Raw genomic sequence first — 106790 nt, forward strand, 5'->3', positions numbered from 1 at the left:
CAGCAACAGTTCAAACCTCACTGCATGCTTAAGACGGGCAGAATTTTTTGCTATTTTTAATCATGCTACAGAACATTTGTGCCTGCTGTAAGAATTGCTCAGCCATTTATAACCTCAAACTAAAATAACAATACACACATTAAGATAAAACCATGGGCTACAGTAAGATATATCTATAAGGATACTATTCAGAATGTAGTAACTGTTGTTTTTCATCCGGCAATATTTGTGCTTTGGAATAAAAAAACAAGAGACATTACTCTAGAACAGTTAGATTGATACCTGAAACTATAACTCAAGCTGTATTTCATTGGCATTACATTTCAATTATCGTATACGATATTGATTGAATTAAACTGATGAAATACATTAACTGTAATTTCAGTATATTTATTAAATTGGTTAAACCCCAAATAGAAATATCTATGATGTACTTAAGGAGTGTCTGTTTTGGTTAAATTCCGTAATTGTTTTATGAATTCGCACAAAACCAACACAATTCTTGAATTGGCGAATAGGTCATGGTTCGATTTTCAGTTCAATAATGACGTTTTCAACAAGCCAATCTATGTCAGGAATATAGCATAAAATGAGAGGATGTGGTATGAATGCCAATGAGACAAATTTCCATCAGAGATCAAATGTATGCAATTAGAGGCCAAACAACAATGAAAAAAAACCATACCGTATAAAATCCCTCGACATGAAAAATGTGACTATACAATATGTGTTTTTTTTTTGTTGTTTTTTTTTTTGTCTCATTGTAAATAAAACAGTATAGTTTCGGTACATGGAAAATATTAGTCACTTGGTAAGCTATCCATTATATGAACTGACATACTGTTTCTTAATCGAAGCGATAAAATAACAGAACTTCACATTATTTATTTAGAAAATTATACTGCGTTATAGACGTTTTTTGGTATTAGTATTTCAGTCCAGTAAATGATTGTTTCTGCTTAATACCTTACAGAATATTTGAAACCTACAATTAGCAACATCACACGATTACTATCATATGAAATAAATGTTTTAACACACAGTAGTTTTAATCGGGGTAAATATGTGACCTTAGACAGGTCATTATGTTATGCCTTGAAGGTAATTTAATTGAAGCTTAATATCGTCTAAGTTGTTTCTCCAAAAGAATGATCTACCACACTGGCATGACATAACTTCATATAGGTATATAATTCAGTTTATTGCTGTTATATGTGAGTAAAAGTCATTTATGAACAGTTAAACGTGTCATTCCTTCATCTTCATATGTTTTACGGAAGCCATCATGGTTTGGTGTACCGTTATTGAATATGTTTGTCACATACATAAACTTATGGTTACTGATATATTCCACTTGTCGCATCCACAACCCATATCTATGTTTCTCGCTTGTAACATAACTGAAAACCATATGTTTACATGTGTAAAGAGAGTGGTTCTGCGATACAGTGAATGGGATATTTTCGAAGTCTGCATAACGGACATGATGTGCATCGCACTCACACAGGCAATCCGTCTTAACCTGATTAATTTATATTCAAATATTATTAATTATTATTTCAAATATTATAATTATTATTTCATTTGAATAATTCTTTCAAAATTGTTAGCAAAAATGAATAACCTTGCAAACTTATAGAAATGTTAAAAAAAATCGGAATCTTCTCGCATGCGATTAAGATCTGTTAAGACGGTTTTACACTAAATCAGACCATGGGTACACAATTACGTTAAGATTTAGTCAGAGCATTTCAGTCGTGTGCAGCTTTCAACATTTTGCAAAACTGTTGAACCTTTCCCGGTGTGTATCAGAGGTTGTTTCTCTTCAAAAATAAAATCGAAAGACTAAAGAAGACGTTCTTTTATCTATTAAAAATATTACTTTGAAGACGTTCTTGTATCTCTTAAAAATGTTACTTTGAAGGCGATCTTTTATCTCATAAAAATGTTACTTTGAAAGTCTATTTCATTAAAAAAAAAATTGAATAATTCCAATTCTTTTTTGTTTCTGCTTAATTATTAAACGTTTTTGAAATTTATAAAAGAACAATAATTGTTTAAGATGTTCTTGTTCAATGTAATACTGCTGGACAAATCGCAGTGAATTTCTTCCGTCAGGCATAGTTAGGGAACCGACTGTTTAAAAACCCATTACAATCAACGGATTGAATAAAATATATATATATCTCATAGAAAAATGAACACTTCAAAGTTTACAAAGTGTATACCACTGTTTGTTCATGCGTTTATATGGGTGTTGACAAATGTAGCCAACTTAACGTAAATCATTTTTATATTTAGAAAAAAAAAAATTTCGATTGGCACTTGAAAAAAATCTAAAAATGATCTTTAACAAATTATACCCAACAATCCTGTCTATAACTTCTTACAAATATTGTAAACTTATTTGTTTAGGTTTCCTGTATAAATTTCTGTTGAATTATTGTAAATATATAAGGGATAACTAAAATTGTTAACCTCTGCACACAAGCTGCTCAGTGCAATATAAAAAAAGCGTTTAGTTCATTCGGGAGAAATGTTGCATACGTGCAGATAAGGTAGCCTACGAGGTGTTTCGATTGAGGAACGCTATCGTTAGCATCATTTTAGTTGATAAAGGCGAAATTACAGGATCAGAGGTGATTTACATTGGAAATAGGATAACCCTGGTCTTTTTATACCATACTTAAATTATTATGCGATAGGGGTTATGTTCATTGTTGCCAAGGCGTCATATTTCGTACAGTGCCATCTAAATGTTTGAAACATCGGCACCTTGGCCATTCAACCACATGTCTTTACTGTTTTACTATCAAAAGAATAATTGAATTTTCACAATTAAGGTCTTACAGAACACTACAGGGAGATAACTCTGTAAAAATCAGCTGACCTTTTTGATCACGTTGTATTGTAAAAGAAATATTAAGCTTCTCAATGATCAAAATTAGTGTGTGTCAAACTGCCATAAATACAATGACATTTGTCCAATAAAGTGTGTGGTTCGATTCTTTTGAAATTTTTATACTTTTTGTCAAAGGGTCAATATAAATATTTTGTCAAAATTAAATGAAAATTAAACGAGCCAGATTAATTTTAGTCAAGGTGTTCGGTACCATCTTAAAAGTCCAGCGAATGTTATTGACTAGGAACTGAAAGGAAATGATTATGTGCCTGATTTATACAACCCTACATAATAAAATAGCCATAGATATACCAGATTATATAGAACAACAAAAAAGGACAATCAATTGAAAATTTAGTAATCTTCAAACATCAACCAAAACTTACAACACTTTTAAAAAATACAGCTCCTTTCCTCGTATCATCAAAAAGTGGAACATCTTACCAACAAAACTATTAAATATAGGTGTTGCGGAGTCATTCAAGAACAGCATCATATCTTATTTAATCATTTTTTGTTAATAGAGTAGTCACGCAAGAAAAGAATAATTTTAATCTGCACATGTAAATATATTCTAAATGAGCGCCATATTGAATAACTGACGTAGTATTTGCGTGATGGGTTTTAGACCCTCTGCATTTCAACAATGTATATATATAGAGGTGGAAATGATGAGTTAATCCCTTTTCAACTAACTGTTATAATTTTGTTCTACTTTGATGTTTCGGTGTTCCATCACGTCCCATGTTAGGAGAGGTTGGACGCACGCTTACAATTTTAACGCGATATTGATTTTGCTCATTGTTGAAGGCTGTACGATGACCTACAGTTGCTAACTTCTATGTCATTTGGTCTCTGATGGAGAGTTGTCTCATTGTCAATCATACCACATTTTCTTATTTTCACACAATACCCAGATATTTCCTTTTATCAGTGTGTATAAAAATAAGAAAACACGAACTTCCACTGCGATACATTTGTAGGTCCAGGATTCTATCACTGCCAAGTTATACTAAGATTTCAAAAGTCGCAGTTGACAGTTCTCTGAATATGTTAACTGATGACTATTATGTTAAGATGTAAGCTTGTAAACTAGCACATTAAAAATATATTCAAGGTGTTGGGCATGAACAAAGCAAGGTCACGTTGATATCCAAGTTAACATTCAATATAATATTTTGTGAAAAATATGTATTGTAAGATTTAAGCTTTTCATAAAACTCACTAATCCACCTTTTCATAAATTCCCATGACAGATGCTTTTGCATTTTTCAAGTACTTTAATGGAGAAATGCATACATATACATACATATTCTTAGACATATAATGTTTAAAACAAGATACATATTTTAAAGTTATCCAAATATGGTAATAGACTTTTGTAACCAAATAATACAGGTGTGAGAAGAGTGCGTTAAATAGTGGAAAACAGTTCAGTACAAAAAGTTGATACTTAAGATATGACAAGCTGCGATGAATTATCAAACGAACTCATCCACAATTTTCATCATTAATTTTACCATTGTTTAAGATTAACTGCCCACTGCGCTAACAGTGCTTTGATTTATTTAATTGAGTGAAATATTGTTTTTCTATTGCATCTTCAATTCCAATAAACCCTTCAGAAAATATCTATTTGGGTTTTCACCACCAAGTCTCTATATATTTTCCGTTTTACCACACAACATTCCTCAATGCATCATGTTTTTCTATCATCAATTTATTGAGACTTGTTATCATTTATGTCACAATTAAAAATTATGACATCCACTGTCATCTTTAATAAATTGCATCCAAGTATATATATTATAGCTATCTTATTTGGTATATGAACTTATCATTTTGCTGATGAGCTAGTCTTTTTTTTTTATTTGTGTATGGTTTGTTTAATCATTTCTGCAAGTATTGTATTTGAAACTATTTGGCACTGTATACTAGTATAACTTAACATAGTACTAGTAATTCAAAACCAAAGCAGAAACTAATACAGTGTGAACAAGGTTAACGAATTGCTTACATCCACTTTATTTGAAATTTGGTGGATAGTTGTCTCATTGGCGATCATACCACATCTCCTATGTTTATAGAAACTGTCATATTGACATGTACTGCACCATCCTTGATGCTCTGAGTGTATATTTTAAAAGTCAGATTTCAAAAATTGAATAGTCATCATGAACAAACAGATTAATGTTTGCTCTGACACCACATCCTCCAACCTTTACTTTCTGAAACATATTCCCCAAGTTACGACCACAACTGTTCCCTGTGTGTATGATGTTTGAGGATGAGTTCTTTGAATGTGTAAAGTAAAATCACAAACATACCGAACTCAAAGAAAAATTAAAAACGGAAAGTCCATCATCAAATGGCAAACTCAAAAGCTCAAACCCTTCAAATAAATGGAAGACAATTGTCATATTCCTGACTTGGTACATGCATTTCCTTATGTACAAAATGTTGAATTAAACCTAGTTTTCACAACATCATGTAGTTTTATTTGAATCAATGACATTACTTAAGTAATTGTCCATGTAGGAAGCCAAAGAAGCACTTTCAAAATATGAAGATGATAGATAGCTGTTCAGTGTGTTGTATCGGACAAGACCCACACGCTGATTAGGATCTTCAACGTGCTAGTACATAAAGTAGGTTTGCAGGGAGATAGATATGTCACCATAACTCTTCTTACTCAGAATCCAAGTCTTTGCTCTTTCTTTATAAAATTCCCCGTGATAAGCGTAGAACCATCACAAACCAATTTTTAAGACGGGTTTGACCAGGTCCGGTAAGAACCCCACATCCCCCGCGCTCAATGTGGGATCGCTACCATGAGACCACAGAGGTGGTTACTGGGCTTTCAAATGGCAGATGGTTATATTATTCAATAGGCTATACAAATCGAGCACTAACGGTGCTTTCTTTCTACTTTTGCGAAGGCAAATACACTTGTATGAATTGGTGCTTGTTGTTTTCCTGGAGATTCAAAATTTGAGAATGGGGCAAACAATTTACAAATTCAATCAGGGACCCATATCAGCTATTAAATTACGTGCTCTTTTTTAAAACGACGGTAGATTTCTCTTCAAAAATGTGTTACATGTATCAAAATATAAGTTGTTGTTACCGCAAGCTTATTTCATCAAAATACTGGACATAATTGACGAAAAACATTTAAATGGGCACAATTGTTCATTGACACACTTAAACGGAAGGCGGTATACTTTCATCGGCGACAATTATAACATTTTCTAAATTTGCCACTTTTAAAAATAAAAACCTGGACAAAACAGTTATTTTTTATATTGGTTCTTTATTATTCTGTTTTAGAAATCGAGGGAAAATGGTATCATGATCGAAAGGAGCTTGTTTAAGGTATCCATGCCCAACGTCATATTTGTGAAAATTTGGAAGCCTTTTTGAGTATTTCTCAAGAAAATATGTCAATGTGTTTCAAAATTTATATTATAAGTATACACACTGCAGTTATTCATTAATGAATTACAAAAATACATTGTACCCTTACATCCAATCAAAACCCTCCTAAATTGACTTTCTTCACCTGTCTTGTGTACTTGAAAGGCCAACCAAAAACCGTGAAAATGTAATTCTACTTTTTCACCTAAATGGCAGTTTCCGATAAGCATATGTTAATATCAAAATTAGACTTGGTGAATTTTCAGGATTTCGACCAAAGAATAAATAAATTGTTATATATTTCTAAACTACAGACCCTATATTTGTTAGGAAGGTAACCCTAAAAACACATATATTGTTTCTCTGAACAAATATCACGCCAATAGAAAAAAGGTGTGTTTCCGGATCCCTGCCCAACCCTAGTTTAAAGACCCCTTTTCAAAATCATAGACAAATAAAGAATTAGTTATTTTTGCTATGATTGGGTAAAAACCTCTTCCTTAAGTAGGTCCCAAAATCAATTTGGTTCTCAGTTTGCTATTTGATTATGATTGATAAAAAATACATGGCTGGCTTGTATTTATTATAACTAGTGTGCTCACAGTTCGGTTGATGAAATGTAACCATAAACCGGAAATAGAAACGCCCATGGCAGTTTCTACTTAAATCCTTACTAAGACATTTAGGTAAATGTTGTTAGAATTATGTGATTGCACTATGTATTATGCCTACAGAGGAGCCCCAAATCAGTCAGAATCGCTCTCCTGTATTACATAATAAGATTTACCAGCATTCATTCAGCAAGATTTTGCATTTTACAAGCTAGGCTAGTTTTCTTAATTGTAAAGATGAAGGCCAGATGGCATGCACACGATTGCAGATGCAATTGGCAATCTCCATGGTGTTATTACTAGAAAAGATGACGGGGAAAAAGTAGGAAAAGAAGAAGAAGTGTTCGGTTAATTTAAAGATTCTTGAAACATAAGAACCGGTAAAAAGTGTTAAAGAAATAGGCATAAAAAGCAAGATAAAGAAAATCCAATTATGAAAATGGGAACAATTCTAAAAAAAAGCCAGACAAGAATCCAGCTTATCAGAAAATGACTAACTACCCCTTGCTCCATAGAGACTTGACAGGTCCAGTGACAAAATTGCCGGTCAAAGTGTCATGTCCTCGGTTTTGTAATGTGTAACGGGTGGATCCGTACCTAAAAAAATCTGGATTTCAAGAACTTAGCTAACATGTGTACCACAACCAGTTTAAATCAATTAAACACACCCTTAAAGGAATACACAATGCACAACATATACAGAACACAATGCTAATATGCAAGGTGAAGTACCTCATTCACAATGCATAGACACAATTTTTCATAACAGATACACAATGTCACAATGCAATGACTATGCAACAGGTATAATGCCTAATTATTCACAATGCTACTAACAGATTACTATGCAACATACATCAGGTAAGAATCATACAAAACGTATGAACACAATAACACATATATTTACAATGTCCACCAATAACATTTGCATAAAACCACCACTGCACAACAAAGATATATAAACACAGCTCAACTCACACACTAATTATCACTATGAGTCCAAATGAAATAAGTATTCTCCAAATTGGTAAAGCTAAACACAGTGTACTACCACTGATACACTTCTAGAAAGAATTCACTATTCTACAATATTACAACTTGGAACACAAGTAAGTATACAACTTGTACTTTCACTGTACATAACTTAATATTTGATAAGTTTCACTTTATATCACAATCACTATTATAAATATCCACTAATAAATCCAAACACATTTTTATCCTTTGGAATTGTTACCAGTTAGAATATTATTCTTGATGTTTACCCTTGAATTGCCAACTTAAAACTGACAGAGTTTGGCTGTCTTGAGCTGGTTTATATACTACAGTCTGGATTAGTCCATTATATATAAATGGGGTGGTAATGAAAAATCAAGTACATACCATCTCCGGATTTTTTATCAATGTCAACTAAACTTAACTATCCAAAGTCGAATCCATAGAACCACAAGCTGCCCTGCTTTTAACATTTTCTATATTATGTCATGGTGTAAATTTAAGTTCTCTTTATAATTGGTCACGGGATTCCTTTTTCTTTATAATTTGTATATGCAGTTTCATATTTTAAAAGGTTTAGCATAATTGAACCTTATGTAAGTGTCGTAGTGGAGGCTGTGATATAATGACGATAAAGAAAAACTAGAAAATCTTATTTGATAAACATTTATATTTTGATATTCGTTTGTTCGCTATATGGCGTGTGTCACAACTTATATGGTTATCCTATTGGACTGAAATTGGAACAAATGATAATAACAATACAAATCTGAGGGCACAAGCATGACATCATCTATCGTTTGAAGACGTTATAATAAAAAAGATATACTTGTTTATATGGTCTGAAAAACCCTGTCTCTTGACGATAAACTTAACAAATATTTAGTCTAAAATAGATAATCGTGTGTACTCTTACTTACTTCCTATCTTTATTTTTTTTAAATCTAGCAGTGCTTATATGAAGTTCTGCCATTTGAAATATCGATTGGAAAAATATAGTTTTTTTTTTTTTTTTTTTTTTGTGAAATGATGCGTTTCGTTTCGAAGTCATTGCAGTAGTAACAATAATTTCAAAGGTAAAATATCATGAACAGGAAAAACAATAAATGTACTTTTTATGCTATAAATATTATTTTTTCAACTTTTTTTTCACTATTTAGACACACACACACACATTATTTGCTAATCTTGTTACTAGTATTTCGCGAAAAATTTTTCAGAACGTTTACAAATAGACCAATATCGGTTGAAGGAATTTGAACTATATTTTACACCACAATAAGTATAACGAAAAAGAAATGTTTTTGTCAAGTTATACGAAGATCAGGAAAATACAATATACATGTATATCCACCCAACTTAGATCTAATATACACAAACATAAAACATTTGATACGACTTTTTTGCATAGAAATTAAGTAAGCCAGTAAAGAGTTTTTTATTATTTAATTGTTTATTATATTTTTTTGTATTTTTTGCAATCCTATAATACTCAATTCAACACAAAATAATAAGTCAACCAATGTTTTCTATAGAAATATATAGCACAAATCGTACCTACATCGTGCACAAGTTTAAAAAACGTTTTTGTCGAAAATCGTTCTGATGATCTCTTGAACTCAGATATTCCAAACATATTAGCGGCAGATAAAATGTCTTACTCCTTTTGTTTACAAATATATTTGTTTCTACTTTTCTAATGTAAAAATGAATTGTATAACCTAACGAAATGAACATCATTGATATGTATACTCTTCCGTATTTTTACAGTTATGGTGTATTTATTTTTGCGATAACTTCTCTTATGTGTGCCACATCATTCTCTCAATTGTAGGCCAGTTTATGTACTAAAATGGTAATAAGATCCACATCACCTATTCTTGGCCCTCATTCCTATCCACATTAAATTTTTCACTGTCAAAAATTGTATGGAGGCAGGATCAATATACCGTTATTTTTTACACCAGACAGAATGTCGGATGTACCTAACCAGGTACTTCATATCTGAGAAACAGGTAATATATGCCCTCAATTTTAGAATTCACTCATACATATTTGTTTTTTTCAAATGTGTTCTACAAGGATCACCAGTCGTTTTCCTTTAACATGTTTAATCCGATACCTTAATATCTAAAATATATTCTACCTAGTTTTATATATACACATATGCGTAGGAACTGTTTTGTTTTAAATCTTTACTAGATTCTGTAATGTTTTTTTCCTGACCGCGTCAGATTTGGTGGTATAACATCTTTAAAAGTCTATTTTATTTTTTTCCAAGAATTCTGCTCAAACCGTTTTTTTTTAACTGATTTTGTGTCATGGATCTATTGATTTATACCCCTATGCTTTGTTTCTCTATTATTATCTATATCTCTATTTGTATTACAGTTTGTCTACGTGTTCGACTTCTATTAAATTTCTTATCTTTGTTTCTTTTCTGAGGTCAAGAGCTAACTTTTTTTGCCTTTCTTTTTTTTTCAACAACAAAAATTGCAAGAATAAAGTTTTTATTGTTTCAAAATTGCACTTTTTAATTAGTTAACTCTTCGTTCATTTAATCAAATAATATAGATAATGGACAATAATCGAAACTAATCGTTTACGGATATAAGCAAGACTTTTTTAAAAGGCGAGAACATTTAACCCTAGGAGCTACCTTAATAGACAAAAAGAATCGATGTTAAAATAAAACTCGGATATATACAACGTACAATTTCGGCTAAGGTCTAAAGGGTAAATCGGGATATAGCTATAAGGTCTCATGTACTATTTTCTTTGTGAATAATCGTCTGGTTCGATAAACAAAATATGTAAAGCCACATTCATTCAGAAATGGGACGTTACATTCCATTCCTAGTCTTATCATAGAGCTGCGCAACGAGTTGTACATAAAAAGAATTTTGCAATAATTCTTTATGCGACTATGTGACCTTTTGCAAGACAAAAATTCTACCAAACACTAAAAATCTTATTCACCGAAGTTGGCCGACCTTTAACCATATCAACCTATTTTACATAGCCTCCTATAATTGAATCATTTTTTGGATTTTTTCTACATCTGAATATATCTTTTATTACTGGGAGTTACACGGACATTATTCCTCAAGTAAACAAGAATCCCTACAAATTAAATCAATGATATATGAATGTGTGCTGGATAACACTCCCAATGCTATCAAGTTAGCATACCGTTTTCTAGATTTTTTTACGTAGAAAGATAATTAAAAAATACGTATTGCGGCACGAAACATCGGACTCAATTTACATTATATCAATTCATTCCATAAGAATCAATCATGATAAATGAGATATTATTCTAAAAGGGATACAATTATAACTCTTTTAGTCAATTATGCTTTGTTATATTGTGCAGTTTTCTTAATTAATAAAATGAGGATTCATGTTTAACAGAACTTAAATTCTATCTGTTGCTCGCTCGAAGGCTTATATAATTTATCTAAATCGTGGACAAACACCTACGTGTTAAATCTGATGGTAATGACCTATTGCTTAGGTCTATTTCCTGATACACTGATCGATCTTGTATTACACATCACTGATGCCAGACATATTACTGTGGAAGTACTTTTTTCGTGTGTATCAATTTTATGGTTTAAGCAAACGTTACATGTTCGTGGGTTAAAACACTTGTCCTACCTCCATGACAAATATGTTGTTGTCCCTGCAGATAAAGCCCAAAACAACATCGTTTTTTGTGTGTAAATCACATTATCATAAACTGCTTGATAAATTAATTTTCTGATATTGTTTTACATCTAACCCCCTTGTTTTATTAATTTTGTATTTACATTGTGTCATAGATCAATTTATTCGTTCAGTGTATGTTCACTTGTTTTTGTTAATATGTCTTTTGGTTGAGTTAAGTCATTGCTATTGATATTTTATAGTGTGTTTTTCTATGTTGTGATGTTACACTATTGTTTCAGGTTAGGGTAAAGGTTGGTTCCTATTAAAATGTTTAAACCCGCTGCATTTGGTTGCACCTGTCCTAAGTCAGGAACCTGATGTTTAATGGTTGTCGTTTGTTGATGTGGTTCGTTAAAGTTTCTCGTTTCTCATTTTTTATATAGTTTGACCGTTGGTTTTCCTGTTTGAATGGTTTTACACTAGTCATTTTTGGGGCCCTTTATATCTTGCTATTCGTTGTGAGCCAAGGCTTCCGTGTTGAAGGCCGTACTTTGACCTATAATAGTTTACTTTTACAAATTGTGACTTGGATGGACAGTTGTCTCAATGGCACGCATACTACATTTTTTTTATACCTAGGTATTCACAGTTCACTTGCAAACATATACCCCCACGACATTTAGTAAAGAGGAAATTCTGGATAATCATAGGTCTGTTTTATGTTCCTTTGGAATTTCAACCAAAGATGAAGAACTGGATCTTTCATCATTGTGTTGGATACCTAAACGACATAACATTCCTTACAAAAAATGATATATTACTAGTGCTCCTTGAAACCTCTTTCTAAATTATAAACATCAATTTTATCAGCATTCAAAGGCGGGCTTCAAGATTATTGTGAAACTACCTATTCTAGAGGTGGCGTGAATCAATTTTGAATATTAAAACAATCAAAGGGTATTTTCGAGTACATACCATCTAAGACTCTTTCATCTTGCAATAGAATTAACACATTTGACTTTTATGCACTTTACACAAGTATTCACCATTCAAACCTAAATGACAAATTTAAAGAGTTGGTTCTGCTTTATTTTATAAAAGAGAATTGCCAACGTAGATAAAAGTATTTTTACTTTGGGAGGGATAAATCCTATATGACAACATATTTGTTTCAGTCAACAAACAATCGGCATTCCCATGGGAACAAACTGAGTCCCTCTTTGTGCTGACTTGTTCCTTTATTCATATGAGGCTAACTTCATACAGGAACTTCTTAGAAAGAAAGGTAAGAAATTCGCATTATCCTTAAACTTTACTTTTCGCTATATAGATGATATTCTCTCACTAAATAATTCAAAATTTGGTGACTATATTGAACGCATCTTTCCCCATCGAACTTTAGATAAAGGATACAACAGATACAGTTAAGCCTGCCTCATATTTTGACTTACAGAAATTTACAATGAGGGTCGTTTGAAAAAAAAAATTTACCATATCAGAGATGATTTCAGCTTCCCAATGGGAAACATCAAAGCAACGTCTGCATACGGAGTATATATCTCCCAGTTTATATGACATACCAGAGCTTTTGTTTACTATCAAGATTTACGTGATAGGGGATTGCTGCTCACAAGGAAACTTTAAAACCAATAGTTCCAAGTAATGAAGTTGAAATCATCCCTTCGTAAGTTTTATAGACGCCATCACGAGGTGGTTGACCGTTATAGAATATCTTTTTCACAGATGACAACGGATATGTTCCTAATGTCGTAACTACAATCCCGTCCCCTTTTCCAGAATGTGACCTACCAAATCAAACTTATTACCGGGTTTGTATTAACATGAGCAACACGACGGGTGCCACATGTGGAGCAGGATCTGCTTACCCGGAGCAACTGAGATCATCCCCAGTTTTTGGTGGGGTTCGTGCTGTTCAGTCGTTTGTTTTTTATGTTGTTTTTTATGTACTTTTGTTTGTCTTTTGGTTTGTTTTTTGTGTTCAAGCCATGGCGTTGTCAGTTTATTTTCGACTTATGAGTTTGAATGTCTCTCTGGTATCTTTCGCCTCTATTCTTAATTTCGTGGACTTTAGTTTTGTAAAAAAAAGTCTCGTGAAGAATGTGAAGCCCTCAGAAACGAAGATTATTGAAAAAATTATATGTTGTTTAAAAATTATTGTGGGATATTACAAAATAAGGTGTTTTTCTTTTATTGCTGACAACACTCATCAATATTTTGATAAATTAATTGTTTTTGAAAATAAGCTGATTCATCTATGGTTACAAATTGTCTCTATTAAAGTAAATTGCAAAGTAAACATTTTAACGTTTGAACACGTGTTATCAGAAGTGATACTCTTATCTGTTAATTAACCCGATATCGAATGGTCAACATACTAATGATTATCAATTGTGTTAATTGGGCCATAAACATATCCCTTAAATAAAAAAAGTTACATACAAAAATGCTACAAATGTACTTTAGATTAATGAATTAATTATTGTGAAATAAAAAAAGCAGTCCCAATACGAAATTTTTCTTTTGTATGAGAATTATGATCAAATAGAATAAACACTTCAGCATCGTATATCATCACCGGGAGTCTAAACTTCATCGATCAAAATTAATCTTTTAAAAGGTTTAAAGTCGTACGACTGAGGGTTCTTTTAAAGATTAAATGGGTAATATTCTGTCTGAAGTTATATGTATAGTTCATAGTGCTATCCCTTATATTCGGTGTATTCTCTAGAATATATTTCCGTATATTGGGATCTTTCCATATTCTTAAACAGTTGTAGTATTTCGTTGGACACTTGAACTCGTTGATAAAGCTTTCCACGAAAACAACGAAGAATGGTACCCCAAGAATAAAAGTACGTATACGGTACTCTAAGTGATTTACGTTCATCGTGGATTTTAACCCTTACCAAATAACTAATCGCCAGTTTGGACATCAGAAGAGTAGGACGGGTGTTTCATGCGTAGTAGGATAGGCTTACCTCTCGTACTCGCATGACATTATTTGATAGCTCTGCTATTTATAATCGAATGTAGTTTATCATCCGCTCCTTATAGGTCAGGTATGTCTCGTGATTTTTTTGTTAATTCCTTTTTTAAATTAAAATGACTTTATAAATTTGAAGCGTCCGACGCACTTTTTTCTGGATTCACTATCAATATGAAAGCTTGGACCAAAATACTTGAAAGCCAGTGATGTATTCATGTAGACATGTTAGGACATATCAATCCGCGATGAATGTGAATCGCTTAGAAAAATATGTCTGTCATCAAGAGGGACCTGAAAATAGAGTCAAACTAATCTAAGGTCTGCTTTGCCTAAAGGATTTTAAACCTTGCTATTTTCTTATAATTATGTATTTACCTATCGGATATATTGGAATAGAATCATGCCAGTACCGATTCACTGACTACTGAGCTGTGAAAAGGATGGGGTCCAATAGTCCGTAAACTGTGACAACGACCCTGTACTATGTCAGAAACACTTTTATGGAATTACCTTCAGCAGGAATGCTTAAATCAAAGCAGTTTGAAGCAAGGAACTTATGAATACATACAAATTTAGAAGTTAACCAGTCAATTCAAAATACATTTCAATTTATTTGATTTCTACGTTCAACTATCCTAAAGGCAAATGCATAACATTAAACAAAAAATATGTAAGCAATATCAAAATAATACGCATGTTCAAAAATACGACTAAATATCAAACGAAGCTCATACGCTTGTACAAATAAAACCACTGCGTCCTTGAAATCACAAATCCACTATGGAGTTATAGATTTGAAATTACTGTTTTCAAAAATTAATGGATAACATTATTCCCCTAGTGACATACTTTTATAGACAAGTATAGACTAGGAAGTACATATTGAACCAACCATTCTTGACGATGATCCTTCTGAAAGGTCATCAAACTGATACAACCTTAAGATTACTAGGTGATTTTGATATGCTCTGAGAATCGCCTAGTTGGAACATAAGACACACAGTATGGAGTCTTTGAGAGGAACTGGTAAAAGGGGTTTTATTTTCTTACTATTGCGTTTAGGTAAGTTTTCTATTTAATACGAGTTTAGGTTGATTTACTCATGATGATAGGAAAAGAATGTGCAAAACATGACAAAATGACAACCTTTTGAATGATTAATAAAAAAAATATTCACCAAGATGACGTAAACAACCATCAAAACACGTATCAACTATTCGCACACACATATATAGTATGTTTTCAAGAATATTAAATAGTCCTTTGAGTTTACAAATTTACGTTATTTGAGAAACAAGATGGTTTGTGCTATACGATCCACGGGAATGTCACTTATTATTTGATATGAATACTTGTACCACAGATGGGTACGTTCATAAAACGTAGAGCAAAAGAATTCATGAGCAACCATGTTGACGAATTTAACTTTAACTTCCGACAAGTTTTATTAAGATTCTTGTTTGTTGGAAAACGACAGTCAAGTTAACCATGTTTACCATGAAAAACAGACTGTTCCTACTAGGACAGTTTTCATGACTGCCGATTAGATTAACGTGTTCGCTTTTTAAAGTACCAAGGTAAGGTATGAAGTTCACTTACAAACTAACCATGCATGCACATAATATTTTTTCGACAACGTCTCTTCTAAAATGAAAGCTTGATCTGGTCTGCTCCAGCCTTAAGTAGAATGCAATCATGACTGCTTTGTAACGATTGACAAGATATTAAAATAACATGAAATTGAAAATGAAAACTGGGAATGTGTCGAAGAGACTACAACCCTATCAAAAAGCAAAAAAAAAACAACACAAGGCCACCAAAAGGTCAACAACACAGCGAGAAAATCCCGCACCCAGAGGCGGTGTCAGCTGGCCCCTAACTAAATATGTACACTAGTTCAGCGAAAAAGGACGTCATTAAACCCCGATAAATGATATTAATATTATATCTCATATAAATGACCCAAAATCAAAACCAACATACAAGACTAACAAAGGCCAGAGGCTCCTGACTAGATAATCATTCTTAAAGTAATAAACATAGAGAAGTTCTCGCGCGGACACACACTCTTTCAACTTGTATATTTTCAGAGCATAACCCTGAAGCATGGGGGGAGGGACACTCTTACAGTATTTCTTTATATTAACATACCCCATACGATTTTATTTCAAAACAGATAAAACTAATCCTTATTTTACTTTAATAATAATATATATTGGGTACATTTTTACAACAATTGCCAGTTATTCTAGTCTGGAGCAGACTTGTACTTTGCATCATCCAAAACTGGCCTTACCAAGTTGTTCTGAAGTCAATATGATATGGCATAAGAACTGGTCATATGCTGATGTGTATAAATGTCTGACCTACTCTAGTATTTAAAAGCAAACCTTGATCTAGTATGCCAGCTAAAAAGTTAACTTGCTTATCTGCTCCTAAAGCATCAATACGTTTGCTCAAAGTTTGTTTTTGTACAGTTTATGACCGCACTCATATGTAGGTTTTCTAGAAAGGACTCTTATAGAGTGTGATTTAACAGTCGATGAAATTAAATTTATAGTATGATTAAAATTACCAAAAAATACAAAACTCCAAGAAAAATCAAATGGCAAAACCAAAAGCTCAAACACATCAAATGAAAGAAAAAAAACTGTCATATATAAATACTAAAAAAACGAATATTTAAAATAAAAAGAAATAAACACTTTACGGAATTTTGCTATATATATCTACTTAAATATAATTATAGATAATCTTTTAATATCAGGAGAAAGTAAAGGACAAATGAAGACAACATTATGAACAAATCAACAAAAACACTTCAAACAATAAATTATGCAACTTTCGATGCTTTTTGGTGACGAATTTTCGGTTCATGCACTAGACTGCAGATAAGAATAAAATGGATGACCAGATAGCGTATATAGTATACCTTGTTTAAAGTTAACATGTATTACAAGTTCTAAATATATCTGCACTAAATATACTTATGGTATAGACTTTGAAAGTAGACCGAATATAAAAAAAAAAAAAACAGATAAGATAAGAAAGCGTTGGGCTAAAACAGGCTTTGATGACATTATAAATATACAATACAAAATTGACAGGGGCGCCTCCGACACTTAACCTCTAAAGTTGAGATGACTTATCCTTCCTTCGTATTAAGCACGTCATTTTTTTCCCTTTGCTAAACTTGGCGAATTAACTGACTGAAGTCTAATAATAAAGTAATTTTTTGTCAAAATTATACCGACTATTCATTGTTACGATCAATTTTAAGGTATTTTGGTACCTATCAAATACGAAAATGTTTTAAATGTATTATATTCAGTTGTCTGTAAAGGACTCGTAAAATGAACAGTAAGATCATTAGTAATTTGATTGGTCTCATTTAAGATTTTAAAATCCAAAATTAATTGTCAAAGTGTCTGCAGATGTAATGTCACTGATGGGCGTTCAAGCATATCAAATGTCAAGTTATTGAAAAAGGGTATTTTGTATAAAAGAATCTGTTTGGTCATTTAGAACATAGTTCTTAACAGAAAGTGTTTTCATTTGGCGACGAATATTTGACGTTTGAAGCCCAAATTAAAACTTTCAATAATAACAACAATAACACCTATTTATGTATTGGTATAAAAAAATTTCACATTAATGTTTTTTTCAGGTTTTATTTGTTGCGGCATAAATTAGCTTTTTGAATGTAAACATGTACGAAATCCCATTCTTCCCCGCTTTAAAAAAAAATGTGTGTTTTTGCCCCTCCCTCTCTTTGACAAAACTATTTTAAAATCAAAAAATGAAAACAAAAGATGACACTAATTACTTCCAGACTATTCAACTATATGTAGTTGTTTCTTTTTCCTCACTTTCAGATGTTTACGCCTGCCCACTTTTTAGTCTTTCACATTTTCCACTCAAGACAATTTTTAATGAAACATATGACAGAATACAATGCATCATTTTTTGTTTTTAAAAATTATTGGCAGTTTATATGAAATTAAACTTCATTGCAAGATAGGGCAATATTTTACGGGAATCAGTTATACTACTCCATCCGGTTACAATTTAGAAACGATGCTACTTGAACTACTTTTCATCGGCCGAAACATTTAAAAGTTTGATTATGCAAATAACAAGAGTTCAAATGCTATGCTATTTACCCATGTAAACATGTTTTAAGTTTCAAAATGCGTAGTTGGATATTTTGTGTCATGGTTTCAGGTATTATACTATCTTCTGTGTTAATTTTTGGTTTATTTTTCACTGTAGACATATATCGTTATTTGAGGCGCGCAATCCCAGTTTTCTTGACAAAACGTGTTTTCACGCTTACAGCATATATGAATCCCTTAAATACGCGAATTGCTACGTTATAGTCTGCCTCTTTTACCAACATTATAAAAACGTCATAGAACGTTTATGTTTCAATCAAGTATCGTTAGCTAGCGCACATAAACAACAGGCTGTATTATTCTTTAAAATGATCTAAACCATTTGAAACGTTTTCGAAAGTTTCTATGAAATTTGCCTTTGTTTATTGTTCAAAACAATATAGATTATATATACATTTTGTATACATTCTTCACAATTACTTTATTCATTTAATTCCTTGTATGATTCAGGTCTTTCAGACACGTTTCTAAACCTTCTCTTGTTGATGTTGCATCCAAATCTTATTTGGCTTTAAACTTTTGTCTCAAAACCACTTGGTGTGCAAATATTTTGACGAGTTTCCAAATAAAAAAACTTATGTTGCTTTATATTACGTCTTGAACAATGAGAACGAGCAAAACAGGGGAGTTCCAATAGTGCACCACTGTTTCAAAATTGGCAAAGTTTGTCTATTGTAGAATAAGAGCACGAAAAACTTTACTATCGGTAACAAAAACTGATCTTGGTGTAAATAGTTTTGACGAAAGTCCTAAAAAGTCGTTAGAAATTGGCAATTGATTGAAAAATGGCCGCAAAAAGTACTTTATTACATTTAACAGGAAGATGCCAAGTTAGTTCATCCAATAAGTAGTCAGTGCTATGGTACTGACATGATTCAATACATATACGTATAACGAATTCTCCTTTCATCAATTTAGAAATTATTAGGAAACTATGGTTAGAATAATCCTAGGAAAAGTTGACCTTAAATGCATTCAATCTGGCCATTTTGTTTCCGTCTTTTTAATCATATATCTATTAACATACATTTATCAGCGTATCTATGAATCCCTGGCATTTATGTTTTATGTTTGGGATGAAAAATCCAGAAAGCACTTCAGAAAAACGAAATGATACTTATTAGTCTGAAGAAAAGTTACAGGTTTGTAAAGGGGAATTCAATAATCATATTAACAACCTAATATCTAAATATCTTTTAAAAACATGTTATTCAAACATTAGTTCCCTTCTTTAGTTTGTGTCCTAACAACAGCATCAGTAGCGTCAGCAGCTCCATGTCCATTCCCTTCACAAAATGTATGTCAGAGTGCTAAAGTATTGGATGAACCTCATCGAAGTACAAAATTTACTGCCTTAAATACTTCTCGTCTGCTTTGTGATAGTGGGATGCATGATGGTTGGTATCGATTTAAGTCCAATGGAATTGACGTTGCCATGCCGACATCCTGCATTGAAACAGACCATTGTGGTACCATCACACCAATATGGTTTCAAGGAATTCTTCCATCGGCACAGCAGGGAGCTGTAGAAGGAAAAGGATGCATCAACCGCGGGAAGGAGGACTATTTGCTTTTTGCATATGGGGGAACCAAATGTTGCCATGAAGACTTGCAGATATGTGCTAAAAACTGTAACGGATATTATGTATACAGATTGACCAGAAGTCCCGGATGCTCAATATCGTATTGTGCAGGTAACTCACAGGACATATATTTACAACATACTAGTAATCGAAAAATTTTGGAAAAAAAGAGAAAGAAACAAAAAGAAAAATTGAGTCGGAAAAATGAAATTAGATAAAATTATAAGTAACAAACATACCAAAGATTGATGAAAACAGTACATAAGTCATGTATAAACAAAACACCGAACAATTTTAATTTTAAAAGGGGAAATTCTATAAAACTTGATAAAAACCTCGCCAACAGAACGAATGAAAATAAATGGATACATTCTAATTTTCTTAGTGCATTTTTCTTTTGGCAGTTTATGCGGTCACCTCGTCGTCCATTATCATTACTTATGCATAGAGAATTGTTAGTAATGACTATCCATTCGGCATCAGTTATTTCGCATTGACAATGGGGATGAAATCAATAAAAACTCATTTTAAATGTTCCTAAAGTAATAATTATCTTCACATCTCCCGTTAGAAATGATAAATCGGCCTACCAACAGAGCTACCACGGTTAGAAATCAGCGTTTTAGTTATGTAAATCTTCTAAGATCTCCTCCCTGGGAAACATAAAATACACTGGAACAAAGTTTACAGTAAACTTCCTTATGATGAACTTATTAAGTTTAGAACTATGCAGCGAATTGTCTAATTATTCAACATGTTCAATATGATTGCAAAACGGAGATTTTATACTATCGGACATCATGGGAAATAAGTTCGAAATCGTTTTGGAAATAATTTCAAATATTAAAACCAAATATCAATAATCCCTGTGAGTAACTGAGCGAAATTTGTTACTTTTGTGTCGATCGGCTTATATGGCCACCATTTCCAAGAAAAACATTTAAAATTGTATAAATTTGTAAAGATCTTCTTCTTAAGAACAATTGCAGTTGTCGAAACCAATTAACCAATTATGACAGTTTTCTTCAATAATGTTGCCTTTCTTATTTATATTGGGATTTACATCATTCTGTAATTTTCTTACCTCACGTCCAAGCTGCCCCATTTTTCTTCCATTTTTATGAAAAGCTAATTGAAATAATAAGTTTTTTTATCATTTCTAGCTAATCTACAACTTTAGAAAACTTTTAGTGTCATATGAGGAAATACAATCACTTCTCGTCCTTCACCAACAGTCCAGCGTACATTTTATTCAAAACACTTTCTGGTCCAGAAACTTTTGATTGAACTTATTGAAACAAATATTAACATTATTAACCTTTTGATGCCAGCACATTCGTTTATAAATTATATTTTTATTAATCATCAAACACGGTCGCTATGGCTAAAATAAGAACACGGGGAATAACTGAAAAAAACATTATGAATACAGAAAATAAAGAAATTTTATGAAAGAAGAATTATTTAAGAAAGCTTGGATCTACCAATTTTCATTTTCTTTCAATATCATCATAGAGGTAATTGTCATGGTAAATCGAATGGAGAAGTATGACAATTTTAGAGTTTGTTTATGAAAGTAGAAAACTATAATAGATTGTAATATAATAAAACCCTACCATACTCACAAAAACAAGATCTACAAAAATACCCATAAAAGACAGCTTTGAATTTGAAATTTGAATACTTCTATCTTCTATAAATTCAGAAATTATTGAGTGCATTAATTATTTCAATTTTGGTGTGTAATGTTATTTATTCCGAAATTATTAAATTCCGTTGAATTTACATTTATCAAATTGGCAATGAATGCGTACACAATTTGGTTTAATCAAATTAGACAATATTTTTCAAATATTTCAGGGGACCAAACTGCATGTGCATACGGGAAATATGGAAACAACTGTTCATTTGGTAGGTATACTTGTAGATTTATAAATAAATTGACATTTAATTGTTGATGGTCATTTGATTGCGTTGCTGTAAATGGGTAGATTGTTCTAACCAAGACAATGATATAATGAATTGCTTGTGGTTGTATTGCTATATTTCACCGTAAAAATCTTAATAAAGCGTACTTATAAATCATCAGTTAGTTTATAAACAGATAAATGTTCTAAAGCTATGGTTGTTTCTCAACCAAAACTGACCTTGCACGAGTAAGGTCTCTATGGTTTAATGCTCGTAGATATACGTATCAGTCAGATTTATGTCTAGTCTCAAATTTCTGCACTTTCCTCAAATATGTGTTTCATGACGTCATGAAACTAAAATCTGTAGCCTTTTATTCATTCCATACGTGTGGTTTTTTTTTCATGTGTTTTAGTGTGACATGACGTAACTCCACTTTGTGCCAATAGGTTTCATCTGAGAAACCCTTGACCATTTGATCGTCAATGCTTCGTTCTTTACGTCACGAACAAAAACATGTGAGAGGAAATGGAAAGTTCTAAAATCTCCTAAAACTAGTTATTGCAATAAATTTTTAGTTATCCTTATGTCCTCTGCTTATTTGCATCCTAGTATCCAATGACCTTCATTTTAATATGTTTATAAGATATTTTAGTAATCCTATTTTATTGGGAGACATCTGGTCGTTTAAAATGTACCCAGTGTTAACCTATTTTCAAAGACAAGCAAATAGGTTAACATTACTGACTGCACAAATGTTTTAATAGTACCGTGGCTATGTTTGTCAATAAATGGCAAAGTAAACCTTCACCTTTTGTTTACTCTAAAACGGTAAATTTTCCGAAGGAAACAGATAAGATTAGAGTTTGACAAATAGAAAATTATAGGACATAGATTTCAGACGTCTGACACAAAATTTGATGTCATGGATTCGATAAAAGGACACAGATTAGTAGATTTGTAGATGGACAAGTTGACTCTTAAATACATATACATATATATGTATATATAAAGTGCCTAGAAAATCAACTTAACGATGTTAGAGTAGATCTGTTGTTTTACTTCCTCCACGAACGAAAAGGAAAAGTATTTTCCCCTCCTTTATGACCACTGCACGTTGCATGCATCAATTTCAAATTTTAACATGTTAACAAATTAATACATATCAAACTTCAGATAAAGAATGTTTTTGTTTCAATTCATGTGCTATTGTTTTTGTTTTTATTTTTTTTATTGCCAGACGGCGCAAAGAAAACGCTGAAAATTTCATTTAAAATACAATCATTTTTTTCTAACAAATCTTCAATATAAATATTTCTGCCAGATTAATTAAATTTTTCACTTATGATTCGGTAACATGTATTTCTATTCTTATTTCCGTAAATATATCTGTTTTAACTTTAAAGCAATGATCTACGTATTACAAAGAGGTGTCAACGATAATTTTGAGGAAACCAGCTAACTTCTTTTAACAGGAACACCCATTTAACTATAAAGTAGACATGTGATAGAGCATACTCTGATCATTTCTCATGTTTCTGCTAATTTCATTACAAACATGCCTTGGGTGTTTGAAATAGGAGCATATTCTCCAGTATAAAGGGTAGATACAGGATTTTTAAAAGCGGAAGGGATTGAAATTAAAAAAAAATTCGGGAACAGATTTCAGAGATTCTATGCAAAATATATATGTAAATTGTGAGACACATAAGATATATCTATTTTTGCGATTAAATCGGGGAGGGGCGTATATTCCTTATTTAGTATTTGCTCTGCCACTTGGTATCATGAATTAAAGAATTTTTGAATTATGATGTAAGATCTGAATTTGCTACTTAGTGATGAGACTAAAACAACAAAAAATGGGTTTCAAACTTAATATAAAAATGATCAAGATCAACATATATGTTTAAAGAGATATAAATAATGTTGTAGTATGTTTTTGTTTTGAACACGTTGTAAATAAACTCATCATAGATACCAGGATTGAAATTTATATTTACGCCAGACGCGCGTTTCGTCTACAAAAGACTCATTTGTTTTGTACACGTTGTATGTCAATAAATACATGAATATTAGCAAAGTAGCAAGATAGTACAATGTAGGTTAAATGATGAAATGTAAGGCTGAAATAACAATATCGACCGCATAAATGAATACATTAGAAATAAGGAATAATATAATATACTAAAATATAACTATAAGAAAGCATTTGAAGAAAATATCTAAATAAATTCTCTTTTACAACAATTCAAAGTTTTTATTCGAGGTAAAAACGTTATGCGTGTCTCAAGTTTCTTTAACAGTTATTTTTCAATTTAATTCAATTTAACAGAAATTTAATGATATCGTGATATGTGTTTTTAATGAATTGTTGCAAAGAAGAAAAACACAGATTTTTTGAAATACTAAGAACGAAAATCGGATCGACCTCGATTGCGTGTAGTATTGTAACTAATATAAATAAACGACTAAGATAATCATGAATGATGATTTGCACTCTTTGCTGTCGTCTATTTTCATTGCAGAATTCTTTGATAATAAAGACATAAATTATCGGAAGTTACATATTTCTTCTAACAAACGATTTGTGCTTTTACTTTCAGACCTGTATCCAAAAATGACAAGTCAGCCAGTTTTAGAAACCCCAAAATGTGAGAATGGTAACCTACAATTTCGATGTCTAATACCATTTGATTCCCAAGATAACAAAGCCAACTTTAATGTCACGTGGATGGTGGATGGGAAGCCTGTAATCGATGGTCGAACACACCAGCCAATTGTTCAAACCCTTACGAATGGACAAAGGGTTGCTACTTTAAATGCCTATAAACTAGCTAAAAATATGGGGAAAAGGGTAACTAAACGTGTTATTACAGCAATATAAGTAAACAATAGTACACTTATCATATTTTCGATTAGAGAAAAACTTTACATGTATAACTTAATTATATCACTATTAATACAGTGTCTATATCGTGTTTACAATATTCAGCATTTCTGTGGTAATAAAACAACTTGCAAACATTTCAAAAATAAAAATCTCGTTTTCATTTTGATTTTGAGAAATAACTCCATTGTATAACATAACACAGATATTTACATTTTTCAAAAAATTTACGATACCGTACGGTCGCTAACAATAAGACAAACCTAAAAATGGCTTTACTGACTAGACAGATATAATTGACCCCGGGATGACAAAATGACATTTATACTTAACAGGTATGTGTGTAAGCGCTCAATCCAACGCTCATCAGAAGATAGTGTAACAGCAATGTAAAAGTGGCCGAACAAGTCAGTTCAAAAGTGTTTGACCTATCATATCTGTACTAAGGACAAAACAAGAAACAAAAAGTACCAGTCTACGAGTGACAGCTGTTATTGAAAGATAGTTCAAAGCCCTCTTTAAACATATCAATAAAACACGTTTTCCGATTCAAAACAAACGTAGGACTCGAGCATGAACGGACACACATTATAGAAAGGAGGTCATCATGCTGCATAAAGCATGGAAATGTCTACACATAGAATGAAAACAAAATACACAAAACGTAAACAATGTTAATGAACCCGTCGAACCTGTGTAATACAATTCTTTACAGTCAAAAACCCGCGAAACGAGTACAAAATGTAGATACGCACGCTGAGGCAAATATCTTGCCTAAATATTGATGTATGACGTAATTAGTTGTGTTTTGCACATGAATACTTAGTTTAATGAGAAATGTATGTGCAAAATTAAACCGTGAAAAAAGTAACCGCTTTTCTTTAGTAAAACTTGACCGTCGATTGTGGTATATTTTGTTTTGATGAAAATCTTTATAAGCCTGTACTAATTGGGGTTTTATTCCTTTACAGCTTCAATGTAGTGTCACATCCTACTATTTGCCTATGAATGTGACCAGTGGCGCTTTGATTAGTCATGGTCTATTCACAGGAATAAGTGTAAGTATTATATATGGCAGTTGTTATCAAACAATCCGTTTCTATGTATGCTGGCTTTTGTTTTTGTTGTTATAACTGACGTGTTTCATTCAGTTTTAGTTTGTTACCTGGATTTGTTTTCGATTTATCGATTTATGATTATTGAACAGCGATAAACTACTGTTGCCTTTATTTATAGAAATTTTCTGTCGGCATTTTTATTTGTATCAATGTTGTATTTTCATGTTGTTTTCGGTTTTTATTTTTGAGGTATTCATATAAGCTTAAACACATTATCCGCAATTATTTGTTAGTTCATTAATACATTTGTTCACATCGAAAATTTATTTATAAAGGAAGGACTGATTATGCAATTATGTTATTGAAATATTCCAGTTTAAATTTGATTCTTTTTTCGTCATTCATGATTTATACTTATAAATCTATATAAATAAGAAGATGATGTATGCTTGCAAATTCAAAAGACAAAACTAACGGCTTGATTTATTTACAAAACATAAATATATTATACAAACAACAACAACATAATTACACCTTTCATACTTGGCAAAGCCACATACAGAAACTGATGGGTTAAACATGTTTGCTTGCGCCAAACACCCCTCCTAGCCTCTCCTTACATGAGACATTGGTGAAAAAATACCACATAAGGGTTTATTGAATCAGATCAATACAAAGCTAAAAAATAATAACAAAAGCACAAAAAATCCATAGAACAGACCTGACAGTACTATCAGTTACTGAAAATTAGTGCAAAGCAAATTACTACGAGAACAAAATCAATCAGTTCACATCAAATATCCTATAGATTTAGTGTGAAAACAGTCACAGAAAAATATGATCTTGTGCAATGTCAAAATATAGGTGTCGATCCGGTCTGTGTTCTTGTTAGTTTTTTTTCTGCTTTGTATTGCTCTAATGAGTTGAGCCTTTTCAACTGATGTTTATAGTATTTTCTTATATTGTACTATTATACCACTGTCCCAGGTTAGGGGAATGAAGTTGTTGCCTTCAAATATGTTTAACCCTGTCATAATGTATATGTGCCTGTCCCAAGTTAATTAACATAATTATATATGTATTAGTAACGGTTTTGAGTACTTTGTTTGGTACGAAAGCCTTGATTCAATAATTTTACCAGTAATACATAGATGTTCATTCAAATGCAATATTTCACTATAGACACAGATATAGCGTACGGTTTGGGATAAATAAACATCGTAAAAAGGTTCCAAAAGTACATAACCGTCCATAAACGGAAAATTGACAATAGGGAACAAATAATCGTATCTCTTATCGTAAATTGTTCTGTGAATTTTATCATGTAAAATGGAAATCAAAATATAGGAACGGACAATTATTGCTGTTTATATTTGATTTCCATTAAAGTAGTTTTTTTTGGGTAAATATCAATAGTATATTTAGATAATGCTTGATGATATAATTAAACAATCATCTAGATAACGGTCAATTGAATTTAGACGCCTTTTTATTGAGCTTTGCAATAAAATTGTGATTCATAACAGTACATGCACAAGTCTGATATTAAGGAAGCATAATTGGTAACCAATAAGACGACATATAACCTGGATAAATAAATTAAATTTACATAAATGTTGTCAAGGAAAAAATTTACAGTTGTAATCACCTCATCTCCAGTAAGTATATGTACATGTAGAATATTTACCTTCACTTTAGAGAAGAAGGTTTTATATGAGTCGCAGCATTTTATTTTATTTTTTTTGTTTCAAACGACCGTTAAATAGCACGTAATTTATCTAAAACATGCTGCACAAGTAGGTAATTCCACCATTTTCATATGTTTTTTCACATAATTTAGTGATAAGTTCTCTAATAGTTAATAAGAAATTAGTTAAAAGCACAAAAATATAAGTTGTAGAACTAGAGGCCAAGTTGAAACGATTTTCATGATTTTTATGTGTAGTTTAGGTAATCGATATATAGTTTGAATATTCAAATATTCAACGCAGGCCTTAATCTGAGATTCGGTAACGATATGATTGTTTTCTATTGAAATCTCTTTGGTGCGCAAGGACATTAATTTATAGATTCAATATTTAGAACTTCCGTTTTGTAATAACGCCAAACCACCACAATAGTGATGGCTGCTTTGTCGGCCGATACGAACACAAACCGCTTTACTAGTAATTGAAGTTTTTTCTTATACTAGGAATAGGTTATTATGTACCCGTTTATTTATTTCTAAATTGTTTTTAAACGAGAGGCGAGAGTTACCAAAGAGTTATCAAACTAGTAAGTTAAAAACAAATTGACAATGCCATGGCAAAAAAAACAAAAAACGACGAAAAGACAAATTAGTCAACAATAAATCGTCCGAAGTAAAACGTTCATTATGTCATATTTGAATATCCACAATGTATTAACACATTTTATTTAAATGAGAAACAAGAGATCTTTATTCTGATTTCTCCAATTTCTACAAAAGGATTGAAAAGCGTCTTTTATGATCTGATGACACTGTTTCCAATCTATTTTAGATAGTGGACATATACTTGGTCCTTTCTTTGAAAGGATTTTAAGCTTTCAGTTTTGAGCGATATCAAAGTCTCCCATTAAAACATGGCCATCGGGATCATAACTAAAATTCGACCGATCATTATGTTCTATATCAACATCTGATGTACCAAATGTATAATTCAAAATGAAACTTCTACTTACTTTTTTGTATGTATACGAAATAAAATGTGCCCTGTTATAAAAACAAAGAATGTATACAGTTTTGAGTTGTAGATTTATCAAATATACTAGATAAGTTGACAAAATCTTTAACTCTGTTTATGTATGTTATTTTAATAAAATGCCGTTCATGATCTTAATTAAAAGAGTTGCAATTTCAAGTAGAGTATCGAAACTGAAAATTTAAAATTTGAAATCGGAACTTTAGAATTCAATTGAGTTCTATAAAACCTATACAAAACAGAATATTAGCATTTTTGACATTTCATTCATACCCTGTTCTGCATACGAACTTTTGTTTAACCAGTAACAATTATTATATGGTATAATATTGATCACCAAGTATATTGAAGACTTTATGCAGTTGATAACATCAAGAACAAATAAATGGAAATGATGTAAAAGTTTCAAATTTGCGTTTATGAAATACATTTTTCTTCTTCATTTATTCTACAATTCTACAATAATATGGGGTTAACATTAACAAGGACAATGAAATTCTCCTTTCTTTATATCGAATACCTTAACTAAAACATATCAGGTCTTTTATCAAACTCTATAGTATTATTTCTTCATGCTCAAATGACCAAATTGAATTCGTCCTCACATTCAACAATGCCTTTTCTATTAAATAGGAAATGTAGATCGATACAAATGTTTGTGTCTACAGCAATCTTATTTCCTGAACATGGTGAAGAAGCACTCTGATTTCAATAATATTTACACCAAATCTAACATTATCAAAATGCTAATTCTAATATTAACTGCATTCGTTTTGGTTTGGTGTATATATATATTTCAGCACACAGTCTTTGTTTTAAAGATAACTTAGTCATGTTAGTGTACACCTGAACTTTGTTATGTATTCAAATAAAACCACATGAATTAAAAAAAAACACCAACGACAAAAACAAATGTATAACTTGCTTTGAAGTGTATTACTACATTGACCTAATGTTGATGGGAATCTGTCACATTATCACTTATAATATATTCGAGAGCAAGAATTTGTACTTCCTGCTGCACCGTGAAGTTTGCATTATATATAATAATGAATACAAACTTTGCTTTAAATCTGGTTCTCATTCTTGAAAATGACTCTGATGTGCGATTTCAGACTAGTATAAATGACACACTTGTCTCAATGTCACTTACCTTTTCCTCTCACGCATTTTCATATCTCAATTTGGGGTTTCGCCCATGCGTTTATGTCATCGTATCCAACCAGAAGTGAAGTGCTCCTACCAAAACGTTAAGATATTGCATCTTAAAAATGCAGTTCTTACGCTGAATTACTGGACTTAGGCAGAATGTATAGAATAGATGTACATTATTTGATACTTTTGATATTTGATTAACTCGATAGCGTTTAAAGTAGTACCAATATCTCTTTTCCCTTTCATTTTTTTCAACAAACTTTTAATATACTAGTGGTATTTATTGTCTCATTTTCGTGTTTGTGAATAGGCTGAACCACCTTCAATAACAACAAGTGAGAATGGGACACCACAGCTGATAACACTGAAAACGTCTATACCACATTGTGCACCTCTTGGATCTAAACCATCGTGTGACTTCGCAGTGGAAATCAAAGGAAGGGACAATTCCACAAATGGTGAGCATTCAATTTATTAAAACACAGTATACATTATTTTTAAGACAGTAGAATTATATTGTTACCAATTATTTAATTCATTATCAAATTTTTGAAAAGTGATGAAAAAAGATTATATCGTTAAATTTGTAAAACCCAATTTAAACACTTGTAATGGCTAATTGTGTCAACGCTTAGAAATAAGAATCATCATACTGATATTTATCATTTCGCAGTAGGAAAATTTGTTATCATAAATATTCGAGATGAGGGTCAATTGTATAATCATTTTTTATTTATCTATTACTTTGGTTGCAATTAATTACCCAGTGATAACTCGGTGAAAACAAAACGATAATTTAACATTTAAAATTAATCTCATAATTTTACTGTTCAAACATGTATACCGGCATACAACAGTGCGTTGTGTCACCACGTTGTAAATGACATTGCATTAAAACAATTGCGAATGCGTAGAAAACAATTATAGTTCTTTTCATTTTCTATTTCATTTCCGTTTAAACAACCAATAGTCAATGTAATAAAAAGAATAATTAATCCAAGAGTTAAAATATCAGAAAAATATGCAACTACAACAATGATACTAATTCATGCATTATTCATAATCGTGAATTAATTCGATGTTTGGTCATTCATTGAATATTTTTCTATATTTAATTCTTCGATTACCTATTCTATAATTATCTATTTATCTAAATCGTTTGTGGAAAATGATACATCTTGCAACCAAGAATAGTAAAATGTACATTAATATTCTACAGTTACTCGTGATTACCAACATACACAATAAGTTAACATACATCCTACATTTTGTATGTCTTTATTGTCCGTCACCGTTATTGCAATAAGTTACTATCGAGTCTAAACGTATTTCGCCTGTGTATTTTGGACACAGTGTCTTTGTAACAGTGGTAGAAAATGCGTCTGCGTTTTTGCAAGATGGTTTTTATTTTTTTTATTATTTTTTTTTTTTTTTTTTTTGCCTTAAACGAGCTCATATGAATTTTCCTTACTGATATTCTTATCAAAGTTTGTAAAAGACTGTTCTAAACGGTACATTACAAAATGTGGGTATTAGCAATAAGACTGCATCCAAAACTGGTATAGTAGTATATTTACTAAATTTGAAAAACAGGTAAATAAAGAATAACAAGAGAGATTATGCCATTTCAATATCTACTCAAAACAATTGTGCATTTGGCAAAACTTTTCGAAATTATTGGCCCTCAATGCTTTCGACTTCGTACTTTATTATGCCTTTTAGATTTTCTTATTCGACGTTATTGATGAGTGTTTTGTGGACGAAACGCACTAAATGATAAAATTACAAGCATTGTTTCTTTAATTTACATGTTTTTTTTTCACATTTCTCGATCAGTATGAGAACAAATAATGCTCGTCTCTAGAGAAAACATTGTCCTCTGCAAATAATTTGTCAAAATCTGATTATGACGTCAAATGTTCTTAGTTTCTTCTGAATTTCTATTGTGACGTCAGGAAAAAATGCGACCACGCATGATGAAGTCACATATCAAGAACACAACTTTCTGCAAATCTTTGAAAGGAAGGATAAACCTTGCTTAGATATCTCTGATGAATTTTTTTAATTCCTTGAAAACAATTGGAAACCTTTTTCCAGTTTATCAAGCCCATCTTTGACTTCATCGAGTAGTTGGATTATTGTATACATTGCACGGTAATAGCTTTAATTAGACAATATGAGCACATATGAGCATAAATCACTATATAGAGAAAGGGGATGTGCTCCAGATTTATGAGGAAAAACGACAAAACTCAACACTACACAAATTTTACATCCCTAATCATAGATAAGTTGGATTATACGTTTTGTCTGCACCAACTCATTAGAAAAATGATTTCACGGTCTCAGATCTTAAGGTACCAGAACATTCGTTTGATCTCTGAATTAGCCTATGGTGCTTTATTCGTGATTGTGATATTGTCTTAATGAATTTAGGACATTTGAACATCTTTAAAATACTGGTGCCTCTTATCTATTGCTTGATATACTGTGCCGATCCTTTTTTTTTTTTTTTTTTTTTTTTTTTTTTTTTTTTTTTTTAACCAAATCTCTATCCAGCAGTTATTAGTAGGAAACGTATGCTCCAATTGCTTGTTATATCTTATAAACTGTGTAAAGTTTACTCAATATGCTTGTCATGTAGGACTGATGTTACATAGAAAGCAAAAAAATATTCATAGGAAAGTCCATAAGGGAAAATTGAAGGCATCATGTCTCCGTAAAGTCAGTACTTCGGTACTGACATGATTTATAACAAACTATCTAAAATTGCCCGTATATAAATTTGGAACTTATACAGAAACTAAGGTTTCAACTCCCTCAGGCAAAGATGTCCTTAGATGGATTTGGCTATTGTTTTTTATGTCCTTTTTGGTTTATAGCTCTCCAACGTTTTCGGTCCTTATACATCCTTGGCTTTCAAATTTTCGGCTTTGATCGTTCCTGATGAAGGTAAATCCAGAAAAGCGCTTCGGACGCATGAAATTTATAACGTGTTTTCATTTTTTTACAGCACTGAGTCGATACCTCTGCTGGTGGACTATCAGTCCCCGAGGGTATCATCAGCTCAGTAGTCAGTACTTCGGTACTGACATGATTAATAACAAACTATCTAAAATTGCCCGTATATAAATTTGGAAATTATACAGAAACTAAGGTTTCAACTCCCTCAGGCAAAGTTGGCCTTAGATGGATTTGGCTATTGTTTTAAGGTCCTTTTTGGTTTATAGCTCTTCAACGTTTTCGGTCCTTATACATCCTTGGCTTTCAAATATTCGGCTTTGAGCGTTCCTGATGAAGGTAAATCCAGAAAAGCGCTTCGGACGCATGAAATATTTATAACGTGCTTTCATTTTTTTTTTTTTTTTTTGTGTTCCCAACTGACCCTCATTGCCCATTTCTAGAGGAGAATCAATATTTAAACGAAAACAAAATTTTACCTATGGTATCTATTATTTGAATTGGAAATGAGTTTATATCATTTTACACAGTTATACACTTTAAATTATTCATTTAGAAGATATCATCGATATGACTAAACAAACAATGAATAATACAAGTTTATTGATGCCATCATATCATATATGCTTCTCACACGAAAACAAAAGAAAAGTCGTTAAGTAGGAGCACAGGGTGTTCTTACAGGAATACCGAAAGACTAGGAAAAATTCAATCAAACATAACACAATCTTTGAACATGAGTTGTTTGTTTTGTAAAAGAAGAATATAAATATTTGAATGATTAATATAAGTAGAATTTTATACGCATATTCCCTCATTTAATCAATCTTAAAATGAATAGATGTGTTATGTTTGCCAGGGAGACAACTTTCAATCAGAAATTTACAGACATGGATGACAGCAAGTGTAGGTCACCGTACATCATTTAACAATGAATGACAAATCGCATTCTGTATAGTAAGCTAAAAAAGAACCGCATGACATATCATATAAATAAAGGCTACATTAGTATAACGCTGTTTAACATGTTTAATAGTCAATAATCGATTGAGCGAAAACAAATCAGGGTTACATACAAACAGATAAATCCTAAAATCGAAGGATTTGATTAATATTAAAAACCTAAACAAAAAAACATATATGGCATATGGCATATTATAGCAAAACCCAACCACAGACATACATGCACCTGACCTAAGAGAAGTAAATACAACCTGTGGCAGGTTCATCATGCTAGGGAATACAGTACAATAGCATAACAAACGGTAACAGTCAGTGTGAAAGATCTTTAACACAAAAAAACAATCTTGTTAAAAACAAACAAGAGACATAAGAGCCAATCTGAGAGTACTCATGGTTACTGAAAGCTAAGTCCCAGACAAAAAATAAATGACTTCAGTTTTCTGAGACTTACTAGCAATCAGTATACACACATATACACCGGATTTATTTGAAAGAAAATTTCTAGAATAACATGACCTAGTGCTAATATTAAACGTATCGATGTAGCACCATAAGTGATGAAGTGTTATCTATTAGTATATATAAATTGACTATATAAATTTTTTTTAACATATTGTGGTTGATATGTTTTATTTCAGACTATTCGACAGCAGGTTGTAGTTACACATTTATATACAACCCGATAAATCATAAATGTGAGGCAAAGATAAAAATAGTTGCTACACGTGATTTCGTAAAGGATGGAGACAAAACGCATACGCTGTCATTTAAACCAATAGAAACTGCTCAAAACAAGCATCTTAGTTTACAAAATATTATGTGGATGAAACATCAGATTAGCCCCATTCAGGTCTGTTTTATTACACAACCCTCAATGTGATGATAAAATTAGTTTATTGGTCTTGTATTATATATGTGTATATAAACATATAAATCTATAAGACTTTAGTGTGGATGTAAATCTCCTTCGGTTAACATATCTATTGGTCAAGTGATGGTAATTTCAATTACTATTTGAAAGATATAAATGTGTATGTTGTTAAATTTTGCAGTTATGGTGCAGTTATTTTTGAGATAACTTATATTCCTCTATTTTGTTTTTTTGTTTTTTTGTTTTTTTTTTGTTTGTTTTTTTGTTTTGTTTTTTTTTGTTTTTTGGTTAAGTCTAAAATTGTCCTGATGGGTTGAAACATGTTATGTTTTAGAAAGAAACTCTTGGAAACGTCAATGAGAGAGCGACCAAATCAAAACAAACCTTTGATAGATACCCCTCTCCTTTAACTTGTTTCTAAATGTATGTCAGAGTGGGTTTTGTGTTCGTGTTTCTTGTGCTTATAGTCTTTCTTAAAGACATGAAGACTGTGATAGTTTTGATTTTTTGTTAGATTCACAACAGGAATGGATAGTGACTTTGCAATAGATTTAATTTTCAAAATAGCAGTTTGTGTTATACTGTCTTCTTTTATCGTATTTACCTCAGTGCTCTTTCTAAATATATTGTACACTTCATGAACGAATTAAACACAAGTGTGACGCGACTTTTTGCAGAAGAACATATTGAATTTGGTATTTGTTCTAATAACAAAAAACAATTCTCTCATATTGACAATGGAAAAAAATTGAACCCAAATGTTTGCTTCATGAAACAGCAAAGCATAAGTCATCATCATAAATGCTTGGTATAACACGGAAAGAACCCACATACACAGACAGATATAAGATTAAGATATATTCAAATACGGATTGCAATTCTAATTTTTTTTATACTGATAAAAATCAAACAGATGCTTCATTCCATGCGTAAGTGCTTTAATCATAAGAAAAAATAAACTGGAAATTGAAAACATATAATTAAGACAGTATTTTTTCTGAAGAAATAAATCATTCTTAAATAATATCTTTTCGAATCAATTGACATCTTTCATGATTATTTCCTCCAGTATTGAAACGTCATGAAAGCGCAAACACTCTAATAACACGAGTAATGTTCCGGAATGAAGCCGTCATATGTTTATTATAAGTGAATATTAATCTATCATAATACAAGGGTTCGAAAATTTGTATATAAGCAGTAAATGTACCAATTTCACTACATCAGCGCATGCCAACATTTAAGGATGTTCACTACCCTATTTAAAAAAAGCTTTGGAAAAGAATGTTATAAATAGTATATAAATAATTGAACTAAAGAAGAAGAAACCAAATTAAGGGTCTCTGACCTTGTTTTCCAGATATAAGCAATTAAAAATATTGCGGGGAATGATTCTCTCTAGATTGTTCATACATTTAACATTGGCACCTTTATTCTTTCAAAAAACTATGAAAAAAATACAGGCTTCTATAAGATTTTCATACTTTTACAACTATATGTAATAAAATTACGGAAAAAAGTAGGGGTTAGCGGACCAAATATTTATCGAACACGACATGGATAAAACCAGATAATTCCGAATATCTGACTAAAATTAAAACTCAAAAGGAGTGAACATCCTTAATATCCTAATGTTCGAGGTCAAGGTAATCAAAAATCAAATATTGAAACGCCGAAGAATTTATGTCAACAAAAAGCATTAAAAGTGTTACTAAGCACTGATGAGTTACTTTTACTATGCACGAACGAGATGTATTCGCTAATTCAAAATGCTTTCGATAATTTTCTTACAATGTTTTAAGATTTACATTTGCTTATGTTTCGTCGTGACATACCAAAGAATAGACTTCATTATTTGAGTAGATAGGTACCATGATTATAATTTAATACGCCAGACGCGCGTTTCGTCTACATAAGACTCATCAGTGACGCTCAGATCAAAATAGTTATAAAGCCAAACAAGTACAAAGTTGAAAAGCATTGAGAACCCAAAATTCCAAAAAGTAGTACCAAATACGGCTAAGGTAATCTATTCCTGGGATAAGAAAATCCTTAGTTTTTCGAAAAATTCAAAGTTTTGTAACAGGAAATTTATAAAAATGACCATATAATTGATATTCATGTCAACACCGAAGTGCTGACTACTGGGCTGGTGATACCCTCGGGGACGAAACGTCCACCAGCAGTGGCATCGACCCAGTGGTGTAAATAGTTATCAAAGGTACCAGGATTATAATTTAATACGCCAGACGGGCGTTTCGTCTACATAAGACTCATCAGTGACGCTCAGATCAAAATAGTTTTAATCGTCAGTAATAGTAGCATACATGTACTATTACTGACGATTAAATGGTTAATCTGATCATTTGATATCCCTCTTTGAATATGATTGTTTTTACAAAGCAATCATATTTAGGGAACACATAGATTACTTGATGTATTCGATGAAATAAATATAATGCAAATTTACAAAATGGAAATGTATTTAAGATGGAATGAAAAGGTCAAGTCTCTATCTTCTAGATTGTTTTTAATTTGTCATCCTCATTTTAGATATAATAGGCGGACTAGACAAACTTTTCTTTCTTGTTTTAACAATTATGTTTGACGTCTACATGATAAAAGGCAGGCAGTAAAGAAATAGCTTGTAAACTTATATGCTCAACTTGAACAAAGAATGATTTTAGAAGTTTTGAGATTGCTTTAAATGCCAACTATATAGATATAGACAAACCAAAACTCCTCGTTTTTTGGGGTATCACGTTTTTTTTTTCAATTTTGATAACCTTTAACATTTCATTTTAAAATCGAGGTATTTTTCAATTGATAAAAAAATATCAAAATATATTTGAACAGGTTCATACTATCGATAAAAAGAAAGGAGTATGTAAAGCGACTACAGATCCTCATATATCGAGTATTGCTGGAAAGTAAGTGTCAAGAAAGAAATAGATAACCAAGAAAAGCGAAAGATACCAAAGGACTTTAAAACTCAACTCGACAACGGACTGACAACGCCATGGCAAAATACGAAATACGAAAGAAAGACAAACACAATATACAAAACACAACATAAAAACCTAAACCCGAAGTACCATGAATCCAATCAAAACTTTGGACGATCTTGGATGATCCAAAATTTAATCAAGTTCTGCTCCACTAGTAGAGTAGGTCGTATTTGTCATAGTAAGAACAACTTGTCTTATTTGTTTGTTTTCATTTAAATTTTTATCAAACATCACGATTTCAAATTATGAAAAACATTAGATGATACCGTGTAAATTATTAACTGTAATCTAAATAGTTTTCATCTCTATTATGTAGTCTGATTGTCGGGTTGGTCAGTTTATCTTCTGTATTTTCTTTTCCGTAAAACACGCTTTCAACCTGAGGTTTTTGACATCTGATTAATGCATCTTGTCACTTTTAAAAGTAGCTCTGTAAAGTGGGAGATGATAGAGTATACCGACTTCGCATAACACCCCCTCCGAATTGTTTGTAGTTATTGAGCTGAAGTGTGCAATGCATGCCGAATACCTCCAACTCAAAACTAAGTAACGTAGACAGTTAATTTGCAGTTAGTGATGTAATATTAACTTTTGTATCACTTTTTCTTAATATTGATATTTATAGGAATTACATTTTAAACTTGAACTGATTCTTCATAACATTTTGTAAATAAATACTTTGAAATGAAAAAGGAGATGTGGCATGATTGCCTAATTAATAACAAACAATTTACGAAAAACAGGCTTCTTATATGGGACAGGCACATAAAGAATGTGACGGAGATGAACATGTTGGAATGTACCAGCCCTTCCCTAACCTGGACCAATGATGCAACGACACAATACAAGAACAAACTATGCAAAAAAATAAGCAACAAATACAAGAAACAGTAATAAAAGACAACCAGTCAATTACATCCTTCTGATTAGGGAAAGGCAAACATAAAATGTTTATTTTTATACTTGAAATAGGTATATTGAAACACTACACCTAGTATCATTACCTCATTTTTTATTATGTCTTAAATAAAAAGTTTTTCTACAACAAAAAGGCAGAATATACAGAGCGAACATTTCAAACTCTCAAGTCCAAGACAAATTCAAAACCCCATGAGATAAAGCAAAAGACAACGATAAGAAAATTAAGTTTCACTTAACAATACGTAGGAAATTAAAGCAGAAGCAGCGGAAACCAAACAAAACAGTAAGGGTGATCTTATCGGCTTCACAGGGGCAATAAGGGGCTGCGCCCAAGGGTAAGAACACCTTATTTTACTTCGTCGTTTTCCTTTTTATTCTTTTTAAGCAAAAAAAAACATTTCAACTGGATCATCAGTAAACATTTTTTTGATTGAATAATGTTTTTTTTCTTATTTTCAAGTACAATGAATAGTATGAGTTACCTCACTACTTTCAAAATATTGTTTATTAAAAAAAACAAATTTTGTGAGAAAAAAAATCTATCGAATAAAATTTTGAAAATAAAATATGAGAGAGAGAGAGAGAGTATAATAATAAATATTATTGATATACAAATATGCACATTCAGGGTACTAAAATCTATCAACAACTACATTTTGGAATTAATAAGACTGATAGCTTTCTCAGTTGAAATGTTTCATATTTTTAATGTTGGGGCCTTTATAGCCGACTATACGGTGCAGGTTTTTCTTATTGTTGAAGGCCGTATGGACCTAAAATTGCTTACATCCACTACATTTGAACTGTTGTGAATAATTGTCTTACTTGCATTCATACCATTCATTCTTCTTTATAGTGAGAGGCCATGAAAGGCATAGATATTTAATTAGTCAATAGATGTAACTATATTATGACGAGGTTCATAAAAATCATTTCTGTTATTATAGGGCTGTTCAATCCTACAACATTGGTGTTAGTGTATTTTATCGCACAAAGGCATCGTGCACAAGCATTAGACCATTGAAGGTATTATTGTCTTTCAAATTATTTATTCAACATGCATCTATGAATTTAATCATAACACACCAAAAACATATATTCTAATGGGAAATTACGAATAATTTCATTAAATCAACATATCGCGATCCTGAAAATATGGCATTATGATTTTAAATACTTCACAGGAGATATAATATACTGTTAACGTTATGATAACTTTAAACAGGTGTGTATATATATTCTCTAATTCATAGCCGATTCATTCTTTTTCCTAACGTTTGATTGTTTGGTTCACTTAGCAAGAAGTTTTTAATTGGTTGAATTACATCATTCTCTTGCTTTTGTATAAATTCGCTATATTGTGACAACACAAAACGGTTAGTTTGCATATCTTTTAAAAAGAAAGACTAAGTGTTTCCTGTATGATTTAAATTATTCCTCATAATAATAGATTCCATCTCTGAAAATCATATTATACAATAATTCTTGCCTTGCGAAATTAAATTATAAATATCAAAAACGACAAACAAGCTTCGCAATTAAAATTTCAAATTGAAAATTGAAAATTCTGATAATGTATGTATATAAGTTTAAATAATGTACCTCTTGCATATGCTAAGGTATACTGCTTCAGCATATCTGTTCAATTGCAAGTAAACATTTAATTTGTTCCCTTTTCCTAAAGACTTGAAAACGTCAACAGTTTTTGCTTTTAATAACGTTATCAATATCACTTATTAATAGATTCACATACAGTCGAACAAAGCATGCTATGCCCATCAAAAGGCTGCGTGTATATGTGGAATTGTAGCCCAAGAAGGAAACGATATTGTAGAAATAAATGGTTGTACACAAAGAAAAAACGTTTATTATGTGTCAAAGTACAAACGATTAGTTGATGGCACTACATTTCATACGGACACAGGCGGTAAAAAGTTTTACGTAAGTATTTTTGAATATTGAAGTGTTGTTTAAATATATACGTAATAAGATAGGAAACAAGAAGATGTGGTAAAATTGCCAATGAGACAACCATTCAACAGGGGCAAAATAACTGCTTATACATGTTTGTGAGCGCTTTCAAACATCTATAAAAGAGGGACGAAAGATACCAGAGGGACAGTCAAACTCATAGATCGAAAACAAACTGACAACGCCATGGCCAAAAATAAAAAGACAAACAGACAAATAATAGTACAGAAGACACAACATAGAAAACCAAAGACTAAGCAACACGACCCCACTAAAAACTGGGGGTGCTCTCAGGTGCTCCGGAAGGGTAAGCAGATCCTGCTCCACATGTGGCACCCGTCGTGTTGCTTATGTTATTACAAATCCGGTAAATAGTCTAATTCGGTAAGTGCATTCGTGAAAAGGGAGGGTATTGTAGTTATGACATAAGGAACATATCCGATATCATCTCTGAAACCATTATTTCATAACGGTCAACCAACTCGTGATGGCGTCCGTAAAATTTACGAAGGGATGACTTCAATTTCACCATTTGGAACTCTTGGTTTAATAGCTTCCTTGTGAGCAGCAATCCTCTATCAAGGAAATCTTGATAGGAAACACAAGCCCGGGAATATCGTATCAATTGGGAGATATATACTCCGTATGCAGGCGCTGCTGGAATATTGCTACATAGAAATGGTAGTATCCTTTATCTCTAGTTCGATTGAATAGATTCGTTCAACATAGTCACCAAATTTTGTATTATTTAGTGAGAGAACATATAAACTATAGGAGACACACAATATCCAAGGACCTATAATTAAAGATCAACATTTAAAAATGGTCAAAGCATTAACGACATAACAACACATCATGTTTAAGGAGAGCAAAGCAAGTTACATTTGAGAACACTTTAAAAAAAATCTTGGAGACAGTACAACTACCATCTACAATAAGAGTACTATATTAAAGCGGGACAAAAACCAGTTCAAAACAATAATTGGTTATAATGTGTAAAAAGTAATTCAACACTGAAAAATGCGAGTAGGCTGTATAATCATTTAAAGTATAGCTAAGGGGAAAAGTGCATCTATCTAGATTGAACTCTATAGATATATTCATCAAAGATACCAGCTTAATAGTGTACACTAGACACGCGTTCGTCTGCAAAAGAAGCATCAGAGACGCTCGAATTAATAAAACTATAAAGGTCAAATAAAGTACACCAGTACGAAGCATAAATAACAAGAAGCATCGTCTCTGGTGCTTCTTTTTTCTTAATTATGATTATAAAGAAACTACATTTGCAATGATTTGTTCATTTCTTTATTTTTTTAACGTGACGTTTAACTTAATATTTTACATATAAATCCATAACAAAATTGTTCTTCAAAAGCATATTTTATTTGGTTTTCGTAAAATTTTATCTTCAATTGCAAATGCTCATGTTGAAAAAAAATAAATGAATGAACATTGCGTCACCAAAGTGATTTGAAACAATATGCAAAAATCAAATAAATGTACTGGAAAACTGTATGTACATGTACAATGCTATTTTAGATAGCATGATTAGTAAGCGGTGAACATTCTTTACAGCAGATTTAAAAAGGTCACGCTTTCAGAGATATCATAGATCTTTGACGTACAACGTATCGTGCTTTCATCTTTTCTCGATCATAGCAATTATTATTCGATTACTATGCGCGTGTTCAAATTGGACATTCCTCACGAAATCGCACGTGTTTTCTGTTCGCCAGGATTCACCTACAGAACAACACCTCGCTTCACGCAATTAGTCATTTCATCATGTTACGTATTAAGGTATGTATAAAAATAAAAAATATAGATTCCTATAATAACCTACTTTTTCTTATTTCCAAAACTACCCCAACTTCACACTCTCGGTTCATAAAATACACGTTTTCAAATGTAAACAAAAAATAGCTTCAAAAGAAGGTCAAGTACACAAATGTGATACTCAACCGGAAATGAAGGTGTGGCGTTGCTCGAAAAAAAAACTATGGAACGCCGTTTGGGTCCTATCTTATTATTTGAAAAATAAATGTTATGCAAAAATCGGCAATGGTAGAGCAAGAAAGTAATTAGGAAACGGGTTTATATTTGTTTTTAATGTATGTATGTGATTTCATTTGTACAACTGAGTAGAAACAACAAAAAATGAAAAATATTAGCAAAATCTTATGAAAACAAATCCTAAATTACTCAATAAATTTACATATATCACATTATATATAAGACTTAAACTAATTTTGTTTCTATTGTTTATTTTCAGGATAGATCAACACTTAGACAGTATTCACTAACAAAGCTTCAGAATTTTTTATCAGGCCGTTAAAGACAGGGGCATGGCAGTTGACAGGGCTTCCGTTGTGTATAGTGTCCCTCTTACAACACTCAAAGATCGAGTTAAAGGAAGAATCCACATTGACACTGTAAAGTCTGGTCCAGCTCCACTGTTTAGCCAAGGGTAAAAGCCAAACTGGTAGACCATGTTAAGATGATGGCAGCTTATGATTATGGTAACTCCAGGTCAGAAACTATTATGATGGCCTCTGATTTTGCCGTCTACCTCCAGAAACGGCCAAAAGATAAACCACTTACCAACCAGTGGTACTACAACTTCCTGAGTAGATGGTCGGAAGAAATAAAATTAGTTAAACCAATGGCATTGGAGGCATCTCGTACAAAGTCCGCCACAAAAGAAAAGAATGAGAGTTACTTGGAAGAGTTGAAGAATGTACTTGATAAATATGATTTTAGTAGCAAACCATACTGCATTTTCAACATTGATGAAAAAGGTTTCAATACAGAGCACAAACCAAGTGTTGTAGTAGGAGATAAAAAGTCAACTACACAATCAGTAACATGAGGGAGATCGCAAACAGTGACAGTAATTGCTGGTGGAAATGCTATTCCTTCTTTATTTGTGTTCCCAGGTAAAAGAATGTTAAGTGAATTACTAAGTAGTAGAATGCCTGGAACAGATGTTGGCGTCTCAGATTCAGGTTGGTCAAACACAGAACTGTTTCTCAGATATATGGAGGAACACTTCATTAAATATGTTCCATCTTGCAATGCAGACAATTCTATTTTGGTGATATATGATGGCCATGCATCTCATGTTTCAACTGAACTTTTAGGATGGGCCCGTTGTCACCTCGTAATCATACAACTTTTACCTGCACACTGTGGTCATTTTCTTCAGCCTTTAGATGTTGCCTGTTTTGGACCAATGTAAAAAATTTACAATAAGGAATGCCAGAGCTATGCATGCTTTATGCGTGCTAATATAGGACAAGTAGTCACAAGATACGAAATTTGTAGTCTTGTTTAAAAAGGATACCTGACGTCACTTTCACCATTGTACACCTAGTAACCTTCTGTCTTCCTTCAAGGGTATTAGTATTCATCTGTTTGATCCACTTGATAAGTCAGTACTGAGCCTATAATGTTGACATTAAACAATTCTACCTAGCATGTCTGATGATAATCCAGAAAATACAGTGTTCACACATTGGCTGAAGGGGACCATGTTGTTAACCAGGAAGATGAGAATGACAACCCCTTACAAGACTTAAACACATTCTTTACAAAACGCGTGTCAAAAGTGCCAACAAAAAAACATCAAAACCTAGGAAAACATTATTCAAAATTACAAGTGGGAAAGCAGTAACTGAAGATGAAACTTTCAATAAAATCACTGAATGTATACAGCAGCGACAACGTAAAGAAAATCTGTAAAAACAAGTAAGAAAGCAACAAAAGAAAAGAAAAACAAGTAACAGAAAAAGCAACGAAGCCAAAGAAATCAAAACTAGAAAAGCAAATTGATAGTCAGAGACCTTCAACATCAGAAATTATTTCAAGCGTTCATGGGCCACTGATAGTTAAGGACAGCTGTGAACTAACTGATTCTGATCATGACGGGGATAACATGCTGCGTCTGCAATTAAAGATACCCACACTCTTTAAGATATTGCATTTCACTTACTTTTGTTAACTGGGCTCGGTGTAATAAGTGTGATCACTAGACACAACTACGCTACTGTTCACCTGTAACTGTTGTGCAAACTAATTCAAAATTTGTATGCCCTCATTGTGACAGTGACAAGTAATTCACTTACATAACTTCTTGTGACACAAACAGCTGAATTCTATTATGGGCATTTGAATAAATCAAAACTTCACTTTTCATATTTATTACAAAGTGGTAATTGCTAATTTTTAACTTTAAAAAAATTAAAATATGTCATTACCAGTGATAAAACATGATAAAGTAATGTTTCTTTTTTCATCCACTAATAATGTGATACATGCCCACTATACCATACTTTTGAAAACTATCACGAACTGATGACGTAGTGCTCAACATGTCATAAACGTGTAAAAATACAAATGTTTTGTTTTTGTTCTGTGTTTCACAAGGAAAGCTGCAGGGTTTTGGGAAAAAATAAAGGCAAGTGTTTAAAAAAAACACGAACAAACTTGGGTATATTAATTAGCTGTACCTCAGTTACGATCAAATTGTTTGTTATGTTATCTAGACCCGATGACACCAGGATAATCGTTTAAAATCCATGCACTGTCACATTTGTTTTTCAATCACAAAACTATTAATTGATCCAAGTATGCAGTTTATAATTGGCAAAACTCCAATCAGATTATGACATATGACAGTTGTTTTCCATTCGTTTGATGTGTTTGCGTTTTTGACTTTGCCATTTGATTCATTAAAAAACTATCAAGAATTCCTTACATCGTTTATAATTTAACACTTATTAATAAGGGTAAAATATCTGACAGCGTGCCTTACACTCTTATATTATTTGACACTAATTGATAAGGGTATATATATGTATGTACAATGCATTTTAGCATGTATGTTGTTAAAATTAACCATTATTGTCCTGCTGATCGGAAAAAAAAATATCGTTGACAAATGGCTCAATCTATAAGAAAGTACCGAACGTATGCATACATTTTTCTCGCAATTTTCCATTTTGTTTATATTTATCCCCAAAAGTAAACACTCCGCGAAAATAGCTCGTTTTACGGTAAATCCTCTCACAAACATGACAAATGTAAACTTAAAGTCTGGAAGGTTTAACAGTTCCTGAATAAATATTCATTTTGTTTCTTATGTACGGTTATTAATTTTCAATTGATTTAAGCTGTGTCATATCATGCATTGTTATCATTATTCTGTTGATAGTATCGGCACTCTTATGTAGCTAATCATGTAATATGATAAGTCAGCGTTTCCTCAATATTACAAAAACTGCGTTAAACGCGCGTTTATTACCAAGAGAAAACGTGCGTATATAATAAGAATAAAAACGCGGAGGTGAACGTGAAAAATATCAATGTCTACTGAAAGAATGAGGTTAACACCGAGTTAACATGGCGTTTACATGAAGTGCACGTGTGTGAACTTATCGCTAATTTTTTTCGCCCGTTTACATGTTATGGTTGGTCTACAACAAAATGAACATAGATGTTGTTAAGTACATAATTTATTGCTTTGATCATCTCATCAAAGTTCCAGTTTGTATATCTAGCAATATATATAATCAGATTTATCTGTTTCCCTTGTATGACTAATACATAATCATGTCACTACTACACCCCAGTTAAATGCCTCCTCTGAATATGTGTAGACCCCCACTATGTCTTGGCTATCTAAACTACACAAAAATCCTTCAATTTTCGTTTCTTCTCGGCTTCTAGTAAATGTTCTATGAATAATTTCTCTGTGCTGCTAAATTGTTTCAAGACTTGTATTACAGTGTACATAGTCGAAAAACTGTCAACCTTATTAAATATCAATTAAAAGCACGTTATTTATTCAAAACATCCAAACCGTTTTTGACATCCAAATAAAAATTATGTTCATTGTTTTTATATGCTTTTTATATATTACAAATATATGTCCTCAAATAGAAGTAAGGGAACAAATGAGATACACTATGAGAAAAGACATTTAAAAAAACAGCGACATTATATAGTTTCCTTTGATGAGAGATAAGGATTTCATATTGCTGACAGATATCTTATGCCTAGGTCAAACATTCACGGATCACCTCGCCGGTTCCACTACGGAATTAATTAACGGATAATCCATGAAATGCAGTTTCCGTAGTCTGCAGATACCGATCCGATACGGATGCTCAACGGTGTGACTACGGGCTTTGACGTATATACCACAGGTAAGTAAGAAAGGGGTCATTTGGCGTCATGAGTGATACGGATTCTTATTTTGTTTTGTTTTATTAAATTATTTATCGGTCTGTCTGTACCAGGTGGTGTTCTTTGTAAACCTCGTACCAACGACATACAGCAGTTCTTGATTCATATTTGGGTCTATTCTTACAAAGTTCTTAAACGCAGATTTATTTTCCCCCATGAGGGCCTCATACAAGCCATGGATAAGTCTTTCGAAAAGCCAGTCCCTAGTCCACCGTCTCCTTTACGTCTGTAATCAAGTAGCCCGACCACTGTCCTGGCAATTTGTGCCATATCAATATCAAATTCCATTCAATTAATTGTAAGCATCAGTTGTTGATTGTTAATGTTGGATAATGTTATGTATACCTCTACGGCAAAACACAGACTACGTTGGGCCCTATAAATAGGGTATTTATACAGAAGCCTGATGCCAGTTTGTCGGAGAAGTAATAATCCGTATTTTGTTGTGTTGTAACGTAGTAAACCTTAAAAGACTTTAAGAATCATGGCTGATGCCTAACTATCCGTATTGCAACGTAATGAAATCGTGCCGTTCCGTGACAAATTCGTGACAAATCGCATTGTATCCTTAACAAATACATGGTATAACCGTACTAGTACGTAGTTCTCCGGAATTAACCGTAGAAATATTAAGGGCCTACGAATTAACACGGGTTTGATAGGGACTAAAACGGACCAGTACGTTCGAATACGGTTAAGTAAGGATATACTACGGTTGTTTGATCCTTAGTCAAATTTGGCGCATGTTCAAAAATTGTCCCGGATATACAAGTACTACTACGTATGACTACGGCTACAATATGGAAATCTACGGACCAATACAGATTGCCACGAATGATGCCGGATCGTATCAGTAGCTAATCCGGCGTCAAATCCGTGAATGTGTGACCTAGGCATTAAACAAAATGCACATATTTAAGTAATACAAACCACAATCAATAACGTAATCAATGTTTTAACTCTTTTGCAAACGTCCTTACGTAAACATTATTGTTTGGGACATAATGCAAAAACAGTAAGTCCTAATACTTCCGACAGTGTACATCCTCATGGTACTTTATCCATTTTAACCATTTCAAAATTTAAAGATGACCACATGTCGTAGACTAATTTGAATGACACTTAATTGTGAGCATATTATCTGTTTAACCGCAGAGTTACTTATATATCAACCATAATGAATTTGGTAATCATATTACACAAGTTTACGGAACAAAGAAAATGACGAAAAATGTGGCCTGCAGCGCCTAGCTATTGTCCGAACAGATGGGACAGTTTTATACCCGCTTGCCTAGACTTTATTTAAATTCATGTATACACACCAAATCGTGAATGAAACGTTTTCTAGGTTGGTTCTCTAACATTTAGAATAACTGTTCATTCGATGATCTTATTAGGAATTTGGTAAAATAAAAACCGTTTTTATGACTTTATAGGATAATCATCTTCGCTAGCCAAGGGTTACGATCCAGTCCGGTCCTCTCCACCCTTGGCAGACTAAGCAAACATTTGTGATGACTATACTGCGTCGTCTTCCGGTATATGAAAGTCATGCCCATTCTGACTACATCATTCTTGACCAATTGCAGCATTGAACTCTCTTCAGTGTGGAGGTATAAAAATGGTTGTGTCTAGTGTTCACAAATTTCGTGAAGCTGGAACCGAAAATATACGTTGACATTCCAACATTTGTGCGAGAAACATACAAGGGCACTTCAATTAGTTGATTAAGAATTTTAATTGTTTATTTACATTTACTACATTTACACGTGATCATCATGATCTTAGAGGCGTTTTTTGATAAGATGCAGCCATTTACAACTGCGACCAATGGAATTTATTACCTTGTGGATCTTAAATTCTATCTTAATATGCCAAGGGTGTAGAGGAGAGGACTGGATCGTAACCCTTGGCTATCGAAGATGTAGAATAATTCAAACTTTGACATTGAAACACTTTGTATAACGGAATTTGGTATTCTTCAATACAGGTTTGCCAAATACACACAAGTTAGACATGGTTTGTTTTATTTTTCTTTAAATTAGATTAACTTCCCTTCGGGGGCACGATTAACTGTGACAACAAATGATCAAAATCAGATGTTGTCCCCAGTAAATTTAGAGATACCATCAGACCACAAAGGATGCGCAGAAGGTCAGTGTGGGTCATTTGACGGAAGGTACATTGACCGAAATGGTAACAATTGGGCAAATAGCAAAGCTGCACTAAATAACGGAATATTTTCAAATTCATGGTTGTAAGTATTATCTTCAATTTTTTCAATATATCGTTTCTTAAGATTATTTGAATTTATATAAAAAAATAAATTATTTGTTGGTTACATTTGAAAGGACAATACATTTGATCATGGTTTAAAAAAAACTCATCTGTACCTCAGTGTAGAACTTAAATACTGAAGCAAGAGGCAAATATATAATTGTATGATAAAATTACGGACGATAACCACAACATTGCTAATACTTTTCAGCATACCAAGACCGCAGTCATTGTTTGACAAGAAATCAACAACAATAAACCCAAAGTACAGAATGGATCAACATGCGTTCTGTCAATGTGTTCAAAACACAACATCATGTACAGGTTCAGCTAAAAATCCGCTTAAAAATGTATGATTATTTTGCATCTAATCTAAAACAAGACATGATTATATTTTGTGTGGGAAAGCAATTGTCACCGGCGAATGTTTACATGATTCACACCAAACAGAAAAAAAGATACAAAATCATAGGTCATATGCAACAAACCTCACCATGGTCAAAATAAAACAAACACTACATTGTATGTAGGAAACCTAAACATAGGAACACCACAAAAAATTCGGAGGTGCACTCATGTGCTCCGGGGAAATTTCGGCAGCTTCTGCTCTAATGGTGACACCTTTCACATTACACTATTTATACTACATAGGTAAGTCATTTAAAGTGATAAAGCATCTCACTTTGGTGGATTGATACATGTTTCTTGTTTAACCATTTTGACATAATTAAATTTAAAAAGACAATCGGTACGTTTAAATTGTCGAACCCTTGAAATTGAGCAATTCTGTAAGTTAAAAAGTGATGATGAATTTCCAAATGAGAAAGGATAAATATCATTTTTACCAGTGGAAAGATCTAAGACATTCAAACTATCCGAAGGCATATTCAAACTCATTAGTCGAAAACAAAGTGACTATTTCATGGCAAAAAAACGGAAAACTCGAACAGACAACCAACAGTATACAAATACAACATACAAAACTAGACTAGCATCACAAACCCCACAAAAAAGTAGGATTGATCTAAGTTGCTGCGGAATGGCAAGCATATTCTCTTCCGAATGTGGCATCAGTCGTGCTACTAATGAAAGTGCAAACCCGGTTTCAAAATTATACATCAAAACCGATCTTCACAGTTACTGTGTAAATGTATATTCTAGGGGCATTTTTTATTCGATATGCATACTGTTAAAAAAAAGAAATTTAAATCTGTTATAGTTCAAGTGCCTCTCTTAGTGCAATAGTTATCCAACATCTTCTACATGTTCTAAGGTTGAAGACAGATTGAACAAAATATATACCCCATCATCGATTTACCAAAACGAATAGCAAACGTCTTGTTTAGGGAATTGACAACTTATTAAACAAAAGGTTATGAGAAACAGACTTCACTAAAATGCTTGATTTTCTAAATGAATATATATGTGTTACGTACCCTCTATTCCATCGTAGAGTATAAAAATTTCAGCTGAAATGATAATTTGAGACTTTTGCATTCTTTCACGATTGCATTGACGACAAACGCGTGCTGCTAACATGAAAGCTTTAAACAAACTTGATTTTGTTCTAATTGTAAAGTTAAAGTAGTTCTTACAAAACTTTTATGGACGTTATCGTGATATTATCTTGTGGTAACTACACTTTCCTCTTTTCTTGATTAGTGAGATAACCTAGTACAATTTAACTTTGATTTTGTTTCATGTGATGATACAAACAACATCGTCCTATTCCTGAGTAGAAATAACTCACCCTCTCTAAGGTTATGAGATCATACGCGAATGTATAGCCGTTCATGTTGCGCAATAATGTCAGTGTTTTGTGGGCTGTAATTTGTCAGTTCGTTCCTTATGTTTGTCTTGTTTGTTTTTTTCTTTCACCTGATGTATGTGATTGTCCCTGCTTTTGGATTATGTATTTACATACCTTACTATTATAAAAAGTGGATGATAACAAGTAGAAATGGTTTCAACTTTTAAAACAAAACAAAATTAAACAAAACCAAGACAATTTCCTAACCAAAAAACAGTAATACACTAGAACATAGAAATCATGAATTCCTTAATTGAATTCAAGATGTAATTTATATACTGTAAACCAAACAAGACTTCGAGAAAGATTTTTAATTTCTCGCCTTCCGCGAGTAAAAAAAATAAAGTGAAAATATATTGTCGCGAAGATGTAAAACTTAAGGAAAAAAACCAAATAAAATATTTATAATAAGCATCTAATTTTTCAGTTAGTTACCTTACGAATTTTGTTTTCCTTAATCGTTTGATTAATTAGGTATGACGATGATCTGCTAACATATGATCTTCGATATTAATACAAGAGAAGCGAAAGTTTCTTAACATGCTAAAGGGACATTCAAACTCATAAGTCATAAAAAAAATTACAACGCAATAGCTACACAAAGAAAAGACCAACAGACATACAACAATACTCAAAACACGACATAAAAAACTATAGACTGAGCAACACGAACCCCACCAAAAATTGGGGTTGATATCAGGTGCTCCGGAAGGATAGACAGATCCTGCTCCATATGAGACACATGTCGTGTTTCTCGTGTAATGCAACAAACATCGAAAGGAAAGCAATCGTAATCAGTGAGGAAGTAGGACCAAATGCGTCGTCAGAGTAATCATTTACTGCTGACGAAGCAATACCCTACAAATAGATCAAAATTTAATATTCAGTAATTAGGAAACTAACGAATGTACCTTGATGGACTTGTAGAATCAAAGGTTGACTCATCTTAAGAGAAGAAGAAAAGTAAATCGATACACATGTTTACTACTATCAGTTTTTTCATACTTGTTGGAAATCTAGACTTATTTCTATTATTTTTTGATTTTTATTGAAATTGTTCTGAGTTTGTAAGCGATCCTAAAGAAATAAAACTATTTGCATTTTCAGTAAAATAGAGATCTCAGGATAAACACCTGTTTTCTGAAATCTGTTCCTTGTTTACTTTTCGTTAAAAATCATTCAACTCAGGATTCATAATCGTTTTCTTTTTGAGGTATTTAATGGTAAAAAAGGAATACCAATTACGAGTAAAAAGAATCCCAGAAGAAAACGTAGTCATATTGAAGCAGCGGAAATGACTGGTAAGACACATTATTGTACATGTTGTATCTCCATTGTCTATATTTTGTGTTATCATTATTATATACTTCGATCACGAATATTGACGTTAAATAAAAACAAGCCTGCATTTTTGAAAGTCAACATTTGAGAACAGTATCTCCATTATTATTACCGATTATGGAATACAAAAAACGTTAACCTGTTAATCGGCCTGTTTTCCAATTTTATTGAATTTGATATACCTGTGATTGCAGTTATAACTAACTTTATCCTTATTCATAATTGTACTCAATGCAATTAATTGTCCAGATTATTTATAACTTGATTAACAATGTGAGCATTCCAATATTTGTCATAATTAGTTAGCACAAATAAAGGCAACAGTAGTATACCGCTGTTCAATTTTGTCGATTAGCTTGGGGCAAAATCTTACAGAATTTTGGGCTCTCCGTGCAACTAATAAGTCTAATAAGGAATAGTATTAATGTCGGATTGGCAAGACGATCACGTCGCTTTTCGAAAATTAAAAAAATGAAGAGTAAGTTGACAAATTGAGACATTGTAACAACTGACCTTTTTACGACGGCGAAATGATACTTTTTAAGTACCATTTGCATAAAATCTATCCTACTACTAAATCAGGTAATAAATCATCAGAGAATCAAACATCAAAAATATTTCATTTGTATATGGCAACTCCGCCTGCACTGTGACCAACCACCTAGACCACTTGGCCAACCAGACTATAGAAAAGATAGGTTTCATTAGTCGACTGATGCCTTTTATCGTCAGCTTTACCTAGGTTTATAACACTGTGCAGGATGTATAGTATCTTGTAGTTCGAATACTTTGCAGATCAGCTTTTTTGTCAGTCTTCATGGATGATTAATTCACGTACTCACCATGTAGTCACATCAATATGTTTCTAATATATACGTCTAAATATATGATCTCTCTATGACTGGCGTTCTCAATCTGATAACCAAGGGTGACCTAGGGATGGCACCAGTTATAGCATATACTTCGTTTCAAATTCATCCAATCAATGTTATATCTGCAAATTTAAATAGGACCAACAAAAGCTGTAATCATACTATGGAGTATAAAATTCATCAAAGAATATTATTGTACTCTTCTGTAGCATCAAACTATAACTATTAAATATATTACACCATGTCTACCTTTTCATTCACAAAACTTTTGCTAACGGAAAACTACACGTAAGCGAAACATTTTTTTGCGGATTATGCTCATAGTACAATGTAGTAAAAATAACCTTCTCAATTTTGACCCTTTTGCACGTCGAAAGAAATTAAAATTTCTTTTCCCCGTCATTTGCGTAAAAAGATAGTGTATATCGGTTTCCGTTTGCATTTCGGATAATCTACAACAAACACCTCAGAACCTGAAACAAAAACATAAAAAAAACATAAAAGTGCAATTACCTCGTGTATATAAAAAAAAAGTAGATGTGGTGTGATTGCCAATGAGACAACTCTTCACAAGAGACCAAATGGAGCAGAAATTAACAACTATAGGTCACCGTATGGCCTTCAACGATGAGCGAAGCCCATACCGCATAGTCAGCTATAAAAGGCCCCGTATGTTGTTTAGACTAATAAAACAATTATCAAAAGATTTTATACAATTTTCTTCTGTGGGAAAAAAAAGGAAAATTACTTTCAAGTGTTTAGGAATGTTAGTTCCGTTGCATGACATAGTTCAATTCATGATTATTTTTGTTTTAATTTTCAAGCTGGTTGGTTAAAAACTGATACGTAATGTTTATACGAATAATGTAACAGTTGTTTAGCATTGCTCATGGCACATATTGGCATCGGTTTTTAGACATAGTGCACTCCGTTCTAAACTTGGACTTTGTTATTTTGGCGTCGGGGCCTCGGTTGCCGAATGTTCTAAGCATTTTTATAGTTATCAGTAGCCTGTAAACATTTTAGTTGTGAGTTGAAACGTCTCTCATAGCAAGGTGCTTTCGACTTCGATTGTCATTGACTGGCACCGACAGTTTCTTGGTATAAACCTGGTTCTCTCCCGGTAATCAGACTTCCTCCCCCATGGCCAATTTGAACTAGACGCTACGAATAAATCAATTCATTTTGGCAACTATTTCAGCATAAACAGTATCATATAAGTCAATAACCATTAGACTTGAGAGATAACTGTATTGTTTTTGAGCTTTGCCTACGTCAAACGTTGGTTTTATTGTCACAAATTGAGTTTACCTAGAAACGCATAGCGGAGATCGTATACGGATATTTGCGACAGTAAATCCAAGTCTGACGTAGGCAAAGCTTCAAATACAATCCGGGTGTATATATTCTAGTGCAAAATAAACAAATTAGACCATTTCTGTCATCACTTCGGTGTAAAATATCCCAAAACGAAAATTCCCTGAACTGATGTTATCATCTTTGGCAAAAAAAACAAGTTGACGTCATATATAAATAAGAAGATGTGGTATGAATACCGATGAGAAAACTCTATATTCAAGTCACAATGTATAAAAAGTTAACAATTATAGGCCTTCAACACGGAGCCTTGGCTCGCAACGAATAAAGGGCCCCAAAATGACTAGTGTTAAACAATTCAAACAGGAAAAATATGCATGTCTCCGAGTCAAATATAAACACCAGACGTTTTCAAGATTTTTGTACGACTCAGAATAGAAAAAAATTAGATAAAAAGAAAAAGTTTAGCTGATAAATGTGAGTTTGTTATTGATCATTGTACAAATAACATGTCAATACATTACAAATCAAAAAGTGTTGTCATCCAATCAAAGGTTTTGATACAAAATGATTGCATTAAAATAAAGTGTTATTCTTATATTATTACAGTACATTATTTAAGGAAAAGATCACTGCCGACCTGGCCAACAGCAACAGGAAAAACTCTGTCATATGCGGTTGAATTATGCAAAATCGCTTTTCAAAAAGCCTCTTTATATCCATATTGCAAGGTAAATGTTGATGGTTACACTGGAATGATAGAAGGTTGCACAGAAGATATCAAAGTAAGTGTATATTAATAGAAATAAATATTATGCAGCATTTAATTAAGTTGTAATTTGCGCACCATTTCTTATACCCTTTGAGCATTTTTTTACATGCTTTAGACGTTGGTTCATGTACGTCGATTTACATTAATTGTTTGGTTATAAATAAGGCCGTTATTTTTTTTTTTTTTTTATTTGTCAATTGAATCGTATCATAATTTTCAGGTCGGGGCCTTTTATAGCCGACTATACGGTATGGATTTTTGTCGTTAATGAAGGCTGTACGGTTACCTATAATTGCTTACATCCACTTCGATTGAACTTGGATAGATAGTTTCTCATTGACAACCATACCCGATAGCTTTATTTTTATATTTACTAAAATAGAGTTGGTATACTATTTTCACATTTTTATATGTGACCATTTTGCACTGTAATCATCGACACGAAATTTATGCGACACAATAATACACCATTCCCCCTCAATAAAGTGTATACTATATGCCAGGCATTCTATATGGTATTCTATTTTAGAAAGAATTTTAAAATCAATATAAAAGATAACTCTAACAATCTGGCATCGACATCAAAACGAATAACGAGTTAGAGAGTAAATATAATATAACAAAGGGTCAGTAACCCGCTGACAAAATAATGAAAAAGCATTTATTGGCAATAGACAATCATGTATATAGAAACAACCACTGACCTGTCTACACCCTTGTATATTTTGTAGCTCACGGACAGTCTTAAATTCTTAGATAATTACGTTTCTGTCTACAATGACGCTTGCCAAATAACCATTGCTGGTGATACAAAATACTACGTCATGGGAAAAAATGGTCAGTTAGGACTTCCCTTTTACGTTACTTCCGATATATGTCCAAATGAGTGTAGCATGAGAGGGCGGTGTCATCAAGGTCAATGTTTATGTAACATAGGGTACCATGGTCCGGATTGCGCAGTAAAAGTTGGATCAATTCCATTCATTCATTTTATTTATGGGTATGTTAAAGAACCATTGAAGATTTTCACAGCATGAAATGTCGCAATTACCTTTTGAAACACACCAAATGTAAACGCAAAAATTGGTTCTATCAATAATAACATATTTGATTATTGTTTTCGTCAAAGAACCACATTTGATTTAAAACAGACAACTGTACTCAATTTTGTCACTTCAAAAAAATGAATATCAATGTCTCGCTCAAACATATGCAATTTATCACTCAAAATAATGTTTACACAAGACAAATCTTTTACTATGTTCATAAACATTAAGATGTTTAAAACTTTATTCGCAGAGATGATGACGTTGATGGTTTGTGTGATATTCGGCGGGAAAATTGTCTCACATCGTATATTGTAGCAGATAATATTATGTTCAGTCCTAGTCTGCTTTGTCGTGTACAGTATTTAACGGTAAACATTAAAGAAGACCTTTTACACAAGTCATTTTAGGACCCTTTATAGCTTGCTGTTCGGTGTGAGCCAAAGCTCCGTGTTAAAGGACGTGCTTTGACCTATAATTGTTTACTTTTTACACATTGCGGCTTGGATAGAGAGTTGTCTCATTGGCACTCATACCACATCTTCTTATTTATGTTTCTTAAATTTATAAAATATATCTTTCGTTTTACGTATTTCTCTATATACATGATCGACAATATTAATCTTAACTATAATTCGATCCGAAATTGGTTAAAAGGATGTTATAAAGTTTATTTACAAGACGTTTGTGATGTCTTAACTCGGCATATTCACTCTCAAAACTATTGTAAATCAAGATGAGAAATGTAAATGTTACACATAAGTTTTCAGAAAACAATAATTATTATATGTTATTCGTGTAAAGAGGTCTTTTCACTTTTCCCTAACATAAAAAGATAAAGTATATACTGTACATTACATTTTAAGAAAAGAGGAGGGGGGGGGGGGTATTCATATCTTAAATTTCCGCATTATGATTTATAAAAAAACATCATTCGTTATAAATTTTTACTTCAGATTGAAAATAAAACATTAGTAGAGGACAAAATAAAAGGACATTTCATGGTAGAAGGTATATTCACAAGTTTTAATGAGTTGGAGTGTCCTTTACCGTTATCAGATGTATCTAAAGGTAAGTTTATAGTAAATGTAAATTCAAAATAAAAACAGCAACTAATAAGGGTCTGGATGGGATTTACAGAACAGAGATTAATGGGTAAAAAAGTGCAAAAATAAGAGCAAAAAAAAATAAAGAAAAGAAAAATATAGGCCAACAAATAAGAAATAAAGAATAAAAGGGTGCTAAAATATAAAGAATAGAAAAAAGCAAGCAAAATGTATAGAAAATAGAGATAAATGGCGTAAAAACATAGATGAATGCAGAATTTATGGACCTCCAAAATAGACCTTCACATATAGCTTACATGTTTAGAAATGGCAAAATTGTTTAACTAATTAAGACATTGCCTTGGTGGTCTTGTTGTAGCTTGATCGCATCGAATGCTGTTGTTCATTTGATACATTACTGAACCAAACAATTTTATTTAAAGTTGGTGTTTGTCGCTTTACCGCCAATCACGCGGCACTAAGGTGTAAAAATAAAGCCTTCTTAGTTATTACGTATAAATAAGCGTGTCAGCATCAATTGTTGGCCGCAAAAATACAAATCGGATAGGATACGGTAAAATGCGTTCTATTTTGGTGATACGTTGTCTGTCGACACCTTGCATGTTTAAACAAGTGTGTTAGGTAATTACAAAGCAGGGTATAGTTATAACTAATAAACATGGTATCATATCGCATATGCGGATTATATTTGCCCATGAGCATAGGCCCATGGAACTTTGCAACAGCAATATCTTGATGAAAGTCAATGATTTGTTTGAGACAAAACTTTTTTTTCGGTGAGAACAAATCAAAACCATATATTTTATTGTTTCTATCAAATATTTGAATCTAGCCAAAAACGTATGTCAAAAGAATAATTCATGTAGCAACTACACTTTTAATGCTTTGGATTTGGTTAGTATAATGTTTTTTTTCGAAATTCCTTTTTCTGAATATTTGTCAAGTGTTTAAACAATACCTTTTTAAAGTAAACAAAAAAGATGCTTTGGGAAACTTAATAGGTCGTTAGGAAAATATTAAAATCGATACTGTTCATTTCGTAATCGGATTTTAAAAAGTTATGCTAGCAGGAACACTAACTATAAAGAGACGGATATGGAAAATTAAGCGTAAGGTGGATGCTTTGTTTTATAAAACTGTAAACAATCAAGAATCAAATTATCTATATGACATATGATAACAAGCAAAAGTACAAAATAAAAAAACGTTTTAAGGGTTAAGCTTATCAGATCGATACAAAACACCCAAAAGACCTTAAAAAAACAACATTGATAGATCTGAGAGTACTTGCAGTTACTGATAGAAGATTATGAGTTTGAAAATCCCTTTGGCATTTTATTTAATGAAAAAAGGCAACAGTAGTATACCGCTGGTCAGTCGTAACTCACACTTACCTTTTGATAATATTTTTTTTAAACACTTTGAGGTCGCAATTTATAATGACTAGTGATTATCTTATAGATACTACTAAACGAGAAACACTTATGAACCACGTAAACAAACGACAACTACTGACATCAGATTCCTGACTTAGGAATGGTGCAAACAATCGCAGCGGAATTAAAATTTTTTAATGGTACCAACCCTTCTCCCTTATCTTAACTAATATTGTCACAGCACAACATAGAAAGACACACTATAAAATATCAATTGGAATGGCTTAACTCAATCAAAAAACGTAGTATCACAAATTAACACACAATGAACGAATAAATTTGATCTATGATACAATGTAAATACAAAGTTAATAAAAATAAGGAATGAATAATTAAAGCAAAAGTATTATACCGCTGTGAAATGTTAAACAATTTCAGAAAAACATCAACTTTGAAAATTACACAGGTAAATGAAAATAATTTTGTTGTTAAGTATACTTCTTCTTCTGTCTGTATAATCTTCCGTTTAGGAATACCAAGACATTTTTTGAATATCAATAAAACTAAAACTTGGTACATGTGGGGTGAATATCAACAATACAACTATGAAATTGGTGCTCGATAAAACTTCGTGTTCTTCATGTACAGGTTCCGGAACAGTATAAAAGGAGAAAGGAAATAATTTTGATGTTCATAGTACGAAGAAGTGCAAATTTGTAGAAATTCCAACAATCAAAGCTTGTATATAGACCAGATATATGTTAACATTAAATAACAAAAAAGCATTACAAATAGTATCAAAAGGTCAAATTATCAAGAAAGTACGATTTGAGAGTACTCGCAGTTACTGACAGCTAGTTCAAAGCCAAAACAATTAATAATAAAAAAATCATGCATCAGAGACTAAAATCAACTAAAACACATCCCAGGGATTTGGTATTTTAACGTCATGGACAGTCAAAGAAGACATGACTTGTGCAATGTCAAAAATAAATGTATCGATTGTTTATTTATTTGTATCAAAATGTAAACTCATGTCTGCCTTATTATGTTTTGGCTAAGTTCAAACTAGAGGTGCAAAACTTATGCCATCGTTTCGAAACTTCTTTATTTGTTGTAAACAGCCGGGTTATGTTAATATAATAATAGTAACATATATTTTAATATACGTTTTGCAATATGGTCTAAATGATAAGTATAACACTTTCACGTTAAATATAATAATGTTTTCTAGAAAAGAATATCCCGAATGTCATGGTTGTTCATCTGAGTCGATCATGAGAGCTAATATTTTATCAATTATTATCTTCACAGGTGCATTGATTGGTGGATTTAAAATAAGTATCACCACAGACGGTCTGCATTATAGCAACGAAGACACTTTAATCATATATGACTCATTGTGTCAAGAGTGTAATGCAGGTGGCGATTGCAAGCTGAAGGTATTGTGCAAATATTGATATAAGTAGATATAAGAAGATTTGGAATGAGACCCAATACGACAACTCTCCATCCAAGTCACAAACCGTAAAAGTAAACCACAATAGGTTAGAGTACGGCCTTCAACACGGAACCTTATGTCAAACCGAACATAGCCCCAAAAATGACTAGTGTAAAATCATTCAAACAGGAAAACCAACAGTATAATCTATATTAAAAACGAGAAACGAGAAACACTTATGAACCACATCAACAAACGACAACTTCTGAACATCATGTTCTTAACTTAGGACAGGTACAAACAAAAACAGCGGGTTTAAACGTTTTAATAGGCACCAACCTTCACCCTACCTGAAACAATAGTATAACATCACAACATAGAAAGATACACTCTAAATATCAATTGATATGGCTTAACTCAATCAAAATGCATATTAACAAAAACAAGTGAACATACACTGAACGAATAAATTTTATCTATGACACAATGTAAATCTATTTACCTCAATGTGTTTAGTTTACAGTTGACAAAAATATCGAATTATTGTATGAAACTAAAAAAAAAACTGTACCACCATAACTCTTCTTGACATCTTAACACACACGATAGGTTTCTGTATTGAGCTGGTCTTGAAGGTCCAATATGAATAAGCACTAACTTGGGCAGTCTTAATTTGAAATAAAATCTATTACAATTTCATGCAAATGACAGATAAATATGCAGAAATCCCACATTTACTATGTCTGTAGCCGTAAGTGGTCTGTCACCATACTGGATATAAAATGATATCGAGTCCAAGCTTTTTTTGCCAGGTTACTTTAGACACAGTGCTATTAAGTTTCAGATATTGGTCACACTGTTTTGTCGCTATATATTTTCTTAAAACAATTGATTTATAATGATTATGACATACATGTTCAATAGAACAGTAGTTCTTGTGGTTTTTTTTGTATCAACATTACACTTATACAACCAACATAATTGTGGATAGTCAGCATGTTTGAAATATCTGAGCCTTTTCAAAAGTCAATACATCATTTTTTATCTAGCCCAATACATGTGAAATAGATGGACAATGTAGACAAAAAGGAGAGCAGAATTCGGAACAACACATATGTGAACCATCTGTTAACCAGCTTAAGTGGACAACAGACCAACGAGTAACTGGTTTGTATTACGCATATACATCGTATATATCAAATAGTTTAAGGTAGAGAGAGGCAAAAGATACGAAAAGGACATTCAAACTCGTAAATCGAAAAAAAACTGGCAACATCTTGGCAAAAAACAACGATCAGATCAAAATGACACACAAAACTATACAAAACACAATATGGAAAACCAAAGATTGAGCAACAAGAACCGAATCGAAAACCGGAGATGATCTCAGATGCTCCGGAAGGGTTGGCAGATCCTGATCCACAGGTGGCATCAGTTTATTTTGGGAGGTTAAATTTGAGGAAAAGAGGACGGGATTGTGGCCACAACAACTGGAACATATCAGTCGTCAACTGTGAAACATATTCCATAACGATCATCCAACTCGTGATGGCGACCTCGAAAAATTTGAAGGGATCTTTTTAATTCATCGTGCTTAATAGCTTCTTTGTGAGCGCAACCCTATATTAAGTAAATCACGGCAGCAAATGCAAGCTCTGGAATATTGTATCAACTGGAATCAGATTATCCATATACAGTCGCTACTGGAATGTAGTTTCATAGAAAAGGAAAGTTTACGATTGGGCAGCTGAAATCATTTCTTTTGTCGTAAAAATTGTGTTCGTAAAAGACCACCGCTGCCACTTTGTAGATGAAAGTCAAGATACGACATGTGCGCAGCAGACTTAGTTGTATCTTTCAATACGATTAGATAGGTTCAATTAATAGTCACCAAATTTTAAAGTATTTAGTGATTGAACATCTTTTTTAAGGCGAAAAGTGATGTTAAATGATAATGTCATTTTCTTTTTATTCTTCCTGTATAAAGTCAGTCTCGTGTAAATAAAGGAAAAACTTGACAAGAAAAGACCACAGTAGGGTCCAATTGGACCGTCGATTGTTTGCTGAAAAAAATCACGTATTCCAAACGTAACACATATGTTGTCAATCACGAAATCAATCATATTAATAATGTCAGTTTCAGCCATTGTTTGTGTGAATCAGAGAGATTTTTTACAAACGTAATTTGTTCTATCCTAAGACAAGATATTTCTTTCTAAGTTAGTCAATTTGTTTCTTTGAAACAAAGCAGAACCAATAGTTCAATTTATCTTTTAGATTAGAATCAGGAATACTTGTGTAAAGGGTAGAAAAGTCAAACGCTTGTTTAATAATATTGCAAAAGGAAAAAACTTATGTAGTCAATCAGATGTTTTGGAATTTTTAGTAACCACATCTTATTCATGCCACTTTTAGAGTTGTACTTTCACAATCAATTTGATGAGCGACTTTAATAGCTGAATAATTTAAAAAGTGGTTCGATGAAGCACTTGAAAGACATTATAATAAAACATTGTTTTGAAAAAAAAACATTTATGTAATTGAAGTTGAATTGGTTTGCGTTGCATCTCTCTGATTTTTTTCCTCATACACATATGGCCCTTTTGGTGTTGAATTAAGTGTTTTCTGTATTTCACTTCGAAGTGATGTGACTTAAGAAAGAATTAGTCTAGCAGAAACGTGCACGAATAGTAACTAGTTGTGATCATTTATGTTTCACTTGGGATCTCCAAAGATGAGTGAGATTTGTAAAAATATTTTTGCTCTTTATTAGATATCGGGGTTTATTACAACATCGATATTTCAGTGTGTGCAATGAATAATGAAGGTGATTGTGCAAGTTTCCTGTGTTAAAACAGGAATCCCTACTACTGTTGTAAATTTCCTATTAGCAGTAGTTATAACTAGCTAACCAAATCGTATGTCAGGTCACAAAAGGACGACTGATTAACAAGTTTGTAATTTATGAACATCATATTTCATTAAACATACTGATAACTCTAACTTAAATGCAAGAAATACATTGTTCACTGGTAACATGTTGAGTTACATGAAATCTTATACATGACCTTATAATCTGTTTCCAAAGATCAATTTTACACCTATAATATTTCTATGTATTGATATTATTTTAAAAACATCTTAATTTAATCCATTTGTTTGATTTTGATTTATTGTAGAAATAGATCATTTCACAGCAAGCCTAACCGGATGTTTGTGTGTTGATGATCCTGGATCTTTTTCTTGTGCTTGCTGTCAGAATGCAGGTTGTCCATGTGCATCTCTATCACCTCACCAGTGTGTTGATTGCAAACACCAGGATGAATGTGGAAAATATCCAGAAATTTTCAACATTTAGGAACTTAACACCAGTTTTAAATAGTAAATTATTCAACATAGTGTTATTCTAATTTTTACAGTTGTCTTTGTTTACCATATTACTGATCTATTATCAAGACTCACATACGAAGACTACTTGTTTTTTGTTCTGTTTTTCATTTTGGTCTCTCTCTTCGTCTATCCCCTGTGCCTGTCCAACGGTTAAATTCGGAAAATACAAGTTAAGTTTAATAAACAGACTGTTAAGCTTGTATGTCTTATGGTGCAGAAATAGTTTGATTGTGCATGAAATTATAATAAGGGTTTTTTTGGAGCACCCAATAAGGACGGGTTTTACTTCAAAATATCATTAAAAATATGGTTATGCTAGGCTTTTGGGTAGATCAATATGGATTGACAATAATCCCAAATATACGTGAGTAAGTTTACATATTTAATAAATCCTTTGAAATGGGATTCCTGAGCAAGAGGCCAAAAATTGAGAAAATTACATGATATTTCTAAAGGGTTTTTTTCAGGAATTTTGAAGCACTTAAATCGTTATTATAAAGGTAAGGCTGGTCAACTGAACCCCTGCCTTTTTATTTTTGAGTATACCCCTAACGGGCAGTTAATTGACTTTTGAAATTATAAAGTTTGGTTTTTTTTTCGATGTATTATAGAAAAAATATAAACGTCACAAAAATACGTCACTTGATCCTTTCATGTGACGCGCAGTTTATAATTTGTTTGTGGTGTAATGGTGTGCTGTCGTAAATTCATTGGAGGTGTCCACTGTTATTCTGCGGTTTACATGACGTAATGTACAATAATATTATTTATTTATGTATTTCCCTATGCTGAGTGTTCTTGCATTTGTTTGTACTGCATCCGTATCAGGTAGTGGTGTCGTTTTAGCGGTATTTTATACATCGCCATATCAGCGGACAGTTTGGCTAGCCATAAAACCAGGTTAAACCAACCATTTTGACTTAAAATGTCGTGTACCAGTCAGGAATATGGCAGTTGTTATCATTTCTATGTATGCTGGCGTTTGTTTTGTTTTTTGTTTTTTTTTTTGTTTTTTTTTTTGTTTTTTTTTTTTTTTAGCAGGTCAGTGTTTCTGTTGTCCCTTTGTTTTCCTCTTATAATTGATGTGTTTCCCTCGGTTTTAGTTTGTTACCAGGATTTGTTTTCGCTGAATCGAGTTATGACTATTGAACAGCGGTATACTGCTATTGCCTTTAATTTTCCTGTCATAAATTTGGTCTTAAGTCCGATCTGATCTTTTGGGTTGCATTTTATCAATTCCCCCGCTGTATCACTGTTTTCATCAAGTTTTCTTTTTGAAGAAGTCACAACAAAACCAAAAAAGACTCAAAGACTCATACAATTTACAACCTATGTTTCAAATATACATTCGCGAGTTTCCTGGTATCTAGTACGACGACCGGTGAAATCAAGTGTGTAGAATTTAAATAAACACATAAATTTCCTAAAATATGTAAAGGTTGCTTTTATATTTTTTTTCCAAAAATATGAAAGTCCGTTGGGTGAAAATAACTACCATCAGGAAGGTCCAACCCTGGAAATGAAAGGTCATAGACTACGGACCACCGCTCATTTGAACCCCTTGCTTAAGAAATCCGATGAACTAGGTATAACTTGAAGTTGTCACTACACATAGGCAGTCATATACATATATATATAAATCTGTTATAGTATACTCTGAGTCTAAATCCCTTACAGTGGTATAAACAACGTTTATGTATCTAGCCTTTATTCTAGATATTCTCATTCTTAACAAAAACAAAAATTGAAAGAATCAAACTTTATTTAAGAGAATAGCTGCCAAGGTTCAAATATCTTTTTTCCCACATGTTTTATGTATCTCCTTTATATGAGGCACATTTCATACACGAGCTTCTCGGGGACTTCTCCTTTGCATTCACGTTCCATTATATAGATGATGAATTTAAATAAGAAGGAATGAAAAGGCCACTGTTTAGCCCATAGAATTCAAAAATCAAAAAGTACTACAAATTCTCGTAATTACATCATTCTGATCTTCATCAATCATAAGCTTGGCGGACATCAATATTTTTTTTCCATTTTTTTCTCACATATGGGCATTGGGGCTTAACACTTTTTATATTTAGTGCAAACCAGCAAAAATTGACATAATAACCACAGTGTGGGATATTGTCATTGATATGTAGACATGCACAAGAACTTTTTCCAAACGAAAGTTATTTGTGACCCATTTTGAAATTGATGAGTTTTGATTTTGATCCCTATGAAGTCTATGGCTAAAAAGAGGGCCGAAAAATACCAAAGGGATATTGAAACTCATAAGTCGAAAACAAACTATCAGTGTCATGGCAAAAAAACGAAAAACGATTAAAGGACATTCAATATTATAGAAAACATAAAAAAAGAAAACTGTAGACTGGACAGCACGAAGCCCCCTTCCCTTTTTTCTTTAAAGCCGGGGTATCTCAGGTGCTCCAGATAGTAAGGAGACCCTACTCTAAATATGGCACCGGTCGTGTTGCTTATGTTATAACAAACCCGGGGATAAGTTTAATTCGGTAGGTCACATTCGACGAAAGGAGGACGGAATTGTGATTATGACAAATGGAACATATCCGTTAATAAATTCATTGTAGCGTCCGTTAAATATTTGAAGGGATGATTCAACTTCACCACTTATAACTCTCGGTGTAATAGCTTGCCAGTAAGATGCAACCCACTATCAAGGAAATCATTACAACTGCAAAAACACCTCTTATATTTGTTGAAACCTTTCTTAAAAGACTTAGTACTTAAATTTGCTTTAAAATGATCTGGTGATCTGAGGGTTTATTAACAACGACCTAATGGTACTACTGTGGTCCCATACATAGTTTAATCATTATAAACAAACAATGACTTCTGTATGCTTAAACACTACTAATTTGAAGGGATGTTGTCTCATGGACATTAATAAATCCCACATCTGTTGATTGAATACATTGTTAATGATACATGTATAATTGATATGAATTTTTGCACATTTTCCTATCTGGAAGCATTTAATGTACAAATTTGGTATAGGATTTGCCTATTGTTGAAAGCTGTAGAGTGACCTGCTATAGTTCACAGCTTTGATCTCATGTCTAAAAATGGATAGTTATCACATTTGCAGTCATACCACTTCCCCTTAAATATCTTACATTATATATTGTTGAATTCGGATTTTGTCAGCTAGAAATTAAGACTCATTCACAATTATTACTCCGGTGTGCAGGGTGTTAGTATACATGTCGGTTGTTAATCCTTGATATTCAATACTAATTGTTCTATTGACATAATAAGATACTGATTCTGAAAGTTTAACATTTTATTCAAATACATATACATATATTTTATAGTGTGTCTTTCTATGTTACGATGTTAAACTATTATTTCAGGTAAGGGTGAAGGTTGGCGCCTGTTAAAACGTTTAAACCCGCTGCATTTGCTTGCACCTGTTCTAAGTCAGGAACCTGTTGTTCAGTGGTTGTCGTTTGTTGATGTGGTTCATAAGTGCTTCTCGGTTTCTCGTTTTTTATATAGATTAGACCGTTGGGTTTCCTGTTTGAATGGTTTTACACTAGTCATATTTGGGGCCCTTTATAGCTTGCTGTTCGGTGTGAGCCAGGGCTTCGTGTTGAAGGCCGTACTTTGACCTATAATGGTTTACTTTTACAAATTGGGATTTGGATGGAGAGTTGTCTCATTTGCACTCATACCACATCTTCTTATATCTACATACATATATAATACATTCAATGTCAGAGATAATGACAGCTTTATTAGACAGATTTAGATAACTTAGGAAGGCACAAACAGATAAAACTTAGGAAGGTAAAGAAAAAGATAACTTTGGAAGGTAAATTAAAAAGAAAACTAAGTTGGCAGAGGAAAGCAAAACTAAATCAACAAACACTAATAACTGCTGTTTCATGTCCCGCATATTTTCTCAGGATGTGAACTTTCTTAAATTTATGCCAAATTAGGATTTTAACCCCAATTTGATGGTTCAATCTGTGATTATCTATAGCAGAGAGTGTCTTCTAAACATATTTTCTTGTTAATTCCTTTAAGGCATGTACGAAATATCAGCAACCGCAAGAAATTTTTACTAAGTAATTATTTTTTGGGGAATACGTCAGTTCTCCTTTCTTGATATTTCAGTACTTATATTTTTTAACTTCAACATTAGATATGAATATAATTAGAATATTCAAAATTAAATTTCAACAAAATCATGAAATAGACATTCAATTAAATTAACTGGGGTACTAGGATGTAAGATGTAAGATGTAAGATGTCTTCGCCTCACAGAACAGAATGACTAGCATTCTTATAAACAATGATAAATCGGAGTGTGCTATATCGTATTTCCTCCGGCAACACATCATAACTAGCAATCACATAAATGGGTACTTAGTGTGCAATACCGTCTTTCCCCAGCAAAACAGAATGACTAGCATTCACATACACATTTATAAATCTGGTTGATTGTCTACGCTTCCCCAACAAAACAATTATCAGTGCTTGAAAATTTGTGTTTAGTTTTCAGAAGCAGATCCTGATCTAATGGGCTGATTAATATATACATATAGGTGGTAGTATTTGCTTCCAACGTTTTAGGTTGCTCCTTTGTGTACCCTACTTAGGTGAATACTTATGAACACTGTGATTGGACAATGAAATGGATTATCAACCAGAAACATTTTTTTCAAGTATTTTAACCAATAATGAGTATGAAGAATACCTATTTTTTTTTTTTATCTAACTATAGAAATAAATTTTTGACAACTTGTTAAAAATATTACATTTACTGCGGCCAAATATGATGTAAATGACTGGTTCCCTTAGACTGGTCACAATAACTAAAAAAGTAAACGGTCATAATGATGTTTCTCATTTATTTCTGAAAATCTGAATGAAAGTACTTCAAGTTACGGTAGGTTTTGGGTTTTGAAAGTAATGAAAATTTGTAAAATGTTACTATTGTCGCCTATGGCAGGGAAATACTATCGTACCACCTATACATGCCATATCAATTTCTAATCTTGCATAAAAGCATAATTTAATAGGTTCAAGTGATCTGGATTTAATGATACTTAAGCCTCATAAATAAAATTAAAGTATAAACTAAACAGAATTTTAAAAAAACTAAGATTAAAACAATTTAATAAAGAATAAAAAAAAAACCATCAAAACGTTTTAACGTTTTAAGTAAATTAAACTAGTCTGGAAACAAACAAATACATGAAACAAATAATTATTAGAATATGTTCCGTTTACATGAATTTAGAGATAAATGTTCATATTATTGACATCAAATATCTCGTAAGATCATCTCTAGCTCCATCTACAAGTGATTTTTCTGAAATGGAATATGTTGTGCTTCCTTGATGTTCTGAAATAACATGAATAATGTATATGAATATGAATGAGTACTTCAAATATTTGTAAAGGTTGTCAGTCTCTGTAATATATTAAATTTGGATCCAAAAAGCAAATAAACATGCAAGTCAAAACTATATACACTTATATTTATTTAAAAGTTATAAATTTTGTTCACGCTGTGCATTATATTTTATACCTATATTTACCAAAAATGTAGTGTATGCATAAAATAATACCTACAATTAGCCGCAAGATAATATCAACATTGTATAAGCATGATATGACTATATATATCTTCAGTAATGCACAACATTTAATTAGTATCAACTACAAAATAGCTCTATTGATAAAACATTTAATTATTACATGCATTTCAAATATGAATTATATGAATGACAGATGTCACAGAAAACAACATTTCATTTGTATCATTATCTATACAAACTATTCACAAATTTGCAATCTGACAGGAATAATTAATTTTACATCACTGAGTCGAAACCTCCGCTGGTCGACTGTGAGTCCCCAAGGGTATCATTAGCTCAGTAGTGAGTACTTCTGTTCTAAAATTATTTAAAACAATCCTTTTCAAAATTGTCGGTTTATAAATTTTGAAATTATTTAGAAACTAAGGTTTCAACTTCCTCAGGCAAGGTTGACCTTAGATAATTTTTGCTATTTCTAGGTCCTTTTTTGTTATATAGCTCTCCAACTATTTCGATTTTTATTCACCCTTGGCTTTTAAATATTTGGCATTATATTCCTATATGGAGTTATCTAATTTCAGAACGATAGGTCATTCTGTGTGAGGTCATTATTTTCCTTGATTAAAATGCAAACTATAATTTACCTCAACATTTAATTTGTTTGATAGTTTGTTTTTGCCAATTGGGGGAATTTATTTTTTTTAAGTTCCATCTACAAATCGTAAATGACGCGCATTTTAACTTAAGAAACAAATAATGTGAAGTTTTGTTAAATGTATCGCTACAATAAAGGGACATTATCATATATGTGAGATAAATTTAATGTAAAACTGTTCATAACACTTTAAAATCAAGCCAGATTTACATGTAACACATGCAGGATTATTACTTATTCATACTGTGACCTACATATTGATATTCGTTTTCGTGATAACTATAAATTTTTACGATTTCGTGCTCTCTTCGTGTCAGTTCTCAACTTTTTACAAGTATATATATACCTTTTACTCTATTAAATGATCAACTTATAAAATATTCTTATATTCTATTGAACAACTGCCACGTACCTCAAAATTGGGTCTGGGGAGTACAGTGGCGGATCCAGAAAGTAAGTGGGTGCCAACTGACTGCCTTAGAGGCGGCCCGTTCCGGTCATGTTTCGATGATTCCCTAAATAATTAATCAAATTTTTCCAAGAAAAGGGGGGCCCGGGTTCACCCCTTCCCCCTAAATCCGCCTCTGAAGTATAGAATTAAATCCTGATTCCCTGTTTAAAACAAATGTATTTAAAAGAAACTTATTCTGAATAGTTCATTCGTTCGTTAACAATTGTTGAAAAAAATCAATTTTTTGCGATAAAATGGCATTACAAATAGAAAAAAAAACTTACTTACAAAGTCTGTAACAATGTGTAAGTAACTTGAATTTTTCATACATCGTTAGCGGATGGTCAAAATTCATTTGTATCTTACTTCATGCAGTTGAAGTAATATTTGTATTGTGTTTTGATTATGATTTTAACGTTTATATATAGATTAATTAGTAAGTTTTATTTCACATTTGAAATACCGTAGGGCGTATTAAAACCTGAACGCATCAGAAAGGAATATCCCACTTTAGTGTTGTCGGTAAAATAGGATGCTTATTCTGCATATCTTTGTAGAAAATAGTATTTGTTTGACGGTATATAAGTCAGATTATGTATATTTTAAGGTTTTTCTAGTCGTAAAACACCTCTTATCTATAACTTAATCGTTCCTGGTGAAGGTAGATCAAGAAAAGCGCTTAAGACACATGAATTTATTATAACGTGTTGTTTTCATTATTTTTCTATACATAATACTGTGGTTTCATTTATTTTCGTGGATTGCTGAAAACTTGCATACTTGTGGATATTTGATTTTGTAGTGTTGCCAATCTCTGTATGTATATATAATACAGAGCCTATTGAAACTATGTTATTCGTTGAACATTTGAATTCGTCGTTCACCTTTACCCACGGAATCCACGAAAATTGGTATCCAACAAATAATAATGAATCCACAGTATTTAGTATCCAACATAGCATCAAGCTGGGCATCCTCTTCAAATTATCGATTCTCATCATACTATATATATTAAAAGTATAATTAAGAAGTGGGAAGTGTCATTTGCATCTGTAATACTAACAAACATGCATAAGTGAGTGAACACACTGTGATTAGATGATTAAAGCTGTTAATTTTTTCCTTAATAATATTTATGTACGTTTCTGCAACAAAGTTTATCGACAGATTGTAGGTATTCCTATGGGGATTAATTGCGCCCCTTTAAAAGCAGACTTGTTTTTGTATTGCTATGAATCACAGTTTATGATCACACTCAGTAAAGGCCCGTCTAAATTGCATTTAATTGTTTAATTTGAAAACACTTCCCGTTATCTTGATGATATTTTTTCGTTAAATAATCAAAAAAATTCTAGATATACTGCCAAAATTTACCAAAAGGAACTTACTTTTAAAAAATTCAAATGTTAACGCTAATAACGGTTCTATCCTAGCTTTCGATATATCAGTTTTACACGAGAAACTTCATACTAAAATTTACGACAAAAGGGACGATTTGTCGTTCCATATTGTTAATTTTCCTTTTTTGTATGGTAATGTCCTTTTGGCACCATCTTACGGTGTAAATATTACACAACTCGTTCGCTATGCTCGTGTCTGTTGTGACGTTTTTCTCTGAGTGTTTAAGACGTCTTTACACTAAATCCAGTTGATGTTGAATGTGTACTGATTGATAATTTAGACTTAGTTGCATGATTTTCTTTATTAGTTGTTATTAGCTTTCATCTAGCTGTCAGTAACTGCAAGTACTCTCAGATCTATTCTTAGTGTCTTTTTGATGTTGGGATGTACAAGTACCCGGTCACGTCAACTCTATCATTTTGTTAGATGTATTTCTATTTGTATCCATCTGATGAGTTAAGCCTTTTTCAACTGATTGCTATTGCTGTAACACCACTGTCCCAGGTAAGGGGAGGGCTGGGGTCCCAGTGACATGTTTAACCCCTCCACATTCTGTATGTATGTGCTTGTCCCAAGTCAGGAACCTGTAACTCAGAGGTTGTCGTTTGTTGCTATGTTACATATTAGTTTTTCGTTCATTTGTACATTAATTCGGCCGTCAGTTTTCTCATTTAAATTGTTTTACATTTGTGATTTCGTGGCCTTTTATAGCTGACTTTGCGGTATGGGCTTTGCTCATTATTGAAGGCTGTACGGTGACCTATAGCTGTTAATTTATGTGTCATTTGTTCACCTGTTGAGAGATTTCTCATTGGCAATCATACCACATCTTCTTTTTTATACATAAATGTACACTAAGTATCAAATTATGCTGATAATTCAAAAATTAATAAAGATAAATGTTAGGTCGATAGATCAAGCATATGACGACAATGATGGCTCACATTATGGAAATTATGAAAATTAACTACATTTTTATGTTCAGTAAAATGTGGTCAAACTATATGAGCTGTGAGAAATTAATACTGAGTGGGAATATTATCAAAATTAAAAATATTTGTGATTGTTTGGTGACATTCGCCAAATTCCTGCAAAAGTAATGGCTGATATTCCAGTTACCTATTATTGACTCGTTTGCATCTTTCCAAATCGACTGATGGGTAATTATGGTTATTAGGAGAAAGCTTAACCCTCTTTCTTGTTATATTTGGAACTTTTATATCTAAAGAGCCTGTAGAAGGTATCTATGCGAGTTATTTTTTAGGGATGTCTTACCCGCCATATTTTGGACAGAGTCTTTGAAATACGTTGGCCAATCTGTTTGGTGTATTTTAATGTCAATAACGCATGCAAAATGTTACTCGAATGAACAGTTATCTCAATAAATGGTTTATCGTCGTGATTCATTAAAATATTATGCAGTTTTACTGTTTTTATTCAGAAAACAAAGAAGATTTACATGTACGTGACATAAACAAAACCACGATAGCCTGCGATGTGCACGAAATCTGTACTAACCATGGTATTATCGCTCTTGCAATTTTGTTCGTGACGTCATATGCAAGAAGTATAGAATGGATATGCGGCAATCCCACTGTTGAGAAGTCCAGATGAAGGCAAATTAAGAAAGGTGCTTCGAATGCATGACATTTATAAATATTGTTTTCATTCTGTACAGTACTGGGTCGATACCTCTGCTAGTGGACTATCAGTTCCCGAATATCATCAGCACAGTAGTTAGTGTCGATAGTGACATGATTTATAACAGACCTTTCTTAAATTGTCCGTTTATAAAAATTATCAAGGAAATAAGTTTGTAACTACTCGTTTATAGTTAACCTTGGATGGGTTATGGATATTATTTGTAGGTTCTGTCGGTCATATAGCTCTACAGCTTGTTCGGTTCTTGTACATCATTTGCATTCAAGTATTCGACTTTGGATGTTCTTGATGAAGATAAATGGAGAAACGGACGCAGGAAATAAAATAAAATGGTGTTTAGATATAGGAAGATGTGGTATATAAAGGCAACAGTAGTATACCGCTGTTCGAAACTCATAAATCGATAGAGATAAAAACAAATCCGGAGTACAAACTAAAACTGAGGGAAACGCATCAAATATAAGAGGAGAACAACGACACAACAAAAACACAACATTAAAATGTAACACACACAGAAACGAACTATAATATAATAATGGCCATTTTCCTGACTTGGTACAGGACATTTTAAGAAAAAAATGGTGGGTTGAACCTGGTTTTGTGGCATGCCAAACCTCCCGCTTTTATGGCAATGTTAAATATAACATTAAAACGACAACATCACATGATAGGACCACAATACAAATAAATGGGAGAACATATAGGACAAAGAAACACACGAATAATAGCTAACAAAAGGTACTAGGCTTAAAATTCAATACGCCAGACGTTCGTCTCGTCCACACAAGACCAACCAGTGACGCTCAGATGAAAAAAGTTTGAAAGCCAAAACAAGTACAAAGCTGACGAGCACCGAGGACAAAAACTTCCAATAAGTTGCGCCTAACACGGCCAGGGTTTTCTGCCTGGGACAAGAACATTCTTATTATTTAGAATAATTTATAATTTTGCAAACAGTAAATTTTATAAAATGACTATATAATAGATATACATGGTAAAACCCAAGTAGGGACTAACTACAGAATGAAAACGGATACATTACATTGAACAACTTAATACAACACATAAAAATACACAGCCGAGTTAGCCAAAGCCTCAACGCACAAAGTGACCTCACATTTGAAATTCTAAACAAACACACACAGTGACGTCACATTTGAATTTGTAAAAATATTTCTCCAAAACAAGATAGGATTAGGATTGATTCAAGATTAGATTTGTAATACTGCACAAAAATACATTGATGACCTGAATGAAATGGCTCATTGAACTGAGCATGGAATGATGCCGGGTCGTTTGTAGTACGCCTAGATTCTGCTGACGATATGGCGGTGCCCAAAGACGTTGAGGAAATACGGAATCTGGTCAAATATCTTTGCAACTTTTTCGCCATGAAATATCCCGGACCTCATTTACGTGTTTTATTGATATAATAGAAAATCCATCGTACACAAATGATCTCCCCCTCTCCGAATTGTTTCTGCCAAACGAAACTCCATCATGTTTTTTGCGCTTGCGCAATTTTACAAGTTTACTAAAACTGTTTGTTAAGTTATTTTTCGGTGAAATTATAAGAAACGGATTGCTACTTACGCTGACATGTTTGTAGTTAACAAACATGTATGTCTTAAGCTATAACGGGATTTCGCATGATCACTGTATCATGTGTACATCTTTTTAAAATTCAATGTGATTATATAATTTTAATTTACGAATAGAACATATTCAAAATTAATACTAATTTTAGTAATATTTATTATAAATAATTTTTATTTTACCGATGTAACCTGTAAAAGAATCGGGCGCATATGTAATCAAAAGCTGTGCGCAAACGTAACAAATTTTAATCCCCAAATACGCGCAAATGTAAGGCACCGAATTAAAGTCATCCTTGGGAATTTAATCAGCTTACAACAGTTCAAAATACTTTGCCAATTATGTTTATTTAAGATTATGCCCCGAGCTGATAGACAAGTATTCATTGTGCTAATTAATTTTCTAAATTGGAATCTGTTCAAGGTAAGCGATTGCAATCACTAATCATGAACTGGACAATTAATCTGTCAGGTTAATTACCATGACGATCATTTTAAAATTCAAATTCGAATATCAATGATTTCAATACACATTTACATCAATTCTATTTCAATTGAAAGAAAAAAAATGGTTCGGATGACCGGTGATCTTTTTAGTATTTGATATTTGGTCTTTCCTATGGTTAAACGGTTCTCCGGTAAACCGTTGACAACACTACTTTTTGTAGATAGTGCAAACCAGCAATTTTGACCCAAATGAAATATTCATAAGGCGTATCGCTGAACGATACCAAAGGGATATTCAAACTCATAAGTCGAAAACAAACTGTCAGTGCCATGCCAAAATTCGAAAAACGATAAAAGTACAAACATAATTATACAAAACACAACAATGAAAGTTCAAGGCTGAGCAGCACAAACCCAACTTAAAACCGGATGAGGGTGGTCCGGATAGTAAGGAGATCCGGATCCACATATGGCACTGGTCGTTTTGCTTGATATGTTATTACAAACCTGGGCATAAGTATGATTTGGTAGGTCACATTCGACGAGGGATGGGACGGGACTGGGGTTACGACATATGAAACATATCCGTCGACAAATTCATGATGGCGTCTGTTAAATTTTCGAAGGGATGATTTAGACTGCACCGCTTAGAACGTTCGGTATAATGACTTGCTAGTAAGCAGTAACCCTTTATCACTGAAATCATGATAGCCAGTGCAGGAATATTGAATCTTCTGGAATAAATCTACTCGATATGCAGACACTTTTGGAATGTTGATAGAAAGATATATACAACATGGAAGCTTGAATTATCTGTTTTGTCGTAAAGTTTTGTTCTCAATGTACCCTCAATGTCAATGAATGGATGTAAGTCAAGATATGAGGCAGACTTAATTGTATCTGCATTATGTTTTATTTCAAGTTGGAAGGACTAAATGCGTTCATCATAGTCAACAAACTTTGTTTAATATATAGTGAGAGGATACCATCTACACAGCGACACATGATATTTAAAGATAATGCGATCTTCTTTTCCTTCTTCAAAGGTAGCTCGTGTATGAAGTCACCCTTATATAAATAACGAAAGAAGTTGGCAAGAGAACGAGCACATTTTCAATAATGTAGTTTTCATGGGATGGCCAATTGATTGCGTTGGAAAATAAGTTTTTGATCTGAAAAAAAAGAAAGACCCAACAGTTTTAGGAACAAATTATCACATGTGGAGAAGGATCTGCTTACCCTTCCGGAGAACCTGAGATCACCCCCAGTTTTTGCAGGGGTTCGTGTTGCTTAGTCTTTAGTTGTCTATGTTGTGTCTTGTGTACTATCGATTGTCTATTTGTCTTTTTCTTTTTTAGCCATGGCGTTGTCAGTATATTTTCGATCTATGAGTTTGAATGTCCCTCTGGTATCTTTCGCCCCTCTTTTAACAAAGGACTAAACACTGTTTAGAATATGTTGTGTTGCGCTTTAATTTGCATTCAGTTTTAAACTGTTTTAGGTTACTTGTGGTCCCATTACTCATTAAGAGATATGCATGCGACATTCTTATTATAACACAATTTAAAAAAAAATAAAACAATACCTGATTGTGTTGAAATCCTTCAAGTTAATCTATAAACGACCTCGTGGACCCTGTAATATAATATATATATATTGTATATGTTTTCCGCTATTACATATAATTGATATTTCCTATTTTGTGTGTTGTATCTACATGTATGGTCTTGACTTTGAAAATATTATGATAAATATGTTTCAAATATTCAGTTTGTTCAGCGTTCCTGGTAATGGTATATTGAGAAAAGCGCTTCGGACGCATTAATTTAAGGTGGTTGTTTTTAATTATGAAAATGGATAATGCATTCATGACAGGACACGCTTATCCTGTAGACGTATTCTGTCTCGTTCATGCGATTGACCCAGTTTTTTTGTTGTTGTTGTTTTTTATAATTTTACCTTGATTTGTCTTTTTCTAAATGTTCTATTTGAAGTACAAACCTTGAACATCTGTTAACTACTGTCGCCTTTTTTATTTTTTGAAAAATACACTAAAATGTACATTAAATGGCAATTTTCTATCGGCGTAAATATAGATCACCGACAAAGTAAGAGTTCTAACTAAGTGCGTTATCAAAAGCTATGTGTTAAAGACATTGAGTCATAAAATTGGGATTAATAGTTTTTACTCCACTGTATTTAGCACAGGGATAAAGTTATAAAGATGAATGTTATTTTCTGGGGTTTTTGAATATTGCCATTTTCTTATATTTTTGAATGAAGGTAAAGCGGTTGATTATAATAACCTGTATTCTTTATATGTTTTTTTAATTCTATTAAGGAGCCGTCGGTAGACATATTGGTTCATAAACTGACAGAAAAATTATATTCGAAATGTTATCTCATCTCTTTTGTTGAATGAAAAAAGTCATATCTAGGGCATCACATGATCTTTATTTGTACGGTTTAAGTAAACAAACCATGCAAAAGTACAGCATCAACATTATATGTACAAATATATCATTCGTAAAACAGACGAGTTTGAAGACACAAATACATTTCTTCCATTCCGAAAAAAATCTATGAAACAATTACAATCTAAATGCTGTTTCGTGAAGGGAAAAGTATTTACATACATAAATAAAAGGGTACAGTCGTACAGTTATGCAAATTTATAGGCAGAAATGTTCTGTTTTTTAATCGAGTTTTTCCGTGTCGCTTATAAGTTATCACTTAACAAATTTTTTTTTTCAAATGATAGATATCTGTTATCGTTTTATCTGAATTAAAAAAATAAGTGTAAATATAACTTTCACGACAATTTTCAGTTTACAGCACGATTCGTCTGTAATGGTTATATTGACCTAAAGTGTATAACAACACTATTAACCAAAGTGTAAATAAAAACGTATAAAAAAATACCTGAACGTCCTCGGCTGACGTCTATCATGGACCCTGTAATATAAGAGATATTCGGTCGGTCATAAACTATTACTAAACAAAATAACTGATGAAAGGCAAGTTACAATCTTCCTACTTTATTATCACAAGGGTTAAATATTGGTTGAATATTGGTCTTGTTAAAATACCAGCTAAACATTAGGAAGTTCAATATTAATAATTGCATCGGCAACTTTATAAAAATAAGCAGAACACGTTTTTTTATCTGTTCTCAATACTCAGCATAACATATCTAGGGCATTATAGGACCTTTTTTGTATGGTTTCAGTAAACCAACCATGCAAAAGTATAGCAATGGATGCTTAAACATAATACGAATACATCATTTGTGACAAATTCGTGTTGGAAGACACATATACATTTCTTTTATTCCTTTACCAAATTCTATGAAACAGTTACACATCACGATGCTGTTTGGTAAAGGGAAAAGAAACAACGAAACATAAATATAAGGGTACAGTGGTATATTTTTCCGATTAATAGGGAAAAAATGTTCTTGTTTCTTTTATAATGCGTTTTTTCTTCTCCTTTATCTTAATATTTCTTAAATCACAAATTTTAACACGTGATATTTTTATTCTTTCATCTGAATTCACAAATTATTGTTTATATACTTTTCATAAAAATTGTCCACTTTAAAGGACTTTGCAACCTCAATGGTTATATTGACTGAAAGCTATATAACCATATTATTAACCAAATTACGCATTACAAAATACCTGATCGTCTTCCGCTGTCATCTATCATGGACCCTGAAATATAATCGGTAATCGATCGGTCATAAACTAATATTTAAAAATAACTGGTAAAAGACAGTTCCATATTTCATACTTTATTACCACCGTTGTGTATTTTAGTCTTGTTAAGATACCAGCTAAAGGCTGGGGAGTTCAATATTAATAAGTGCATCAGTAACTAAATAAAAAGAAGCATTATTGCCTCAAAAATTTCATCAGCATGTTTTTTCTTTCATCAATATTTAACAAAAAACATACTTACGGCATTACAGGATCTTTATTTGTACGGTTTTAATAAACCAACCAAGCAAAAGTATAGCAATGAATGTTTTTTACATTCTTCAAATATATCACCCGTCAAAAAACACGTGTTGGAAGACACATATACATTTCTTTCATTCCTAACCAATTTTATCAAACAGTTACAATCAAGATGCTATCTGGTGATTGGAAAAGTATATACATGTACAAACATTAGAATAAGGCTACAGAGGTATACTTTTACGATTTTTAGGGCAAATATATTCTGGTTTTTTTGGGGTTTTTTTCTTGTCTCTTATTCTTATATTCCTTAAACCACAAATTTAAATTAGATATAAAGAAACAGTGGTACATTTCTGAGATCTGTGGAGCAAATATGTTTTGGGTTTGTTTGATATTTTTCTAATTCGGGGGTTTCTTGTCCTTTATCCTAATATTCCTTAAATAACAAATTATAATACGAGATATTTTTTATTGTGTTATCTGAATCCAAAAATCAGCGTTAATATAACTTCTCAAAAATAGTCCAGTTAACAGTTATTTACACCTTCATTGGTTCTTTTGACCGAAAGCTATATACCAACATTGTTAACCAAATTACCATAGTGTAATTGAAAACGCATTAAAAATACCTGCTCGTCTTTGCCTGGCCTCTGTCATGGACCCTGCAATATGATTGATATTCGATCGGTCATAAACTATTATTAAAACTAAAAAATAGCTGATAAAAGACAAGTTACATATTTTTTTATTTATTATCAACGTTCTGTAGTTTTGTCATTTTAAAATATCAACTTATTATAGGGTAATTCAATATCATTTTCTGTATCGGCAAATATATAACCAGAATCATCTTTGCCATAGTGAGTTCAAAAGTACGTTTTTTTTAATTTTTACTAATATGTAGCAAAACATATGTAGACCATACGAAAATCTTTATTTGTACGGTATGAGTTATATAACCAAAAAAAGTTTAGCAATGGATGTTTTAACATAATACGAATATATCATTCGTGAAAAATAAGTTTTGGAATACACATATACATTTATTTCATTCCTTACACCAAACAGTTACAATCAAGATGCTGTTTGTTGAAGGCAAAAGTAGAAACAAACATAAATTTAAGGGTACTGTGCTATACTTTTGTGGGTTTTTATCACGTGTTCCCTTGTCCCTTGTCCCAATATTCCTTTAAAACTTTGATACGAGATATTTTTATCGTTTTATCTGAATCCCAAACTTAGCGTTGATATTAACATCTCAAAAATTGTCCAGTTTACAATACTTTACATTTTATGGTTTTATTGACCGAAAGCTATATTATTACAGTGTAAACAAAATTACCAAAGTGTAAATGAAAACGCATGAAAAAATACCTGATCGACTTCGGCTGCCCTCATGAATGGACCCTGCAATATAATTTATATAATTCATATTTCGTCGGTCATAAACTATTACTAAACAAATAACTGGTAAAAGATAAGTAACATATTTCATAAAAAAAAACAGTTTCACTCTAAATGCTTTTTTCGGTGAAGGGAAAAGTACATGTATATACAAACATAAATGTAAAGGAACAGTTGTACATTTTTGCGATCTGTAGAGCAAACATGGTTGGTTTCGTTTGATTTTTTTTATTGGGTTTTTTCTTGTTCCTTGTTCTAATATTCCTTTGATAACAAATTTTAATACGAGATTTTTTTTAACGATTTACCTGAATCCCCGAAATTACCGTTAATATATTCCTCACGAAAATTGTGCAGTTTTCAGAACTGTGCACCTTCAATGGTACTTAGGACCGAAAGCTATATAACATAATTGTTAACCAAATTACCAAATTATCAAAGTGTAAATGAAAACGCATTCGAAAATACCTGATCGTCCTCGGCTGCCCTTTATCATGGACCCTGAAATATAAAATAATATTTGGTCGGTCATACACTATTACTAAAGAAATAATGATAAAAGACAAGTTACATATTTCATACTTTATTATCAACGCTGTGTATATTGGTCATGTTAAATTACCAGCTCAACATTGGGGAGTTCAATATTAATAAGTGCATCGGTAACTATATAAAAAGAAGCACCTTTGCCTCAGGAAGTTCAAGAGTACGATTTTTTACCGATGTTAAAAAATTAATAAGAGAGGATACTTATTGTATCTTATGGACCATTGAAACTGCAAACACATTATACTATTAACCACTATTAGTCAATCTGTAATCGTATTGACGCAGCTGAAGAGAAATTAGAGTCAAATATAGTTAAATTGCTACAAAACTTTTTTTAAAGATTATATGTTTACCTGTTCCGCTAGAGTCACTGGAACTCTTGTCCGTCTTCGTGACTGTTTAAAAAGAATAATGTTGTAATGAAGTCTTACAAGATAGAAATTTTCAATAACCTCTTTATCAAATTTGATAGGGCTTGGCTTTATTTTTTTGGCTTTAAATTTCAAGTTCAAACTTGGGTGTCAAATTGACAACTTCACCTTATTTCGAAAATAAAATGCATCATCAGGTTTTACGAAAATTTTCATGAGTGAACTCATTTTTAACGCCATTTAAGGCAACACCATGACATGATTCGTAAAACATGTTATATGACATGCTAACAGTGTTTGAGTTCTATCAAAATAATGTTTTGGCGAAGAGTTTGAATCTGAAAATTCATTGTACGGTTAAATGATAACCTTTCTTTAGTTTGCATTAATATACATGTTGAAGTTATAACATTTCAGATGCAAGAAAATCGATTTCTGTCAGGCGACTGAAAAATGACACTAGGTATGTTTTACGTAAACCATTACGAGTGATAGTCTATACGATGAAAAATTTGACAAATATTCGCGATTGTGACATGTTGAGCATGAATTTGCACAGCTGGTGTACTACCTGGTTTCACACCATTTAAAATGTTTCTCTTTTAATTTTCTTCTGATTTGTATTTTCTTAACAAATTTACGATATTTGGACATCGGTAAAATGATGTTGCCTTCAATTTACATAACTTGTTTTGGTTAAGCTTTAAATTGCAACAGATAACTTTCCTGCTCCCTTCCCTTCCCGACCGTATCGTTCCATAGTTATCAAAGGTACCAGAATTATAATTTAATACGCCAGACGCGCGTTTCGTCTTCATAAGACTCATCAGTTCAAGTCAGATATCAATTCCATTATAATAATATTAAGGGTACTATTATTACTACACTAGTTGCCCATCTCGACAATGGAAGTCTCGTCAGTGATGGTCGAGAAAAAACAATATGTCAAATGAAAACGTAATAAAATGTTGAAGAGCTGATCAACTTCAAATTGGCCTAGAGTATGGCCAAATCCGGAAACGAAATTAGTGTTTTACATGAAGAAATATATTCCTCAATTTGAAATGTTTCATATTACAACGTAGGAAAGTTTGAATGCTGACTATCAAACAGCCTGTGACTTTGTTATTTTAATAATAGCAATGGCGATACATTGTTATTTCTGTGTTACTTCTTATACGTTCAAGTTGAAAAACTGTTGAGAAATTTTCTTGAGGGATTTTTTACCCTTTGTCTATGTATTACAAATGAACATGTTGAAAAAAAATCCAGTTGTTAACAGATATTATTGCTGCAAAAACACTTAATATATTTATCATCAATAGGTTTCGATTTCAAACTGAACCTCCTTAACATATCACCTTGAGAAAGCTTTTTCATCAACACATTAATATTTTCAAACGCTATATAGGATCTAGCTCATCAACACGATTTTCCTACTTGTGAATATGCATTTAAACAACTAAATGGTTCGTTCTGTTAAAATGCTTCTAATTATCTTAGTTACATACGTACTGAACATATTACTGTGCAAAATGATTTTTTAAATAATTAAATGGTTATAGAAAACCTTAGGTAAGTTGACAAAATAAATAAAATTAGGTAGCTGAGATAGTAGTGACAACAAGACGACGATCATCTACGGAATTTAATTGTTGCTTTTAGGTTTTTTTTTACCTTTAGCATAACATAATTCTGCTAAATCGATTGTGAAAAATAAAAATCGAATCAAATCAAATGAAATTAATGTAAAGGGAAACCTTCTTCTATTCAGAAGTACTATAGAAATGAGTGACAACATGTTTTGCTTATTCAATATATTTTGATACAAATTGTTTAAACTATTCGATTGTTAATGCATTGCTGTTTAGTGTATGTTCATATATGTTGAAGGTAATATTTGTAAGATTAGTTTGTTTTCCTATGTAGCAGTCTTTGTCGATTTCACTTCATCCGTTTTGTGTTTTTTATGTTACATTTAAAACTTACCATTTTGTACCAAACGTAAATCTGAGCAGAGATCAATATAATCATCTACACCACTACTTCTTACTTCTTTACCTGTTTTAACAGAATGTAGAATAATTTAAATTTCGATCTATTGTTTGAATTGTAAATTTTCATATTCAATTTTTTTTTAAAGATTATCATTTTGAATATAGATTTTATTTTTGAAAAAGCAAGTGTTGGACTTTAATTGGCACTCAGTTCATGTAAGCTGTCATTTTTTGAATGTGCTTATCCGTGTCTTGGACTGCATTCCAGCGGCTTTCATTCGTTTACTTTTGTGTACATTTTATACAGACCAGTGTTTTTTTTTTTCAATTGTTTTTACCAATATTAACATCTTGAACACTCAGAACAGCGAAACAAAATTTAGATTCCAGAACTAAATAGCCTTTAGCCATCAACGAATAGCCGATGACTTTTCGAGAGTTGTTTTCGTTAAAGGATAATTCCTTTATTTTTGTGCAATTTTTGCTCTTAACGACAAAAAAAAAAGATAAAAAGAACATTACGTAAAGCATTAAGTATCACCTATAGTATTTATCAACCTTCATTGGTGGTAGTTCATATATATTTCTGCTGTTTTTTGTATATAAGTTATTGTCCTGAATAAACATCTTTATGCGTTTGTGCGTTTTTGCGTTTCAGTTTTTATTGTGAAATTTCTTCTATCAGCCAAGACAAACTTTACATTCGGCCGTTATAAATGTTTTCGCCAGAAATCCATGTATTATTATCTAATAGCTACATATTTAGTCATTATCCAGTGCCCTTAGATGCGATTTTCCGAGACGTTGGGTTTGAAATGAGGTACCCCATTCAATTTATCCAATATTCGGAATCTTTAAAAGATGCAGATGGAATTTTCGGTCCTTATGAATGTGTTCGCAAGGAATTAAATTATAACTCCTTGTAGGATCATCAAAAAGCAACTATTTAGGACCCCCTTGGATTAAAGACCTTCCAAGACAACGGGTTCGAAAGTTCAGTTAAACATATGTCGTTTTTAAACATAATATTAATGGACCTGACACAATGAAGTCTTGTCCAAAATATGATTATAATACGACACAAACGGAGCAGGATTTGCTTACCCTTCCTGAAAACCATAAATCATCACGGTTTTTTACAGGGTTCTTGTTGCTCAGATTTTATTTTTCAATGTTGTGTTTTGTGGACTGTTGTGTGTCTTGTTGTTTTTCATTTTAGCTGTGGCTTTGATGGTTTGTTACGACCTTTTTTTTAGTGTGATTGCCCCTTTGGTATCTTTCGCCTCTCTCTTATATTTGATATCACAATAATTATATATATATATGTAAGCGTTGATATACATTTATATGGATACAATGTTGAATTAAAATAGACATAATAATTAGATGAATGAAAAAAAGAAAATGAAGAAATAGAAGGAGAAGTAGAAGGCAAGATATAAGGATATTTGTACGTGTGAGGAGTTGGCATTCTTAGTGTTCTACACAACAAGGAATATTTTAGATCGTGTTATATAGACAAAGTTTAACGATTATTCGTTCTGGTCGTAAGTTAGTCTGTCATCATCAAACGTGTTAGCAATGGTGTACCTTCTCCAATTTGTAGAATACATGGGATATTCAAAGATTTAGACGAACATGTTCGAAACTTTATAATAGTTTAGAAATTGATCAAATCAAATAATCCAGGTTTCGTTATTGAAATTCTAAATATGTTTAACCGCGCTAAATATTATATATGAGGATCATACAAATAAGTCAGGAATGGGGGTTCAACCTGTAATTTAGTAGTTGCTGTTTGTTTCTGTATATCGTTTTGTTTGTCGTATAAAGTTTTGTAAATCAATCAAGCCGTTGGTTTTTCTCGTTTGAATTGTTTTACCATTATGGTAAATGGTGTTGGCGTTTGCTGCATGTGGAAGTGCATACATTTACGACATTTTATGGCTTATACGCACAGTTTCTTCTTTCCGCTAGTGATATATAGTCACCATTGGCACTGATATACGAACGGCCGTCTGTCCGTCGCTAAGTCGTTTAACAAGTAAGCTTAGTCGTTATAACGACTTAAAAATAAAACTCCAATCAAATAAAAACTAAAACTGCTAATTTTCCTCAAAATTACCAAATCAGGGGCAGCAACCCAAAAACGCGTTGTCTGATATGTCTGAAAAATTTCGGGCAGACAGATTTTGACCTGATGAACATTTGTATCCCTTGTCAGATTGGTTCTAAATGCTTTAGTTTCAGAGATATAAGCCAAAATCTTCATTTTACCTAATGTTTTATTTTTAGACATGACGGCCATCTTGATTATTGGGCGGGGTCATCGGATACTTTTTTGAAACTAGACATGCACCCTAAGGATGATTTTGGCCATATTTGCTTTAATTTTGCCAGTAGTTTCAGAGGAGAAGATTTTTGTAAAAGTAAACAACGACGACGGATTCCAAGTGATGATAAAAGCTCACTTAGCCCTCTGGGCCAGGTGAGCTAAAAAAAGCAAAACGGACAAAAAGCAACGGACAAAAAGCAAAAGTGTCGGACAAAAAGCAAAAATATCGGACAAAAAGCAAAACGGACCAAAAGCAACGGACAAAAAGCAAAAGTGTCGGACAAAAAGCAAAATTATCGGACAAAAAGCAAAAGCGGACAAAAAGCAAATTGCGGACAAAAAGCACCGTTTCAGTCGTCTATAATCTTAAAGTTTGCAAATATCATGAAGTTCCATATCATAATTTATGTAAAGCACACATATATAAGATGTTTAAAAGCCTAAATTATGCACATTGATTATACTTTTAAAACCGATAGAAGCAGATTTAAACAATTCAATTTTATCAACTTGTTGGTTTTTTTTACCTAATTTCTAATAAAGACTTCCATTTCTTTTGTTTAACTTCAACTTGGTTTTCACCTGAATTTATACTGGTTAAATACTTTCATAATTCCTTATATCAAATGATTAAATCTGATATATTACTTTTTAACATTAATTCATTAATAGTAATTTATTACCAATTTTGATTTACAAAAGAAATGTATATGGGACCATCATGCAAGTTTATTATATCATGGAAGTTTTATATTGACAGGAACTACTACGACCCGACGTCAAACGTTTCATCTGCGAAGCCGCGTGCAATTCAATGACATGTTAATTAACTTGAAACATGGCACGTTATTTACACACTAGCGTGTCACTGTCAGCACCCTACAATATTGTCATTCTCGGTTGCTTTTGTGATTACGGAAATAAACGAAGAAATCGCCAGTTGTGATAAGTTCTTAGGAAACAGCAATCGGTAAACCTCGGCAGATTATGTTACCCTACATCAGCATATGTGTGCCAAATGGTATATCGATGGATTTGTGCGAGACATCATTAATTCAATAGAAAAACACATTGACCATGGAAATTTGTTCCATATTCATTGAATAAATGCAACATGTTTATTGATTTATTTTCGGTAGAAATTGCACTATATGTAATATATATCGAAAGTTGTGATTATATAATTACTGTTTACTCCAGTGGCACAAATTCAATGCATGTCTTAAAAACATTTTGAAAAGATTGTTCTGATAAAAATAAAAGATCAAAGAGATTTAAAATAAATGTAGGAATTATAAAGCTTCGCTCTAAATCTAGGGTAAGATCATTGGTTGGTATACGAATGTTTCAGCTGAGCCCCGATGTGTTGAAATTTATTAAGTACTGCAACTGTTCAATAATATTTACTTAAGTATCCCAGTTTTTTATTTGTGAAAAAAGCTCGGTTTGCACTGAATTTCCTATAGAGACTTCTTGAAAAAAAAAATGCGTTAATTTGAAAAAAGAAAATGTGGTGTGATTGCCAATGAGACAACTCTCCACAAGAGACCAAATGACACAGAAATAAACAACTATAGTTCACCGTACGGCCTTCAACAATGAGCAAAGCCCATACCGCATAGTCAGCTATAAAAGGCCCCGAAATGACAATGTAAAACAATTCAAACGAGAAAACTAACGTCCTAATTTATATACAAAATATGAACGAAAAAAATATGTAACACATAAACAAACGACAACCTCTGAATTACAGGCTCCTGACATGAGACAGGCACATACATACAAAATGTGGCGGGGTTAAACATGTTAGCGGGATCCCAACCCTAACCTGGGACTGTGGTGTAACAGTATAACATAAGAACGAACTATAAAAATCAGTTGAAAAAGGCTTAACTCATCAGATGGATACTAATACAAACGTTAAGTCTTGAATCTTGATATTTTTTTACGAACAGCAGTGATTGAGGGCTAAAATCAATACTATAGAGTCAGGAGCTCGAGGCTATGACTGAGAAGTCTAAGTAAGGGAACTACTGTATCTCTAGCCAATCAACATGATCAACACTGAGGTTGAAAGTTCTTAACCCGCACGTGCACGGTCACTTGGCTTCCTTCACCAATACTAGAGGCTCTAAAGAGCTTGTGTCGCTCACCTTGGTCTATGTGCATATTTAACAAAGGACACGCATGAATTTATAACAAAATTGTGTTTTGGTGATGGTGATGTGTTTGCAGATCTTACTTTACTGAACATTCTTGTTGCTTACAATTATCTCTATCTATAATGAACTTGGTCCACTAGTTTCAGAGGAATATTTTTTGTAAAAATTTACAAAAATTCACAAAAATTTACGATACTTTTCAAAAAAATTTACTACAAAGGGCAATAACTCCTTAAAGGGTCAATTGACTATTTTGGTCATTTGACTTATTTGTAGATCTTATTTTGCTGTACATTATTGCTGTTTACAGTTTTTCTCTATCTATAATAATATTCATGATAATAATCAAAAACGGCAATTTTTTTTTAAAATTACCAATTCAGGAGTAGCAACCTAACAACGGGTGTCCTGATATGTCTGAAAATTTCAGGGCAGATAAATGTTGACCTAACTACCATTTTACACTTGTCAGATTTGCTCTAACAGCTATGGTTTTAGAGATTTGAGCCAAAAACTTTACAAAAATTTACGAAAAATTGTTACATTTATGGCTAGTGAACAGCGGTATGCTACTGTTGCCTGTATGTACCTTTATGTACCTACATTTTTGAAATTCATTGAATCTGAAGTTACATGAATCCGTATTAATGTAAGCAATATATCATTTCTCCTTTATCATCTGAAAATTGCTGATTGAGTTCTTTCAAAATAGGTGAAAATGTGTATAGAAAGCACATAAAATCGGATGAAACCTTCTTAAATTCTTAAATCATCGGATGTCTAATTTCTAATACATAGATTTTTCTTTAAAAAAAATACATGTTGTTCATACATAAATTTCCGTTTTAACGATGAAAAATGTCATCATTGTGCCTTCTTGTAAAATAATTGAATGTTGATTTCAGACTAAAAGTTGACTAGGATTGTCAGCTTTCCTACCGAAGGTCGGTGGTTCTCCCCGGACACTCTGGCTTCATCGACCAATAAAATAGCTCAATAGTGTTTAAAGTGGCGTTAAACACCAATCAATCAATCAACCAATTAGACAAAAAGTAACAGGTGAGACAGAATAGTTATAATCATCCCAACAGATTAACCTTCATGAATATTTTTCATAGTTTCAAACTATTACATAGGAATATATAAATTTCAGAACAATATTTCTTGAAAGTTACCTAATGAAAACAAACACGAATCTGTTTGTTCGAACGTCTGAGGACCCGGCTATATACCGTTCTTTTTTATGTGAAGTTAAAGTATCTAGAATGAATACTAGAATGTTCATCGTACTTTTAATGTTAATATCAAAGGAGAAAGAGACATATTTATCAATTTCTAAAATTGCTGTGCATTCCAAGTTTGCGAAAGTGTATACTATATACGGTATTTACTATCAACTACAAAAACTTTTTATCGGCGTCTTTGTCAATTTACTATCAACTACAACAACTTTTTTGTTGGCTTCTTTGTTAGATTCTTTTATGTTTGTTTGGATTATTTTGTACAGTTGTGTTGTATGTCTGTGATGTATGTTGACATAGTTTTGGCTGCTGGATCCCAAATATTGTCACAATAACATATTATGTGTGCTTTCTAATCCAATTGTGTCAATAAAACGGACCTCTAAAAATCTGTCATACAAGTGTGAGGTTTAGTTAGCTAAAACCAAGTTAAACCTATCATTTTCTTTGGAAAATATCAGTATAAATTCAGAAATAATGATTGATGTGTTGTCAGTCATTCCGTTGGTTAATAACGTATGGTTTTTATCAGTTTCCTGAACTCCCCCTTTTTAAATTTACCTTGGAGTTTTTTGTTATACTTATTTGTTTAAGTTAGACAAATCCCCCCAAAAAATTTCTGTAAAACAAAAATTAGGCCACACCAATCTAATTTTGAGGCGAAGCTTGAAAAGTAAAGGCGAGCGATTAAATTATTTTTTGTAAACATTAAATCATCTGACAATAATGATCAAAACAAGATGGTATAAAACTTCATTTGCCACTTGAACTTTGACATTTCTTTAATTTATAAACTCCTGAAGTGGTTTTTTTTTCCTGTTCACAAAGACATGTAATGTCCACTTTTAATTGCAGCATATTTATGACCTCTTGTATAAGGGAGCAACCATTTAACTTCAAAAAAAGGGGGGGGTATGGTTTTTTATCTGAGTCAGAATTTTTATTTCAGGCAAAGCGCAATAAATTTTTTTTAGTTTTCATCGCTTTCAACCAAATTAAATTATCAATATTTAACACTATAAGGTATGGGGAAAATCTGGATTCAGAATATTTCTTTTTGTCATCTGCTTGACCAGAATATTTACTTTTCAGCAAATTGGGAATCAGAATATTTGTTCAAAACATAACCCTTCCCCACCCTTTTGATGTTAAATAGTTGTTCCCTTACTGTTAGGTTCTAAGGACATCATATCTTGAATTATTGTGTCAACTGCTTTAAATGATCTCCATTGAATTGTCATAGATGTCGTTCCTCCTTCACAGGACATGACTTATATCATGCAAAAAGCAGGAACAGCTCATCCTTTCAGAACACCTGTGTTCTATGGAACGCCACAGCTGTCTTATGTTGAACTCTGATATTACTTTATTTGTTTATTATTACGTGATGATATTTTGTCTTTACTTAATATGGTTTTGACATTACGTAATGATGTTTTGATATAACTCAATATGGAATAGTCATTACTTAATGATATTTCGATATTACACGATATGGTTTCGTATTGACTTGATATAGTTTTGTCATTACTCAATATGGTTTTGTCATTACTCAATGTGGTTTCACCATTATTTAATGTGGTTGTGTCATTAGTCAATGTGGTTTTAACATTACTTGATGTGAATGATATGAGTGTGACTTAACGTTATGTAGTTGTTTCATTACATGATGTGGTTTTGTTATTTCGTAATGATGATTTGCATATTCTTTATATGGTTTTAACATTACGCAATGATGTTTCAAAATTTGACGATTTTACACTACATGATGTGTTTGTTTCATTATTTGATGTGGTCCTGTCATTCTTTGATGTGGTTATCCCATTCCTTGATGAGGTTAAACCACTTGACCAATTCGGAAAAAAATATGTTCTATTTTTAAACAGATTTCAATATATCGTTTGTTTAATGTGCCTTGGATAGGTATCGCTATCCATTGAGTTAAAGTTCAAATTAAAGTTCGAGTGGTTGTTCAGAGTTATTTGGTATGAAAAAGGGGAACGGCAGACAATAATAAGAAAACAAGTATTAAAAAGTTTACAGTATTTCGGACATAATTGGGATATCCCCAAACCACTTGGTCCTGTTGTTTTTATCCTAAGTTCTCAAACGGAAGCAGTATTTTTGTAAAATATTCCACGGAACCCTGTGTCTCGCCTGGTATTGCTGCTGTAAGTGTAAAACCGTCATGTTGATCGGCTGTACATTTATCTATTATACATTTATTTATCGGTAAAAAAAAAAAAAAAAAAAAATGTTTTTCTGTAGATGCTTTTTCTTGAAATTGAGGAATAACTCCTATACAAGTTTTAAAACACTTCATGGAGGTTTACAAATTTATCATGTCAAAACAGTTTAATTCGGTTTTATTTAACTAAAACAAAACTGTATGGTTTTCAACAATGAGCAAAACCCATACCCTATAGTAAGCTATAAAAGGTCCCGAAATGAAAAATGTAAAAAACTAGAAACCTAATGATCTATAGATAGATTGATAGATAGATACTTTATTCTCTAAAAACTAAATACAAGTTTACAGAGAAACATACAATATAAATACAGATACAATAGTCGAGGTAAACAAATCCAGTATGATATTCTAAAAGTAATATACATAGCATACATGTTTAGTAACATGTATAATGAAAGGTTAAGCTCAATAGAAAGAAAATAATGGCGATGGAGACGCCGACGCCACTATCGACGACGAAATATAGGTTTGGTGTGTCTCACTGCCGCTACATTGATGTCGCAGGCTCGACACAAATCAAAAGACTTGAACTTTATTGTTAACAAATGAAACACTTCAAATCAACTCACATTAAAGTTACAGGGAAACGGGGGAAGGGGGCTAGGAATAAGCGACAAAGCATCAATACTATATAATAAGAATTCTCCGATTTTTTTGTAGCGTAAATGATCATTTGAACTTATACGAATATCAATCTTATATTTGTAATCAATTGAATTCCCTGATCTACCTCGCACTAATTGAAAAATAAACTTTTTGGAATATCTGTTTCATATGTTACGACGGACATGTTCCAGTGGTCGTAACCATAAAACCGTCATCTTTTCCTTGAATGTAAACTACCAAATAAAACCAAATCACTGGGTTTGTACTTTCTCGAATAACACGACGGGTGCCTTTATTGAGCATCCGAGATCACCCCGATGGATTTGTATTACCCAGTCATACCGATCTATTGAAACAGCCAAATGAAACTGTTTTGTATGCCACCGCAACTGAAAGTTGGGGAGGGGGGCATATTGTTTTACCCCTGTCCGTCCGTCCATCCGTCCGTCCGTCCGTCTGTCCATCCCATTATGGGTATATAGTTATTCCGCATAACTCCTCCTACAGTTTGAATCCTAGGAAGTTTTCTCTTTACTGTCTGTTTGTACATATATTGAAGATGTGCATGTGGTCAGGGTTTTTATTTTTATTATCTTTTGCTCTTTTGGGAGATAATTGAACTTTTTTTGGTCATTTTTGGGGTATAAGCGGTTAAATGAGTTGAGTGCGGGGGCATCACTTTGTCTAGTTTACATTTTTTTTCTCGTGTTGTGCTGTTACACAACTGTAACAGTCCGATGTAAGGTTAAGATTTAGCGCTCACATACATGTCAAACTCCGCCACGTGCACTTTCTTTATGTACCTGCCCCAAGTCAGGAGCATGAAGTTCATTTGTTGTCGTTGTATAAATGTGTGTCATTTTTTTTTTGTAGATTGTTTATTAATAAATAAGAACGTTTGTTTTTTCGTTTGCATTTTTTCACATGTTGCATGGTGGCCTTTTGTAGCTGACTATACGGTGTGTTGAAGGCTGTACTGTTACCTATATATGATTTCTTACATCCACTGCATTTAAACTCTGATGGATAGTTGTCTCATTGTCAATCACACCACATCTAACTTTATTTCAACTTTTATGTTGCGTTTTGTATACTGTAACATTGTTTATCTTTTGTACGCATAACCCGGAGCCCTCTTTTCGGAAGCCCGAGCAAAAGTCCTTGTTCCGCGATAGAAAATTTGATTACGAACTCATATAAGATAGCTCGAATTTCAACTCAAAATCTTAATTAATCTAAATGAGACATAAATTCGAATCTTACTCAAACTCTACCCCAAAAAGTGACTCAAATTTAATGTTGTAACTAGAACTCTACCTCAGTTAAATGTGACTCAAACTCGAAGTCCAACTCGAAACTCAATGCTAACTAAAACTTTATTTCTAATAATGACTTGAATTCGAAATCGAAGACTAACTCAAAGTTTAACTCAAACAGTAACCCGAACTTTAATTTGAACTCTAATTCGATGGATGGCCACACTCATCCAAGGCACATACAACATGGAAATCTATCTAAAAATAGAACAGGTTTTTCCGAATTGGTCACGTGATTTTACCTCATCAAGTAATGGGATAACCACATCAAAGAATGACAGGACCACATCAAATAATGAAACAAACACATCATGTAGTGTAAAATCGTCAAATTTTGAAACATCATTACGTAATGTTAAAACCATATAAAGAATAGGCAAATAATCATTACAAAATAACAAAATCACATCATGTAATGAAACAACTACATAACGTTAAGTCACATTCACATCAAGTAATGTTAAAACCACATTGACTAATGACACAGCCACATTAAATATTGGTGAAACCACATTGAGTAATGAAAAAACCATATTGAGTAATGACAAAACTATATCAAGTCAATACGAAACCATATCGTTTAATATCGAAATATCATTAAGTAATGACTATTCCATATTGAGTTATATCAAAACATCATTACGTAATGTCAAAACCATATTAAGTAAAGACAAAATATCATCAAGTAATAATAAAACAACATAAAGTAATATCAGAGTTCCACATAAGACAGCTGTGGCGTTCCATAGTGTTCACCCCCAGTTTTTTTGGGGGGGTTCGAGCTGTTCGATGATGTTCGTACATTTTAGTTTTTTTTTTTATATATGTTGGTTATTTGTGTCTCCGTCGTTTTGGTGTTCTAATTTTTGTTCTTTTTGTCTTTGGCATTTTGTATATAAATAGGATGTGTTATAATTGCCAATGACAATGAGACAATTCTCCATCCAACTACAAGACATAATGTATTGAACAGGTTGGGAACAACCCCTCAAATGAGGGGTAACCCCTTAATGTAATGACTATCACATTTCTAGTGATCAAAAATATTTTTTTGTAAAAACCACTTTTAGTACAAATGAGCGCATATTTACCTTTTTTGCCACTTGAACTTTGACATTTCTTTAATTTATCAACTCCTGAAGTGGTTTTTTTTTCCTGTTCACAAAGACATGTAATGTCCACTTTTAACTGCAGCATATTTATGACCTCTTGTATAAGGGAGCAACCATTTAACTTCAAAAAAGGGGGGGGGGAGACAATTCTCCATCCAACTACAAGACATAATGTATTGAACAGGTTGGGAACAACCCCTCAAATGAGGGGTAACCCCTTAATGTAATGACTATCACATTTCTAGTGATCAAAAATATTTTTTTGTAAAAACCACTTTTAGTACAAATGAGCACATATTTATATTATTTCAAGAAACTTTTCCTAAAGAACTATACATCTATCTAGTATTATATGGTCAAAACATGTCCACGAATTTTGTAATATTCCTGGACTTCTATCTTCTTTATTCTCAGAAATATTGGGAACCCTCTGTTAGAAAAGTTGTTCCAAATACAATGAATTTTCCCCTTTTTAAGTTAAAAAATCTAAGTTTTTCGTTTTTCTTTCCTACAACAGGAAAATGACCCCTTGTCTGAGGGACAGTTCCACATCGAACTAGAGATAAAGGATACTACAGATACAGCTAAGTCTGCCTCATATCTTGACTTACATCTAGAAATTGACAATGAGGGTCGGTTGAAAACAAAACTTTACGACAAAAGAGATGATTTCAGCTTCCCAATTGTGAACTTTTCATTTCTATGTAGCAACATTCCAGCAGCGCCTGCATACGGAGTATATATCTCCCAATTGATACGATATTCCCGGGCTTGTGTTTCCTATCATGATTTCCTTGATAGAGGATTGCTGCTCACAAGGAAGCTATTAAGCCAAGAGTTCCAAATGGTGAAGTTGAGATCATTCCTTCGTAAATTTTACGGACGCCATCACGAGTTGGTTGACCGTTATGGAATAACCGTTTCACAGATGATATCGGATATGTTCCTTATGTCGTAACTACAATACCCTTCCCTTTTCACGAATGTGACTTACCGATTTAGACTATTTACTGGATTTGTAATAACATAAGCAACACGACGGGTGCCACATGTGGAGCATGATCTGCTTACCCTTCCGGAGCACCTGAGATCACTCCAGTTTTTGGTTGGGTTCGTGTTGCTTAGTCTTTAGTTTTCTATGTTGTGTCATCTGTACTATTATATGTCTGTTTGTCTTTTTATTTTTGGCCATGGCGTTGTCACTTTGTTTTCGATCTATGAGTATGACTGTCCCTCTGGTATCTTTCGTCCCTCTTTTAAGGGATACCCTCATTTGGGGGGTTTTTCCCAACCTGATTAAAGTTAACAATTACAGGTCAAAGTACGGCCTTCAACACGGGGCATTGGCCCAGTTCAAGCAGCAAGCTATAGAGGACCCCAAAATGACTAGTGAAAAACAATTCAAACAGGAAAACCAACAATCTAATCTATAAATATGAAAGGAGAAATACCTATGAACCACACCAACAAACGACAACTACTGACCAACAGGCTCCTGACTCGGGACAGGTGCATATACATGCAGCGAGTATGGATAGTTTTGTTCCGCCGGCAAACGGTATTGAAGTTGAAAGCATTACTTCTCCTTCTGCGTACTTTATTCTTATAACGAAAATCGACATTATTTTGTTCTGAATCTGATAAAAAAATCTGTTTTAATGCTCGAAACAGTCTAAGGTTTCAATTGACGTTGTCTAAAACGCTCTTGGGATCGCTTTTTATCTTTTTAATGTTTACAAAAAAAAAACGTGCGGGTAATAGACACGATTACTTTTCCGGATGCGGGAAGCGGGAATATTAAAAAAATATTTTTTTCCGTGTAGAAAATAATATGTGCGGGTGGGTCCGTCAAACAAGGAATTAAATTGGTAAGGCCTTAGGGTTTTGGATTTTTTCAGCTGAAACAGCAACAAAGTTTTCGCGGAGAGACATTTAACCATCCACAACCTCGTGTTTCTTGAAAGGGATCGAAACTCGAGTGTTCATTGTACGACATAGATTTTGAATGCGGTTCTGAATGCATGAACGAACAACTTTAATCAATTCAGATGAAGACTCTAGTTTTAGTGTAAATGGCTCGCGCTAATGTCTGACATTATTCTCAACTGCATCCATCAGTAACTTGAAGTGATTCTTCCAGTTAATGGACTTTGGAATTTCGAGCCTTTGATTTGCAACTACTAGTTTTATTGTAACGATGCCAATGCATTGAGTAATAATATGACTAACTGGACTCCATTTGTAATTTGTTAGGAACAAGAACAATCGGACATTATGATTTTTGTATTATTCAGAGTAAAGGTCAATAATCATGATTATACCCTCTTGTGGTTGAAGATCATGGATGCAATAGGTTTGGTGTAGGTATATAAAATGACAGGTGTGTTGTTATCTTTGAAGTAATCAGGTATTGTATTATTAACAGATTTTTGATTGATAATATTGCTGATTCTACAATACCTTATTCCTCATCTCTAAAAGTAGCTGTTACAAAGTTTTCGTTGCCTGTGATTTTCAATGTATATAATAACTGCAACTTGTCTGTACTTAGCAGAAGCAGAGTTTGATCCAATACACGATCACGGATCACAAACAAATAATAAATAGACAAATCAGTGTATCAAACAAAAACTGTGAGCATCGCAGGAACTACAAAAAGAGCATGACAGGGTGGGTCTTCAGGGTAAGCATCTCCTATTATGAATGCATCATTCGAAATCCGAATTCACATTAAATCAAAATGAAGCAATCGGGAATATGACGCAATCGATATAATTACATATTAGAAGACTATTCTATTATCTTACGTTCTTTTTTGTTTTGCGCCTGTCCCAAGTCAGGAGCCTCTGGCGTTTGTTAGTCTTGTATGTTTTTTTAATTCTAGTTCATTTATATGTTTTGGAGTTTAGTGTGACGTCCATTTTCCCTGAACTAGTACACAATTTTATTTAGAGGCCAGTTGAGGACAACCTCCGTGTGCGGGATTTTCTTGCTGCGTTGAAGACCCATTGGTGGCCTTCGGCTGTTGTCTGCTCTTTGGTTAGGTTGTTGTCTCTTTGACATATTCCCCATTTCCATTCTCAATTTTATTAGACGTCAAAACATGTCGTCAGTGAGGTAAGACACATACATAACCTTAAGAATAATTGGCGCTGATTACCACTTAGCCGTTATTAAGAGATGTATATATTAATAGCTAATATTTTAAGACGAAAATAAATTTTGATTTGATAAAATAATGCAAAAAAACAGTGAAAAAAAGTGCGTATTTTTTTTTAAAGAAAAACATGGCTTGTTGCATGCTGTTTTAAAACTTTACATCTTAAATCTCGTATTATCATCTTTGAATATACGAAATAGGCGCATTTTTTTTTTTTTTTCATATTAGCAATCTCAAACATTTTAGTTTGATTTTGAACGTCAATGCATGACCATTATCATTATGTGTCATATTTGTCCACACCCTCCGATGGTACACACAAAATCTGCTATGTTGACACCTATTTTTAAAAAAGCAATCACTTTTCTGCGTTTCTTTCTATCCCGTTCGAAAATATATAATGTCAATATTTCATTATTTGCTCCTTGCAACTACATATACATGCATGAGTATAATGAATTACTTACACTTATGCCTTTCATCAATCATTGGCGGAGAAACAGAGTGGTTCGATATCGCCTGTATTACTTTTATATCATCTGCAAGAAGAAATAAACTACTCATAACAAATTGTCAACAAATAACGTTGTAACACATTCTTAAGGTAGAAGTCATAATAACGACAGAAAAAACAAATGTCTGATAATGCTTCAAAAAAGATGGAACGCTTAGTCACTGCTGTCGATTTCAAACATTCATCCAGTAAGGTCAAATAGATAATTAAAATGTTGATAAATGTGATACGAAAATAAGAATAAACGAACGAGTACATGTCTCACAAAATTGATTTTCGAAATGCGCATATGATGAGGTAAAATTGGTGATGCTAGTGTTATTGCTGGAAAATCGATGAGCTAGAAGCTCTCGCTGTACAAAGTAATGTCATTTTTATTCACTTGGTAAAAAGGTATAGAGGTTGTGACTGACATGTTTATACTATATCAAAATTATTCAGAAATGAATCTAGTAGACATATGCTTCTATCATGTTTATTACCGATTTTCTCAAATCATATCAAATGGATTAGAACAATATCCCAAAATATTTTGATAAAATATATCGCGTTTACAGTCGTTATTTTCTGATTGTGGCCTAAAGTAGTGTGCCTAATGCTAAATGATAACTACACAAATGTTTATGTCGTACTGTCAAACCTACACCCTTGCTTTCTTGCTGAAGATATTTATATTTATTAGTTGTTGAAATCAATCATGCTTGATTCTTCTTTTGGATTTTTATTTTTCAATAGAAATCTATATATAAATTGTATAAATAAAATTCTATTTCAAACAAAAAACTAAATTGTGATTGCATTTTTTTATGAATTAGAAAAACAGAAGATATGGCCTATATACTACACGGAAGTTCTCAAAAAACGAAATTATCAATTCTTCTACATTCAGGTCAGTACGCTCCACAGAGAGTCAAACTGTAAACAAGCATATCACTGCTACTTTCCAGCTTAAAGCATCCTCTGAACATTTGAAAGTCCCGACTTTGTACTAGTTACCTAAATTACACAAACAACCATTTAAATTCCGTTTCATCTCCGCATCTAGTAAGTGTTCTACTACTAATCTGTCAGTGCTTCTAACTACCTCCCTTACTACTTTCAAAGAACTTGTTAATAACTTGTGTTATAAAGCTTATGAAAATAATGGTATTAATTATTTTTGGAGTGTTAAAAATTCTTTAGAGGTTTTAGATAAAGTACGTGCTTTTGATGGTCCTTTTAATGATGTTGACAGTTATAATTTTTCTACTCTCTACATTACACTTCGATACAAACTTATCAAGAAAAAGTTTTCATATTTAATTAAATGGTCTTTTGAAAAATTTCAAATTTATTTGTTGTTACTCGTTTCAAGCCTTTTTTCTGTAACGAAAAAGGAAAGTATGATAGACACACTTACTAGAAATGTGAAGATATGATTGAAGCTTTAAATTTTCTCATGGACAACATATATGTACGTTTCGGCGATAAAGTGTATCGACAGGTAATAGGTATTCCTATGGGCACTAACTGCGCCCCTTTAATAGCAGATATATTCTTGTATTGCTATGAATCACAGTTTATGACCAAACTCAGTAAAGACACGTCATTGTTACATTTGGTTGATACATTCAACAATACCTACCGTTGTCTTGATGATATTTTTTCGTTAAATAATCCAGTGTTCTCTAAATATACTACCGAAATTTACCCAAAAGAACTTATTTGAAATAAATCTAACATAAACAGCAGTAGTTGTCCTTTTATATTTAGACATTTCAATTTCTAAAGGGAAACTTTATGCTAAAATTTATGACAAAAGAGACGATTTTTCATTCCCTTTTGTTAATTTTCCTTTTTTAGACGGCGATGTTCAATTGGCTCCATCATACGGTGTTTATATATCCCAACTCGTTCGTTATGCCCGTGTGTGTAGTGATGTCAAAGATTTTAACGAACGTTATCAATGCATCACTGGTAAATTATTAAGTCAGGGATTTCGTTACCATGAATAACTTAAAACTTTTACTAAATTATTTCATAGATATTAAGATTTGATAAGACAATTTGGCTGTACCTGTAGAAAACTTATTCAAAACGGTATTTCACATCCTAAATTTTACGGTAATAGTGCACTAAAAGCGCGGAAATCGCTATGTCATCCGTATAAATTCATCGAACTTTTAAACAAACCTTTAGTAAAGGTTATCTTACCAATGTTGTAATTAGATCTTTGAATATAGTTTATATTAGCACAAATATCGATTTTGTCAGCAAATTAAAACATAACTAAATTTTTATTCTTTTCATACAGTTTTTGGGATGTATAAATACACATCCACGCTCATTTTCTATATAGAGATTACTCTATCTATATATAACATTATACATATTTATTGAAAGAATAACTCCTAACTATCCTACTGACTGTCGAAACTTTTATTTTGGCATTGCACAAGCTTATGTCTTCTTTGACTGTCTATGAAGTTATAACACTAAATCCTTGGGATGTGTTATAGTTGAATTTAGTCTCTGGTGCATGATTTTTTATTATAAATTGTTTTTGGCTTTTAACTAGCTTTCAGTAGTTGCTAGTATTCTCAAATCGTACTTTCGTGTTAATTTGACCTGTTGATACAATTTGTAATGCAGTTTTGTTATTTGATGTTTACTTATTTAGTGTTATATCTCTTCTCACTATTTTTAATATAAACCACCTTTGATAAGTGTTTGGTATGACAAACGATTTTCACTTCTGTTCTCGTACTATGAACATGTAATATTTATTTCCGTACTCCATGTATACCTTACAACAAAAATGTTTTTATTTGCCTGTGTACGTTATTTTTTTTGGCGGCATTTTTTTCTAAGGTTATAGTTGTCTTTCTGATATTATTTTACATCTCACCCCCTTATTTTTTAATTTTGTATTTACATTGTGTCATAGATCAATTTTTTTCAAACAGTGTATGTTCACTTGTGTTAATATGTCTTTTGATTAAGTTAAGCCATTTCAATTGATATTTTATAGTGTGTCTTTCTTTGTTGTGATGTTACACTATTGTTTCAGGTTAGCGTGAAGGTTGGCGCTTATTAAAACGTTTAACCCCGCTGCATTTGTTTGCACCTGTACTAAGTTAGGAACCTGATGTTCAGTGGTTGTCGTTATTTGATGTGGTTCATAAGTTTTTCTCGTTTCTCGTTTTTTATATAGATTAGACCGTTGGTTTTCCTGTTTGAATGGTTAAACACTAGTCATTTTGGAGCCCCTTATAGCTTGCTGTCCGGTGTGAATCAAGGCGGTGTTGAAGGTCGTACTTTTACCTATAATGGTTTACTTTTACAAATTGTGACTTGGATTGATAGTTGTCTTATTGGCACTCATACCACATCTTCTTATATCTTTGTACTTTAAAATTAAAATTATTTTGAAAACGTTAACCGGTATTTTTTTTTATAATTCACTTTGACCAGATATTATTTTGTTGATGTTACTCCACTCTTTATTAATATGAATGTTTGATATCTTATTTTTCGATACAGCAAAACTTTTCACGATGTCGAAAATTGTTTAAATTTGAGCAGAGGCTTCCTAACAGGCTTATTGTCAATAGCGTTACTCTATGGTTCGTTGGTGATATTGAAAATTTGTTTTCGTATATCTTGCTTTGAATGATTAAAAACACACGATTCATTTAGGGACTCAGTACAATTAAATTACCTTTCGTGAGGTCATTTTTAAATATCAGCTCCATCGTCATTGTACTTGGTTTGTTGATATTAATTTTTCCTGCACGAGCAATTTGAAAAATTAATGCCCTCAAAGCCATTCGGAATGATTCTGTGTCTTCAAATATGTTTGAAGATACCTCCAACTGAAGAAGGAGGCATTTCTGCTCAGCGGAAATAATGTTAAAGCACAAGTCTGAGGAAAGATTATGATTGTCCTCTGACAAAGACTGCACAGCTGAATGTTCATCTAATTCTTTTCCTTCAACATGACAGGTAGCTTGTCTTATATCTATAATAAACAGACACTTCTGTTAATACCTTTCATTTTAAATTTGATTTTAGATGAATTGAACATCTAGATGTCTTTTTTTGTTGTTGTTTTAAACGTTTAATTTTGTTGTGTCATATACTTTTTCTCTCATTTTACTTGTTCAATCATATAGCATGAAATAAATGGCATCTATAACTGTTATACATTAGTGGCTATTAATATCATATATTATTGGACATGTTTTCAAGTAATTGAAGATCAATATAAACTTAAGGCCACAGTAACTCATAGATTTCATTATGAATTTTAAAAAATATCCGTTCATTAGCAAACGACAAAAATGAGGCTATCCGTAACCGTAACCAGTGATATCACGTTCTTTTAAGGACTACGTTTTTTAATCCTTCTTACTGAGGTTCAATTTTCAAGTGTTATGATAAGCACCTGCCTATACAAAAATACTGTTCTTGTATGGCCTAAAACAACATTCAATATTAATATAAACATATCTTCGGAAATTATTTCGTGTTCATTATGTTATTGTTTAGTAATCTTTCATACAATCGTACACGACGTTTGAATTGAGAATATGATATCCATTTTATTATATACTGTAAAAACAGTCGTTTTTCTGTTGTCGTTTGATCAAGGCTGTGTAACCGTGACTTATATCAAAATCACCACGGAGGGCTGACACAGAACGTTTACACATACAATCTACTTGTATTTACAACGAAGTATAAAATAAATGATAATATAAACCTTAATGAGATTGAGAACACGCATACCTGCTGGCATTTTCTTTGGTTTTGCTCCTTGTTGTACATACAGATCGTCACTATTGTTAACATTCACACCATGCATTGAACTTTCTGTTTAATATATAAAGAATGACATTTTGATAGGCAATTTTACAATAAGAAGTTTTAAATGAAAATCGAAATTTCTGTCAATATGACTCGAACATTGGATAGTTATTACTTTCCTCAAATTAACATGCTTTATTTGCGTCAAAGAAACAATTGTTTTGGTTTGCTTTGTAAAGATAAGCATTTTGACAAAGATTTAGATCAATCCATATTTTTATTAGTTCTACCTTCGTAATAGGTTGCTTAATTATTCTTATAAATTTCAAAAAAACGGTTCAAATATATAAATAGATACCAATCAAGGTAGGAAAAAGTGAGAGAATCGCATGAACTTCAAAAGCAGCGCGATCTGGAGCGCCGCATGGCAATATATCATTTTGTTGATTATTTTTTTTACGTTTAAAAAAAACTATTACGTTTGAATATGTTGAAAACATTGAACATATTTAAATTTCAAACGATTTCACTTCAATATATGCTATACCAAATGCAATTCAAAAAGCTGTTAAATCCGGAGGTGCAAAATGTACACAATTTGAAAGAAATGACCGAAATAATTTGATTATGATATATCAGAGGCGCGACAAATTTTCAAATTAAAATTATATGAATTCTAATTGTGTTGTCTTATGCATGCCGTCCGACTTTTAGGTACTCAGATATATACATTTTTTTTAAATCTTTTATTCGTTTATAATGTTTTAATTGTCCCGAGAAAAACGAAATTTGGACTGGATTATTACGCAAATGGGAAAGTCAGAAGTTAAACTGAAAGTTTTTATTCACTACGATATTGATTTGTCTTTTTATCAATTTCTAAAGGTTAAAAAGGACTTTGTCCACATATTCAGATACAGTTGGAAGAAATAGAAATGGAATAAAAAAAAACTGAAGGTACACTGATCACTGAGAAAAATGCAAAACAACAGAGAACACAAAGAGTTCAGCATTTGGATATAAGAAGTCCAACCAAAATCTGTACTATTGAAAATGCTCGTAAATGCTGTGAATAAATACCATTTTGTCTTAATTATTACTGATTTGTCAATATATAAAGACTTATTGCATTTCTTGGAGACATGAACCTATAGATAGACCACTCTAAATATGTATAACGGTAAAAAAAAAAATTTGAAAGTAATATTTCCAAATTAGTTCACAAAATTCCTCGGAGAAGTTGTCACTGAAGATTGATTATCCTTTATATTGGGGAGGGATGAATGTATACTTGTATAAATATCTGACTATACATAGTTTTTAGTAAAAAAAAAAATAGCGTCATTGAACTCCTTTATAGACAAAATAAATTGTCATTGTAAAAATATCAATATCACAATGTTTGAAGCCTGTTCTTTTTTCTAAACGCCATAAGTTTCATTTAAATCTTCGATTATTTTCAATTTCAAACTTTTTCAAAGCAGTGGAAAAAAATAAATTTTTCACTTGAATCAACAGAATACATTTTTATTGATATTTAATTATTCAGTTGTACACCAACAATTTGTCCAATGATATACGATGTTTTGAAGACAAATGAAAGTTTTATAAAAATAAAAATCTATCAACACATCTTCTGTTTTCACATAAAAAACATACATTTAATTTGATTTAATTTCCTGGCCCAGAAGATAGCCGAAATGACACCACTTTATCCATGATATCCCTTACGTTTAAAAACTGTGTTTGTAATTTGTTGGTCAGTTTCGATTTTTCTGACTTTTCCTTTCGGTAAAAATCAGTCATGATAACTGAATGATGACAAATCCAAAATGCTTGATCCGTGGTTGAAGTTTCCAACTGACAGTTCATTCAAAATGCATTGCAAAATAAAATAACATTTGATTTAAACAGTGCTTAAACTTCAAATGTATGTAACAACCATACTAGTTATCAAAACGATTATACCAATTTCCACCTTTATATATGATTAATATGGTTAATAAGTGTATTACAGAGATCTGGCTCATTAGATTTTGATCTAAAATATTTGGTATTACGCTTTTCCTATATATAATTTTTACCTGTGCGTTCGTTATCACCTGTAATTGGAGATTCAGTTCCTTTTGTAATTAGTTCTGTAATTATATTAACCTTTGTTGTCAGCTGTAGGATCTGTTCTGACATTTCAGCTTAGAAAAAAAAATTGAAATACTATTGGTGAATATGCCAAATTGACAATTTTCAGTGTGGTATAAGGCTCTTATACAGAAGTAATTTCGCCATTCAATCCGTTAGCTGTTTGGTGTTTTTTTTATATGAGAAATTGTTAATGATAATGTTACGTTACGCTATTACAACAGTGGGGAAATATAAAAAAAAATATGCTTAAGTTAGGGCTTATATATTTTTAAAAATATATTTTTTTCTGGTATCTTTCGCTTCTCTTTCTCATCTTTGACAATTATGCAGATGCGTCTAGGGAGAGAGACTGCGATATCGCGTTTTGTATTGATTAGATAAGAAGAATATAAATCGAGGTATTCGCGTATGTGCTTTTGTCAAATATATTTGTTGAAATTGTTGTCACCAGTATACTATATGTTGGAATCGCAACAAAGATACATTACTCGTCTAAAACACTGCCTTTCGAATAAAAAAAGTTAATAGCTAAATCAGGTCCATGTACAAATGTATGAAATTGAAGAGCATTGATATTCAAAAATAAATTAAAAATTAAAACAAAACTGTGGCAAATAAGGCTTAGTTAGGTCGTCTATGCCTGGGTATACAAAAGAATTTTAATTGAATCCGTTCATATAATCTGGAAACTTAACAGCAGAAAGGGTACTTGTGATATCACTGTGAAGTCATAAACATGTAAAATGACTTCCTGAACCTTGGTTTTGAAAAAGTAATTATGGAACTTGGCCTTACCCAAAAAACGATATTTGAAATATAACGAATCTTTATAAAATGCATCTTGTCTGAAAAAATCTTTTGTTTTATAAAGCCTATCTCGATATCAAAATGAGGGTGAAATTTCCAATTTATCAAATATTCGACCTTGAGCGTTCCTAGCGAAGCTTAATCCAGAAAAGCAGTTTAGACGCATGAAATTAAAAAAATGTTGTTTTCATTTTTACAGCATTGGATCGATATCTATGCTGCTGGACTGTTAGTCCCCGAGGGTATCATCAGCTCAAAATTCAGTATTACGGTAATGATATGATTTGTATCAAGACTTTCTGAAATTGTCCGTTTAGAAATTTTTAAATTCTAAAGAAACTAAGATTACAACTCCCTCAGGCTAATTTGGCCTTGTATTGATCTTATCTGGCTACGATACTGCTTACTGTGTCTGATAAAAAGTAAAAAGACCATTCAAAGATACACAATATTTGAGCAAATTTTTGGGTGAAGATATAGATGTAGGTTTTTAATTTACTGAGGACACCTTGTAAATAATAAAAAGGGATTGTAATTTGGAACAATTATTTGGGTTAGTA

The 106790-nt window shown here is 32.3% G+C and overlaps 2 protein-coding genes and 1 long non-coding RNA gene across 4 annotated transcripts in view; 1 reads left to right on the forward strand and 2 right to left on the reverse strand.

Annotated features, from left to right (window-relative positions):
* Positions 1–20194: 20194 nt before the first annotated feature.
* Positions 20195–63694, forward strand: LOC127723945 (uncharacterized). Its single transcript, XM_052230660.1, has 8 exons — positions 20195–20453; positions 34636–34847; positions 40541–40677; positions 43535–43631; positions 49063–49213; positions 55244–55419; positions 61386–61503; positions 63516–63694. Exons 1-8 carry the CDS (start codon positions 20195–20197, stop codon positions 63692–63694), a joined length of 1329 nt encoding a protein of 442 aa, XP_052086620.1.
* Positions 63695–68781: 5087 nt separating this feature from the next.
* LOC127723670 (uncharacterized) lies at positions 68782–83893 on the reverse strand. 2 transcript variants are annotated; one of them, XR_007992195.1, is made up of 9 exons: positions 83789–83893; positions 81782–81823; positions 81348–81380; positions 80850–80882; positions 80105–80137; positions 79194–79226; positions 78436–78468; positions 77099–77148; positions 68782–69106 (listed from the first exon to the last, which is right to left on the reverse strand). It is a non-coding gene; the product is annotated as an uncharacterized LOC127723670 (long non-coding RNA). The 2 variants fall into 2 exon arrangements; XR_007992194.1 differs by lacking the exon at positions 80105–80137.
* Positions 83894–97180: 13287 nt separating this feature from the next.
* LOC127723815 (uncharacterized) overlaps positions 97181–106790 on the reverse strand; it is a 9877-nt gene continuing 267 nt past the window's right edge. The window contains exons 2-6 of the mRNA XM_052230545.1: positions 105366–105473; positions 103264–103347; positions 102194–102493; positions 98447–98518; positions 97181–97468 (exon numbers count right to left, since the gene is read on the reverse strand). Coding sequence (XP_052086505.1) covers positions 97440–97468; positions 98447–98518; positions 102194–102493; positions 103264–103347; positions 105366–105468 — 588 coding nt within the window. The 5' untranslated portion in view covers positions 105469–105473 and the 3' untranslated portion in view covers positions 97181–97439. The remainder of the gene's footprint in view (positions 97469–98446; positions 98519–102193; positions 102494–103263; positions 103348–105365; positions 105474–106790) is intronic.

This window comes from Mytilus californianus, unplaced genomic scaffold, assembly GCF_021869535.1.
Source record: "Mytilus californianus isolate M0D057914Y unplaced genomic scaffold, xbMytCali1.0.p SCAF_13, whole genome shotgun sequence".
NCBI lineage: Eukaryota > Metazoa > Mollusca > Bivalvia > Mytilida > Mytilidae > Mytilus > Mytilus californianus.

Bases quoted from the DNA above. Each gene is read 5' to 3' on its own strand.
- LOC127723945 (XM_052230660.1), top strand. From the start codon at position 20,195: ATGCCGACATCCTGCATTGAAACAGACCATTGTGGTACCATCACACCA. The intron at 49,214-55,243 runs GTAACAATTGGG...ATATTATTACAG, and splicing joins AAGGTACATTGACCGAAATG to TACATTATTTAAGGAAAAGA. The intron at 61,504-63,515 runs GTTTGTATTACG...GATTTATTGTAG, and splicing joins AACAGACCAACGAGTAACTG to AAATAGATCATTTCACAGCA.